Source organism: Hemitrygon akajei, chromosome 1, assembly GCF_048418815.1.
Source record: "Hemitrygon akajei chromosome 1, sHemAka1.3, whole genome shotgun sequence".
Lineage (NCBI taxonomy): Eukaryota > Metazoa > Chordata > Chondrichthyes > Myliobatiformes > Dasyatidae > Hemitrygon > Hemitrygon akajei.
In genome coordinates this window covers 64303539-64447717 of record NC_133124.1, presented here as the reverse complement: position 1 = coordinate 64447717, position 144179 = coordinate 64303539, and the positions used below count along the sequence as shown (strand labels likewise).

The following is a 144179-nucleotide window of genomic DNA, read 5'->3' as shown; positions in this document are numbered from 1 at the left end:
TTCTGAGATCATGGCTGATCATCTACTATCAATACCCGGTTCCTGCCTTGTCCCCATATCCCTTGATTCCCCTATCCATAAGATACCTATCTAGCTCCTTCTTGAAAGCATCCAGAGAATTGGCCTCCATTGCCTTCCGAGGCAGTGCATTCCAGACCCCCACAACTCGCTGGGAGAAGAAGTTTTTCCTTAACTCTGTCCTGAATGACCTACCCCTTATTCTCAAACCATGCCCTCTGGTACTGGACTCTCCCAGCATCTGGAACATATTTCCTGCCTCTATCTTGTCTAATCCCTTAATAATCTTATATGTTTCAATCAAATCCCCTCTCCATCTCCTTAATTCCAGTGTGTACAAGCCCAGTCTTTCTAACCTCTCTGCATAAGACAGTCCAGACATCCCAGGAATTAACCTTGTGAATCTACGCTGCACTTCCTCTACAGCCAGGATGTCCTTCCTTAACCCTGGAGACCAAAACTGTACACAATACTCCAAGTGTGGTCTCACCAGGGCTCGGTACAAATGCAAGAGGATTTCCTTGCTCTTGTACTCAATTCCCTTTGTAATAAAGGCCAACATTCCATTAGCCTTCTTCACTGCCTGCTGCACTTGCTCATTCACCTTCAGTGACTGATGAACAAGGACTCCTAGATCTCTTTGTATTTCTCCCTTACCTAACTCTACACCATTCAGATAATAATCTGCCTTCCTGTTCTTACCCCCAAAGTGGATAACCTCACACTTATTCACATTAAACGTCATCTGCCAAGTATCTGCCCACTCACCCAGCCTATCCAAGTCACCCTGAATTCTAACATCCTCATCACATCACATTGCCACCCAGCTTAGTATCATCAGCAAACTTGCAGATGTTATTCTGAATGCCTTCATCTAAATCATTGACGTAAATTGTAAACAGCTGTGGTCCCAATACCGAGCCCTGTGGCACCCCACTAGTCACCACCTGCCATTCCGAGAAACACCCATTCACCGCTACCCTTTGCTTTCTATCTGCCAACCAGTTTTCTATCCATGTCAATGCCTTCCCCCCGATGCCCTGAGCTTTGATTTTACCCACTAATCTCCTATGTGGGATCTTATCAAATGCCTTCTGAAAATCGAGGTACACTACATCCACTGGATCTCCCCCATCTAACTTCCTGGTTACATCCTTGGAAAACTCCAACAGATTACCCTTGGTAGATCCATGCTGGCTCGGCCCAATCCTATCACTGCTATCTAGATATGCCACTATTTCATATTTAATAATGGACTCTAGCATTTTCCCAACACCGATGTCAGGCTGACAGGTCGATAGTTCTCTGTTTTCTCCCTCCCTCCTTTCTTAAAAAGTGGGATAACATTAGCCATTCTCCAATCCTCAGGAACTGATCCTGAATCTAAGGAACATTGGAAAATGATTACTAATGCATCCGCAATTTCCAGGGCCACCTCCTTTAGTACCCTAGGATGCAGACCATCTGGACCTGGGGATTTGTCAGCCTTCAGTCACATCAGTCTACTCATCACCGTTTCCTTCCTAATGTCAATCTGTTTCATTTCCTCTGTTACCCTATGTCCTTGGCCCATCCATACATCTGGGAGATTGTTTGTGTCTTCCTTAGTGAAGACAGATCTAAAATACTTATTAAATTCTTCTGCCATTTCTCTGTTTCCCATAACAATTTCACCTAATTCATTCTTCAAGGGCCCAACATTGTTCTTAACTATCTTCTTTCTCGTCACATACCTAAAAAAGCTTTTGCTATCCTCCTTTATATTCCTGGCTAGCTTGCGTTCGTACCTCATTTTTTCTCCCTGTATTGCCTTTTTAGTTAAGTTCTGTTGTTCTTTAAAAACTTCCCAATCATCTGTCCTCCCACTCACCTTAGCTCTGTCATACTTTCTTTTTTTTAATGCTATACAATCTTTGACTTCCTTTGTCAACCACTGTGGCCCCTTTCCCCCCTTTGAATCCTTCCTTCTCCGGGGGATGAACTGATTTTGCACCTTGTGCATTATTCCCAAGAATACCTGCCATTGCTGTTCCACTGTCTTTTCTGCTAGGATATCCTTCCAGTCAACTTTGGCCAGCTCCTCCCTCATGACTCCATAGTTTCCCCTGTTCAACTACAACACTGACACATCCAAGCTGCCCTTATCCTTCTCAAATTGCAGATAAAAACTTATCATATTATGATCACTACCTCCTAATGGCTCCTTTACTTCAAGATCGCTTATCAAATCCTGTTCATTACATAACACTAAATCCAGAATAGCCTTGTCCCTGGTCGGCTCTCGTACAAGCTGTTCCAAGAATGCATCCCGTAGGCACTCTACAAACTCCCTATCCTGGGGTCCAGCACCAACCTGATTCTCCCAGTTCACCTGTATGTTGAAATCCCCCATAACTACAGCAACATTACCGTTGCCACATGCCAATGTTAACTCCCTATTCAACTTGCACCCGATATCCATGCTACTGTTTGGTGGCCTGTAGACAACACCCATTAGGGTCCTTTTGCCCTTACTGTTCCTCAGTTCTATCCACACAGATTCTACTTCTCCTGATCCTATGTCCCCCCTTGCAAAGGACTGAATCTCATTCCTCACCAACAGGGCCACCCCACCCCCTCTGCCCACATTTCTGTCCCTACGATAGCACGTATACCCTTGTACATTCATTTCCCAGGTCTGATCTCATTGCAGCCATGTCTCCATTATCCCAACAACATCATAGTTACCCATTTGCACCTGAGCTTCAAGCTCATCCGCCTTATTTCTGACACTTGAATACAGGTCAAGAGCCATCAAATACTTTTCATATGTCAAGCCATTCGATCCTGGAATTATTTTCATGAAACTCCTCTGAAACCTCTCCAGTTTCAACAAATCCTTTCTAAGATATGGGGTCTAAACCTGCTCACAATACTCCAAATGAGTCCTCGCAAGTGCTTTATAAGGTTTCAACATTACAACTTTGCTTTTATATTCTCAACTTCTTGAAATGAATGCAAACATTACATTTGCCTTCCTTGCCATTGGTTCAAACTGCAAATTAACCTTTAGGGAATCCTGCACAAGGACTCCCAAGTCCCTTTGCACCTCAGCTGTTTTGTATTTTCTCTCTATTTAGAAAATAGTCAACGCTTTCATTTCCTCTACTAAAGTGCACGACCATACACTGCCCGACACTGTATTCCATCTGCCTTTTATTTGCCCATTTCCTAATTTGTCTAATTCCTTTTGTAGCCTCCCTATTGCCTGAAAATTACCTCCACTCCACCTATCTTCATATTGTATGAAAACTTTAAACAAAGCCAACTGCTTCCATCATCCAAATCATTGACATATAACATAAAAAGAATTGGTTCCAACACAGACCACTGCGGAACACTGTTAGTTACCAGCAACTAGCCAGAAAAGGCTCCCTTTATTCCCACTCTTTGCCTCCTGCCAATCAGCCACTACTTTATCCATGCTGGAATCTTCCCTGTAATACCATAGGTATAGCTTGTTAAGCAGCTTCATGTATAGCACCTTGTCAAAGGCCTTCTGAAAATCCAAGTACACAACTAATTCTTCTCTGCTTATCCTGCTTGTTACTTCTTCAAAAAATTCCAACAGATTTGACAGGCAAGATTTTCCCTTGAGAAAACCATGTTGACTACAGCCTATTTTATCAAGTATCTCCAATATCTTGAGAACTCATCCTTAATAATCAACTTGAACACCTTCCCATCTGTTGAAGGCAGACTAACTGTCTTATAGTTTCTTTTCTTCTGCCTCTCACCTTCCTTGAAGAGTGAAATGACAACTGCAATCATTTCAGAACCTAGTGATTCTTGAAAGATCATTACTAATGCCTCCATGATCTCTTCAGCTACCTCTTTTCAGAACTTTGGGGTGTACACCATCTGGTCCAGGTGACTTATCTATCTTCAGACCTTTCAATTTCCTTCTATTTAGTTATGGTAACTTCACACACTCATGCCCCCTGACACCTGGAACTTCCACCATTATGCTAGTGTCTTCCACAGTGAAGACTGATGCAAAATACTTATTCAGTTCATCTGCTATTTCATTGTCCCTCATTAATACCTTGCCAGCATTGTTTTTCAGTGGTCCATTATCCACTCTCACCTCTCTTTACACTTTATGTATCTGATGAAACTTTTGGTATCCTTTTTAGTATTATTGGCTAGCATGAAGCAGAATATAAGGTTAAAGGTGTAGATTGGGCTTGAATGAGAAGATTGAAAGAAAATATGGTACATGGAAAATGAAAATAAATTAACGTGATTTTGGTCACTGCCTGTAAGTGAAGAAAATCTATTTTGTGGTACATTAAATATCACTATTCAGCCAGATTCATGAGATATTTATTATATTTTATAATTGATTGTACAATAGCATGTTGAATATTTAATCCTTTGGCAGCAAACTATAATCTGGTTTCTGTGGAAGGGAGCAACTACAAATGAATGAGAGAAGGAAGATTTATGAGATATTATTTTATAAATTTGGAAAATTCTTGCTGATGAGGAGACAGTTAAAACAAATGTAGTATGTGCTATAAGAATTGCAAAACAACTGAATATAGATTTCACTAATTGGTGAATTAATTAATAATAATTGAATGTAGATTTAATCTAAATGAGTAAGATTTAAAATAGTCATTACTGTCAATTTGGATATTGTTAGAAAATGCTGATAGGATTACTGTCTGTAATACAAAGAAAAGAAAGGCTTTCAGTGACTGCATAAACCTCACTTAGTTAGACTGCTGTTTTAAGGGCAGATTACCTTTTATAGGAATCTCGTATTTTCTTTAAAATCTAAAATGCTAAACACAATAAAATGTACAAAGTTTATTTTTCCCCCAAATCAATGTGCACAGGAGGCACAAACAAAATATTCTGACTTAATTGTCCAATTTTTCCACATTAACGTTGATCTTGGTGAAAGTAAGATTTCCACATTGGCTTCATGACTGACATAGGGCTCTTTTGACATTGTACTCCCTGCCACACAGTGTAGGAGGTCACACAGCTGTTTGGATACGTTTGATGCTAAATAGAAAGGACGTAGAACTTCTTTTTACTGGGCCAAAAAGGAGACAAGGCTCATCTGAGACTTCAGTCTAACAACAAGTGGTGGTCACTTTTCTTGTGTTTGCAAGACTCGGTTGGACATCACTAATGTGGAATGCTGCAAGTCTGATTCACTGACTTATTGACGGGTGGTGGGGGAGCTGTATGGCCTCAGTCATAGCGAGGTCTAGGCCTCAAGCTGCTGTGACACCCGTTTACAGCCACCCAGGGGTGAGGCATTGGAGTCAGGTGCTCCACAGGAGTGCCGGAGGCGGTGTGGTGTGGTATGCTGGAGTCGGTGCTGCTTCTCAGAGTTTGCTCGGCAGAAGACAAGCCATATGGTGTTCGACTGCAGCCTGCTGCAACATCAATGGACTCAGGGTCTTGGACTATTTTTTTGTGTGTGTGATTGTATTTTACTGATATCTTGTATGTGCTTGTTATCTTATATGTGCTATATGTACCTTGTGCTGTGTGTGACTGTTGGTAATGTGTTTCACACCTTGGCCCTGGAGTAACACTGTTTTGTTTGTCTTTATTCATGAGTACTCATGTATGGTTGAATGATAATTAACAAGAACTTGCAGAAGTAAAGAGAAATGGAAATAAAATGACAGTGAGAATACACTAAACCTTTTCGTCTGCTGGACTCAGTGGTGCTTCGTTGTTGAAAAGGATTGACATGGAGGAAAGCAGTTTTGCAAAGAATCCCTGGATGCTTTTGCATCTATGAGGAAATTTGTTTCCCCTTTTTTGATGAGATTTCATCCTCTCTAACTCCCCTTTGTGGTGTCAACAATATGTAACACAGTAGTGAGATTTTCATTCTTACTGCTTATTGAATCATATAGAATGGAAACAGGCTCTTCAGCCCAACTGATCCAGCTGACCAAGATTCCTATCTAAACTTGTCTCATTTTCTCAAGTTTGGCCAATATTCTCTTAAACCGTCCCTATACATGTAACTGCCCAAGCATTTTTAAATATTAGTAAATCTTCCTCAACCATTTCCCCTGGCAGGAATTCCATATACTGACCACCCTCTTCTGTGAAAAAGTTGCCCCTTGGGCTCCTATTAAATCTTTCTCTTCTTACTTTAAAATTGAAGGTCTCCCTCTTGATGCGACAATTGCAGGTTGTATTGTGGTGTCTCTCAGTTTTGCTTTAACAAGGCTGACTTCACAGGTAGACAACGTTGTAAAGAAAGCTTTTGACACATTGGCCTTCATAAATCAAAGTACTGAATACAGGAGTTGGGATGTTATGTTGAAGTTGTATAAGATCTTGGTGAAACCTAATTTAAAGCATTGTGTGCAGTTTTGGCCACATACTTACAGGAAAGATGTCAATAAGATTGAAAGAGTGCAGAGAAAATCTACACAGACTTTGTTGGGATTTGAGTACCTGAGTTATATGGAAAGATTGAATAGATTACTGAGGGATTTTAATCCCTAGAGCGTAGGAGACTGAGGGGAGATTTTACAGAAGTGTGCAGACAGGGTAAATGCAAGCAGGCTTTTTCCACCGAGGTTGCCTGAGAGCAGAGCTAGAGGTCATAGTTAAGAGTTGAAAGGTAAAATGCCATAGGGGCTTCATTCAGAGGGTGGTGGAAGTGTGGGATGAACTGCCAGTGGAAGTGATGGATCTGGATTTGATTTTTGGAACTTTTATTTCTCAGCTTCAGAGAAGACAAAATCAGAGGGCCCAATTGATTCCTTAACACTGCTTGAGGATTTCTAGCAGTTTCCCTTGACGGTCCACTTGCAGCTGTCGTAAAGACATGCAGTCTTTCTATCGGTAGGCCACAAGAGGCTTTGCATTGCACTGTGTAAGAATCTCAGTACAGGGACTATCACCTGGTGACAGATCAGTTATGATTTAATGTTCCCATGCTCCCGTAAGCTTTTGACTTGCCCTTTTCATCTTGGTCATCATCTCCAGGATATGTTCTATGAGGCCTCCCCAGCGTCGTGGAACTGTTAGTGACTAGCATGCTGCACTTTACACTGAAGAAAATTGCTGAACTTCTCAGATATGATCATCGCAGATATATTCGTTATGATCTTTCAAGAATCACTTGATTCTGGCATGGTTCTGGAAGAACGGAAAATTGTAAATATCACTCCATGGGAGGAAGGCAAAAGAAAGGAAATTATGGGCCAGTTAGCCTAACCTCAGTGGTCGGGAAAGTGTTGTAGTCTATTATTAAGGATGAAGCTTCAAGGTACTTGGAGACTAATGTTAACTTAAGTCAAAGTCAGCATGGTTCATGTGAAGGGAAATCTTGCCTGTTAGAGCTCTTCGAGAAAGTAACAAACAGGGTGTTACAAACAAGTAAAAAACATAACAAAAAGTGTATGTCATTTACTTGGATTTTCAGAAGGTATTTTGATAGGGTGCCACACATGCTTAACAAGATAAGATCCTATGGCATTACAGGAAAGATACTGGCATGGATAGAGGATTAGCTGACAGGCAGGAGGAAGTGAGTGGGATTAAAGGGGGCTTTTTCAGGCTAGCTGCTAGTGACTAGTGGCATTCCTCAGGGGTTAGCATTGGGACCACTACTTTTCACATTGTTTGTCAATGATGTATATAATGGAACTGATAGCTTTGTGGCAAAGTTTGCAGATGATACAAAGATAGATGGAAGGGTAGGTAGTGCTGAGGAAGCAATGCGATTGCAGGAGGACAGACAAATTGGAAGAATGGGCAAAAAGAATGGCAGATGGAATATATTGTGAAATGGCTGATAATGCAAGGAACAAAAATGCAGACTATCTAAATGGGGAGAAAATCCAAACATCAGAGGTGCAGAGGGACTTACAAGGAGATAATGCTGAGGCTTTCTAAGACACTAGTCAGACTGCACTTGGAGTATTGTCAACAGTTTTGGGACTCCTATCACAGAAAGGATGCATGAGGAAATCTGCAGATGCTGGAAATTCAAACAACACACACAAAATGCTGGTGGAACACAGCAGGCCAGGCAGCATCTATAAGGAGAAGCACTGTCGACGTTTTGGGCTGAGACCCTTCATCAGGACAGGAAAGAAAGGATGTGTTGTCATTGGAGAGAGTTCAGAGGAGGTTCATAAGGATGATTCTGGGAATGAAGGGGTTAATATATGAGGTGTGTTTGGCAGTTTTGGGCCTGTACCCACTGGAATTTAGAAGAATGGGTAGGGTTCTCATTGAAACCTACTGAATGTTGAAAGGACCAGATAGGGTGGATGTGGAGAGGATGTTTCTTATGGTGGGGCTATCAAGGACTAGAGGGCTAAGCCTCAAAATGGAGGGGTGACTCTTTAGAACAGAGGTAAGGAAGACATTTTTTATCCAGAGAGTAGTGAAGCTGTGGAATGTTCTGCCACAGACTGTGGTGGAGGCCAAGACTGTGTGTATGTTTAAAGAGAAAATTGATAGTTTCCTGAGCAAACACGAGGAAATCTGCAGATGCTGGAAATTCAAATAACAACACACACAAAATGCTGGTAGAACACAGCAGGCTAGGCAGCATCTATAGGGAGAAGCGCTGTTGACGTTTCGGGCTGAGACCCTTCGTCAGGACTAACTGAAAGGAAAGATAGTAAGAGATTTGAAAATAGTGGGGGGAGGGGGAAATGCAAAATGATAGGAGAAGACCGGAGGGGGTGGGATGAAGCTAAGAGCTGGAAAGGTGATTGGCGAAAGTGATACAGAGCTGGAGAAGGGAAAGGATCATGGGACGGGAGGCCTCAGGAGAAAGAAAGGGGGGGGGGGAGCACCAGAGGGAGATGCAGAACAGGCAAACAACTAAATATGTCAAGGATGGGGTAAGAAGGGGAGGAGGGGCATTAATGAAAGTTAGAGAAGTCAATGTTCATGCCATCAGGTTGGAGGCTACCCAGCCGGTATATAAGATGTTGTTCCTCCAACCTGAGTTTGGATTCATTTTGACAATAGAGGAGGCCATGGATGGACATATCAGAATGGGAATGGGACGCGGAATTAAAATGTGTGGCCACTGGGAGATCCTGCTTTCGCTGGCGGGCCGAGCGTAGGTGTTCAGCGAAACTGTCTCCCAGTCTGCGTCGGGTCTCACCAATATATAAAAGGCCACACTGGGAGCACCGGACGCAGTATACCACACCAGCCGACTCACAGGTGAGGTGTCGTCTCACCTGGAAGGACTGTCTGGGGCCCTGAATGGTGGTGAGGGAGGAAGTGTAAGGGCAGGTGTAGCACTTGTTCCTTTTACAAGGATAAGTGCCAGGAGGGAGATCAGTGGGAAGGGATGGGAGGGGGGAACGAGTGGACAAGGGAGTCGTGTAGGGAGTGATCCTTGCGAAAAGCAGAAAGAGTGGGGGAGGGAAAAATGTGTTTGGTAGTGGGATCCCGTTGGAGGTGGCGGAAGTTACGGAGAATTATAAGTTGGACCTGGAGGCTGGTGGGGTGGTAGGTAAGGACAAGGGGAACCCTATCCCGAGTGGGGTGGTGGGTGGATGGGGTGAGGGCAGATGTGCGGGAAATGGGAGAGATGCGTTTGAGAGCTGAGTTGATGGCGGATGAAGGGAAGCCCCTTTGTTTAAAAAAGGAAGACATCTCCTTCATCCTGGAATGAAAAGCCTCATCTTGAGAGCAGATGCGGTGGAGATGGAGGAATTGTGAGAAGGGGATAGCCTTTTTGCAAGAGACAGGGTGGGAAGAGGAATAGTCCAGGTAGCTGTGAGAGTCTGTAGGCTTATAGTAGATATCAGTAGATAGGCCGTCTCCAGAGATGGAGACAGAAAGATCAAGAAAGGGGAGGGAAGTGTTGGAAATGGACCAGGTAAATTTGAGGGCAGGGTGAAAGTTAGAGGCAAAGTTAATGAAGTTGACGAGCTCAGCATGCGTGCAAGAGGCAGCGCCAATGCAGTCGTCGATGTAGTGAAGGAAAAGAGGGGGATGGATACCTGTATAGCCTTGGAACATGGACTGTTCCACAAAGCCAACAGAAAGGCAGGCATAACTGGGACCCATACGGGTGCCCATGGCTACACCCTTGGTTTGGAGCAAGTGGGAGGAGCCAAAGGAGAAAGGTGCTCCCGGTGTGGCCTTTTATATATTGGTGAGACCCGACGCAGACTGGGAGACCGTTTCGCTGAACACCTACGCTCGGTCCGCCAGAAAAAGCAGGATCTCCCAGTGGCCACACATTTTAATTCCACATCCCATTCCCATTCTGATATGTCTATCCATGGCCTCCTCTATTGTCAAAATGAAGCCACACTCAGGTTGGAGGAACAACACCTAATATACCAGCTGGGTAACCTCCAACCTGATGGCATGAACATTGACTCCTCTAACTTTTGTTAATGCCCCTCCTCCCCTTCTTACCCCATCCCTGACATATTTAGTTGTTTGCCTGTTCTCCATCTCCCTCTGGTGTTCCCCCCCCCTTTCTTTCTCCTGAGGCCTCCCGTCCCATGATCCTTTCCCTTCTCCAGCTCTGTATCACTTTCGCCAATCACCTTTCCAGCTCTTAGCTTCATCCCACCCCCTCTCGTCTTTTCCTATCATTTCGCATTTACCCCTCCCCCCACTATTTTCAAATCTCTTACTATCTTTCCTTTCGGTTAGTCCTGACAAAGGGTCTCAGCCCGAAACGTCGACAGCGCTTCTCCCTATAGATACTGCCTGGCCATTGATAGTTTCCTGATTGGTTGGTTGGATCAAATGTTACGGCAAGAAGGCAGGTATATGGGGTTGAGTGGAATCCAGGATCAGGCATGATGGAATGGCAGAGCAGACTCGATGGGCTGAATGGCCTTATTCTGCTCCTATGTCTTATGGGCTTTTCTCAGACCCGTTTTTAAACTTTAAGCTGTGTCCCCAAGGGTTTACTAATATTTTTGCAGTTACGTCATCATCAGTGTTGCTCACTTGTAAGAAGTAAATGATGAGGCAAAACTGCAGGAATTGGCATTGCACTTGTTTAAGGTCAAGTGTTGCAATTTGCAGCTTGTAACAATATTTTGTTGAAGTAATCACAAACATCAGATAATTATGGATGACCTATTACTTGGTAGTGAAACACTCTGACATTATCTTTGTGGTTTCCCAAACTGCCTTATTTCACATAATTTAGTGCTGATTTGTAAATCAGTTTTCTATGTATGCATTAATTCCGTCTTTAACATGTGATTTCTGATGCAATTTCACTCACAGTTCAAAAATGCAAATAGACTGCATTGTCACAAGCAGCGTGTGGCCTGTCTTATCCTGCCTCAGTTGAGGACGTGCTGGACATACAGTTCAAAGAGAGTGCTCTAATGTTCTAGACACAGGCCTTTCTAGTTCCTCTGAAATTATGGACCCCATCTGAGAATTTACTACATAAAATTGTAGAGAGAACAACTAGGTGACAGCTTGTGTACTATATAGTCTGGTCTCCACACTTCTGGACACGTGAGGATGCAGAGGAAATTTGTGAAGACTTTGCCAGAGACTGGGAATATTAGTTGTAAGGATAGTCTGACTAGGTTGTGTTTGCTTCCATTGGAACAAACACTGTGACTTGGAAAGCTTTGATATGGCTGGATGGACTGAACTAGATGGCCCTGTTTTATTTAGCTGTTTTGTAATCGGGGCCATTGACAGTGGCTGTTGAGATAAGAATAAAAGCTGAGGGAAGGAAGTGGTTACTGGAAGTTATAGTTCATGCCTTCAGTTTAGAAACTACCCCCAGCCCCAGTGGAGAGGAACTGATTGGGTCTGTTCTCTGGAAAGAAGCGGAGAGTCCTGAAGCCCTCCTGATACATATAGGCTACAAAAAGAAGTACACCGTCGATGTCACCATCATTAAACACATCTATGTGAGGGCAAATCAGAAGCCACGGTTGACAGCAGAGGTTGAAGTACAGCTGTGAGATTGGGATGCTGCCTTCAGATCAGGGGACAAGACAGCTCACAGGTCAGCAGAAACTGCACTTTCCAGCACCATCAGCAAGGCAAAACTGAATTATTCTCAGAGAATATACAGCCATTGCTGTGATACCAGAGACACAAGAGGCACGTGGCAGGGCATTTAGACCATATCAGACTAGAAGTTCATCCTGAGCATTAACAATAGTGACGCTTCTCTTCCTGATCGTCTGAACGCCTTTTCACTTGGTTTGATGCACGGAGCGAGGGAGCAAAGTGTGGGTGGGGAAGGCCCCCCTTTCTTCCCAATGGGCAGGCATTTTATTGGGTCACAGCTGATGAGAGGAAGACCCTAGCCAGGGTCAACCCATGTAAAGCTGTGGGGCCTGACAACATAAATGGTTGGGGGCTGAGGGATTGTGCAGACCAGTTAACTGAGGTTCTGACAGACCTCTTCAACATCTCTCTGGAACAGTCCGCTGTCCCCTCAGGCTTCAAGGAGGCCTTGAGGGTGACAATAAACTGCCTCAACGACTACTGCCTAGTGGTTCTGACCTCAACAATGATGAAGTGCTCCGAGTAGCTGAGTTGCTGCTACGTTGGACCCTTTCCAGTTTGCTTACCAATCAGTTCAGTCCACTGAGGATGCCGTAGTCTCTGCACTCCACTCTGTCCTGTCCCACCTGGAAAATAGTGTCTCATGTGCTAGGATGTTATTCATTGACTTAATCTCAGCATTCAGTACAATAACGCCCCATGGTTAAACTGTCCTCGCTGGGTCCCAAAACCCCTCTGGATAGATCCTGTGCTTTTTATTTATTTAGTGATACAGTGCAGAGAAGGTCCTTCTGACCATCCGAGCAATGCGACCTCAGAACCCTGACTGACCCTAACCTAACAACAGAGAAATTTTGCGATGACCAATTAAGATACCCGGTACGTTTTTGGACTGTGGGAGGAAACTGGAGCACCTGGGTGATAACGCATGCATTCCATGGAGAGGACGTACAGGACGGTGGCAGAATTAAACTCCGAATTCCTGAACAACCTTAGCTGTAATAGTGTGAAAGCTAGTGTGAATTCTTTACAAAACAAACCACGGGCAGTCCACGTTATCAGAAGCACCTGTAGCTCATCATGCTGAGCGCTGGCACTCACAAGGGCTGTGTGCTTGGCCCAGTGCTGTTAACCCTGCTGACGCGTTACTGCTTTGCTAGATCCAGTTCAAACTGAACCACTATGTTTGCTGATGACACAACAGTGACTGAGGTCTGCTGAGAGGATCATCAGGGTCTCTCTTCACCCATCAGACATATTTATCAGAAGGAAAGCATTAGCAAGGTCCTTAGCATTGTCAAAGATTCCTCTCACTCATCCACCAATCTCTCTGAAACTCCCCTGCCCCACCCCACCCCACCCCACCTATCATCAGGCAGGATTTATGTAGCTTTAGGACAAGAACTGTCAGAATGGGAAACAGCTTCCCCCCCACCCCCACCGGGCCGTAAGACTATTGAATTCCCCGCTACCAGCCAGGTCTCATCACATATGAAGCAACAGTAGCTTTATATTGTTTATTTTTTAAACTTGTGTCATATATGCATCTTATTATTTGTTCATTTATTTGTAGTAATATTACTTTGTGTTATGTGTATGAGTATAATGTACTGTAGTTGGCATTTTGGTCTGGAGGAATATTATCTGGTTTGGTGGTATGCATGTGTACAGTTGAATAACTGGAACTTGATGAGGGACTGAACGTCCATGATGAATATAAGGTGGTTGGGGTCTGAGCCAGGGAACTAAACTTTGCTGAAGTGGTGGGGAGCATGTGAGGTGTCATGGAGCTAGCTGGGAAGGGACTTGTCTGGGGGAACAAAATGGAGTCAAGATAAAAGGATATGAACAAGAGAAAATCTGTACTGCTGGAAATCCAAGCAACATACGCAAAATGCTGCCAAGCAGCATCTATGGAAAAGGGTGTAGTCAGTGTTCCAGTACTGATGAAGGGCTTCTGCCAGAAGTGTCGACTGTACTTTTTTCCCTAGATGATGCCTGGCCTCCTGAATACCTCCAGCATTTTGGGCATAAAAGGATACGAGTTCAGTAGCACAGGATCAGGCAGAAGCAATGGGCCTACTGCAGCAGTTTGGTTTCTGAATCTTGGGCAGGAGAGAGAATGAGGCATTATGGAATAAAGGGGAAGTCTCCAGAGGTAATGAGTCAGCAAATTTGCTGGAGACAGTGGCCCAATGTTTCTCAGTTGGATCCTGATTCCGGAGAAGGTAAAAAGGCCAGAGGCCAGCACACCAGACACAACAGCACACACTCTTGTCTGGTGATGTTGAGATTGGTGTGGAGCAATGCATTCAGAGGGGGTGAGGTTGAAGTCATGAAGTAAAGATTGTTAATGTCCTGTCAGCATTCAAAGCTGTAAAGATACAGAATAGGCAGAGGACCGGAATGGTGCCACCAAGAGGAGGAGGAAGGCTTGAGGTGGGAGAAGGGGCGATCAGCGGAAGTGTGGGGTATCTTTGCTGAAGGAATAGCTGTGGAAGTGATGGGAGAAAAGCCTCGTGTTATGGCTAAGATCACATTTTAAGAAGTAACTAGATGAGTTTTTGAAGTGGTGGAGTGGGAACTGGGACTGAACAAAATAGCTGTTTGTTTGGGAAGAAAGGGGTAGTTCCTGAATGGTCCCTTGCTGTGCTTTTGAACTTCCAACATTTGATTTCTATGACTTTCAGTTCGAATGCAAATAGAAGGATGAAACTATTATAAAACTAGTCAGGGAAATCTTGAACATGCTGGCCACAAACCATTATGACTCAATCTTATGATCAGTTATTCAAACTATCTTAAAGGAAAAAGGAATTTCAAGATTCAATATTGTTCATTGTCATTCTTCAGTACACAAGTGTAAAGGAGAATGAAATGATTATTACTCCGGATCCGATGCAGCATAAAAACACAACACAATAAATAGACAGTAAATATATAAGATAAGCTTATAGACTGTGGTGAACTACATATACCTGTCTGGACATGCCCCCCCCCTCCCCCCCCCCCCCCCGCTGACTGCTCCTGTGGCTCCTCCCACAGACCCCGGTATAAAGGCGATTGGAGGCACTGACCCTTCCTCAGTCTCCAGGATGTAGCATGGTGGTCAATTGCTGCTTGTTCTTTCTTCCAGCCAATAAAAGCCGATATCTCGCCGATATCTCGCCTCATGTCTCAGAGAGTTATTGATGGTGCATCATAGACATAGATGGATTGTATGTTCAAAGTACATTTATTATCAAAGTAGGTATACATGATACAACCTGGAGATTCATCTCTTAACAAGCAAACCTGAAATAAAAATGCAAAAAGACCCAAAGAAGACCATTGAACACCCTACGTACAAAGAGAAAAAAAACACAAGCAAATAGCATTCCAACAGAAGTACACAAGGGATTCCATAGTTCAGAGCAGAGCTGAGTGAAATTGTGGAGCCACAAACTGAACTGGTCTGTCCCTCACCATGGGTCCCGACACCCTGACCTTTTCAATTTGGCCCGGTGCCTAAATTGACGTCTAAACATAGGGTTCAATCGCCTCGATACTCTCTGGGACCTAGACCCCACCACCTTGAGTTAACCTGAATTGACCTTTCTGATAAAGTACATAATGTGACATCAGGCACAGAAGTATCTATCCCAATATTACCTCTAACTTGTCTGCACAAAAATCTTCTGCTGTGGAATATTTTGCCTAGTGACACGAACATGTGCAAACTGAATTTTTTAAGTGGAAGTAAACTTGAAGCTATTCTAAGGATAATAGTCTAGTTTGTTGCTCATTGCTTAAAAGCAGTAAAATAATACACATCAGTGAGTCTTATTTCTCATCCACTATGTGACATGGAATAATATTAATCTTTTCACATGTTATTAAAGTTGTTTGAAATGGTCAAACAAAACTTATAAAATTACAAAGCTAGTTGAGAAAATATCCAGATGGGTATTTTATTTGGAAAACATTGCATACGGCATAGATGTTGTAGCTTGATTGCATAAAAGACATAAAGTTGAACAAGATAATGAACATATTTAAGTTGCTTAGTGTGGTGAACTACATATACCTGTCTAGACACGCCCCCCCCCCCCCCCGCTGACTGCTCCTGTGGCTCCTCCCACTGACCGTGGCTCCTCCCACAGACCCCGGTATAAAGGCAATTGGAAAGACAGCCCCTTCCTCAGTCTCCAGGATGTTGTGTGGTGGTCACTTGCTGCTTGTTCTTTCTTCCAGCCAATAAAAGCTTATATCTCGCCTCACGTCTCCAAGAGTTATTGATGGTGCACCACTTAGTTATTTTTCTCCCTTCTGTCTTTGGCATTTACCCACTCTTTGTGAACTCTGTCAAGACTAATAAATCCTTCCAACAGAGAGCTTTGAATTCTCAGTTTATTCAAATGGCACTCAAACAGTTTCTCGGTTAGTTTTGGATTTGATATATTGGGCTAAAACTTCTTTCACAGGCAATGCAAGAAAGGTTCTACCAATGTCCATCAATTTTGCAGTCACAAAATTCTTTATTTTGAAGTGCAAATGTCACCTCTTCAGAAAAGCTGATAATCAGTTTGGATTTAATATTTTCTTGTACGGCAAATTTGAAGTCATTGTACCGTTTAACTATGAAGTTATTTTGAGCACGCGAATCTGAATAATTTCCACAGAAGGCACTGTCTTGGTCTTTGCCAAAGTGGAGGTCACAATCTGCAAGCACAGAAAAATCAAAAACGACCCATTCTTGCACCTCATGCTCAGAAAACCTCTCTTCTAAAGGAACACAGAGGTTTATAAAGTTCAACCAAGAATTTGTACTTACTGTCACATTTTTGTCACAAATTTGGCTTAGCAAAGCTTTAAGTTTCTCTCTTCGAAACATACTGTCTGCCAGATACTACTTTCTTATTGTTAATTTTGCCTCTTGAAATCAAAGACTCATAACTGTTTATGATCGCCTATTATGCAAAGTGTCTAGAAAGTCATCTCACTTTATTCAGTGGTCCCAAAGCAATAGCTTAATTTTCAGAGGCTGTTGCTGTTTTTTTTAAGTGCGCATCTTTTAGTTGAAGTTTGAGAAAACACCCTATAGCATTTTTTAAAAAATCCAAATTACCAAATTACAGGAAAGATATTAATAAGGTTGAAAGAGTGCAGAGAAGGTTTACAAGGATGTTGCCGGGACTTGAGAAACTGAGTTACCGAGAAAGGTTGAATAGGTTAAGACTTTATTCCCTGGAGCGTAGAAGAATGAGGGAAGATTTGATAGAGGTATATAAAATTATGATGGGTATAGACAGAGTGAATGCAAGCAGACTTTTTCCCACAGAGAGTGGTGGGAGTGTGGAATGAGCTGCCAGATGAAGTGGTAAATGCGGACTCACTTTTAACATTGAAGAAAAACTTGGACAGGTACATGGATGAGAGGGGTATGGAGGGATATGGTCCAGGTGCAGGTCACTGGGACTAGGCAGAAATATGGTTTGGCACAGCCAAGAAGGGCCAATAGGTCTGTTTCTGTGCTGTAATGTTCTATGGTTCTATGCATTAACTTGACTGCTTTCCATGCATTCCAAATTCCTCAATCTTCAAGGTGTGCCACACAGTGCTGTTGAACTAAGTGTGGGATATCCTGTGACACCATTGACTTTTCCCAACATCACTGATGCTCTATCTGATGGGAAGTTGACCATTTTATTAAAGTCGAGTTTGTTCTTTTCATAAAACTCTTTGATCGCTATTACGATGGAAAAAGCATCACATGCCTTCAGCTGAAATATTCCACCAAAAGAAGTTTTGTACATAATACAACATTTAGGTCTGAATTTGAAGTACAGAATGAGAGATTTGTTGACAGATATATCTGTGGATTCTTCCACTGCTAAAGTGTGAAAATCTGCTGATGCTATTTCTTCAAACATGTCTTTTCACTTGAAATGAACTAGCAATTCTTTTGTGCTTCATGCCCTTTGAATCCTTGGAATTTGAGATAGTGAATCAATAATTTCTTCAATAAAAACAGCATAAATAAGCCAGTTCTAATATCTGCAGTCAAATCATTGCCAGCTCCATGTTGTTAACACCATCTGCATCAGAAACTTGAAAAGGAAATGATTGTTTACGATCATGAAATATACTTAACATGTCAAAAAGATTGTGCTAGTAGCAAAAGATACATGTGCATGCACACATGGACACCTTAGAGGGAACATTCATCTATACATCAAAAAAGGGATATTTGGGTAAATGGTTGTTTTTCAGTTTAGTAGACTGTGACAACCATGAAGAATCAATGGTTGAAAAACTTATTAGCTGGATAGTACGATTCTGAATATATTTTCAAGCTATTTCTCATAAAAAGGGAAGAAGTTATCAATTGAATGTGATGCAGTGAGACTAACATAATGAATGAGTTATTAACTAGGACTGAGTTTTATATAACAAAGTATGAAATACCATTTGGCAGAAAGGATTGGGGAAGTATCAAAGATGGTACAGGAATAGTGGGCTAATGGGAAAAGTAAGTGCAGGACAGAAAAAAGGGGCTTGGACTTCATAGCCAGGAGCACCAAAATACTAAAATAGCAACACTCTGAAACTTCTTGTTTGGTTGAGCCACAATCTGTTCATTTTATTCCATGCCGATGACCATACTTTTAGAAAGATGCAAAAATCCTTGCGGGTGCGATGGACATTTAGCATAATGCTTCCAGTAATGGAAGGTTTTAGCTGCAAAGTTATGTCTAAGAAGCTGGCTATGTTCTTACTGGACAAAAATAATTGAAGGTAGTTTTGAAACTGGGAAACAACTTTGGAGAAGGCAAAGACAATCTGCCATCATTAACTGATGGATCGAGATAAAAGGACAAGGGTTAAAGGTTTGCAGTATGATAAAAAGGATTACTTATACTGAGGAGAGAAGAATTGATGTTAAGAGTGGTAGATATGGAGACTATGATCCCAGAAGAAAATTTAATAGGCATGACAGGGAAATAAATTAATTTTTCTATGGAACTGGCTGATTATTTTACAGAGAGGCAACACAGATATGATGGACTGAACAATTTCTACTTTGCTGTAAAATCTCCATAGACATTCAAAGAGAGTGGAAATTGAAGACTTTCGAACAATTTCTCCAATTAGCTTAATTAGAGACAATGCCACATTACACAATTCCAGTTGTACTATTAGCAGTGACCAATGCAGTATGACATAGAAATGCCATAGAGTCATAGAAAAGTACATCATAAAAACGTGCCTTTTGACCCATCTAGTCCACGTTGAGCCATTTAAACTGCCCTCTCCCATCAACCTCAATGGGGACCATAGTCCTCCATATCCTTACCATTTATATACCTATCCAAGCTTCTCTTAAATGTTGATATTGAGCTCGCATGCACTGTTTGTGCTGGCAGCTCATTCCACACTCTCACGATATTCTAAGTGAAGAAGATTCTCCCCATGTTCCCCTTAAACATTTCATCTTTCACCCTTAATCCATGACCTCTAGTTGTGCCCCCTCCCCCTCAGTTTCAGCAATTACCCTATCTATACCCCTCATAATTTTGTATAACTCTATCAAATTTCCTGTGAATCTTCACGTCCCAAGGAATAATGTCCTAACCTATTCAATCTTTCCATATAACTCAGGTTCTCCAGACCCGGCAACATCCTCGTAAATTTTCTCTGCACTCTTTCAACCTTATTTATATATTTCCTGTAGGTTAGTGACCAAAAGTGCACACAATATTCCAGATTAGGCCTCACCAACATCTTAAACAACTTCTACATAATGACCCATCTCCTATACTCAGTACTTCGATTTAAGAAGTCTAATGTACCAAAAGCTTTCTTTACAACCCTATCAACCTGTGACACCACTTTCAATGAATTATGGACCTGTATTCCCAGAACCCTTTGTTCTACTACATTCTTCATGTCCTCCCATTCACAATGTAAGACCTACCCTGATTAGTCCTACAAAGTGTAACATCTCACACTTGTCTGCCATTTTATCAAGTCAAGTCCAGTCAAATTCATTTATAAAGCACATTTAAAAACAACCCATTTTGACCAAAGTGCTGTACAAACCATAACAGGTAGCTAAAATCATAAATACAAGAAACACAGATATAAATAACAAGGCACTCAGCTTACAGGCACAAAATAAACAACACACGAGCCTAGGCACAAGCCAAAAATCAGCCACATCAGGAAGATTCAAACACCAGTGAATAAAGGTAAGTTTTAAACCTGGACTTAAAAGAGTCGATAGAGGGGGGCAGATCTGATAGGGAGGGGAATGCTGTTCCGCAGTCTAAGGGCTGCAACAGCAAAGGCACGGTCACCCCTGAACTTAAATTTAGTTCTTTTTTTCCAGCTGTTCCAGATACTGCTGCAAGCCATGATAATCTTCCTCATTGTCCACTACACTTGGTGCTATCTGCAAATCTGGTGATCCAGTTAACCATGCTATCATCCAGATTGTTGATATAGATGACTGACAACAACAGACACACCATTGATCACTACGGTGCACCACTAGTCACAGGCCTTCAGTCAGAAGATGAAACAATTGGTTACTTGGGGAAAGAAATAAATATATATACTAAAGTTATTACGAACTCCATGGAGCATGTGGGGATCTTCCAATATCCAGGCATTCCTTTTTTTTTTCTTTCTTTCTTTCTTCTTTCTTTCAATAGGGATGTTAGGGGGGAGGGGTTAAGGGGAGGGGGGATGGGTAACACATATTTTCTTTTTCACACACTTTTATTCTGTAACTATTTGAAAACACAATAAAAAAAAGTTTTTTAAAAAAAAGGCAACCGTCTACTACCGTTCCCTGGCTTCTCCTACAAAGCTAATATGCAATTCAATTTACTACCTCATCTTGAATGTCAAGTGACTGAACCTTCCTGATCAACCTCCCATGCGGACCTCATCAATTGCCTTGCCAAAGTCCATGTAGACAACATACACTGCTGTGCCTTCATCAACTTTCCTGGTACTTTCTCAAAAACTCTAAGATTGGTTAGGCAAAATGTACCATGCACAAAACCATGCTGACAATCGTTAATCAGCCCATGTCTATCTAAATGCTCTTATATCTGGTTCCTTAGAAAATTTTTCAATAACTTTCACCACTACTGACATCGGGCTCACCAGCCTATAATTTCCTGGTTTATCTCTAGACCCTTTCTTAAACAGCAGAACAATATTGGCAACCCTCCATTCTTCTGGCAACTTGCCTGTATCTAAGGATGTTTTAAATATCCCTGCTAGGAAAAAACCTTGTTAGGCCCTGGGGACTTATCCATCCTAATTTACCTCAAGAAAGCAAACACCTCCTCCTTTGTAATCTGTATAGAGTCCATGAAGCTGATGCTATTTGCCTTACTGCTACAGAATCACTGTCCCTCTCCTGAATAAATACAGATGCAAAAATGCATTTAAAATCTCCCCCATCTCTTTTGGCTGCATTCATGGATTACCATTCTGATCTTCCAGAGGACCAATTAGAAACATAGAATCATAGAAAAACCTACAGCACAATACAGGCCCTTCGGCCCACAATGCTGTGCCAAACATGTACTTACTTTAGAAATTACCTAGGGTTACCCAAACCTTCTATTTTTCTAAGCTCAATGTACCTATCCAGGAGTCTCTTAAAAGACCCTATCGTTACTGCCTCCACCACCATCGCCAGCAGCCCATTCCACGCACTCACCACTCTCTGTGTAACTTACCCCTGACATCCTCTCTGTACATACTTCCAAGCACCTTAAAACTGTGCCTTCTTGTGTTAGCCATTTCAGCCCTGGGAAAAAGCCTCTGACTATCCACAAGATCAATGCCTCTCATCATCTTATACACCTCTATCAGGTCACCTCTCATCCTCCATCGCTCCAAGGAGAAAAGGCCAAGTTCACTCAACCTATTCTCATAAAACATGCTCCCCAATCCAGGCAACTTCCTTGTAAATCTCCTCTGCACCTTTCCTATAGTTTCTACATCCTTCCTGTAGTGACGCAACCAGAACTGAGCACAGTACTCCAAGTGGGGTCTGACCAGGGTCATATATAGCTGCAACATTACTTCTCGGCTCTTGAACTTAATCCCATGATTGATGAAGGCCAATGCACCATATGCTTTCCTAACCACAGAGTCAACCTGCGCATCAGCTTTGAGTGTCCTATAGGCTATCCCAAGATCCCTCTGATCCTCCACACTGTCAAGAGACTCACCATTAATTATGTTCCTTCCAAACCTTTTGCTCTAACTTATTTGTAGAATCCATTCAGATTCTCCTTCTCCTTGTCTGCTAAGGCAACCTGATGTTTTTTTTTTTAGCCCGTCTGATCGCTAACATCAGAGATTTAATCCTGTAAATCTACATAGCTCAGAGAAGGGGCATGATCAGTGAACTGAGAATGTTGTTTTTTCCAAAGGGATTAGGCTTTCCAACTCTGATTAACCACATTTCAGGAAATATCCGGACATGACATCATGCTTCCAGCTGGCCTGACCCACCCACATACTCTTGCATTTGGTTTCCAACCCACACGTTATTCCCCATAAAGAAAAATTTATAGGGATGATTTTTGGCTGCAAGCTAAACAGACTTTTCACCTACACATTCAATACCTCTATAACCACCTTCACCCCCTGACATTCTTAACATTACAATGTTTGTCCTAACTGCTTAGTTGAATGTGATCCAAAGGTAATGTACCTCAAAAAAAAAACAACAGAAACTGTTTTAGCTCATTCCAGGTCATTCTGAGTGTCCCTGGCAGCATTTAGAAAACGGTTACTTATTCACAACTGTTTTAGGATGTAGAGTGAATAATATTCATATGACTATTGGAAACTCCCCAGAAATTCTCAATGGCAAATGGCACAATAGCTGTTTGCTGGAGGATAGTTTCATTTTGTGCAAATCTGAACAGTTGTTCTGTTGAAAATGAAGCTATTCTAACTTGTTTAAGTTTTAAACTTTTGATTTCGGTCACACATGTAAAAAGAAACAACGTTAGTAAAATTCCAGAAACGGTACATCTGAAATTTAAGCAGAAAATGCTCGAGATGGACAGCTGGTTGGCCAGTATGTGTAATTACTGTTGGGTGTTTATTCATCAGCATTTGAAAGCTGAAAGTTAAGTTAAAATAATTAAATAAAAGCAGCACCTATGACTTGTGCATTTTTATGCACAAAGAAACATTTTCTGAAATCAAAATAATTCAAATTTGCTGCATTTTGCAGGGGCCTGAATTGTGTGACCTTAATCTGAATGACGTAACTTCTTTGTGCATCTGTCCATGAGCTAATGTGTTTTAGCTGATCCTCTGCTTGCTCAAATCTCTGTTCAACAGCTAGACTGGTTAAGGAAGCTTGCAATGTCCAACAGAAAGTTTAGGCTAACACCAATTTAGCAATACTTATAAGCACATGAAAAGCAATATTTTTGCTTTTATATTTCTGAACTTCATATTTCAGAATTATGAAATTGAAAATGAACATTATTTTCCTAAAAGATACAAAGTAATGAACATTTCTGGGTCATTTTCTGGAAAACTCATCCAGGCTCATCCTGGTCTCTGTCACAATTAATTTTTCTTAGTCTTTCAAAAACTCTGGAGCAGGAGAGCTCACATTTTAGATGGCTCTTGATCTAGTGTGGATAACTTCACTCATCTCTACTCTGAACTGATTCCATAACCTATGGACTCACTTTCAAGGACTCTATAACTCATGTTCTCAGTATTATTTACAATTCAAAGTTCAAAGTAAATTCATTATCGAAGTACATATATGTCACCAAATAATACCGAGATACATTTTAAGACAATAAACTGATAAGGTATAGGCGCAGCATTAGGCCATTTGGCCCATTGAGTCTGCTCCACCATTCCATCATGGCTGATCCATCTCCCTCGCAGCCCCAATTTCTTGTCTTCTCCCCATAATCCTTCATGCCCTGACTAAGCAAGAATCTATAAACCACTGCCTTAAATATGCCTATCTCATGAACCCCCTCTGAACTCTCTCCAATGTCAGTACCTCCTTTCTTAGATAAGACATGCAAAACTGCTCATAATACTAATAGTGAGGCCTTACCAGTATCTTATAAAGCCTCAACATTATACCCTTGGTTCTATATTCTAGTCCTCTCAAAATGAATGGTAATATTGCATTTGCCTTCCTAACCACTGATTTAACCTGCAAATTAACCTTTAAGGAATCTTGCACAAGCACTCTAAAGACCCTCTGTCCCATGGACTTTTCAATCTTTTCTCAATTTAGAAACATAGTCTATACTTTTATTTCTTCTACCAAAATACATGACCAAACACTTCTCAACACAGTATTCCATCTGCCACCTCTTTGTCCATTCTCCTAATCTGGCTGTCCTTCTGTAGCCACCCTGCTTCCTCAAAACTACCTGTCCACCACCTATATTGTATTGTCTTCAAACTTGCCATGAAACCATTAATTCCATCATCCACATTACTGATGTAAAATATAAATTGAAGTTGTCCCAACATGTGGAACACCACTAGTCACTAGCAGCCAACCGGCAAAGGTTCCATTTTGTCCCACTCTTTGCCTTCTCTAATCCATTCAACTTTCAGTAAATTTCAGTGAGATCCCACCTCCGCATTCTTCTAAACTCCACTGAGTACAGGCCCAAAGCTGCCAAACCCTCCTCATATGTGAACCCCTTCATTCCTGGAATCATCCTCGTGAACCTCCTCTGGACTCTTTCCAATGACAGCACATACTTTCTGAGATATGGGGTCCAAAACTGTGGACACTACTCCAAATGCGACCCGACTAGTGTCTTATAAAGCCCTTTCCTTGGCTTTTACAGTCATTAACTTCCCTTGTCAGCCACAGTTGCCTAGCCCTGCCATTTGAGAACAACTTCTTTGGGACATATCGATCCTGTGCCTTGTGAAACATTTCCAGAAACTTCAGCCACCTGTGCTTTGTCATCCCCACCAGTATCTTCGTTCAGTTCACCTGGGCAAGCTCCTCTCTCATGCCTGTGCAATTCCCTTTATTCCATTGTGATATTAATACATGTGTCTGATGCTTTGTCCTCTTAAACTGCAGTATGAATTCAGTCATATTATCATGACTGCCTCCTGAGGGTTCCTTTACTTTAAGCTCCCTAATAAGATCTGGGTTATTACACAACACCCAATCTAATATAGCCTTTCTCCAAGTAGGCTCAAGCACAACCTGCTCTAAAAAGCTATTCTGTAGGCATTCAGCAAACCCCTTGCATATCGGAGTCCCTCATTACAATTGTGACATTATCCTTATTACAAGACTTTTCCCGTCCCTTTGCAATCTCAACCCCACATCTTGGCTTTTATTTGTACGTCTATATATGATTCCCATAATGGTTTTTCTACCCTTGCAGATTCTTAACTCCACCCGTAAAGATCCAAAATTCTCTGACCCCATGTCACCTCTTCCCAAAGATATAATTCCATCTCTTATCAACAGAGCCACACCATCACCTATGTCTTACTGCCTGTCCTTTCAATACAGAGTATATCCTTTGATGTTAAGCTCCCAACTCTGGCCTTCTTCCAGCCATGATTCAGTGATGCCAACAGCATCATTCCGACCAATCCCTAATTGTGCCACGAGTTTGCCCACCTTTTTCTGAACGCTATGTTCATTTAAATACAGCAGCTTTAGTCCTGCAATCTTCAGCATTTTGAATTTTGCCTCTGTGGTACAATTTAACTCTTTGCCCTATCTGCATTTGTACCCAATCATTGGCGTGTCCTTCCTTACATTCATGTTACACCCATCATCTACTTGTAAACCTGCTGGCTCATACTCAGCTCTATCGTATTGGTTCCCATCCCCCTGACATATTAGTTTAAACCGCTCCTGATGGCTCTAGTAAACTTGCCCGCAGGAATATTGGTCCCCTTCGGATTCGAGTGCAGTCCATCGCTTTTGTACGGGTCCCACCTGCCCCAAAGGAGCCCCAATTATCCAGAAATCTGAATCCCTGCCTCCTGCTCCAATTCTTTAGGCACACATTTATCTGCCACCTCATTCTACTCCTATCCGCATTGTTGCTTGGCACCAGCAGCAATGCTAAAATTACTACCCTTGAAGTCATGCTTCTTAGCTTCCTTCCTAACTCACTGAATTCTGTTTTCAGGACCTCCTCCCTTTTTCTCCCTATGCCGTTGGTACCAATATGTACCACAACTTCTGCCTGCTCTCCCTTTATTTTCAGGATATTGTGGACACATTCAAAATCTATCCTGTGCCTTCCAAATTGCTTCCAGAAATTCCAGCCATTGCTATTCTGATATCATCCCTGTTGGTGTCCCCTTGCAATCAACTTTGGCCGGCTCCTCTCTCATACCTCGGTAATTCCCTTTACTCCATTGTAATACTGACACATCTCACTTTAGCTTCTACCTCTCAAATGGCAGCGTATATTATTATCACTAGCCCCTAAGGGCTCCTTTACCTTAAACTCTTGAATCAATTCAATTCAGAATAGCTAATTCCCTCGTCGGCTCAATCACGAGCTGCTCTAAAAAGCTATCTTGTATACATTCTACAAATTCTCCCTCTTAGGGCCCAGTACTAACCTAATTTTCCCAATCTACTTGCATAATGGAATCGCCCGTGAGTATCATAACATTGCCTATGTGTTTTCTATCTCCTGTTGTGATTTGTAATCCACATCGTTGCTGCTTTTCAGAGGCCTGTATATAACTCCGTCAGGGTGTTTTTCCCTTCCAATTTATTACCCACAAGAATTGTACACCTTCTTTAACCTACATCACCTCTTTTTGATTTCAGTTTTACCAGCAAAACCATCCCATCCCTCTGCTTACCTTTCTGATACAATGTGTATCCTGGGATTTTAAGCTCCCAGCTATAACCTTCCCTCAGCCATAACTCTGGGATGTCCACAATGCCATACCTGCCAATTTAACTATGCTACAAGTTCATCTACTTTATCTGTATTCTGCATGCATTCAAACATAACACCTTCAGTTCCTATATTTATCACCCTTTCAACTTTACATTGCATCTCATCCCACTGACTGTAATTTTGCCCTGTCATCAGCCTGTTCTTGCTAGCAGTCCCACTAATACTGCCTCTGTTGTAAACCCCATTCTCAGGCCTATCACTTTGGTTTCCATCCCCCTGCCAAATTAGTTTAAACTATCCCAAACAGCTTGTGCAAACATGTCCACAAGAATATTGATCCCCTTCAGGTTCAAGCGTAACCCATCACTTTTGTACAGGTTGTACCTTCCCCAGAAGAGCATAGAACATTGAACAGTACCGCACAAGAACAGGCCATTCAGCCCACAATGTTGTTATGAACCAGCTAAAAAGCAAATTTAAAACAGCAAAACACTAATCCCTCTGACCTACACAACCTTCATATCCCTCCATCTTCTTTACATCCATGTGCCTATCCAAATGTCTCTTAAAAGCCTCTAGTGTATTTGCCTCTACTACCATACCAAGCAGTACATTCCAGGTATCCAGCCCTCTCTGAGTAAAAAAACTTACCTCTCACATCCCCTTCAACCTACTACCCCCCTCTTGCCTTCAGTTAGCCATTTCAACCAAGGGAAACAGATACCCAACGTCAGTGGTCCCCAACCACCGGGCTACGGACCAGTGGTTGGGGACCACTGCTCTATGTCCACCCCTTCTATGCTTCTCATAATCTTGTAAACCTCTATCAGATCTCCCCCGAGCCTCCGGCAATCCAGAGAAAACAATCCAAGTTTATCCACCCCCTTGTGATAACACATGGCCTCTAAAGCAGACAGGATTCTGGTAGACCTCTTCTGCACCCTCTCCAAGGTCTCAAAATCCTTCCTATATTGGAGCGACCAGAACTGTATACAATACTCCCGATGTGGCCTAACCAGAGTATTATAAAGTTGCAACAGAACCTCCTGACTTTTGAACTCAATGCCATGTCTGATAAAAACAAGCATTCCATAAGCTTTCTTAACCACCTTATTGATCTGTGTCGATTCTTTCTTTTTTTTTGTAATTTATTTTTTTATTGAAGTTCATCATCAAACAAACATTTCCATAAGATGTATTTCAGACATTGTACATATATATCATATAATCATATATATCACAGATCTCCACAAAGTATTTATCTGAGGTATACACTTACAGAAAAGAGTGGAAAGAAAGAAACAAGCAAAAGGAAAGAACTATGGACAAGTAGGGCGTGATCTATTTTTTACAACAGATTCATTGATTTGTGAGAATAAAATTAGGCCTATGAGGCATTATGTAGTTAAACCATTTTTCCCAGTATGAAACAAATTGTTCCAGCTTATGATTAACATGTTGTTATCTTTTCCATTTTGTAAATGTCCATTGTAATTTCCATCCATGCATTTAAAGTTGGGCTCTCATGTGATAACCATTTCCTAGTAAGAGTCTTTTTTTTAAAATTGTTTTTTTTTAATGCATTTTCTACATCACTACAGATAGAAAAAAAACCCAAACCAAAATGAAGAAAATTAATACAGTGCAAAAATAAACATACAATAATAATATAATACAAAAAAGATAATTGAGAAAGCACCCAAATTGAAGTCATGTAAAGTTAGTATCCTCCCCAAGCCCCACAACAAAAAAAAAACTCCAGACCAACCACAACACAATATAGAGAATATAAATCAGGACAATCAAACCCCCAAAACTGTAAATACACTTGAAAACAGAAGATAATAATGCCTACTACCAAAAAAAAGAGCTGAAAGCAAGGAACCGAAAAAAAAACCTTAATTAAGAGGAAGGTTATGAAAGTACTCAATAAAAGGTCCCCAGACCTTATGGAACTTTATATCCGAATTAAGAACCGAATAATGAATTTTTTCAAGGTCTAAGCAGGACATAATATCATTAAGCCATTGAGCATGCGTGGACGGGGCAACATCTCTCCATCTAAGGAGGATTAAACGTCTGGCCAGGAGAGAAGCAAAAGATAATATTCGACACTTAGTCGAACTCAAACGTATATCTGTCTCACCCAAAAAACCAAACAAAGCAATTAAAGGGTTAGGTTCTAAGTGGTGATTCAGAATATAGGATAAAGTTATGAAGACATCTTTCCAAAATTTCTCTAAGCTAGGACAGGACCAGTACATATGAATAAGAGAGGCCTCGCCCCTTTTGCATTTATCACAAAGAGTAACAGTCTTTTTACCAGCCACCAACAGTATATTCATTAAATATTTATCTCACCAACAGTATATTCATTAAATATTTATCTCACCAACAGTTTATTCATTAAATATTTATCTCTGTGTCGATTCTTTCAAGGAGCTAAGAACTTGGACCCCTAGATCTCTCTGCTCAGCAACATTGTTAAGGATCTTACCCTTAACAGCATACTGCCTTTTTGCATTTACCCTACTGAGGTGCAACACTTCACATTTATTTAGGTTAATCTTAGTCTGCCCATATCTGCAAATGATCTATATCACACTGTATTCTTTACCAGTCTTCAATACTACCTACAACTCCACCAATCTTATTATCATCCACAAATTTACTACATTTTCTTTCAGGTCATTTATGTACATCACAAACAGCAGAGGTCCCAGCACAGGTCCCTGTGAAACTCCATTAATTGCAGCCCTCCAGTTCAAATAAGTCCCGTCAACCACTACCCACTATATTCTATGTGCAAAACATTTCTGAATCCAAACAGCCAATTTGCTGCAGACCCCATGCAGCTTAATCTTCTGGATTAGCCTCCCATAAGGGACTTTGTCAAATGCCTTACTAAAATCCATGAAGACGTCATCCACTGCTCAATCTCTCTCATCTCTTGTTCAAAAAACTCAGTCAACGGTCAGTAGTTCCCAGGATTTTCCCTTGCTTCCTTCTTAAATAGAGGTAAGACATTAGCCACTCGCCAGTCCTCCAAGAACTCACCTGTGGCTAGAGAGGACACAAAGATACTGGTCAAGGGTTACCCAATCTCACCTCTTGCTTCCTTTAATAACTTGGGATAAATCACATCAGGCCCTGAAAACTTATCCACCTTAATACTTATTAGGAGGACCAACACTTCCTCCTTGACCTAAACACCCTGATGTATTTATATGCTCACACTGATCTCCTGGTCCTGCATACCCTTTTCCTTGGTAAATACTGAAGCAAAGTACTCACTAAGTACCTCACTCACATTCTCTGCATCCAAGTAAATGTTCCCCCCTTTGTCCTTGAGTGGTCCCACCTTCTACCCTGTTATCCTCTTTACCTTGAGGTATGTATAGAATTCTGTGGGATTTACCTGAATCCTACTTGCCCAGGACTTTTCATGATCCCTCTTGGTTTCCCTAATTCCCTTCTTTAGTTCTTTTCTGACATTTTTATATTCTTCACTTGCTTCACTTGATCCTAAAGTCTGAAGCTTTATATATTTTTTCTTTTTTCTTCTTGATTAAATTCATCACCTCTCTGGACATCCAAAGTTCTCTTATCTTTCCATCCCCACCCTTCCTTCTAACAGGAACATACCTTCCTGTACTCTGGGTAATTGATTGTTAAACTCCCTCCACATATCTGATGTGAACTTGCCAGGGAAAATGTATTCCCAATTAACGCTCATCAGTTCTTGTTCAATGCTCTTGTAATTTGCCCTACTCCAATTTAAAGCTTTCCTCCAAGGACCATTCCTATCCTTATCTATAGCTATCCTGAAAGTTAAAGAGTTGTGTTTCACCTACTGAAAGATGAGTCCCCTGTCCAGGCTCATTACCCAACACCAGGTCCAGTACGGCCCCTCCTCTTGTTGGACAATCTATATACGGTACTGATTTAAGAAACCTCCTGGATACAGTTAAAACCATCTTAACCAATTGTACTAAGAAGTTCCCAGTTTACATTCAGGAAGTTGAAATCCCTCATGACAACAACTCTATTATTTTTACACATTTCCTTAATCTGATTACATATTTGTACCCCAATGTCCCAGTGGCTATTAGGGGGTCTGTAATATGATCGCATCAGTATGATTACAACCTTCCTATTCTTGACTTCCACTCAAATGGACTCAGTGTCTTACCCTCCTTTGTGTCTTCGCTGAGTGCAGTTGTGATATTGTTTCTGATTAGAAAGTGCAACTTCCCCCTCCCACCCACCTTTTTTCCTCCTCCACTATCTTTTCAGAAACTTCGAAAACCTGGTACATTAATGGCCTATTTCTGCCCCTCTCTCAACCAAGTTTTAGTAATGGCTATAACATTGCAGTTCCATGTACTGATTTGTAAGTTAATCAATCATATCCACAATGCTCCTCGCATTAAAATATACACACTTCAAACTATCAGATCCATTACACCCGTTATTTTGATTTCACCTTTCAGTACTTTCCCTGACATCTGCCTTCTGGTCCAATCCTTCTGTTGCTGACCTGGGACTCAGATTCCCAGCCCCCTGCAAAACTAGTTTAAACTCCTGAGTAGCATCAACAAACCTCCTGGCCAGGAAGAGATCACAATGATCCAGAAATCTGAACCTCCACTCCCTACACTAGTTCCTCAGTAACACACTTATTTGCCAAATGCTCCTCTTCTCACCTTCAATGCTGCATGGCACAGGACAGCCACAGATTACTACCTTTGCTGCCCTGCTTTTCAACTTTCTACCTAGCTCCTCAAAATCACTCTTCAGACCTCCTACTTGTCGTTGCTGCCAACATGTACGAAGACGTCTGGCTGCTCGCCCTCCCCCTTTAGAATGCTGCGGACCTGATCTGAGACATCCCTGATGCTGGCACCTGGGAGACAATATACAATCCGACTATCTCTATTGCACCCATAAAAACTCATCTCTACTCCTCTAAGTATGGAACTACTATAGTCCTCTTCACTTCTTTTCCCTTCTGACCCACAGCAGTGCCAGCAACCCAGTCGCTGCAGCTCCATCCTGGTAGGTTGTCACCCTCAACAGTATTCAAAATGATTTACTTATTATTAAGGGGAATGGCCACAAGGGTACTCTGTACTGGCTGGCTATTTCCCCTCCCTCTCCTGACAGTCACCCCGATAGCTGCCTCCTGTAACCTACCTGTCGCTCCTATCGATCACTTCCTCAGTCTCCTGTATGAGCCAAAGGTCACTGAGATGCAACTTCAATTCCTGAACACGTTTTATGAGGAGTTGCAGCTTCTTGCACCAGGTGCAGATGTGGTTATCTGGGAGGCTGTAGATTTCCCGAGTTCCCACATCTTACACAAAGAACATAACATTATCCCCAGAGTCATTCTCACTGCTCTAACTATGCCCTAACAGGCAAGGAAAAAAGAACAAAGAAGACAAAGAAACTTACCAGGTATTTACTTTGCCTAGGCCTGATCTCACCTGAGCATGATGAGCCAAAGCAAATGCCTCCCCACTTTAATATAGGCCCACTCCAACACTTTGCTTCTTCCTGCCATATTTTTGTTCACCCTTGCTATGGAATTCCATTCACTGATTGGCCGCAGTTTAAATTCTGATAACTGCTGCAAAGAACCGCTTGTTTCATTTTTAATCAAGGCATGTGGAGTCGCCTCTTCTTCTCGCACTCCCATACACCGATTGGCTGCAGTTCAGACTCTGAAAACTGCCACCAAGCACTACTCTTTTAAATCTTCAGTTGCGGACCTGCTTACTTATAGTGGCCTCTTCTTATGCTGTGAGCTTTGCGGGGCCAATTTCTTAGATTGGAGCAAAGCTTGCAAGACAATTTTTTTTACTGCCACTTTCTTGTGAGTTCAGTACAATGCTCATACAAAATCTTTTAATGGAATGAGAATGCTGTTCAGTCTTTATTTCCCATTAAAAAACTGATTTCCCATTAAAAAGTGAACCACCATCTTGATTGAAATGCTGTAATCCTTTTGTTGAAGAGCCACCTGCAACTTGTCAAGTAGAATGTTTCAAGAACCTGGAAAGACGAAAAAACTTCAATTCATTTCCACATCTAGAAAGGATGTGACTGGGAATCTGTAGGTAGTGGTGTTCTAACTTGCACAAAATTCTTCTTCACATTACAAGCAAGGTGGACTTTGGGCACTGAAGCATACTTCTGCAAGATTGAAAAAAATAACCTTAACTTGACAGTAAGTCTGAGGAGACCATCTTCTTACAATATACAGTAGCTATAATGTTCCTACTGTCAGCCTGCCATGGAGGTTTATTTTTTTTGTGGTTGCTGCTCTCCTTTGATTATTGCACAGACAATTAAGTGTGGTCTCCTTAGGAACTATGCAGCCTTTGGTTTGGCATATATTTCTGGGTGTAAATCAGCCTGATACTGTTGTTCTACAATTTATTTGAATGGGCATTAGTGCAAAAAAGAATAGTTTACCGCACCAAAGCTAGAAGCCCAACTTCTAGGCAAAAGTATGTGGGTATAACACACAACAGTCTCTAGAGCAGGGGTTCACAACCTGATGTCCATTGACCCCTAGGTTAATGGTAGGGAACCCCTGTCTAGAGTTTACAGAGAATGGTGTGAAAAACAAAAAAAGTGAAAAGTTGTTCTGTGGGTGAAAATGCCTTATTATGAGAGAGGTCAGAGGAGACTGGCCAAACTGACTGAAAGGCAACAGTAATTCAAATAATAATGCATCACAACAATGGTGCACAGAGCAGCATCTCTAAATGTACATTACATCGAACCTTGAAATGGATGGGCTATAGCAGCAGAAGACTATGAACATATACTCAGTGGAGTCATTATTAGGTACAGGGGGTACCTAATAAATTGGCCTCCTAGTGTATAACCATCATCCTGAGAAAAAACAGAAGAAAAACTTACCTTTCACTTTTAGAATTTTATTTTGTTATTGATCACTGTGAACTGGTTACAGTTAGTGCTCTGACTTTACCAGCTTTTTATGGGAAGAAAAATTAAAACAAACACCTGATTGCACAACTGAAATTAAGTCATGTCAGGTGAACACAGGATGAATCATTCCTGGAAGTACCAAATCAAATTTCCAGAGTGACAAAATCTGACTCAGAAATGGTCATTGTTGTATTTCACGCTAGGTAGTTTTCATTTTATCTGTAACCACAATTATTTAAGAGAGAACAAAGTTAGTATTGGATGTCATTGTCCTGAACTTACCATGCAAATCATTGTTCAAAGTTTCAAAGGTTCATTTTATTGTCTAAATACACATGTACAATACAACTCTGATATCACTGGACAACAAAGATTTTGCTTCCTGAATACCCTTAGGTGTATCTTATGAATTTTGAGCTACTGATCATGAAAATCACCATGAAATTTCCCTATCACGCACCATTTTTAATAAACTTATGTTTACTAATTCAATTCATAATTCAAGTCAATTAAAATGTTGCCTACAAAGTGAGCTGGAAAGTTTCCTATCTTGTCCAGGCATGCTTGGGCATGCTTAGGCGGCACAGCTGCTGCATGTCAGGACAGGTTTTAGTAATAATTATTGGGTTCAGGACTGTAAGGATGGAATTTGGTATCACCTGGCACAAAAATTTCTATGAAGGATTTTGATATTTGAGACAGATGCTTCCCAGAATAACTGATGACAAGATTAAGGAAAGCATTTTTATCGGTCCACAAATCAAACAGGTCATCAATGACAGGCAATTTGAAGAATTTCCAGTGGGTACGGAGAAAATCACATGGAAGGCATTCAAAGAAGTTGTTGAAATTTTTCTTGGCATCTACAGAGCACCAAACTACATGCAGATGGTTGAAAGCATGCTTCAAGCATATAAAACCATGAAATGCAACATGTCACTAAAGATTCATTTTCTGCATTCCCATTTAGACTTCTTCCCTGCAAATCTTGGTGCTGTTAGTGATCAGCATGATGAAAGGTTTCACCAGGACATTGTGGTCATGGAGAAAAGATACCAGGGCAACTGGAATCCATCAATGCTGGCGAATTATTGTTGGACACTTAAGCGAGAAGCCTCAGACACTTGAGTATAAATGAAAATCGTTAACAAAGTATTCTTAACTTAGTTGAACTACTGCAAAGCATCAGCACCATTATGCAATTAAACACATTATATTCAATAAAAGTTAATTTGTTGTTTCTCCAAATTCCTACGTGATACAAGTAGTCTGAAATTATATTTGTGTTCCTCTTCAGTCTATCGTAAACAAATTCTGAGGAAGCAACACTTTTGAAAAATTTGTTGTCCAGTGATATTTGTCTACTCCAGATAGCCATTAAATACAGAAACACCATGGGTGTTTATGAAAGAAAAGACATCAACTCCTCTCCCAGCATGAAAAAGAAAAGAAACAAAACTCGCAGACCCCAAAATACTCCTTCCCCCACAGCAAAAAACAGCAATAATAACTGTCCCTGACTTCCTAAACAATCCCTGACCCCGTCACCCACAGAAAAAAACAGGTGACAGTTACAATCCTCGACCCCCTCACTCATAGAAAAGAATAGCAGTAGTAGCAACAAACTCCCAACCTCCCCCACACAAAATTAACGTATCACTCATCTATCAATCATCCATAAGAAAGGAAAACACCAAAAAACTGAAGGAAACCAACATACAGTCTAATAATCAAATAAATCTCAGAATATGGGAAATGTCCTTTTGTCTACACAGGAAGGGAGCAACCACAAGACCTCAGACCCTCTGTAAAGACTGACCATCAACGTGGGGCCGAATGTGACAATCTGGCTGCTGATTGTCTCTGTTGGGAGCCATCACCGACCCCCTCTGCATTCAACTCAATACTTCAACCTTCTTCGTTGCTTTGAGGTGGAGTCGTTCATGACCTTGTGCCTCACCTCTGGTCTTTTCCCCAAGTCAGCTTATGTTCTCAGTCCTTTCCAGCCTCCCGTCTTTAATCTCCACAAGCATCTCTCCGGACACAGCATAGCGTTTTTTTCAGGTGACTAATCAACAAAACAATCGTAAATTCTGCACAGAGTTTATATTTTAATTTTATAGAAATTATATAACCTCAGTATGGAAAAATAAAGTGTTTTACAATTGGAGGAACTCAACAGGACAGGCAACGTTATGTTTATGATTTCCATTCAATTTACTACATCCAAATATAACGATTCTATTAAAGCATCAGTTTTTTTCTTTAAGAATGTATTAAAATATAAATAAACTGCTCAGTAATTTCTATTTTACCAGATCATAAAGTATATCTGTACAGAATCACAAATTATTTAGCAGCTCATACTACTATTATCAATACTTATGATGAAAACACACTAACAATGTTAATGTTATTGCACACTCTCCAAGGCTGACACTTCAGTATTAACATTGCAGATGATTGTTCATTTTCAGGGTTAAAGGAAGCTAACTACAGAATCAAATTTCATCAGCCATGACTGCATGGCCAAGCATCCGCGTAATCACATTGACAAGTCTGCTAATGACTCAGCAGCGGTGGGGCACATCACCAACGATGCTGAGACGTCGTACAGAGGAGGTGGAAGAGCCTGAGGCCTGGTGCCAGGCAAACAAGCGCTTCCTCAATGTTAGCAAAATAAGGAAGAATGTTATCGACTTCAGGAGAACTCACACCATTCACAACCCTCTTTACACCAGCAGCACAGCAGTGGAAACTGCAAGCAGTTTGCCGGGAGTGTACCTCTTGCAAAAAATTTCAAGGTCCCAGACACATTGTACACAATAGAGAAAGAGTTAGTATTGTCTAGGTGATTCAAGGCCACGTAAAGAGTCGATGAGATTGCATCCACTGCCAACCTATTGTGGCGATAGGCAAATTGCAATGGGTCTGGGTCCTTGCTTAGGCAAAGACACATATACAGAACATATACAGTATGCCTTTTATATAGATACAGTATAGCAAAGACATATATACAGAAATGTGTCAAAAAAGGCCAGCAATAGCATGAAGGATCCCGCCCACACTGCTCATGGTCTGTTTGATCCACTCCCATCAGGGACTATACTCTCTGGAGTTCAGAAGAATGAGAGGGGATCTTATAGAAACATACAAAATATTGAAAGGGATAGTTAAGATAGAAGTATGAAAGTTGTTTCCATTGGTAGGTGAGACTAGAACTAGGGGACATTATGTAGCATCCGCTTCAGAACCACCAGACTCAAAATCAGTTACTTTCCCCAAGCACTAACGATGATCAACACCTCCAGCCACTTACCCATCCCACCACAACCCACCCCCACCATTGCATTATCATTCTTGTCAGATCACCTTATGCATGAACACTTCTGTACCTAGCAACACTTTTATGTACATACAGTCATTGTATGTATATAAGCTATCTTATTATTTATATTTATTGTGTGTTTGATTGTACTCTTTATCTTATTGTATTTTTGTTAGTGGTGCATTGGATCTAGATTAACAATTATTTTGTTCTTTACACTTATGCACAGGAAATGACATTTAACAACCTTGAATTCTGAATTGTCGTTTGAGGCAATTTTAAAAGGATTAACTTGGATTTGCTGGAGTTTGGGTGAGTAAAGAGATTTGAACTTATAGATCTGAGCTTCTGGGAGAATCTAGAACTGTAGGTCATCACTTAACAAAAGTACGGGTCTGTCCATTTAATATGGACAGGATGAATATTTTTCTCAGTTTGTTGCGTTTTATTGGAACTCTCTCTTCCTCAGAGGGCAGTGGAAGCACAAAATACTCTGTGATATTATTCATGGAAGTACAGAATATGTCTTGGAACTTGGAAAGTGAAGGACTACCTGAGAGAAACTGGCATTAGCATAAGATTGGTATTGGAGACTAGACTGGAAGATAATAAATGCCCAGGATCTGATGATGTGAATCTCACGGTTTTGAGGATGGCAGTTCTGGACTTACAGGTTGCACTGGCTGTCAGCTTCTAAAATGTCACAGATTGTGGAATGGTTCCTGGAGGCAGATGATGGTAAATAACATCCCACCAATAAGAAAGGAGAGAGAGTGAAAAATAGAACAAGAAACTACTGATTAATTAAACTGACATCAGTTGTAGGGAAAATACTGGAATCCATTATTTAAAAAACTGCAGTGGGCACTTGGAAAATATTATAGAATTAAGAAGATTCAAAATGAATTTATGAAAGGCACACCACATTTAATAAATCTGCTTTAGAGTTACAGCGAACAGGTGGACTGGTAAATATTATGTAGTTGAACCTAGAGAGACTTTGAATAAGGTGTGGTGCACTCCCACATGGGACTGGAGGGGATATTTCAGCATGGACTGAGAATTGATGAATAGGCGGAAAACAGGCAAATTAAGAGTAAGCATTGTTGAGGTTGAACCCATTGGAATGCTGCAGCTGTTCATAATCTACTGTATATCAAACCGCTGGAGGAGAGGAGCCAGTTTTGTTGATAAGTTAGGTTGTGATTGGGGGGAGGGGGGGGGGGGGGAGGATGCAGAGAGCTTGGGAGAAGGAGGACATGTAAAGCTAATTATCAAGGTCATAGCTGATAGAATAAAATGTAGAAAAGTATGAGATAATGCAGTTTGGTAAAAACAATGTAGGCACTATTGTTTTAATATGCAGGTATGACATTAGGAAGGCAGGTGATAAATGAAAATCTGTGGACAAATAGTAAAAGGGTATTATAAAAGGACCGGACCTAATTATGTACTGTATAGCTCTGATGAAGGCATTATTACAATACTAACTGAAAGTTCTCTATATTTCTAAATGTAGTCACCAGTTTCTACTCCAAGGAAATAATCTGTACATTTGTATGTGGATTGTTTAACAAATGCAGTCTGAGGTAGTGAACTTGGTTGGCAGTTGTGAGGTTTCTGAGTGACAGACAAGGAAATGGGTGGCTGAAAATAGAGTGCAATTACTATTCCATCTACCTCTCAGAAATATAATTGATTAAACTGCACCCAGATTATTGTCTCTTCTTGCAACCTTGCAGCCAGAATTGTCTAACTATTAAAAGCCAAGGCTGTGACAGGTTTTTCCAGCTTTTTGACAGAAGTTATTGAACGGCAGAGGAAGCATTATCTTTTAACAGGCAGGCAAATGCTTCTATTTCTTAGCTCCTTCTTAATCCCTTATTATATTTCTAAGTACTCTATTCTCCAGCTGGAAGTTCAAGTCATGTAATTGAGGCACCTGGAGAGAGATGTAGTTTGCATTAACAAGTAATAGTTTTGAACCCATAAACCAGTATGATAAACCCTATTAATTTAGATGAGAATAAAAGTTCTTTGTATTAAGGCGGCAAACAGAATGTTGGCCTTTATTGCTAGAGGGATTGAATACAAGAGCAGGGAGATCTTGCTGTAACTATACAGGGTACTGGTGAGACCGCACCTGGAGAACTGTGTGCAGTTCTGGTCTCCATACTTGAGGAAGGATATACTGGCTTTGGAGGCAGTTCAGAGGAAGTTCACCATGTTGATTCCAGAGATGAAGGGGTTAACCTGTGAGGAGAGATTGAGTTGCCTGGGACTATACTCTCTGGAGTTCAGAAGAATGAGAGGGGATCATATAGAAACATACAAAATATTGAAAGGGATAGATAAAATAGAAGTAGGAAAGTTGTTTCCATTGGTAGGTGAGACTAGAACTAGGGGATATTGCCTCAAGATTCAGGGGAGAAGATTTAGGATGGAGATGAGGAGAAACTGTTTTTCCCAGAGAGAGGTGAATCTGTGGAATTCTCTGCCTAGGGAGGCAATTGAAGCTTCCTCACTATATATATTTAAGAAACAGTTAGACAGGTTTTTACACAGTAAGGGAATTAAGGGTTATGGGGAAAAGACAGGTAGATGGAGCTGAGTTTACAGACAGATCAGCCATAATCTTATTGAATGGCGGGGCAGGCTCGATGGACTGGATGGCCTACTCCTGCTCCTATTTCTTCTGTTCTGATCACCTGAATTTTGTTCTTATTTATATAGGCATCACTAAAAAAAGTGTACTTTAAATTTAAAAGTGCATGCAGTCTGCTTTGGGTAATGCAATACCTTCTAAGTTATGGTATGTCATCCTTTCTTTAGTGGGGCTTACAGAATGGAAACACAGTACTGGAAGTACACGGGTCAGATAGTATCTATGGAGGGATAAACACTGTTAGCATTTCAATGACAATAATGACCTAGCATCAAAAGACAGTACCTTTGCTGCCATACTTGACATGATGCTTGTTGCTACTGGAAAATAAAAAGTTTTTTATAATAGGACGCCAATTATAAAGCTGATTCTAGAGAAATTCAACTTGCTGCAAGGGCATCTCCAGCAACCATCAAACAGCATATTTAGTGAATGTCAGGATAGCTGTGGTTGAAGCCTAGAACAAGTTCAAGTTGAAGTGCCTATGGACATACTATGCTTAACTAACCATAAAGTCAGCAACCTCCAAACTACTACATGCCCGTGACTAAATTTGGAGGTTCTGAGCTAGGAAGACACATGTGCATATTTTTCCTGCAGATTCATCCTTACATTTTAATCTCATCTGCACCCATTTCAGTTACTTCTTATTCCTTCAAGTTTAATGAAAATTAAGGATTGAGATGCCTTTTGAGGATGTGCGAAAGCTCTTGGAGATGATGTTGCCCATTTGTTGCTTACCTTCTAAGCTTTTTGCAAAACACCAAATCTGCAATTAAAGTTGTGCACATTTATGATGCTTTAACAATCAAGTGAAGACAACATTTTAAGGCCTGCTAAAATTTATTTCTAAAACTCAGCTGTAAACGGCACATCTTGTAGTGTCATCCTAATGAGGCAATCAGTGTATTTTTTACCCCAGAAACACACAATAAAGAACAGCCTCCACTTTAAGGGTGTGACACTATTTCATAGTTTCATACATCTTACAATCTAGGTAAAGGAAGATTTACAAATAAAAATTACTTTTTGCTGGAGAATCATCAACTGTGAAGAACAGGCAAATGGGATGTGTTCATGATACTATTCACATTTTCTGGTTTATGAAAATATTTTTAATTTGTAAAATATTATACTGTCTCGAGGTGCAAGGCAAAGAACACTGAAGATGAATTAATCATGATATCATAGCTTATAGGACCTAGGTAACAGTAGATCCAATAAACAAACGTGAATAATAGTCACTTGCTTTTGAGATGAGTTGGCATCAAGCTTATAAGAGACACTGGACTGGATAACGTACATAGCTCTGGATAAGGTTGAAGTCCCATTTGCCTATTGTCCCTTAACTTCTGAACAATGACTTTGGCGAAGTCTTCTCCTTGGTTGTCACTAGTGTCTAAGAGTTGTCGGACTTTGGCTGTTCTAGTGGGTTTGGTGCTGATGAGTTCATAGTCCTCCTTCATTATTAGGTCACGAGAAATGAGGGCATCCAGTGTTTGATTAAGACATGCTTCTGTCATTTGATTAATAATATCCTCTCTTTTGCTTTGAATCCACTGATCAGCCACACCTCGAAGGATTGATTCTGTGAGGAAACCTGCAAATGTAATTTTCATAAGTAAATGGAGTCCAGCACTAACAGTATTAATGTATTTGACACAAACAACAATGATAAAATAGTGTTTGATTATTTTTATTGGGTGAGGGCTATACCTCTGAATACAGTAAAAATCTGAAAATCTGTTCCCTAGGATCTGGCTCTTCAGGGCCCCACTCCCTGCATTCTCTTCTAAATCTCTGGATTCACCATTCTAACCATAACCCCAACAGCCACAAAGGGAATCAAATGTGTTGGCGTATTAATAGTATTAATATCTAACAGCTTAGAAAATCTCATAGTACGGCATCAAAGTTCTGAGTGAGAAGGAGTTCAATCTGGAAAAGCGTGAAGTGATAAACTTTGGAATTTCAAACTTGAAAACAGAGCAGGATTCTTAGCAGTATGGAGGAATCAAGGGATCTTGGAGTCCATGTCATAGATCCCTCAAAGTTGCCATGGAGTGAAGAAGGATAAAAGGTGACTTGATAAAGGTGTATAAGAAGCATAGATAAAAGCTAATACGAGAGGGCATGATTTTAAGGTGATTGGAGGAAAGTATAGGGGGATGTCAGGGTTTTGCTTTACATAAAGAGTAGTGGGTGCATGGAACACACTGCCAGGGTGCTGGTAGGGGCAGATATATTAGGGTCATTTAACAGACTTTTAGATAAGCACATGGCTGAAAGAAAAGAGGGCCATGTGGGGGGGAGGGAAGGGTTACATTAATCCTGGAGTAGATATAATGTTGGCACAGAATTGTGGGTCGAATGGTTTGTACTTGTATTGTGTTCTATGTTCTAATACAGATTTTACTTAAAATGCTTTGGCAACTTTAGAACAGCCTAGTTAGTGTCTGAGTGCAGAGTGGAGCAGTGGACAAAATGTGAAGATCAACAAAGATTCTGGGAAACAAGTGATAAAACTTCAGATGGGAGTGGAAATACCAAATCTGTGTTTTATTTGCCTCCTGCAGGAATTCCTATGGATTTGGTGTTGGATCAATGGCTGGGTTCCTTATAATGAAGCAAATTGCAATAGAATTCGGGGGTACCTTTATATTACTGGCTTCCAGCTTTTGTAATGACATAGAAGAAAAGGGTTCCTCATTTTAAAGGACTTTCGTTTCCTTAAAGCAAGAAAACAAAAATCTGTGGTTATGGTCGAATATTTCCTCCATATTGGGGCTGCAATCCACTCACCTGGCAACTAATCTCCAATGTTAAATCTCACCTTTAATCAATCCAGTAAAAAATGCTGTGAATGCTGCTTACCTAATGCTATTTGCCTCTGGTGCTGCTACAAATTAGAATGCATGTGCATCTGACAATAAATCTGACTTTGACTTTGGGATTGAAGATACTAAAAAGGTAATTTCCACTGGGATAGGTGGAATTGTCTAAGATTTTTAGAACTGTCAGTTTTCTCAGTTAGTGGATGAGAATAACTCTAGGATTCATTTACATAGCAGTTGCTGCTAGTTTTGCTTAACATTCATCAAATGAATGTTTCATTATATCTTTAGATTTGTATCAAAGAAAATGCCATAGATGCAATTTCAGGTTATTAGTCACATCAGACTGTACTCTATCTTGCTGTAAAATGTATTTGATACTGGGCATTGAAATCTCTCCAAGTTGCCTCATCTTACACTATCCACCTACACCAAGCTCAAACTCCTTCCTGAAGGCCTTTTAATTCAAGAATTCAAGATTGCTTAATGCCATTTCCTGTACACAAGTGTAAGGAAAATGAAATCATTGTTTGTTACTCTGGATCCGATGCAACATTAAAAAAAAACAGAACAAAAATAAAGAACACAATAATAATAAAAAGAAACACAATAGATATAAATACATAAGATTGCTTATATACATAGATTAATTATATATCCATAAAGTGACGCTAGGCTGTACATTGTTGACTGGCAGGAAATAATTAAGTAGTGGTAGAGTTCCAACATTTATATAAATGATTTGGATGTGAATACACAAGGCTTCACCAATAAGTTTGTGGATGACACAAAATTAAACAGTGTTGATAGTGAAGAAGTTTATTATAGATAAGGGGATTTTGATTAGTTTGGAAAGTGGGCCAAGGAGTAGGAAAAGGATTTCATAAGTTAAGTGTGAGGTGATGCATTTTGGCAAGTCAAAACAGCATTGGGCTTGTACTATAAATGATAAGGCACTGGGGACTGCAGTAGGAGGGGTGATTGATAAGTTTGTGGCCTAAGGTAGAAGCAGTCATTTTTAGAAAACTTAGCACATTTATTTTTCAACATAGTCCCCTCCTACATTTACACACTTAGTCCAGCAGTCGTGGAGCATACGGATCTTGGACCTCCAGAAAGTGTCCACAGCAGGGGCGATTGATAAGTTTGTGGCCTAAGGTAGAAGGAGATGAGTTATACAGCTCTCGCTGAGTGATTATGCAGAAAGTTTGAAATTAATAACTCTCATCCTTCTACCTTAGGCCACAAACTTATCAATCACCCATATGTGGACACTTTCTGGAGGTCCAAGGTCTGTATGCTCCATGACCACTGGACTAAGTAGTGTAAACGTAGGAGAGGACTATGTTGAAAAATAAATGTGCTAGGTTTTCTAAAATTGACTCCTTCTACCTTAGGCCACAAACTTATCAATCACCCCTCATACATAGTTGAAAGCAGCATCACAGACAGGGCATTTAAAAAAAGGCATTTAGCATGCTGGCCTTCAGTCAGGGCATTGAGCGTAGAAGTTGGGACATTATGTTACAATTGTGCCTGCTGTTTGTGAGGCCGCACTTGTACTATATATGGTTTTGGTCACACTGCTGTAGGAAACGTGGTTGAACTGGAAAGGTGTACTGAAAAGGTTTATGAGGATGTTACTAGGACTAAAGGACTTGAGTTGTTCGAGGTTGGCCAGACTAGGTCTTTATTCCTTGTAACACTGAAGAATGAAATATTTAAAATTATGAGAGACATAGGTAAGGTGGTTGATAACAGTCTTTTCCCAAGGGTAGGGGAGTTTGGGTGATTTTGCATGAGAGGGGAAAGACATTAAAGGGTTCCTGAGTAGCAACTTTTTCTTGTAGAGGGTGGTGAGTAACACAATGAGCTTGCACAAGTGGTTGAGGCAGGTACCATAATACCATCTAGGGAGCATTTGGATGGGGAATGGCTCAGAGGAAAATGGGCTAAATGTAACAAATTGGGACTAGCTGGATGGGTACCATGATCTGCATGGACTCGTTTGGCCAAAGGGACTGTATCTGTGCTGTTTTGCTCTCTCTCTCTCTCTCCAGTTATTCATAGATTTTTTTTTGCTTCCATTGCCTGGTGAGGCTCCAGTACTCTAAATCCATGAATTTCAGCAAATAACAAACTGTTTCTATCTAGCTGGAAATTTCCAAGTATAAAAATATGGGCTTAAGTTATAGTCAATCACAATTTAATTGTACTTACTAGTGGAAGGTTGCAGTGTTATTAGTCCCAATCCGCAATCCGATTCACTTTCCGGAATTCCACTTCGTGGAGAAAAGTTGTCATCTGGTTGGCATATAGCAGTCTGAGACAAACTGCCTTCATCTCTGAGGCCAGCTAAAGATGCTGGGTACAATTCTTCTTGACACTTCATACTAGACTGTACATTTTTGTCTGTATTATCTGTATAGTAACAGACATATCAGAAAGGATTAAACAATAGCAGTAAAGGTCATACTCATTAAGGATCCTCACCATCCAGGTCATGCCCTCTCCTTATTACTATCAACAGGAGGTGGTACAAGAGCCAGAAGATGCACACACTGTATTTTAAGAACAGCTTTTTTTCCTCTGCCTGTTTTTGAACCGTTCATGAACACTACCTTTGTATTCTTCTGTTGCGCTATGTTATTTCGTTAATTATTGTAACTTGTCAAAGTATTTTATGTCTTGCAATGTACGGCTGCCACAATAACAACAAATTTCACAACAAGTGATAATAAACCTGATTCTAATTTTGGAATAAAATATTTTGAAAGCTAATCATTTTGCAAAAATAGTGAGTTAGTCAGCAAAGTGAATTAATTAAATATTGGAACGAGTCTGCAAACACCATTGTTCACAAACAGCTCATGCTTTAAATACTAAGGATTAATGAACCCAAAAGATAGGAGAAAATAAATTTACATTTGAAAGACAATCAATTTTATTGAACAAAATTTGTACCACCTTGCATTAACTGAATTTACTATACCTCCATATCTTACTTTAATTTTCTGGCATGTAAATATACATGGGAATTATAAAATCGATGATCTATTTGGGTTTTCTCTGATAACAGATTTTCCATTCTATTTATTTATTTATTGAGATACAGCATGGAACATGCCTTTATAGTCCAGCAATCCCCTCATTTAAACCTTGCCTAAAATGGGACAATTTACAATGACCAATTAACCTACCAACTTGTACCTCTTTGGACTGTCGGAGGAAACCCACACAGTCAAGGGGAGAACAGGCAACGGCAGGAATTGAACCCAGGTCGCTGGTGCTGTAAAGTGTAGTGCTAGCCACTATGCTACCGTGTCAACCCATGTGGAGAATTGAATCCTGGTCGGTGAACACAGGCATTGTAAAGCAAAATGCTAACTGCTACTCTCTCGTGTCACACATAGAATTATCACCAGCTCTGGGGGAATTTTATATTCCCACTAGGAACACTTCATCAATGATTCTAGCCCCCCTCCAAATGAATCATTTCCAAAAACTAAAACTAAAATTGTTACACATTCCTAAAGTGTGGAATCCGGTACTTAAAACTATAAGGGATGCAGTTGACAACTTTAAGTGGCAAATCATAACCTATTTATTTAACCTTTATTTTAACTAATGTACACTGTACCTCTTCTAGTTGTACAAGGTTATTAAATATTGCCTTTATGAACACTCTGGCTTAACTCAATGGTGAAAAGGACCTTTTAATGGTTGAAATTTTCCACTTTTTAAAGGCTAACTCTCTGCTACTTTATCCACTTTCACATCTACTACTCCCATTGAAGAATTCATTACCTGCAGACTTGACAACAATGCTTTTCTTGCTAGTATTTAATCCTCTAGAAAATCAGTTCATATCTTCAAAATTAATTTACTCATTGCATCTCTCTTTCATCACTGTCTCAAATGTAAAGCTCCTGTTCTCAAATTTGCACCTCTCCAGAGCTGACTCCTGATTTGCACTGAAAAGGGCTGACAATCATGCCTTCCTAATTTTTCTGGGGCATCTGCACTTCATGCTTGTTACTGACACTGGAATTTATCTCTGTCTTGCAAAATATATTCATGCCACACCCTTGTTCATCTTCATATTTCATACAGAATATACTAACACAGTTTCAAGCTCCTTTCAGAACTCTATTTACTTGTGACTCAAGCTCTTCCTGCTAGACTGATTCTAGCAGTAGTTATTTTGCTTTCAATATTTCAACTGATGCTAATCAATTGCATCAAATTCTTCAAAAAAAAATATTTTTTTACTTTTTGTTTTACTTTCCTTCCATTACCTCTTAACCTTCACAACTTTTCATTTATCATGTGGTAAATTGTCTTTACTTTCTCTGCTGTCCCTTACACTGATCTTCCAACCTTTCCTAGACTTGTGGACTGTTTTTTTTCTTTTTTCTCATTTTTACAACAAGCACATTTCATGGATCCCTGCTCTACATCTGTTTCATCAATTGAATCAAATACCAGCAATACAGCATCAAAAATCCTTTATACTTACTTATTTTCTTGTGCATATCAGCTCTATCTTCCACTGGAATAGCAACTCTGTCTTGCATTGAAGAGGAAATTGGGTTGCACGAAGAGAATAAAGAAGTTGCTTGTGAGAGCTGATTGTGAGATCCTGATGATGGCTGATAGGAGACATTTCCCTGTTGGGAGGATAAGCTTTGTGGTTCTGTATTCACTGCCTGTAGTACAACAGAATTCATTCAAAGAAGATTAACTTAAAAACTGATTTATTGTTATCAAATTATTGTAAAATAAGTTACAAGATTGACTGGGTCCCAAATAATGTCAGACAGTTACAACCATTGTGCATGATAATGCTGGGGTCTCTGGTATCTCCTTGACCATGGTCAAGCTAAACAACTATCTGGCAACCAGAATTACAGTTCACCCCATTAGCTTCCTTATTGTTCTAGAATCCATTTTTTTTTAAAAAAAACAGGGACACGAGATTCTGTAGTTATTGAAAGTCTTGAGCAGCACATACCAAATGCTGCAGGAACCCAGTAAGTCAGACAGTACTAATGAGGGGAAATAAACAGTCAACTTTTCAGGACTGACGAAGGGTATTGGTCTGATACATAAACTATTTATTTCTCTCTATTAATGCTGCCTGACTTGATGAGTTCTTCCAGTATTTTGTGTGTGATAAGCAATGGTCAGTGGGTCACTGGAGATAATACAGACAAAAGATTGTAAACTGTTATGAAACTGTTGGATATGACCAGCAGGTCAGGTCATGATAATGGAGGAAAATACCGAGCCAATATTACAGATAGATCGTATACGGTTTGGAACTAAATTTAACAATCCTAATGTTATACCTGATCACCCTGCAAACCTGTGGCTTGAAACATAAATTTTCAAATTTCTCCACCAGTACCGAACTGATGTAAGTTTTGACTTTGAAGTCAGCTGTCTGTATAATATGGTGAGGACGAGGATCTAGGAAAAGTGGTGCCAGTGGTTTTGATAGACCCAGGTAACTCCTTCAAGTTCATCCACGAAACAGCTTATTCTTCTTCTCTTATGTCTTTCTTTGCTTTTCAAGGTGGTATGGGGTTCTGTTGGAGTCTGTGATTTACAGCTCAAATTTCGTCTATGGTGGGAGGGTTGGTGCCTTTGCTTCTGCTGCTGTTTGCATGTGGAATAGATGGGGGGGGGGCTTCGGGATTCTGATGTTTCATTCATTCTTTGGGGTTTCTTGTTTTGTAGATGTCTGTGAACAGTAAGAATTTCAGCTTGTATTCTTTACATATTCTCTGAGATTAAATTGAGCTATTTGAACCTATTCCATCAAATGATGTCCACTGGAACCTTCACTTTCCTGTCAAAGCAACAGTCTATTTACATTCCACTGACTTCCTTTCAAAATGCTGCCACTCTTAATATATTTTGACAGTGAGTCTTGCCACTCTGATAGGGAATACCATGTATTTGAGTGATATATCAATCTATTGTGTATATTAAATTTTCAATGTTGTAAATTTGCAATCCTCATGTAGAACTTCTCAGCTGAAGTACACTAAGATCTGAACACATTTTCCCCCATCTTCATTCAACTTTTGTTCTCACCAATGGCAGAATTTCACCTAGTTTTGCGAACGAGCATTTGGCCACTGGGTTTATAATGCTGTTTCTACCGTAAGCATCCTGGATTATTCTCAAGGTATGAAAATGGCTTATAAAATAATCCCATCATAAATTTATACAATAATTTTATCCCTTAATTTTAGTTAAAACAAACAAGAAAAACTACAGATTTTAAATTACAATCTGGTGCATGCTGTTTTCCTCCCCTGCTTCCCAACTTCCACCGTCCATTGTTAAGGTCAAAGCAATTTTTTTTTTGGAAAAACACATACTTAGTGTAGGGCATTTATTTATTACCTGCACTGGTATATTGAGTGTCTTCAGATCTGCATTTACCTTTTCAAATGATGCAGAGAAGTTGTCTGAGGCACAATTCCCCTACAATTATAAAAATATTAAAACATTTTTATTTGCATTTAGGTCTCTCTTATGCAGGTTGCAACTACTTTTCATTCATAGCTTTAGTATGTGCATAAGTGTTCTCACCCTACCCCAGTCCATTCCAGCATTGATTACTCTAGGTAGGAAGCAGAACTGCTTAATAACACACTAAAATTTTGATTCTTCACACATTAACACATCTAGTTGCAGGTATCAAAGCTGTGCAGTTCCTGAACTTCTGTTACTATTAAATACAAAACTTCAAGTGTGGTCTGACTAGGTTTATTTTGATATAACTGCATCTACAGTGCAGATTAAGTGAAATGCAATCTAAGTGCTCCATCACTGTTTAGGCTGTGTAATTAAGCATTCAATTCGTTTTGTTCAAATCTGTATTTTCAGTTTTCTAATTCCACATGCAATTATGTCGATTCCAAGTCTGGATTGAATCAATTGCTTATAAAACTATGACAAAAGTTTGTCTTTGCAATCCCTCCCTATTGCCATATTTCTCAATAGGCCTCCATCTACTTCTTTTACCAGTCAGGAGGCTATATTTGCATCGCTGTACGCATTGCACCATATTGATTTAATGAAAACATGGTGCTGCTCAGCTGATTGAGATGTATGTTATAATCATTGTAAAAACTAATCAATACTTCCTAACTCTTGGTTTTCATCATATGCTAACCAGTAGAATTAAATTAAGGTGCACTCACTTTGGCTCGTTTGAGATACAAAACATCCTCAAGCAGAGTCAGATCATTAAAGGTTCGAACCACTGGTTCCAATTCTATGAGGCACTCTGTGTAAGCAAACAAGCATTATTTTGATGATTATTTATTTTGTTTTAAATTGGTCTCTGTACTTAAACCAATGTACATGATAACACAGATGTAGAACAGAAATTCTGTAAAGTTGCTTTAGTTTCATTCAACATTATTCATACAATCAGCCAAACTAACACAAAACATCTTATTAGTGGCCCAGATCTTTGTGGAGAACCATAATGCTGCACAGCATTGTAGCTACTAATCAAATGCTTAAAAGCAATCCAGTCTACATATTGTTTTACATTTTAGTGCAATGGCATATTGTAAACTAATTTTAGAATGTCAAGCATAAACTACTTAGGAAATATTTTCTTGGAATGTTTGCATTAGTTTTCTGAAAAAAAAACTGCCTAAAAGCCTGATTTTCCCAACATTCATTTCCCAAGTTAAATCAATCACTGAGAAGTTCTGGTGAATTGCATTGGTTTGCAAGGTTTTAGAATTACAGAGAAGGATAGGACTGGTTCTTGAGTTGAGAAAGGCCAATTTTGACGGTATCAGAAGGTGCCGATTGGGATAGGTCATTTTCCAGCAAAGAGATACTTGGTAAGAAGGTGACTTTCAAAAGTGAAATATTGAAAATACAGAATCCATATATTCCTGTTAGAATAAAAGGCAAGGCTAGTAGGTTTAGCAAACCTCAGTTATCAAGGGATATTGAGTCCATGGTAAAGAAAGACAGGTGTAGGCCATTAGAATCAAATGAGGTGCTTGAGGAGTACAAGTGGAATGCAAGAAAACACTTACAAGGGCTATAAGAGGGCATGAGATTACTCACAGACAAAATGAAAGAGAATCCTAAGGTTTATATAGCTATATTACGAGCAAACGGCTAGCAAGGGAAAAAACTGGTACACTTGAAAATCAGCAGCACCATCAATGCATGGAGCCAAAAGAGATGAGAGAGATTTCTAAAAGAATGTTTTGCATCTGTATTTACTCAGGAGACAGTCTCAGACTATAGAAATGAGGTAAAAAGGTAGTGAGGTTATCAGATTACAGAAGAGAAGGTGCCGTGTTATGTACCCGTAGGGACTGTCACTTTAAAATGCTGGGAGAATGAGACTGACATTTGGACACTGGTTAAGCTGCTCCAGAGAGAGAGAGAGGGAGATTGAGGTGGAGTGATTTGATGGACAATTGATGTTATGGTTTCTCTGCAGCTTGTTAACTTTTTACAAGGACTGTCACAGACACACACAGTTAGAGTCAAGATGGATTTGGTCAATGGAAGACACCAGTGAGTCGGTCGCTGGTTTAAACTTTCAGTAGCCTAAAAGGGGTGAGTTAAGATTGGTCCAGAGTATTGATAAATGACTCTCTCTAAGTAGTCCATCAGGGTGAGTTTGTTTCCATTCGGCTACAGAAGTGTGATTGTCACTTAGTTAATCCACAGGAGTGGGTTCTCTGGTGAGGGGAGAACCTTTGTGAATACCACGTGTGTGTTTACCCTTTGCCTGGGTGTGGTAGTTCACTAAAGAAAGGTATCCTTGTGGCAAATCACTGTTGGAGTTATCTTGTATGTCGTGGAACTGGGTAAGTGTCTATCACATTGTGTGTGTTTGGGGTAACCTTGTGGAATCTACCGATGTGTTGACCCTTGCCTGGGTGGTGGTTCCCTTGAAGATGGTCCTCTTTGTGATAAGCTACTGTTGGTGATAATCCATACGTGGATTCTGTTTGAGTATCCTGTGGCCACCACTTTGTGACGTCCCGTAGCTGAATTTGGGTGTGGTACCACTTGTGTTGAAACGACATTTGTTGAAGATCACTGTTGGTGATAATTCATGTGTGGAGTGGAACAACTTTGGAGATAAAATCTACTGCTGTTGTTATTTTGTATTGTTGTCGTGGAATCTGTGGAGTATCAACATAATTGCCTTCTCACAACATTCGCCTTTAGATTACAAATATCTCGCATTAATTAACCTGTGGATTGAACTGAGAAAAACTTTCTTACATACCATCGTAAGACTGTATCACTTACCACCTAAACTTGAAGAAGTTTGGGGATTTATATATTTATACCTATATATGCATAACACAGTTAACTCTTGATTTACCTGGTTTAAGTTACTATATGACGTAGTTACTAATAAAATAGTAATTTGTTAACAGCAAAACCAGACACAAGGTGTGTTCTATTGTCGCTGATACTTTTACAGGGTTGCATGTACGTAACAGCTGGAAGTCTTGAGGTGAATTAGGGAGGATAATTCCATGATAAGATGTCCCCTTGGAGGCTAGTTCAGATGCTGTAGAGGCCCTGGCAGAGATATTTAACACACAGGTAAGGCGCAGGAGGACTAGAGCATAGTTAATGTTGTTCCATTGTTCAAGAAAATGCCTAAGAACAATCCAGGAACTTATAGTCTAGTGAACCAACCGTCAGTCATGGTAAATTATTGGAAGGCATTTTAAAGGAGAGCTTATATAAGTATTTGGATTAACAAGGTCTTATTAGAGATGGTTAGCATGGCTTTGTGTGATAGGGCATAGAGCACTACAGCAAAGAAATTGGCCCATCTAGTTCATGCTGAACCATAGATCTGCCTAGACCCATTGACCTGCACCTGGACCACAGCCCTCCCTACAACTCCCATCTATGTAGCAATCCAAATTCCTCTTAAATGGCAAAATCTTCCTAGCTACCACCTTTCGCGCTGGCAGCTCGTTCCACACTCTCACCACCCTCTGAGTGAAGAAGCTCCCCCTCATGTTGAAGTTGTACAAGATGCTGGTGAGACTGAATTTCGAGTATTGTGTGCAGTTCTGGTCGCCAAACTACAAGAAAGACATCAAGAAGCTTAAAAGCTGGAGGAAAATTTACAATGATGTTGCTGTGACTTGAGGAGTCTATAGGGAACTGTTAAGTAGGTTAGTACTTTATTCCCTGGAGTGCAGTAGAATGAGGGGAGATCTTGTATAGGTATACAAAATTACGAAGATGTATATAGGGTGAACGCATGTAGGCTTTTTCCCTTCAGGTTGCGAGAGAGTAGAACTAGAGGTCCTAGATTTAGAGTGAAAGAAGGTGTGGAGTGATGATGGCATTAAACAGAGACTCCTTTGCTTGCATCTTCGGAAATGGCTTTATTTCCATCTTTAATATCTTTATTTTTCCCTTTCAGGGTTCTGTTGAAGACCCTGACCTGGAGTTACACGCTGACTACGGTTCTTTGCGGGAATGGGACCCGCTCTTGGGGTTTTATAACTGGCTGTTGTTGTTTGGTACACCAAGGGCTCGGCCTAAGAGTCCGGCTCGGATTTGGAAGCCTAGGATCTCAGGGCTCTGGAGACGGGTGGATTGAGGGTCGGTGTCACAACAGGAGACCCGTGTGTCATTGGGGAAGTCGGAATATCTGCGGTCGTGTGCCCAGATTTTTGGGCACAGAGCTAAAAAAGTGATGTTGTGGACCTTTTACATTGTAAACCAGGTGAAACGCGAAGTCTTTGGGGTAACTGCAAGTCTGTTGCTTTGCTCACACTTGAGTGCTCAGTAGTGGGTGCAGATGCTTTTTTTTTTGCTAGTGGGGGGAGGGGGATTATAGCTTGCTGCCACTTAAGCACAGAAAGGGGTAGTGGGGGGGGGGTTGGGGTTCTAATATATAACTGTCGCTCATTCCTTGGGGCAGTCCTCTGTTTTTGTGGATGGTTGCAAAGGAAAAGGATTTCAGGATGTATATTTTATAAATTTCTCTGACATTAAATGTACCTTTGAAACCTCTGATGGTGAAATACAAGCTATTAAGAGGAATAGATAGAGTGGACAACCAGCACCTCTTCCTCAGGGCACCACTGCTGAAAACAAGAGGACATGGCTTTAAGGTAAGGGGAGGGAAGTTCAAGGGGGATATTAGAGGAAGGTTTTTTACTCAGAGAGTGGCTGGTGTGTGGAATGCACTGCCTGAGTCAGTGGTGGTGGCAGATACACTAGTGAAATTTAAGAGACTACTAGACAGGTATATGGAGGAATTTGAGGTGGAGGCAGGGTTTAAGGGTCGGCATAACATTGTGGGCTGAATGGCCTGTGCTGTATTGTTCTATGTTCTAAATGTTTGAGAGGAAACCTCTTCACTCGGAGGATGATGCAAGTGTGGAAGGAGCAGGCAGTGGAAGTGGTTGATGTGGGTGTAATTGTAACATTTAAGAGAAGTTTGAATCGGGGAGGGTTTGAAGGAATATAGGCCATGTGCAGGTAGAAGTGACTATGCAGAAAATCAGATTGTTATAGACTAGATAGGACAAAGGGTCTGTTTCTGTGTTATAGTACTTTATGAATCAATAAAAGCATAGTCCCATTTTCTATATCTACAGACTGAGATGAAGGTATAATTTATAATTACATTCAAGGGGATACCACAGACAGAAGTTGCTTCTCTTTTTCATATTGGACTGTTGTCTGATACAGAGGTTCATACAGAGAAAAAGGCTTATTTTGTAGCTATGATGCAATCTGACTGAAGATTGCAACACAGTGTTAATTATCCTTTTCTAGAAAGGACTGACGTGGAGAACAGAGTGAGGGAATAATTCTGGGTTTTTTGACGATATTTCATATTTTTTTTAAATGAGGGAGAAATGATGGAAGCAGAAAGATATTGAAAATGAAGTAGACCTGGTAGTAATCCAATGTTTGAACTATGTTATCAAGTTGGTTTATTACCTGCAGTATGACATAAAATTATAAATCTGGTGTTGTTACTTTGGTGAGTGGGGAAGTTACCAAATGCAGCTCAGGTTTGTGATAGGGTCAGGATACCAAACAGTTTATCTAAAATAGGGGCTCCAAAACCGGGGTCCACGGACCCTTCAGTTAATGGTAAGGATCCATGGCATAAAAAAGTGTCGAAATCCCTCATCCAAAATGAGGTTATGAATCAAAGGATCTTGAGGAAAAGCTTCCAACATTTTTCTGTGGTTGAGGACTGGCCTTTCAGACAGCAGATAAGGAACTGGAATGAGGAAGTTTAAAAAAAGAAATTAATGCATGGGTCATTGAGTAGGAGATGGAGGTAAGGCAGCTTGACTTACGATCCACTCCCCTGGTGTTGCAAGTGAATAGGCTGGACTTGTGTTGTAGTGCTAGGAAAGTAACTTTTGAAGGATTTGCTTTCAGTTCCTGTCAGCACAGAGTTGCGAGCTCCAATCAAATGTCCAGTGATACAACCTTAAAGAGCTGGTGAAAACAAATTAATCCCACTGAACTGACCATTGTAATCATGATATTAATGAATCTGGAAATGATCACTGCAAGTTATTAAAACTTGTATTAGATCCACTATGGACTGTTTTGGAATCATTTGGATTACAGTCGGCTCTCCTTATCCGCGGATTCCGCATGTGCCAAATTCAACCAACCGTGGATTGGGAAAACCCAGAAGTTCTCTCTCCAGCACTTGTTGTTTGAGCATGTACAGACTATTTTTTTCTTGTCATTATTCCCTAAACAATACAGTATAACAACTATTTACATAGCATTTACATTGTATTAGGTATTATAAGTAATCTAGAAATGACTTAAACATACAGGCAGTCCCCGGGTTATGAATGAGTACCATTCCTGAGTCCGTCTTTAAGTTGGATTTGAAGTCAGAACAGGTACATCCGGTATTATTTAGCATCAGTTAGTCAAACGTTTTTCTTAGTATATAGTACATATTTTACCTTTCTATGCATATAAAACACTTAAGAAACGTACGTAGTTCAATAATTTAACCACTGCGTTGCTTAGTAATAACTGTAGCTTTCATCCAGGCAGGGCCTTTCATATGCTCCATTAAAATTATTCCGATCATTGACCGATTGTGGCCTAACGCTTTTCCAATGACCAATGGCGTTTCACCTCTTTCCGATTGCTTTATTACTTCCACCTTATTTTCAATCGCGATCGTGATTATTTTCGTGAACAGAAACACTGCGGATTCAGAGCTGCGCCGCCAGGTCCTAATGTCCACCGCACTGATACATGTTAAATAAGGGACTTGAGCATCCGCGAATTTTGGTTTCCTCGGGGGGGGGGGGGGGGGCCGGGAAATCCCCCGCGGATAAGGAGTGTACTGCAGTTATCTTTGAAATCCATATGCATCATACTTATAACAACTTACTAATAAAGGAAGGGCGTTCATTAGGGTTTTGAGACCAGCCACTTGTCATCAGCTCGAGCAGAATTTCACGGTTGGGGATGTCTAATGGTAAACTTTCCTCACTGGTGTCAGGTCTGGTACCTCGCAGTACACTAAACATCACCTGTACTGGGTTCGTAGCATCTGCAAAAAGGGCAGAGGATGCAAATGAGGAAACAAACAAAACCTGCTTTTCAATTAAAATGTTGCAATTTAAGGTTTTAACCAAAGGAAACTATTTTGCTTAGAAGTTAATCATGAAATGTACAAATGAGCTTTTTGGAAAATAAACTACAAAGATTCTGTACTAAATTCTAAGTTTGTTACTGTGGTGACCAGACAAGTATTATTCCATCCATTTTCATTTCATTTCAGATTATAAACAACTTAATTTAGTATTCAGAAATAGCATATTAATGTTGTGGAAAACAATCTGAGTCTGCTATTCTGCCTGAGAGATGTGCGTACACTCACAATGGGAAAGGATTGCAACAGTTCAAGAAGGTAGCTCACCTTCACCTTAAGGGCAGCTGGGAAGGACAATTAAATGCTATCTCAGCTCCAAAGTCCACATCCTTTGAATATATACAAAATGTTTTTGTGACATTTTTCTTTTGGCCTAATATAATTCATCAGTACCTGCTTTGTCATATGACATGGGCAATCATAGTCTTCCATCTCTCTTTAACCTGAGAAGTTCTAATAAACTTTTCAAAACTTTTGCCTGTCCATCCCTTGATGTAACTCACGAATGTTATGTACTGTCATCTGCAACTTTATCTTCCGCCAATTTTTGCTGTCACTGCAAGATGTTTGAGCTTTTCCTTCCTCAGTACATGTCCCAGTAATTCCAGTTGCCATTTCTTGATTGATGATATCAGCTCTCTTCCTATTCCGGCTTTTCGCAACACTTCCTCATTTGTTCTCTGTCGTTCCTCGATACTTTCATCATTCTTCTCAAAAACCCCAATTCTGCAGCTTCAAGTCTTCCCTCAGTTTGCTTTGATATTGTTCAAGATTCACTTCTATATATTAGTGTGGAATCAAAGCAGCACCACAACACTGAGTTTCGTACCTATAGAAAATATGTCATTCTTTACTATCTTGCTCAAATGTGCATTTAGCAATCCCAATCCTCCTCCTAATTTCAACATCGGCCCCTACCGTCAGATGTTATCATGAACCTTAACGAACTGAACTTCCATGTTTGTTTAATTGTTACAGTTCAAGTTTCTGTATTTTTGTCTCGTTTGTGACGACATACATTTGGCCTTCTTGCAGTTGATGGTCAATCCTCTCTTTGCACTTCCTGCGACAGTATTACTTGGAGCTTCCCTATGGAAGTAGCTATCAGTACTGTGTCATCTACATATCGCAGGTTGTTCAAATTGTATCCACCAATTATCATGCCTGGAATACTACTAATTTCTCTCAGAATCTTCTCCCAATAAAGGTTGAATATGTCAGGTTGAAAACATACAGACACAGAATGACTGCTATGTATGTAATGCCTTCAAATTCTTTTAAAATACTTTTTAAAATCATAGCAATGGCAAAAAAAGTTGCTGTTATAAGGAAATATGGCAACTGATGTATGCCTAGCAATAGAACCAGAACATTTTGCAAGTGTTCAGTGGATCGAGAACTGAAATATTTCTAGTTTATATCTTCTCAGTTGCTTCTGCTCTGCAGATAGTTTCAAACACTTTTCTGTTTTCACATTGGATGTTTATCGAACTCACTACTTATTTGTACTCCACAAGATGCTACAAAAAGCATCTAAATACACTATTACTCATTCTGTACTACTGAAGCTCAATGAGGGAAAATATTAAGCCTCATCACTGAAGGAACTGCGCTGTGATTTTCGAATAATACATTAGGATATTTATCTTCATCTGGGAGCACAATAGTGCTTCTAATTCCAATCATTCCCAAAACAATGCACCTTTGAACTGCAACCCTCCCATAGTGCTGTACCAAAGCATTATATTTCTGGTGTTGAACTTTAATGCAGACTTTCAGAAATACTTTAGATCCATATCTGACAAACAAATGTTGAATTGGAAATAAAATGTTTGGCTTTGAAATGTATGAGTTTGTATTTAATTCATTTTTTTAAAAAAAAGTGAAATTGACATGATGTCAACACCTGGTCTGAAATTAAATCCACATGAGAACTTGCCTTCAAATGGTTGTTTTCTTGAGAGAACTTCCCACATTATTATCGCATAGCTATAAAGAAAACACAATACATTTATACATTGGTGATTTATTAACATGGCAAACCATATTCACTGTTGAGGCTTCAAGTTGCAGTACACCAAGTTGCTTGAAGCAACATGCAGCATTACAGTGGAATACTTCTGCAAATAACTCACTTTAAAAATTTCCTCTCACTTTTCCAAGTTCAGATACTAGAGAAAAGGAAACACAGTAACTTGCAATTTGTTAATAAACAGGAAATATTGTACAATATTGTACAGTATTGATGGCATTGTACAGAGGTACCAGGCACAGAACTAAGACCGTGGTTGCGTGTGGTACATATACCTAACTTAATGGAAACACTATTGAATTCATGGGTGAAGGGGTGGAGATACATCTCAACCAAATATTCTGTGAGGCACACCTTCCCTCCGCTAGCCTGCAGGTCACCCTTGGGCAAAGTGCAACACCTGCTTGGCCCCCGTTCAGGGTCATATGAAGTCACGGCAGCAGGTGGTGGATGGTCGCATGAGTAACTGGTGCATATCACAAGTCCTAGTCTTGCGACCACTGATGCCAGGCAGACAGCCTCTGAAGAGTATTGATAATGGCTGGGGTCACCTGACTTGTAAAGACACTGCCTAGAAAAAAAACAAAGGCAAGCTGCTTCTGCAGAGAAATTTGCTAAGAATAATCAGGGTCATAAGACCATGATTGCCTATGCCAGATGAGACGGAACACAATGATGATAAGTGAATTCAACCAGGCTGCAGCTTCTAGAAGCAGATGTTCCAGTTTCCACCGTAGGGGAGGCAGCAGGCAGTGAATGCCCAGGCACTGCAATGGAATTGCAATCTGCCACCACAAAACGTCAGCGTCTCAGGCAGACTGCCATTTGAATGGGTTCTTGGGAGTCGACGCACACAAAATGCTGGAGGAACTCTGCAGGCCAGACAGCATCTATGGAAAAGAGTGAACAGTCTTTTTCGGGCCAAGACCCTTCATCATCAGTCCCATGTGTATTGCCTGGATTTTCAGCCTCTGCAGATTTTCTCTTGTTTGTGAAGGAATAGACCAACTAACATGATCATGGCTGAGCTGATGCAGGTTTCAACTCCCCTCCTATTCTAATTACCAATAGCCCCGAATTCCTCAAACTTTCATAAAAAATCTTTCTTCTCTTTAAATACCTCCTGTGATTTAGTTTCCATAGCCCCTGGGGTATAGAATTCCAGAGACTCAACACCCACTGCAAGAAGCAGGTCCTATGTACCTCAGTTTTAATGACCCCCTAGTTCCACTAGACCCCCAGTCCTGCCGGAGGGTTTCAGCCCAAAATGTTGACTGTATTCTTTTCCTAGATGCTGCCTGGCCTGCTGAGTTCCTCCAGCATGTGTTGCTTGGACTTCCAGCATCTACAGATTTTCTCTCGTTTGTCCACTATTAGTTCCAGTATTTGAAACATCTTTAAAACTTGTTCTGACAGCAATGATGAATACACTGACAGAGTTAGCTCCTATAACAGCTTTTGAAACGATGCCTGTATTCCCACTAAAACAATCACCAACTTCAGCTATAATAAAACCTGGTTCAATGCAGAGCTTAAGCAGTTGTGTCTGGAAAAGGAGGAGGACTGTAGGACTGGGAAAAGAAGTCCAAGAAAAGCCAATTAGACCTGCCAAATACCAAATATTCAGACAAACTAGAAAAGCAGTTTTCTGCATATGACTGTTTTTTTTTAGTTTGGAAAGAGCTTTGTTGATTACCAACTGTACAAAAAGAAAGCATCACTCTTTTCTTGATGACTCCTCCTCCTTAACCAGTTAAACCAGTTCTACTACAGATTTGACAGCTCACACTTCAAAGACCTTCTCCAGAGCCCATTCAGCCAGAACATCACACCCTTTGTTGTCAAAGAAGAAGTGGTGAGAAAGCTGTTCAGGGTACAAAAATTATGGCCCTGCCATCATCAAACACTGTGCTAAACAGAGGTCTACAATCTTCACAAACATTTTCAGCCTCTTAAACATCACTGTTCCAGCATGTTTCAAGAAATCAGTCTCAAAAAATTAAAGATAACTGGATTCAATGACTACAGACCAGTCGTAATGAAGACTTTTGAAAGGTTGATTATGCCATTTCTCAACTCCATAACACCAAATTTCTACACATGCTGACATTCGCCTACAGAGCCAACAGATTTGTAGATGATGCAGTTAACATCCGACTTGACTTTACACTACAGCTGGTCAGAATTCTCTGTCGATTTCAGTTCAGCCTTCAACACCATCATCCCTGAGCTTTTGCAAGAGAAACTTGCCAAACTCCACATACCAGGTCCTATCTGTAGTTGGATCACAATCATCCTCTCTGACAGGAGGCAGTATGTGAGACCAGGAAAGCTCATTTAGATATTCCTCTGAGTCAGCACTGGTATACCACTGGTCACTGGTCTGCTGTCTCCCCTCTCCTATTCTTTCTGTGCACCAACAACTGAGTCTCCAATGATCCATCAGTTAAACTGATACAGCTCGCAGATGGTGTCACTGTCATAAGACTAATCATCAGAGCTAACAAATCCAAATACCACCAGGAATCAAACACATGATGGTGCAATCACAACAGTGATTGAACCAGGTTTTATTATAGCTGAAGTTGGTGATTGTTTTAGTGGGAATACAGGCATCGTCACAAAAGCTGTTATAGGAGCTAACTCTGTCAGTGTAATCATCATTTGAATGCCCTCAAAACCGTGGAGATGCGCATTGACTTCGGGAGAAGTGTGTCTCCTCTCCACCCACTTTTCATCAAAAACTCTACAGTTAACACGTTTCAACAGTCAGGTTCTTGAGCATCATTATCTCTTCGTACCTCATGTGGGAGAACCACGTCTCCTCCATTAGCAAAAAGGCTTGGCAGAGGATGCACTTCTTGTGGCAGTTGGTAAAAGCCCGTTTTCCCAAGCAACTCTACACTGGCATCATGGAGACCATTCTCACATCAACCATTCCTCTTTGGTTTGCTGCAACATCCGCCTCACAACACACAAAAACTACGCTGTTATCAGGACAGCAGAAAATGCCATTGGCTGCAGACTACCATGTGTCCAGAACAAAGAAAAGGGCAGGAGAAATCATCGGGGAGATTACCCACCCAGCAAACTGCCTTTTCTAACAGCTCCGCTCCATCTTGTAAGTCTTGTCCCACAAGCAGTTAAACTGATCAACCATTCTATTTTCCCTCACACCCCCACCCCCACTATCTACCTCAGTCACTGAACTATAAACACTTTAAACCACGTTTTATAAGCTATTTACATAGTAAATACGTGCTGTTACTTATGTACATTTTATCCCATATCTGTACATTTAACTTTATATAATTCCTTATTTTGTATATTGTTGTAAGTTGATTTTTTTGTAGCGCCGACAAACCAGAACAATTTCCTAATACATGTGAATGTATATGGTGAATAAAGTCGGTCCTTGATCCTCGAGCTGAGATGATTCCACTTTGATTTTGTCATGTCCCCTTTACGAAGTTAAATGTGACAATGGAATTTTTTACTTAATTTTATTTTGTTTAGATACACAGCATGGAATAGGCCCTTCCAGCCTGTTGAGCCACATCACTCGATAATCCCCAACCACCCCAAATTAACCCTAACCTAATCACAGGACAACTTACAACGACCAATCAACCTACCCAGTAGGGCTTTGAACTGTGGAGAGGAAGGTAGAGAAATCTTTTTTCTCCTGAACTCAAAGTGCAGGAGAATTACTGCATCCTCACACAGGACTTCACTTAGCTATCAAGTTTCCCCAAAAAACACGGATATTAAATTTAGACTACTTCCGTAATTATGACTCTCTTCCTTGTAACGGGGATAGCTTAGATGTCCTTAAACCCCTACAGGAGGAATCAGGCCGGAATGAAGGAAGGAATAAAATATTTAGGAATTTAACTTGTCCTAAACAGTAACAGTGATATTTGTCTGAGAGGATTTAAAATATCAAATATCTGGATGATACACAAAGTTATTAGATATCAGGTCTATATTTCAAAGGAGCAAGCAAATGATTAATCACATTTATGCTAGAAAATGCGTGATCCGAAACCCTCTGCAGACAAGCCAACTGAGTGGAGGCGTTTCTGTCCCTGAGATCTTGTGATGTGGAACTGGCATGGTTTCTTCATTCTGTATGGGTAAGGGAGTCTTTGCACTTACTGCAGTATTGGACTGACTACTGGACTAGCTGGAACAAAAAAAGCTAAAATGTTGAAACACTGTTGGTGTTGTAGCTTCTCAGCTATTGAATCAGCATGGGAGTAGCACTACTAAAAGAACTCGTATTATCTTCTAAAATACTTTGTGCTTGAGTGCTACGCTGGGTGGCAGGGTGAGGCGTGGTGCTTCAGCAGGGTTCGACAATACTTGCTCAGTGTGCTGTTAGGCATTTCATCAGGAAGGAAGGATGGATTAGTAAGTTTGTAGATGATACAAAGGTTGGTAAAGTTGTGGATGGTGTAGAAGGTTGTTATAGATTACAACGGGACAATAGGATGCAGAGCAGAGCACAGCAGAGCAGATGGAATTCAATCTGGATAAGTGTGAAGTGATGCACTTTGGAGTGTGGGAGAACAGAGGAATCTTCTGTAGATCCCTCAAAGTGGCCACACAAATTATTAAGGTAGTTAACGAGCATATGGTAAATTGACTTCATTAATCAGGGGATTGAGTTCAATAGCCATGAGATAGTGTTGCAGCTCTATAAAAAGACTGGTTAGAACACACTTGGAACATTGTGTTCAATTCTGGTTCCTCATTATAGGAAAGACGCAGAAACTTCAGAGAGGGTGCAGAGGAGATTTACCAAGATGCTGCCTGCACTACAGGGCATATCTCATGATGATAAATTGATCAAATCAGGGCATTTTTTTTTTCTGGAGCAAAGGATGGTAGCGAAGTGATTGGCACATGCTTTATAGTACGAGCAATCTGGGTACAATTCCTGCTGCTGTTTGTAAGGAGTTTGAATGTTCTCCCTGTGACCACATGGATTTTCACCCACAGTCTAAAGATGTACCAATTGGTAGATTAATTGGTCATTGTAAATTGTCCCATGAATAGGCTAGGGCAGCGTGGTTCAAGGGGCCAGGAAAGCTATTCTGTACTGTATCTTAATTTTAAAAAATGATGTGAGGTTACTTGTTAGGGTTGTATAAGATGATAAAACGAATAGATAAGAGTGAACAGCCAGGGCCTTTTTCCAGGTGGCAATGGCCAATCGAGAATGCATCATTTTAAAGAAGACAGGTATGGAGGGGGATATCAGTATTAGGTTTTCTCCCCCCCCCCCCCCCCCACAGAAGGGTAAGGGCATGGAAAACAATACCAGGGGTGGTGGTAGACTTTAATAAATTCAGGGCATTTAAGAAACTCTTTGATAGGCACATAGGTGATAGAAAAAATTAAAGCACTATGTAGGAGGTAGGGTTTGAATTTATCTTAATTAGGTACAGATTTGGCACAATATTGTGGTGGGCTGTAATGTTCTAAATTCTACAAAGTTTGTATATAAACTCCATTTGCCTCTCTCTTTAAATGAACTATATCCCAATCTACACTTCGATAGGCCTTTACACTGTCACAATTCCACCAATCTTGGTACCATTCACAAACCATCCATCCATATCTACATTTTCACTGATATACTGTACAGTGCATGACAAAGAGAGGTGCCAGCACCAATCCTGATGGAAGACCAGTGGTCATGGAACCCCAGCCAGAATAACAGTCTTCCTCTCCTACTGTCTTTTATCAGCAAGCCAATTCAAAATCCAAACTTGCAATTCACCCTGGATACCATTTCTATTTATCTTCTTAATCAGCGTACCATGAGGAACAATACCAACTGCCTTAATTAACTCCTTATAGATGTCAATTGTCTTATCCTCATCAAATGCCTGTATCACCTCAAGAAAATCAGTCAAGTTTGTAAGGCATGACCTACCCTGCTGAAAGCAATGTTCTCCATAACCAGTTTTGCCTTTACAAATGTGCCTAATTATCCTCTCCTATAGCTTCCACACCACTGATGTGAGAATCGCTGATCTAAAATAACCTGTGCTACCCCTATTTTCCTTTTATGAACAAAGGTATATTTACTGCTCTCCAGGATTTGATTAGGGGAGAGAGAATTCAAAAGAAGCGAGCAGGAACAGCTGGAATATTCTATGCACCACAGTTCCTGAAGAGACATTATATAGTGCGTAATTAGGAACTTGGCAGAGGCCAATAAGAAGTTAGGTTTAACCAGAGCAGCCATTGTGGAAGCAGACACTGTGTGGGTGGACCAGTGTTAGATTGGGGAGCTAAGGCTTTGACTCATAGATGCTTCAGTGAGGTGAAGGCTGTTTATTTTTTTTCTTTCTTTCTTTTTGCACAATCAGAGCTATGGGGAGGCCAGGCAGGATAGTGGAATGCTCCTCTTGCAGGATGTGGGAAGGCAGGGAGACCTCCAGCGTCCCTGATGACTACACCTGCAAATGCACCTAGCTGCAGTTTCTTTTGGGCTGTGTTAAGCAAGTGGAGAGGAAACTGGATGAACTCATGAGGCTGAGGGATGATCAACAGGATGTACAGAGAGCTACAGCAGTTACATACAAGATGCAGGAAAACAGTACCTGGATGACCTTAAGGAGGGGGAAAGGAGGCAGGGTACCCTTGAACCATTCCCCTCAACAACAGGTATTCTGCTTTGGGTACTGCTGGGGGGAGGGGGTGGAAGGAGGATGACTTTACAGAGAAAAGCCACAGTGGTCATCAGGTCTTTGGCTCTGAGTCTGGCTCTGTGGCTCAGAAAGTGGGAGAGAAGGGAAGCGGGTGAGGAAAGAGGAGTGCAGTAGTGATAAGGGATTCCATAATTAGAGAAGAAGACAGGAAATACTGTGGGCGTGAAAGAGACACCCATGTGGTATGTTGCCTCCCAGGTGTCAGGGTCAGGAATATCTTGGATCGGGTCTAAGGTATTCTAAAAGAGGAGAGCGAGCAGCCGGTTATCTAGGTACATATTGGTACTAATGAAATGGGTAGGAAAAGAGAGAAGGCCCTAAAGAGAGAATATGAGGTGCTAGGTAGAAAGCTGAAAAGCAGGAGCCTGAGGGTAGTAATCTCTGGATTGCTGCCTGTGCCAAGCGCCAGTGAAGTTAAGAATAACATGAAGAAACTTGTCTTGGGCTTCCAGCCAGGTATAGGTATCAATTTTAACCAATGTTTCAATGAGAAACGCTGCCATCTTCATCAGGGATGATAGCTGGGCATGTCTCGTCTGGTGGTAATTATACCCCCATCATCCATACCTCCTGATTGATTAGTCCACTTCCAATTAGGTTTCTGTTGCTCCACCTTATTTACAATTCAATTCCAGTTCTTACCGAGTGAGACCTTCATTTTTGTAAAAACTTTTCCTCTAGCTTTATTTCAACGGCTTCCTTCACTAGGTGGTCCCAAAACCCATTGGTGGGGCACAGTAGTTTTGTGCCAAAGTCAATCCTATAGCCATTGCAAGTGCACTTTTCTGCTACCGCCGATGTCTTCGGATAACCCAAACTGATCCTGGGCTCCTCGATGCGGGTTCCCACCATGCACTCTGTCTGGTTGATGTATGCTGCTCCACAGTCACAAGGTATCCTAGAAGCACCAGCTGTTCAGAGTCTCAGGTCATCTTTGACCCCGTAAGCTATGATTTGAGCTTCCCTACTGCTTTATGGATGGTATTAATCTGGTAGTACTTCAAGATCCTGGCCAGATGGCATTTTGTCAGAAACCATGGAACTCCAGGGAAGACAGGCAGTACTGATGGATTCCCCGTGTTGTTAGGTTTTCTAATTCTTCTGTTGGCCCTTTTAAGGGCTCAATTGATTTCCTTCACCTTGTAGCCATTCTGTACGAATATTATGCATAATCATCTTACTTCCTCCAGGAGATTCTCTGATTCCAAAATAGGTTTTGCATGATTAATTGAAGTAGAAAGAACCATTCTACATTAGGAGGTGTCATGGTGGCTGTTACTGTTGAGATATCAGTCCGTGTGAGTAGGTTTCCAATTTATGTCATGTCCAAGGCTAATATCCGGTTTCTGTCTTATTAGAATGTCCAGGAACAGACATTCTATTGTCTCCACCTCTATTGTAAATTGAATGTTTGGACGTATCTTGTTCAGATAGTCATGGAACTGCTGGAGTGCCTGGAGTCCACAAGGCCACACTATGAAGGTGTCATCGATTTATCTGAAGAAGCATTTGGGGTGCAAGGGCAATGAACAGAATATGATACTTTGGTAGATGAATACATGGCTGAGGAATTGGTGCAGGGGGCAGGGTTTCAGTTTCTGGATTGTAGAAACAAAGGAACATAGGAACCTACAGAACATTACAGGCCCTTTGGCCCACAATACACACCTCTATCAGATCACCTCTTATCCTCTGTCACTCCATGGAGAAAAGGCCGATTTCAATCAACCTATTCTCATAAGGCATTCTCTCCAATCCAGGCAACATCTTTGGAAATCTCTTCTGCATTCTCTCTATAGTATCCACATCCTTCCTCTAATGAGGTGACCAGAAGTGAACACAGTACCTCAAGTGGGGTTTAACTAAGGTCTTATATAGCTGCAACATTACCTCATGGCTCTTGAACACAATCCCATGGTTGATGAAGGCCACACACCATACACTTTCTTAACTGTCAACCCACATAGCAGCTTGAGTGTCTTAGGGACATGGACCCCAAGATCTCACTGATCCTCCACACTGCCAAGAGTCTTACCATTATTATTATATTCTGTCTTCAAATTTGATCTACCAAAATGAACCACTTCACACTTCCCTGGGTTGAACTCCATCTGCCACATCTCAGCCCAGTTCTGCAAACTATCGATGTTGCATTGTAACCTCTAACGATCCTCTGGGCTATCCAAAACACAACCAAATTTTGTGTCATCAGAAAACTTACTAACCCACCCTTCTACTTCCTCATGCAGATCATTTTATATTTTTTTAAAAATCACCAAGAGGAGGGGGTCTCAGAACAGTTTCTTGCTGAATACCACTGGTCACCGACCTCCATGCAGAATATGAACCATCTACAACCACCCTTTGCCTTCTGTGGGCAAGCCAATTCTGGATCCACAAAGCAAGTTCTCCTTGGATCCCATGCCTCATTACTTTCTGACTGAGCTTCTTATGGGGAACCTTATCAAATGCCTCACTTAAATCTATATACACTACGTCGACTGCTCTACCTTCAATGTGTTTTGTTACATCCTCAAAGAACTCAATCAAGTCCGTAAGGCACAACCTGCCCTTGACAAAGCCATGCTGACTATCCCTAATCAGATTATGTCTCTGCAAATGCTCATAAATCCTGCCTCTCAGGAGTTTCTCCAACAAATTGTCCACCACTGAAATCAGACTCACTGGTCTATAATTTCCTGGTTTATCTCTACTCTGTTTCTTGAACACGAGACCAATATTTGTAACCTTCTAATATTCTGGTACTTCTCCCGTCCCTATTGATGATGCAAAGATCATTGCCAGAAGCTCAACAATCTCCATCCTCACTTCCCACAGTAGCCTGGGGTATATCTCATCCAGTCCTAGTGACTTATCTAACTTAATACCTTTCAAAATCTCCAGCACATCCTCTTTCTTAATGTCTATACACTCAAGCATTTCAGTCTGCTGTAAGTCATCCCCACAATTGCCAAAGTCCTTTTCACGGGTAAATTCTGAAGCAAAGATCATTGTGGTCTCTTCTGGGGAAGGAGTGACCTATACCAAAAAGACAGTTACACTTGAACCTGAGGGGGACCAATATCATTGTGGGCAGGTTTGTTAGCATTGTTGGGGAGTGTTTAAACTATTTTAGCAGTGGAATGGGAATGGAAGTGATAGGGCTGAGAATGGGGCAGTTGGTATACAAGAAGATGTGATGAAGGACATGAAGACAGGGCAAAATTGCAGTCAGTGAGATGAGGTGGTGTAATATGGGGGCAAAATCAAAAAGAATTAAGAGTACAGGACTGAAGGAATTGTATTTGAAAGCACTTTGTATATAGAATAAAGTAGATGATCATACAGCAGAGTTATAGATTGGCAAATATGACATATGGGCATCACTGAGTCGTGGCTGAAAGAAGATTATAGTTGGGACCTTAACATCTAAGGTCGCACATTGTATCAAAATGGCAGGCAGTTTGGCAGAGGAGTTGGGAGACTGTTAGTAAAAATTGAAATAAAATCTTCAGAAAACAGGTGGCATATGATCAGACGATGTAAAATCCTGGTGGATAGAGCTAACAAACTGCAAGGGTAAAAAGATCCTGATGGGATTTATAGACAGACCTGCAAAGTGTCAAGATGTGGGCGACAAATTACAATGGGAGATAGACAAGGCATTAAAATGGGTAATGTTATGATAGTCGTGGAACATTTCAGTATGCAGGTAGATTTGGATAAATCAGGTTTGTGCTAGATCCCAAAAATTTGTACAATGCCTATGCCTAGAGCAACTTCTGGTTGAGCCCACTAGGAGAAAGACAATTCTGGATTGGGCAACACGCACAAAATGTTGGAGGACCTCAGCAGGCCAGGCAGCATCTATGGAAGAGAGTACAGTTGACGTTTCAGGCCAAGACTCTTCAGCAAGACTGGAGAAAAAGAGATGAGGAGTCAGAGTTAAAAGGAGGGGGGGAGGGGAGGGAGAGACATAAGGTGATAGGTGAAACCAGGTGGGGGTGGGGGTGAAGAGCTGGGAAGTTGATTGGTGAAAGAGATCCAGGGCTGGAGAAGGGGGAATCCAATAGGAGAGGCCAGAAGGCCACGGAAGAAAGAAAAGGGGGAGGAACACCAGTGGGAAGCAATGAGTAGGCAAGGTGATAAAGTGTCGGAAGGAAAAGGGCATGAGGAATGGTGGGAGGAGGCCATTACAGGATGTTTGAAAAATTGATGCTCATACCGTCAGGTTGCAGGCTACCTAGACAGAATACAAGGTGTTGTTCCTCCAACCTGAGTGTGGCCTCATCGCGACAGAAATGGAGATATGGATTGACATGTCGGAATGTGAATGGATGGCTTCTGGGAGATCCTTCTGGCAGATGGAATGAGGGTACTCAGTGAAGTGGTCTCCCGATCTGCATCAGTTCTCACCGATATACAGGAGGCCACACTGGGAGCACCGGACGCATTATATGACCTCAAAAGCCTCACAGGTGAAGTGTCGCCTCATCTGGAAGGATTGTTTGGGCTCTGAATGGTAGTGAGGGAGGAGGTGTAGCACTTGTTCTGCTTGCAAGGGTAAGTGCCAGGAGGGAGATCAGCGGGAAGGGATGAATGGACGAGGAAATTGCGTACAGAGCAATCCCTGTGGAAAGCAGATTGTCATCGGCTCCCTCGGGCGCTCCTCCCCTTTTCTTTCTTCCATGGCCTTCTGTCCTCTCCTATTCTATTCCCTCTCTGCAGTCCTGTGTCTCTTCATCAATCAACTTCCCACCTCTTTACTTCACCCCTGCCTCTCTCGGTTTCACCTATCAGCTTGTGTTCTCCCTCCCCTTGCCCCACTTTTAACTCCGACTCCTCATCTTTTTTCTCCAGTCCTGTTGAAGGTTCTCGGCCCAATATGTCGACGGTACTCTTTTCCATAGTTGGCCTGTTGATTTCCTACATCATTTTGTTTGTGTAGCTTTGATTTCCAGCATCTGCAGATTTTCTCATGTTTGTGTCTGATTAGATGTTGTGTAATTAACTCAGATTTAATTAGGGAGCTTATGGTAAAAAGAACCCTGAGGAAATAGTGGTCATAATGTGATAGAACTCGCCAAGCCATTTGCAGGGAGAAGCTGAAGTCAGATGTATCAGTATTACAGTGGAGTAAAGCGATGAGCGAGGAGCTTGCCAAATTTGATTGGAATGGGATACTAGCAGGAATAATGGCAGAACAGCAATGGCTGTAGTTTCTGGGAGCAATTTGGAGGTTGCAGAATATATACAAGTCAAAGATGAAGTAGTATTCTAAATGGAGGATGATGCAACTGTGGTAGACAAGGGAAGTCAAAGACGGTATGAAAGCAAACGAGAGAGCATATAATATGGCAAAAGTTAGAGGAAGTTAGAAGATCAGGAAGTTTTCAAAAAACCATAAGGAGAAAAAAGATGAAATATGAAGGCAAGCCTGCCAATGAAATAAAAGAAGGTACCAAATTTTTTTCAGATATATAAAGAGCAAAGGAGAAGCGAGAATATGTATCGAACTGCTGGATAATGATACTGGAGAGGTAGTAAAGAGAGACAAATAAATGGTGAATTAACTTAAATATTTGTGTCAGTCTTCACTATGGAAGATACTAGCAGACTGTCAGAAATTCAAGAGTGTCAGATGGTAGACATGAGTGTACTTTGAAAAGATGCTTGGGAATCTGAAAGTTCTGAAGGTAGATAAGTCACCTGGACCAGATGAACTATACCCCAGTATTCTGAAAGAAGTAGCAGAAGAGACTGTGCAAGTATTAGTAATGATCTTTCATGAATCACTGGATTCTGGAATGGTTCCAGAGGCCAGGAAGATTGAAGATGTCACTCCATCTCTTAAGAAGGGAGGGAAGCTGAAAAAGGAAACCATAGGCCACACACACAAAATGCTGGTGGAACACAGCAGGCCAGGCAGCATCTATAAGGAGAAGTACTGTCGACGTTTCGGGCCGAGACCCTTCTCCTCATAGATGCTGCCTGGCCTGCTGTGTTCCACCAGCATTTTGTGCGTGTTGTTTGAATTTCCGGCATCTACAGATTTCCTCGTGTTTGCTCTTTAAAGAAACTATAGGCCAGCTAGCTTGATTTCAGTGGTCAGGAGGATGTTGGAGTCCATTATTAAGGATGTGGTTTTGGAGTACTTGATGGCACATGATGAAATAAGCCAAAGCTAGCATGGTTTCCTTACGGGGAAATCTTGCCTGGAAATCCCGTTGGGATTCTTTGAGGAAATAACAAGCAAGATAGACTAAGAAAAGTCAGTAGATGTTGTTTACTTGCATTTATAGAAGGCCTTTGACTAGATGCCACATGTAAGTCTACTTAAAAAGATAAAAGCACACACTTTGCAGGAAAGATACGAGAATGGATAGAAGATTGGCTGATTGGCGGGAGGCAAAGAATGGGAATAAAGGGGGGCCATTTCTGGTTGGCGAAGATAGGTAGAGATGCAGCTAGAGTTGAGGAAGCAGGGAGCCTGCTGTAGACAGATTGGGAGAATGGGCAAAGAAGTAGGAAATGGAATATAGTGTAGGGAAATATTTGGTCTTGCACTTTGGTTGAATGGCATAAAGGTGTAGAGTATTTTCTAAATGGGGAGAAAATCCAAACATCAGGTGCAGAGTGACTTGGGAGTCCTCATGCAGGATTCAGGTTGAGCCAGTGGTAAGGGAGGCAAATGAAATGTTAGCATTCATTTCAAGAGGACTAGAATATAGAGAGGAAGTTCACAAGAATGATTGTGGGAATGAATGGGTTAATATAAGAGAAGCATTTGATGGCTCTGGACCCATACTCACTGGAATTTAGGTAAATGAGGAGGGATCCCATTGAAACCTATTGACTATTGAAAGGCCTACACAGAGTGCATGTGGAGAATGTATTTCCTATAGTGGGGTAATTCAGGACTACAGGGCATAGCCTCTGAATAGAGGAACATTCATTTAGGACGGAGATGAGGAAGAATTTGTTTAGCCAGATGATAATGGATCTATGGAATTCATTGCCAGAGATGGCTGTGGAGGCCAAGTCATTGTATATATTTAAAGCAGAAGTTAATAGGTTCTTGATTAGTCAGGGTGTCAAACTGCCTGGCAGAAAGCAGAAGGATGACGTTGAGAGGGATAATAAATCAGCCACGATGGAATGCAGAGCACAATCAATGGGCTGAATGGTCTAATTCTGTTCCTTTGTCTTATGGTCTTGTCTTTTTTCACCTATGACTACTGATAGGACAAATATCTTGAACAAAACCTCAGTGATCTCCTCACATATTTCTTCCATTGTTTTAGGATATGTGACATTAGGCCCTGGAACCTTAGCCAACAATGTTTTCCTGAATTCTAAACACTACCTCAACAATCTCAAAATGTCCCGGCACATTAGCATGTCCCACTCAGCTTTCACTATCTTCCTAATCCTTCTGCTTGGTAAACACTGATTCAAAGTAACACATACAAAGTGCTGGAGGAACTCAGCAGGCCAGACAGCATCTATGGAAAAAGAGTACAGTTGATATTTCAGACCAAGACCCTTCAGCAGGGCTGGATAAAAAAAAAACAAGATGAGAAGCAGAGTTAGAAGATAGGGGAGGGGCAGGTAGGGGAGGGAAAAACACAAGGTGATAGGTGAAACCAGGAGGGGGTGGGAGTGAAGTAAAGAGCTGGGAAGTTGATTGTTGAAATATAGGGCTGGAGAAGGGGGAGTCTGACAGGAGAGGACAGAAGGCCATGAAAAAAAAGGGTGGAGGTGCTCCAGAGGTGATGGGCAGAGAAGGCGATAGGGTGAAAGAGGGAAAAGGATGTGTGGAATGGTAAGGGGAGGGGCATTACAGAAGGTTTGAGAAATCAATATTCCTCCACCCTGAGTGTGGCCTCATCATGATAGTGGAGGAAGCCATAGAAAAACATATTGGAATGGAAATGGGAAGTGCAAATAAAATGGGTGGCCACTGGGATATCCTGCTTTTTCTGGTGGACAGAGCGCAGGAGCTTGGTGAAGCGGTCTCCCAATTTACGTTGGGTTTCATCAATACACAGGAGGTCACACAGGATGTGCTGGACACTGTGCAAGACCCCAACAGACTCACAGATGAAGTGTTGCCTCACCAGGAAGGAATATTTGGGGCCCTGAATGGTAGTGAGGGAGGTGGTGTAGGGGCAGGTGTAGCTTGTTCAGCTAGTAAGGATAAGTGCCAGGAGGGAGATCAGTAGAGAAGGATGAACGGACAAGGGAGTCGTGTAGGGAGCAATCCCTATGGAAAGCAGAAAGCGGGGGTGAGATGGGAAGGATGTGCTTGGTGGTGGGATCCTGTTGGTGATGACAGAAGTTACAGAGAATTATGTGCTGGAAGTGGAGGCTGGTTGGGTGGTAGTTGAGGACAAGAGGAACCTTATCCCTGGTAGGGTGGTAGGAGGATGGGGTAAGAGCAGACATGTGTGAAATGGAAGAGATGTGGTTGAAGGCAGTATTGATTGTGGATGGAGGGAAGGCCCTTTCTTTGAAAAAGGAAAACATTTTCTTCATTCAGAGGTGAAAAGCCTCATCCTAAGGGAAGATGCAGTGGAGACACAGGAATTGAGAGAACGGGATAACATTTTTACAAGTCATAGGTTGGGAAGAGGTATAGTCCAGGTAGCTGTGAGAGTCCGTGGGTTTGTAATAAGTGTCGGTAGATAAGCTGTCTCCAGAAATAAAGACAGAGAGATCCAAAAAGGGGAGGGGTGTGTTGGAAATGGACCAGCTAAATTTGAGGGCAGGGTGGAAGTTGGAGGCAAAGTGGATGAAGTCAAAGAGCTGGAAGCAACACCGATGCAGTTGTCGACGTAGCATAGGAAAGTGCGGCATGGCCACCAGTGTAGGCTTGGAACGTAAACTGTTCCACGTAGCCGACAAACAGGCAGGCAAGGCTGGTGCCCATGGCTACACCTTTTGTTTGACATAAGTGGGAGGAGCCAAAGGAGAAATTATTAAGACTAAGGAGAAGTTCCGCTAGGCAGAGGTGTGTGGTGGTGGAGGGGAAGTGGTTGAGACTGGTGTCCAGAAAGAAACATATTCATTATCTCAAATAATTGAATGCGTGAATGTTGACAATATACTCTGCCCAAAGCATTTTACATTATCAGTGAATTCTTCATGAAAATAGAAACACCTTAGAATACAGGGTACAGCTCTGGCACAAAAATAGTTACGTACACAATGCAAAACTGCACACAGTAAATAGTTGGACTGATTTCTTAACTGAGGCAAAATGTGTCAAATTTATCAAATTTCATTGTTTGTTGTTTTATGCAAATGATGTTAAGAAACTATCTAAATGCTTTGGGTTCTATTTACCTGTACATGTCATGTTTTACATCTGCACGCTTCACTTTGTTTGGCTCATACTGCTCGGGAGCCATGTAGATAACTGTCCCACCAGCTGTGGGGGATTTAACGCCTGATGATTTACTCATGGTTAAACGCCGCCATTTCGAAAGTCCAAAGTCTGCAATCTTAACAAACAATCATAACCATGACTAAGTTCAGTTAAGCAAACATGCTAAAACTTTTATGATCACATAAATAAATCATCTGTTCAAACAGTGAGAAATCACTTTGAGATTGTTGCTGAGATTGTTGAGTCTGAACAACGCAAATGAAGCTGAATGAATGGAAACACTGACTTGATTTAATTGCATTTGGAAATAATTTCATGAAACAACAATCAAAAATGGCTAAGATTTGCTGAGCTTCTGATAAAAGGTCACTGCTTTGAACGCCTAACAGTTTCTTAACAATAAAAGATGGCTGACCTGTTGAGTATCTGTTGTATTTGTCTTCATCTTAGAATGCCACCACCTACACTTTCAGAGTCATAGAATATGACAGCACAGAAACAGGTCCTTCGGCCCATCTAGTCTGTGCCGAACCATTAACTTACCTGTTCCCATCAACCTGCACCTTGACCATTGCCCTCCATACCACTCTAATCCAAGTACCTATCCAAATTTCTCTTGAATGATGAAATCGACCCCGCCTCCACCACTTGCTCATTCACCCTCTGAATGAACAGCACCCTCATGTGCCCCTTAAGTATTTCACCTTTCACCCTTAACCCCATGATTTCTAGTTGTAGTCTTACCCAACCTCAGTGGGAAAAGCTGCTTGCCTTTACCCTATCTATGCCTTGCATAATTTTGTATACCACTGTCAAATCTCCCTTTAATCTTCTATTTTCTAGGGAATAAAGTCCCTGCAAAATGTTGCTCTCTCACTCGCTACTTCAAAACAGTGATTCATTCCCAACAAGACTTGTAGTTTTCAAGTGGGTTCCTTGTATTGTTTTTAAAATAGTTACCAATGTTAATTACCTCCAGATGTATCCTCACCCTCTCTCACAAACTTGTGAGCATTGTTCTCAAAATTACAATATTTAATCTCCCCATCTTTGTAAGATATCTTCAACCTCCATAACTTCCAAACATGTTGTGCTCATTACAAAATCTATTCCTTATTAAGTAATTACAATCTGGCCCTGGCAATATTTGTAATTGCACAAGGCTTTACAAATGATATCCTACTTAAATGAGCTGAGTTTTGAATCACATATTCACCAGATAGCTACAATATTTGCCTAAAACATTAGATCTTGGGTATTTCTCTTGTGTTAAATTGGTGTCGCAATAGGAATCCAGTTTAGTAAGAGAAAACACAGGTTCACATGTTTGGTGTACATGCTTGGCTGATGAGCTAAAGGCATGAAGCTATCGTCAGTGGGATTATAACTGAGTGTTTTTAAAACAGAATCCCACATAAATGTGACATGATGGTCTCAAGTCTTTCTTAAAAATTTTTTTTTAGAATTTTATTGCAGCTAAATTATGCAGCTAAACACAACTTTTTTATGAATAAGACATAAAACAGAATTTAATGAAGTAAGAATTTAATCAATTTTATCAGATATATCTGACTGTATTTTCATAATCATATCATAAATGATTGCTATTAAACCCTTTTGATAAGGGTTTAAGCCTAAAATGTTTTCCATGATATTGGTTGGATATGAAATTGGAAAAGTAGGTAACATGGTATTCAAAAAATCTCTGATCTGTAAGTATCTAAAAAAATGAATGGGAGAAGGAACTTCAACTTTCTTTACCTATAGAGAAATGGGAGAAAAAATTTCAATTAGTTAACTTATCTTCTATTTGTGCTAAACATATGTTGATTCAATTTAAAGTGGTGCATAGGGCTCAGATGTCTAAAGATAAATTAGCTCATTTTTACTGTCATATAAATCCGATCTGTGATAGATGTCACTCTGAGGTAGCCTCTCTGACTCATATGTTTTGGTCTTGCCTTATTTTGGAAAGATATTTTTGATACATTCTCTACAGTTTTGCACATTGATTTACAACCTCACCCTATCACTGCAATTTTTGGTTTACCAATGATTGATCTGCCCTCTGCAGCTCAGCAGATGCTTGCATTTGCTACTTTAATGGCTAGAAGATCTATTTTACTGAATTGGAAAGAGATGAATCCTCCAACTACATCTCAATGGTTTTCCCAAACTGTACCCTGTTTAAACTTAGAAAAAGTTAGAGGTGGTACCTTTGATCCCTCGGTTAAATTTGAAGAAACTTGAAGGCCTTTTATTCAATACTTTCATGGAATGTAATTTGACCTTTTCTGACTCCTTATATTATTCATTAACTTGAGTAGAGGAGCAGAGTTGATGCCACTAATGATTTTATTTGGTATAATAGAATAGCCCAACTTTGTTTAGTTTACTTTGTTCTTGATTTTTCATTTTGGGTTTTTTTTTCCATCTTTTAATTTCCTTGTACCTTGTTTATATTAAGGGTTTGGGAGATCAATTATATTGGTGTTACCTGTAGTTTCTACTCACAGGTACTAACTACCAACAATGTAATCCCACTCCCTTTGTACTATTATGACCATTATGTATTTGTCTTGAAAAATTAAATAAAAAGATTGAAAAAGGAAGAAAGAATTTAATCAATTTGAGTCATATTGTTTGATTAAGCATTCTTTGTTGTTTAATATAATTCATTATATGTATGCAAAAAGTGAATGACATACAGGTTTCCCCTGCCATCTGAAGGCAGAGCGTTCCTATGAAACCATTTGTAAGCTGAAATGTCGTAAAGCAAAGAAGCAATTACCATTAATTTATATGGGAAAAATTTTTGAGCATTCCCAGACCCAAAAAGTAACCTACCAAATAACACATAAAACCTAAAATAACACTAACATATAGTAAAAGCAGGCATGATATGATAAATATACAGCCTATATAAAGTAGAAATATTGTATTTACGGTATAGTAAAACTTATCAAAATTGGGAAGACAGTGAGCCAAAATCGATTTAGAGAGAAAAAAAATCAGCATGTACACGCCTACGCACGTACACGCATACGCACACAACTGCCTGCACAAGGCTTCACGGTCATGGTAGTCTTTTCAGGGTAAACACACATATAAAGTGGGCGTCTTCTTTTCGTAAAAGCGAAAATCCTCTTTGGTTAGCGCAAACAGGTACTAATGTAGGTCTTTTGTAACAGCGAGCTACCATAAAGCGAACATTCGAAAAATGGGGGCCACCTGTACATCATCACCCCACCATGTCATATGTGTGAACCTCACTTAAAGTGAAAACCAAGTTAGACACACATTTAGATTCTGTATTTTTCTTTCCATTAGTTATATATTTTTGAGTTACAAAATATAACAGTGGTGACAAGTAAGTTTAAAAGTGGTCCAGAGACAATAACCTACCTATTAAAGCACAGCAAAATGTTCAAGTATAAAAAAAGACAGAGAACGGACCAATTCATGGGTCCATTACTGGGAGATGATAATAATAAATAACTAGATAAGCAGAAATGGTTGGTTACGTTGGAAAGAGAAACATATTCGATTGCACTAAAGATAACTGTCTGGTACGTACTGAAGTAATTTAGCAGTACCTTAGAGCAAATAGGACAGCCAATAAAAAGTGAGTGCCAATTTTGCTGAGTGCATTGGTGGAAAAACATACAATTTACTTAGAAGTTTAACTGCTCCAATCAAACCAGCCAAAATGAGCATTGCTGATATCATGAACGTAATACAGGAACATTTAAAACCAAAGCTATTTTTGACTGCAAAACGCTTTATGTTTCATAAGAGGAATCAAGAGGAAGGGGAGCCCATTTCAGCTTATGTGGCTGAATTGAAGAGATTGTCTGAGCATTGTCAGTTTGGTGATGGGCTTAATGATGCACTGAGAGATTGTTTAGGTTTTACAAGGCAAGATGTTAAAATAGCTTCTACCTGAAGCACAACTCACATTTAAAAGAGCAGTTAAAATCACTGCCTCAATGGAAACAACAGACAGAGACACAATTGAGTTAGTTGTAGTCAGGAATGAAAGTGAGCGTAAACAAAATTGCGATATCTACACAGAAACCCGTCTGGCCAAACAAATTGTGTTACCATTGTGGCAGGGAAACATATACACCAGACTAATGCAGACTTAAAGGAGAAACTTCCAGAAAATACAACAAAGTAGGACAAAGAGCATCTTTGGAAGATAATAATGGACAGTACAGGAAAGAGATAAAGATAAGTCAAATTGCAGTTTCAAAAGAAAAATACTAATCTGCATGCTTTTGAGGAAAAATCTGATAATGATGAGAGGGACACATGGGTGCGCAGCCTTGAGATTTACAATGTGAAAACTGACAATAGAGAAACAATATGGTTTACACAAGTAGTGAGCAGTAAATTAACTAAAATGGAATTGGACATTGGCTTGGCTGTTTCAGTCATTCCACAAAATGAATTTGAAAGGCATTTCAAAGAATACTGACTGAAGCCTGCAGATATCCAACCAAAAACTTATACCGGGGAAAAGATAACTCCTGTGGGAATGACATTTGTAACAGTGAAATACAACCAACAAGCCACATAAGGCTTGTAGCTTGTATGTAGTAAAAACAGGAAAGCCAGCATTGTGGGGACATTGATTGGCTAAGACAACTACAACTCAACTGGAGATCCATCCACCATTTTCATATCACATTCCCTGCAATAGTCAACTGAAAGAGAATTAAGAAAGGCACTGGATGATGCCACAGCAGTATTCAAGGACAGTACTGGAAGATTCAGACTTGTCAAGGGTAAAACAGTAATAAGTGAAAACTCCACACACAAGTGTTATAAAGCCCAACCAGTTCCTTATCCCATTATTGACAAAGCAACCAGTGAGTTGGATTGCATGGAGGTTGAAGGAATTCTTTTCAAGGTTGATTGGAGCCCATAGGCAACATCAGAAATCCTAGTAACCAGGAAGAATGGGTCTGTCAGGATCTGTGGTGATTTCAAGGTCACTATCACCCAGTACTGAAAGTAGATCAATAACCTCTGCCCTGGAAATAGGACATCTTCACAAACCTTTCCTAAGGGAAACAATTCAGCAAAGTACACTTAGCTGAGGCCTACCTACAGATGGAGATGGAAGAAGAGTCCAAAGTGTTTCTCAACATAAACACTCACAAAGGGCTTTGTCGCTATAACAGCCTTATTTCTGGAGTAGCAACTGCATCTGCACTCTGGCAGAAAGTTACGGACCAGGTGCTGCAAAGTTGCCAAGGCACTGTGTTACTTGGATGACATCATTGTTACCGATAAAAATTACAAGGTGTCAAAAATGACAAAAAAGATGTCCAGAGGCATCTCCAAAATCTGAAAGTGTTAAAGTAATTAGCAGAACATGAGCTCAGAGCACAGTGCAACAAGTGTAAATCCTTTAAACCACGCATCATTTACTGTGATCACACTATCGACGCACAAAATTTACGCAAGTGTGCTGAGAAAATCCAAGCAGTGGTGAATGCCCCAGGGCCAAAGGATGGGTCACAGTTGTGGTCCTTTTTAAGATCTGTCAATTACTATAAAGGGTCCTGCCAAACCTGGCTACTGTGCTCCACCCCTTAAGCTCATTACTACAGATAGGAAGACAAAGCGGTGTGAGGTGGCTTTCCAAAAGACAAAGGAAATGGTGACATCAGACACTGTACTCACACATTATGATCTACATCATCCAGTGAAGCTTGCCTGTGACACCTTGCATTATGGTGTAGGTGCAGTCATGTCACATTTTATGAGTGATGGAAGTGAGCACTCCACAGCCTTTGCATCACCTTCCCTTAACGCTGCAGCAAAAAGTTACGTACAGAATGACTGATACCTTGAGTCTGGTTTGGGATGTAAATCATTTCAACTAGTACTTGCATAGCAGAGTTTACCGTCACTGCTGCTCACCCACTAGTGCCATGTTCCATCCACAGAAGGCTGTTCCTCTAACAGCAGCAGCAGGAATGCAGAAATGGGCTGTTTCTTGGAGGACAGAATTACAAGATTGAATTCAAGAGGTTGACTAATCATGGAAATGCTGATGCATTGTTCTGTTTACGCTTGGAAAAGCAAATACCTGAAAAACTTACAAAAGAGGACACTCCTCTTGATGTATTCTCCCTAATGTGAATGGAAAGTCACCCTATTACAGCAGAAATGATCCAAAGGGAACCCAGTTATGACCCCACACTGCCTCAGGTCTACGTGGTGAGTCAAAATGGCTGGAATGTGCAACAGGACTCCCAAATCCCCTATTCTTACCAGCACCAGCTGAACTTGTCCTTGACGGATGTTGCCTTATGTGGGGATTGAGAGTTGTTCTACTATCCAAGCTGAGCTATAAGTGTTGGAGGAGCTACATGCCGGTCATCTAGATGTGGTGAAAATGAAAGCATTGGCTCGAAACTTCGTCTGGTGAACTGGGACTGATCAACAAATTGAGCAGTTTGCCATGTACTGTTCAGGATGCCAGCATGTCCAGAAGAAAGGTGTCTAGATCTGTCATACCCACTTCCTGCAGTCCCAGAGTCAACTCCTACAGTAACAATAGAGGAGGCCCCAGAACCTGAGATTGTTTCACAGCCACAAGTCTCACCTGCCAAGCAGAGTGATCCCCCTTCTCAAGAAGGATATCATCCCGCTACAGTAAGAAATCCTCCATAGCAATTGAATCTTTAGGCTTTAATGGGACAAGTTAAAATTTACTATGTCTATATAGTAGTTGTATTATATAGTATAATGTATATAAGTTGAGATGCATTCTATATCAAGCTGGAGTTTATAGCTGAGAAGTGAGGAGAGTTGTGTATTTAATATTTCAGTTATATTGTAAATGTATTTTCTGATTAAGCATTCTTATGTAATTTATTATGGCTATAGTATACGTACAGGAATGGCATACACTACCACACCACTGCGTCATTTGTGCATGCCTAGCTTGAAGTAAAAATGAAGTTAGGCATGCATTCCGACCCCTTATTTTTCATTCAGTTAGTTTTATCTTTTGGAGTTACAAAGCATTACACCAATCCCATAAGCATGTTAGCATTTAGATGTACACTTCCCAGCAAGCACAGGTAGTAGTAATACAAATAAAGGCAGTGAGGGTCGATGGAGAGGGCGTATTGTGCACCAGTGTCCCCTTGTTCACTCCAATTAGTGAAAACATCTTGAACCTACTCTGCCAAGCCCTTTCAGAGTTGTGTATATTTTAATAAGACAATCCCTCATTTTTCTAAATGCCAAGCAATACAAACTCTACCCGGTTTGCCTTCCTTATTACAACCATCCACACATCCCAGGAATTATTCTGGCAAATGTATTTTGAACTGCCTTCAATGTGATCATATCCTTTCTTAGGTAACTGTAAACCCTATAACACTAACAAAATTCCATATTTTGAAATTCCAAACCCTTTGCAATAAAGGTCATCTTAATTACGTGCTGTACCTGCCTGCTAACTTTCTGTGATTCATGTACAAGATCCCTCTGTACTTTGTTAAATCTGGAGAATCACACACGAAGTACAGAAGGAACTCAACAAGCCGGGCAGCATCTGTAAACAGTGGATCTGTTGGACTGAGATCCTTCATCAGGACTGACTCCCTGTACATCACTCATTTGCAGTCTCTCTCCACGTGGACAGTCTCTGTTCCTCCCACCAAATTGCAATGCTTTCCCAAATTAAACTGTATTCCAACCACTCACTCAATCTGTCTACAATCTACCTTAGAATCACAATATCCTTATCACTTCTTGCCATTCCATCTATATTCATGCCACCTATAAATACACATACCTTACATTTTGTCCCTTCTTCAAGTCAAAAGCATAATCTGTATATAACTGATGGTAAATTAGTTATATCTTTGTAACTTAAGCTACCTAGTCCAGCTCTGTTTACTATACAACAACCGATTTTCAATCCATGACTACCATTATCTACCATGTCCTGACATGTGGGCTGCTATGCAGGCTCAGACATTACTCTTGCCTTTCAGGTGATCATAAAGTCACCAGGTTCAGCAAACTCTGAGGGAGTACTTTCATCTGGGCCCCACAGAGAACGATCGTAGACTGCTTTTTCAACTGGCTGTAGGCAGCTGGCTGCACTGGGGGAAAAGCATTCACTGAGTCTTTGCAACCATTAGTTCACACTCAAAATTACAGGGAGGGCCATCCAAAGGGCACCCAGGGCAACATCCTTCTAGGGACTGTAAACTCATGTATAACGAGGAATGAACGAAACACATCCACTTAGTAAACATTCCAGATAAGATGCAGCAGGCTGTGCAATAGTGTCAGCACATGCCACCACACTGACAGTCAGGCCCAGCTCATAACGGGTACAAGAATCACCAGGGTATTTATCATAAAGAACAAAATATTATACTATTAAATTCACATGCACTTGCTGTAAATAACATTAAGTGCAAGCACATATAAAAATAAGTGTTAGTTTTGCTCTAGAGGCATGGAGCATTGAACTAGAAGCACAACTTCAAATTTCATTGTGATAATTGGTAACTTAAATTAAAATAATAAATAATTCAGAAATAAACTTATTAGTAATATTGCCTATGAAATTCCTAAACTGTAGTTTAACATAAAGCTATCTGATTCACTAACTTCCCCTGGGGAAAGAGATCTGTCATCTTTCTGTAGTCTGCTCTATTACGCATCTACAAGAGCATCTGTATGGCTGACTCAGGGCTGTCTCTATAGATCAGAGTTGGTTAGGGAAAGACAATAAATGCTGGTGTTGCCAGCGATATTTACATCCCATGAGTGAATAAAGACAAAATCAGGAATAGATCATATCTTATTTGGTTCAGGTACCATGTAATAAATAATTTTGAAATAGACTTGAATCTTCATTCAAATTTATTTCAAAAGAGTTTGTAAGCCATACCAGTTACACGAACATCTTCAGAATTACGGCAGAACTATAGGATTAGTATTCTTATTATAGTAATCAAACAATGGATGCTGGAAAATGCATGATGGAAGTAGATAGGGTCATGTCTGAAGGACTCATGGTCAAAACATCTTTGGTGGTTCCTACATGCATCACATGCTCACTCAATATCATATACCACTAAGATTCACCACATCATTTCTAATACAAAATTCATGGTTCTCTATTTATGTCATTGTTACAGTAATCGATGTTTCGGAATGTTAATGTTACAAACTGATAATTCAAAACAGCTCCATGGGGGATAATGGAGGAAGTAATGTACTGCTGAAAACAGTGAGTTGGTCTGAGTCATTGTTCTGAAACTTTAACACAATGAGGTACTGAAATAACTGAATTCAAACACTGCATAATGTTCCTTACCTTCACATGGAATTCACCATCCAGCAGAATATTTTGTGCCTTCAGGTCATGATGCAACAATGGAGGATTCATGTTGTGCAGGAAATTTACTCCAAGGGCAATTTCATACAATATACGAAGTCGCAACGACCAAGGAAGTATAGGATAAGTTTCTTTCTATTAGAAAATTATAGAGCTGTTTTTAGAAAATAATTCATCTGGAACAATAATTTATTATGTGCCTGACACCTCTATTGAATTTAAGATTGTTCCACCTTTACAGCCTATTTAAAGGTCTAGCCTGTGAAAATCATTTGATGAAACAGTTTAGATATAAACATGAATGTGCAGCTTCCAGTTTTAGACTCTTGCCAATGAGTGACTGCGTTCTTTCTTCACAACACTTTCTCTTGTTGGAAGACAAGGAATTTAAAGCCGTAATTCTTACCCCTGCCATTTTCATTGGGGTTCTGTGTAAACTTCAATCAATGTTTCTTTTACTGCAGCCAACTGGAAAGGTGCCAGAAAGAGGAAGTTCAGGAGGAACTTAGAAAGTAAAAATAGGCACTCATCATAATAGAGCTCAAACTCAGAGTGATACAGTGGGGGATGGTAGAATAAAGCTATAAGCAAAAAACCTTCTGGCATAATGTGGAATAGCCATGATTTTAAGTATGAGTAGTGGTAGCAAAAAAAAAAACACTGCATTGTTGCAATTTAGGTACCATGTGTTGGTTTTGAAAGTTTAACAGCAACCAATATGCCAAGCATATTTCAGGAATCTATGGTCAAAGTCCAATGGGGAAATTACTCCAAGGATTTAAAGTATGTAGAATCTCAAAGAAAGATAACAAATGATCTGGGTCAGAAAGAAGTAATGTGCTCTTTAAATTATATGGTCAAACATTTGAATTAGTTTCTAGATTTTCAGATATCTAAGTAAATCATTTAGAACTACTCACAAGCTGATTAGCATGGTAGAGATTTTGGCTGGATTGTGAATTTTAAAGCTAAGTTTCTCCAATAATTTGTGTTCTAACTTGTAGATATTTCAGCATTTTGTATTTTCAATATTTCAGCAATGTACACTGAATATGCTTTATGACATCCTGAGTTCACAAGGGAAAGAACTATATAAATGCAGTCATTCTGCAATTTTTATTATAATAATGTATAAATATACAGAGAAAAACCTTATATAGAGCACATTACCTGATGAAGGAGTTGGTCCAAAGATCCATTGCTCATGTATTCTGTCACAATGCCCATGAATTCGGGTTCATTGCAAATACCATAAATTTGGATTATGTGGGAAAATCTGGCTCTGTGCAAGACCTCTGCTTCCTTCAAAAGTGTGTTCCTTTCACTTTTGGGGAAAAAAAGAGAGAAAGACGAACTAATAATGCAACAATTCATTGAAGCAGATTCTTTGTAACCAAAATGGCAACTATGAATGAAGGATTAAACTGGGATTTTGCACTAATGTTTTACACATAACACAAAAATATCTGCATTACAAATGGAGGTTATAATGAAATTCTTTTGTGTCACAATTGGAATTATTCTTTTAAAGAAGCTTTACTTAATATATGTTTTGTATAAACTTTGATTGGAATGATTTGAAACAATGCCTGCTAATATTAAGTTACACGTACACAAGAATTCAAGAAATTGGAATAAGCTGATGCTATTTGTCCTTTTTGAATCTGTTCTGCTATTCTTCAAGGACATGGCTAATATTCTACCTCAGTCCATAGTCCTCTACTATTCCAGATTACTTTAATATCCAGAACTCTACCACTCTCTGGTTTGAAATGACTGAGCCCCAAGTGTGCTACAAGGAAGAGAATTACAAATATTCACCACTGTCTGTAGCCACTTAAAAAAATCCTACCCAAGACATCACAAATGCAGAAAAGGAGGATATTGTGGAAGGAACATCTACATCAATATAGATGGACATCAGTCACAAGAATGGAGCAATCATTCTAACAGGAATATTCTATAGCCCCTCCAAAAGCAACAAGAACACCGAGAGCAGATAAATTGACAGATTTTGGAAAAGTACAAAAGTAACATGATTGTTGTCATGGGTGACTTCATCTTCGCTAATATTGTTTGCCATCTCCTTCGTGCAAGAAGCTTAGGTGGGGCAGAATCTGTTAAATGTGTCCAGGAAGAATTGCTGACACAGTATGTGGACAGGTCAACTGGAAGGAGATGCTACGCTGGATCTAGAACTAGCTAATGAACCTGGTTAATTGATAAACCTCTCACTGAATGAGCATTTTGGAGGCAGTAGCCATAACTCCCAGACCTTCAGCAGAGCCATGGAGAAGGACAACGTATTTATTTGGGGGAGGGCTAAGTATGAGGGTATTAGGCTGGAACATGGGAGTGTAAATTGAGAGCAGATGTTCTCAGGGAAATGCAAAGCAGAAATATGGAGGTTGTTTAGTGAGCATTTGCGTGAGGTTCTAGTTGGATATGTCACATGGAGACAGGTAAAAAAAGGAAGGGTAAAAGAACCATGAGACAAGAGAGGTGGAGATTTTAAGGTTTAGGAAGCAAAGAATAAACAGGGCTCTTGAGAGTTATAAGGTAGCCAGGAAGGAGCTTACTGAATATTTTGCTTCAGTGATCACCAGGGAGAGGAAGCTTGATGAATGGGAGGGCAAAATAGAACAGACTAACGTGCAGGAGCACATTGAGGTTAAGAAACATGCATTTTTGGAGATTTGAAAAACATTAAGATAGTTAAGTCCACGAGTCTGGATGGAACATACCCTGGGTTACATGAAGCAAGGGAAGAGATTACTGGAAGCTAAAGATGATTCTTGTATCCTAACTGGTCACAGGAGTAGCAACAGAGGATTGGAGGATGGCAGATATTGCTCCTTTGTTCAAGAAGGGTAATAGGGACAGTTCTTGGAAATATAAATCATTAAATCACACTTAGTGGTGGGCAAACTAATAGAGAGGAATCTTAGAGACAGGATTTATGAGCATTTAGAGAAGTATAGACTCAACAGTGTTGGTCAGCATGGCTTTGTGAGAGACAGGATATGCCTCACAGGCCTGACTGACTTCCTTGAGAAAGTGACAAAGCAAACTAATGAAGGTAGAGCAGTGGAAGTGGTCAATATGGATTTTTGTGAGGAGTCCAATAAGATCCTTTATTGAAGGCTCATGCAGAAAGTTATGAGGCTTAGGATCCATGGAAAGTTGATTCACGAATTAGGAATTAGTTAACCCACAGAGGGCAGAAGGTGGTAGTAGATGGAGCTTATTCTGCCTGGAGGCTGGTGTCTTGGTCCATAAGCATCTGTTCTGGGACCCCACTGCTTGTTGTTATTTTTATGAATGAAGTGGATGAGCAAGTAGAAAGGTGGGTTAGTAAGTCTGCAGGTCACATGAAGTTTAGTGGTGTAGCGGTTAGTGTGGAAGGTTAGTCAGAGAGTCAAAAGAAGTACAGCACAGACACAGGCCCTTCAGCCCATCCAGTCCATGCCAAAACCATTTAAACTGCCTCTTCCTATCGACCCGCACCGGGACCATAGTCCCCTATATCCTTGCTATTCATGTACCTATCTAAACTTCTCTTAAACATTGAAATCGAGCTTGCATGCACCACTTGTGTTGGCAGCTCATTCTACACTCTTACGACCTTCTGAGTGAAAAAGATTTCCCTCCTATTCCCCTTAAACTTCTCACCTTTCACCATAACCCATGACCTCTAGCTCTAGTCCCACCCAACCTCAGTGGAAAAAAGCCTGCTTACATTTACACTAACTGCACCCCTCATAATTTTGTATACCTTTATCAAATCTCCTCTCCATCTTCTACATTCTAAAGACTAAGGTCCTTATCTATTCAAGCGTTCATTGGAACTCAGGTCCTCCAGTCCTGGCAACATCCTTGCAAGTTTTCTCTGCACTCTTTCAACCTTGTTTACATCTTTCCTTTAGGTAGGTGAACAAAACTGCGCACAACACTCTAAATTAAGCCACACCAATGTCTCATACAACTTCAACATAACATCCCATCTCCTCTACTCAATACATTGATTTATGATGGCCAATGTGCGAAAAGCTTTCTTTACAACCCTAACTACCTGTGAAGCCACTTTCACATATTACGGACCTATATTCCCAGACCCCTTTGCTCTACCACACACCTCAGTGCCCTACCACTCACTGTGTAAGACCTACCCTGGTTAGTCTTATTGAAGTACAAGACCTTGCACTTGTCTGAATTAAAGCTATGGTAGCTTTCCTCACTGTCCACTACACCCCAAATCTTGTTGTCATCCACAAACGTGCTGATCCAGTTAACCACATTATCATCCAAATCATTGATATAGATGACAAACCACAAACGACCCAGCATCAATCCCTACTAGTCACAGGTCTCCAGTCAGAGAGGCAACCCTCTACCACTCTCTGACTTCTCCCACAAAGTCAACGTAATCGCATTTACTACTTCATCCTGAATGTCAAGTGACTGAATCTTCTTGTCCAGCATCTCATGTGGGACCTTGTCAAATGCCTTATCAAAGACCATGGAGACAACATTCACTGCTTTGCCTTCATCCACTCTCCTGGTAACTCCCTCAAAAAACTGGTTAGACATAATCTACTATGCACAAAGCCATGCTGATGATCCTTAAATAGTCTATGTCTATCCAAATATATATCCAGTCCCTATGAATACCTTCCAATAACTTTCCCACAACTGATGTTAGACTCGTCAGCCTATAATTTCTTGGGTTTATGTTTACAGCCTTTTTTAACCAGCAGAAAAACATTGGCTAACCTCTAATCTTCTAGTACCTTTCCTGTTGCTAAGGATGTTTTAAATATCTTTGCTAGGGCCCTAGCTATTTCTGCACTTGCTTCCGGTGGGGTCCAAGGAAACATCTTGTCAGGCCCTGGGGGTTTATCAACCCTGATTTGCCTCAGGGTAGCAAACACCTTCTCCTCCTCTGTAATCTGTACAGGGTTCATGAAGTTGATACCAGTTTGCCTTACTTCTATAGACTTTGTATATATCCCCTGATTAAATACAAATGTTAAAAAATTATTTCAGATCTCTCTCATGTTTCAGCTCCACACATGGATTATCATTCTGGTCTTCCAGAAGACCAATTTTGTCCTTTGCAATGCTTTTGCTCTTAACATACCCGTAGAGTCCTTTTGGATTCTCCTTCACCTTGTCTGCTAGAGCGTTCTTTTAGCCTTCAGGATTTCTTTCTTAAGTGCTCTCTTGCATTTCTTGTACTTCCTCATTAGTTCCTATTTGCCTAAACCTGCTAGGCCCTTTCTCTTTTCTCTCTACCAAGGCCTCACTATCGCTTGAGAACCAAGGCTCCCTACACTTGTTACTTTACCTTGTATTCTGACATGCACATAAGACCATAAGACATAGGAGAAGAATTAGGTCATTCAGCCCATCGAGTCTGATCCGCCTTTCCATCATAGCTGATCCCGGATCCCAATCAACCCCATAGACCTGCCTTCTTGCATCACTGCCTGCTATGGGAACTGTACTTCCCTCTTTTGCAGGACTCTGCAGAGAGTGGCGTGGACAGCCCAGCGCATCTGTAGATGTGAACTTCTCACAATTCAGGTTATTTACAAAGACAGGTGTGTAAAAAGGGCCCGAAGGATCATTGGGGACCCGAGTCACATTGCACATTTAGATGAAAATGTTTTTACTCCTCAAATATATGAAGGATGTAAATAATAAAGTCAATTCAATTCAATTCATATCCTTTGATGCCCGACCGATCAGAAAACGATCAACTTCCGCCTTAAGTACACGCACAGACTTGGCCTCCACCGCAGTCTGTGGCAGAGCATTCCAGATTTACTACTCTTTGTCTAAAAAAATTCCTCCTTACCTCTGTTCTAAAAGGTCACCCTCAATTTTGAGTCCATGCTCTCTGGTTCTGATTACTCCCAACATACCCTCGCCGTATCCAGCCAATCTAGTCTTTTCAACATTCAGTGGGTTTCAATGAGATCCCCACGGATTCATCTAAATTCCAGTCAAGACAGGCAAAAAGCTGCCAACTGCTCCTCACGTTAAAGCCTTCATTCCCGGAATCATCCTCACGAACCTCCTCTGGACTCTCTCTCAAATACCAACACACCCTTTTTGAGATGGGGGCACAAAACTGTTGATAATACTCTAAGTGCAGCCTGACTGGTGTCTTATATCTCCTTGCTTTTACATTCTATTCCCCTTGAAATAAATGCCAACAGTGCATTTGCTTTCTTTACCACGGACTCGACCTGTAAATTAACTTTCTGGGATCTTGCACAAGGAATCCTAAGTCCCTCTGCACCTCTGATGTTTGATCCTTCTCACATATGGATAACAGTTGGCGCTACTGTTCCTTTTACCAAAATGCATTATCATTCATTTCCCAATACTGTATTCCATCTGCCACTTTTTGCCCATTCTTCCATTTTGTCTAAGTCCTGCTGCAATCGCATTGTTTCCTCAGCACTACCTACCCCCTCACCTATCTTCGTATTATCCATAAACTCTGCCACAAAGCCATCAATTCCATTATTTAAATCATTGTTTGTCAATGTGAAAAGTAGCGGTCCCAATACTGACCCCTGAGGAACACCACTAGTCACTGGCAGCCAACCAGAAAAGGGCCCTTTATTCCCACTCACTGCCTGCTGCCTGTCAGCCATTCTGCTATCCATGCCAGTGTCTTTCCTGTACGCCACAGGATTTTATCTTGTTAAGCAGCCTCATGTGGGCCACCTTATAAAATGCCTTCTGAAAATCCAAGTAAATGACATCCACTGTTTCTCCTTTGTCCACCTTGCTTGTACTTCATCAAAGAACTCTGACAGATTTGTCAGGCAAGATTTCCCTTCATAGAAACTATGCTGACTTTGACTTCTTTATCATTATTCTCCAAGTACCTCAAAACCTCATCTTAATAATAGACTCCAACACTTTCCTGGCCACTGAGGTTATGCCTGCTGACCTATAATTTCCTTTCTTTTGCCTTCCTCCCTTCTTAAAGAGTGGTATAACATTTGCAATCTTCCAGTCCTCCAGGGCCTTGCCAGTTATGACCAATGCATCATTATCTCTTCAGCAACCTCTCTCAGGACTCTGGGATGTAATCCATCTGGTCCAGGTGACTTATCCACTTTAAGACTTTTGAGCTTGCCTAGTACTTTTTCATTCGTATTAGCAATGGCAGTCACTCCTGCTCCTTGACACTCATGGGTCTCTGACATACTGCTAGTGTCTTCCACAGTGAAGACAGATGCAAGGTGCCCATTAAGTTCATCTGCCATTTCTTTGTCCTCCATTACTACCTCACCAACATCAATTTCCAGTGGTCCAATATCAACTCAATACTCAATCTTGGTACTCTCAAAATTTCACTTTTGAAGGCCTCCCACTTTCCTAGTACACCTTTGCCAGAAAACAGCCTGTCCCAATCCACACTTGCCAGATCTTTTCTGATACTGTCAAAATTGGCCTTTCTCCAATTTAGAATATCAACCTATGGATGAGAGCTATCTTTTTGCATATTTACTTTGAAACTAATGGCATTGTGGTCACTGGATACAAAGTGTTCCCCCACACAAACTTCTGTCACCTGTCCTGTCTCTAGCGGATCAGGACAAGCAATCACTTTTTTGATATTTATGCAAACTGAACACAAACTGCAACTGAATATTTTGAAGCCTAAAGCCTTTGTTCTGAATCACAGTCCATGAAGTTTGTTTTCAGATAGTGATTCTTGCCTCTCTTTGAAAACTGTTTGAAGCGGAACATCTCAGCCATGCATTACACTTCCGCTTGCATTACTATTGATTAACTTCAGCCCAGCTCCTGAAACCTCTTCCTTGCCCTCTTTATCTGCAGATCATGTTTAAGTCGGTTTGAATGTTTATGTTGGTTGCACTCTATGTGCCATTATTTTTATAGTCTGAGAATATCAAAGAATCCTGCTATTATTGTGCTATCTCAAATCAGGGATTGATCTCAAACTGTACTCTGATTCACAACACATCATACTTACCCAGTCAGCTATCAGATGAGAATTCCATAGTTCCAATCATATGCTATAAAATTATTTTAAAGTTTAAGCTATTGTCATTTTTGAACCAAAAGAGAGCCTTCAAACTTCTTTCAAATGCAAACTACAAGCAGTAATTGACATTTCAAGGGTATCTTCTTAAACAAACATTGCTGTCAGTGAACAAAGTACAGTCTTAGTGAGAGGCTATTTAGTAGATATGATTTGAAACAGACAACGATATCCCCTGATAATTAATAGAGGTATATAGCAATAAACACAAGAGATCCTGCACAACGGTGGAAATCTAGAGCAGCATACACAAGATATTGGAGAAGCTCAGCAGTCTGACAGCATCTGTAGAAGGGAATAAACAATTGACATTTCAGGCCAAGACCCTTCATCGGGACTGGAGAGGAAGGGGAAAATAGACAGAATACTTGCTTTCCAGTCCTGGTGAAGGGTCTCAGACTGGAACATTGACTCAATATTGACTTCCATAGATGGTAGCTAAATTGCTATGTTCCTCCAGCATTGTGTGTGTTGCTCTGTTAAATAAAATGATATATTTTGATATAACAGAAGAATTGCTGGGCATTAGTAGACTTCCAGCTCACAATTAATGGAGGTAGAAGGGAATTAAGGAGTCAGGACCCCATGCCAAAGAGTTGGGAATTCTTAATTCTAGAGAACTGTTGCCCGAGTCCACCCCATACCTCACTCCTCAGGATTAAGTCATGACCTTGGTCCTGACTGTGTGGAGTCTGCACATTCTCCTTTTAACCATGTGAGTTCCCTTCAGGTGCTCTGGTTTCTTCTTGTATTCTAAACATGTGTGAATTAGATGGTTAATTGCCCCTAACTAGTAGGCAAGGAGTTTATGAGAATGCAGAAATAATTTAAAATAGGGATTACTATAGTATTAGAGTAAATGAAAGTTGATGGTCAATGCAGCCTCAGTGGGACGTGTTTCTGTGGACACACTTCCCTATGACTCTATGAATGAAACAGAATTTGCATTGGGGAAATAATGGGGAATTCCACAGACTGTGGGTTCTTGCAAAACTTGCCAGAAGTTGAAAAACAATGTATTCAGAACTTTTCTAAACTGTAAAAAAATTCTGATTCTGGACTTGATTTGCATCACGAAATTTAAGTAAGGAGCAAAATTGTAAGTTAGAATCCATAACTGATAATTTGAGCTTTTTATCATAACTGATAAGTTGAGCTTTTTCTCTTCCTAATGAAATAACAAGTTCAAAACAACTCTGCCAATAAAATCAAACAAATAAATGATTGCTTCATTCACTCCAAACCCCTCAACAGAATCATCGCTCTGCTGAGTAACACCGACAAAACGCTGGAGGAACTCAGCAGGTCAGGCAGCATCTACAGAAATGAATAAACAGTCGACATTTCGGGCTGAAATCCTTCTTCAAGACCGTAATCTTTTCAGATATGTAGACTCTTCCATTCAGTGAAAATTGGCAGCTATGCTAATATCTTTCAAAATCTCTCTGCTGCACCTTCTTTAAATATCTACTAAAACTGTCCTCCTCTACTCTCGTATCTCCGTACAACCTGTTCCCATATTACAAACCAGACTAGTCAACCACAAGCTTATCTTATCCAGATGTTAATTTTGATTTATAGACAATACACAAAAATCACTTGATACGGTAAAACACACATTTACAGTATTGTAATGAAGGCCAATTAGCGTTATTTATTGTCTTTTCCTGCACTGGTACAGAATCAGGATGTCTCACACTCAAGGACTAGTTTCGATGGGCTTGAAGTTTCAGTGGATGCCATATTGCCCGATAGATCATTGTTGCATAAAGATCAAAAAAAGTGATTGCTTGTCAATTGGCAAAGCAAATCTCTTAAGTGGCCTCTCACAGTGGAACTGGCAGCCTGTGCTCTTAATAGCAACGGGACCTGATACTGTAAAACAGGTATTTTTTTTCTTCTAAGAGTGGTTTTGTTTGAATTTAATAATATTTATGGAAGCTCATTCATAGTTATGGGATTCCAAAATATTAGGTATTCATCAACCTAAGAGTGCCTTCATTTGATAACATTTCTATGATGTGTCTAATGATCTAAAAAGTATTATATAAATACAGATTCTTGTTCTTTTCCTGAAGTTAACAGGGCCAAAACTCAACAAATGCTGCATTCCCAAATATCTCCGTCTGAATCTTACAATGATTAAAGATAAAGTATTAGCTTTAATTGTTATATCACATTGAAACATTAAAACATACAGTTAAATACCCCATTTGCCATCAATACAGTCTGAATATGTATTGGGGGCAGCCTGCAAGTGTCATGTTTCTGGTGCCAACATAGCACTAGCATGCCCACAACTTACCAACCCTAACCTGTATATCTTTGGAAAGTGTGTGGAAATTTAACTTAAAAATATATATACACTTCTTACTGTAATTTACAGTTTTTATTACATATTACAATGTACTGCTGCCGCATAACACCAAATTACATGCATATGCCAGTGATATTAAACCTACTTCTGAGTACTGTGAGGAAACCCATGCAGTCACAAGAACTTTCTGCTGAAATAGTGTTACATTACCCACTATGCTACTGTGTTGCCCTTTGCTGACTTTTTACAAAACAATTTGCCTTCTGTATTGCAGGGAGAAAGACAAAAGACTATTCATGGTGATGGTGGTAACTGAACAAACAAACCTCAGTCTTAAATTCCTGTATTATTCACAACATTCAACATGCACCAAAATAAATTACACCCTGATGCAACTTCCCTTTTGTAAGACTTACTTTACCTCAAACCTAGATTAATTTGCTCCATAAGCAACTAGAAAATAATACAGCAGCATGTTTCTTTCAGCTCAAAAAATGTTGTAAAAGGAAGGAAAATACAAACAAAAAATACTAGTCAGTCATTTTCGGGTCTGGCAGACAGATATCTTCACCATAATACTTTTCAGATGGAAGGAAACAAAGCCACAATGGCTGATAACAATCACAATCTATTTATCAGTTTAAATGCCAAAAGAAATCAATCTCAAACACAACTTCAAATTTTAATCAATAGCTCACTGGAGTTCATGATGGGATATACAGGGGCCTACTTGTTATTTTATGTTTTGTCAATGGGGAGAATACGTCTTCAGCTGACACCAGGGTGTTACAAATAACAGAGCCTGGAGCAGCTGTGGTGTGACTCAAACACATCAACCAACATCATCTTAACCACTGGAGCAGGGGTGTGAGCAAGTCCTGATGAAGCCACAGAGAAGAAATCACACGAAATAAGCCATCATAAAACAGGATGGTGAACCACACAGTAATGGTGGCAGGACTAATCACGGCAGATGAAGACCAAATTATCAAAGTCCCCCTTTAGGGACCATAACATGTGGATGGTGGTGATCTGGGTGGGGGAGCCTTTGTTGTTGGGAATGGCTGGTGACAGCCTTGCATTTTCTCAATTACAGTAGTTGCACAGTGTGGGTTCTTGCCAGAATTTTTCATTTTCAACTACCCCATCACCTATCTCCCTCTCATGCCTCACGCGTTAGGTTCGTAGCAACATTTCCAATATAACAAAACCACATCAAGCCACTTAGTTGCAGGGGTAAAGTAAAAGTTAGGTGTTATCTAAAAGAAACAAAAAAATCCAATTATTTATTGGTTTTCACAAGCCAGTCATCAAAAGGTATAGCATGGGGAGCAGGTTAACGACTGATCACTTCACGTGCATTACGTACTCTCTGAATTCCAGGTAAGCGACATCATTCTGGAATGTAGAAAGACCATTTTTTGTTTCCCTTGCACTTGGTATTCACTGGGCCTTATGTTAACATGTAAAAAAAATGTTATTGCTGCCCAAGTGCCAGGCTGTTTATAGCTAACAGCAAACTGCTTTGAATGGGGCAGCACTACATACAATACAATGCATCAGCTCCAGTGACTTGGGTTCCACTCTGACCTCAGGTGCTCCCTGTGTGCAGGTACATACAATCTGTAAGTTTGTCTGCATGTAATGGTCTCCTTCCAAATTCTAACATGCTGGTTGATTGGTTACTATTATGTGGCATCAGCGAACAATGACACCATGGGAAATATCCTTCAGACAATTCACAAAACTGCTTCTTCTTCTTCTTTCAAATGTGATTCTGATGCTTTTGGAGCCTGTGATCGATATATAGGTGGTATGTTTTGGGCCGATTGGGCAATCTGGCACTTTGTTGTCTCCAAGGGAGTTTGGTGAGATTTCAAATGCATTGTGCAGCTTTGAAGCTAAGAAGACTGAAGACAGGGTGCAAACCTGTGAATTTCTCACCTATCCCGCTAATGAAAGCATCAAGGAAGTTTGAAATCAACTAGGTCGAGAGTGGAAGGCGAGCGTTATCTGCCTGCGGGTGACCAGTCTCTCTCTCCCTCTTGCTCGCTGCTGTTGGAGGGAGGTACCCGAGTACCAGTCTCTCTCGTGCTCGCACTCACTTCTCCCAGAGGCAGGTGCCTGCGTTGATTGGTCTGTCTGTCTCTCTCGCTTGAGGCTGAGTGCCGGACGGGCAAGGTTTAATCGATGTAGTTGTGGATTAGACTCTGTCGTTCCGATTGCTGATTTGTGCAGCTTTGATCGGGGCAGACTCATGCTGGGTCTGCAGCTGGCTGGCAGTACAGCTCTGGATTGACTGGGCTAGGCTGAATAGTGTGGTTTGATGGTTATATTCTGTGTTTTTTCCTTGTTTTTTTGTGCGGTTTGTGCGATTTGCTCTTTGCGTGTTGGGGGTTTGGTGTTTTCCTTTGGATGGGCTCCATGGTTTTCCTTGCTTTGTGGCTGTCTGCAGGATGACAAATCTCAGGGTTGTATAGTGCAGACATTCTTTGATAATAAATAAGCTTTGAAACTTTAAATTATTCATAATATTGGTGAGTGGCGGACAAATATAGCTGTAGTTGATAAGTATGTGAGAGATAATGGGTTGCTGGGAAATAAGTGGAACGATGCAGAGATTGCACTAAGAACTAGCATACACATAATGGGCCAAAGACTTCCTTCAACATAATGAGATATGTAAATCATGATTTGTACTAATAGATCTCTCATTTATTTTATCATCAATGACCTTTGATCTTAGAGGCCTGGAGCGCATGTAAGTATACCGTTTTGGATACTGTTGTGGGGGTTGAGCTCCCGGGGGAATGCCACAGAGACTGGGTTACTGGCACAGAGCATGGGTCCATGGTGCAGAAGAGAAAGAGGGAGAAGAGGGGAGCGGTAGTCATAGGGGCCTCAATAGTCAGGGGAACAGACAGAAGATTCTGTGGACATGCCCAGACATCAGAATGGTCTGCCTCCCTGGTGCCAGGGTCAGGGACATCTCAGATCACATCCACAGCATTTTGGAGAGAGAAGGAGAGCAGCCAGATGCCTTGGTACATATTGGTGCCAATGATATATGAAGGAAAAGCAACGAGGTCCTGAAGAGAGAATTGGAGAGAGCAGGTAGAAAGCTGAGAAGCAGGTCCTCCAAGGTAGTAATTTCTGGATTGCTGCCTGTGCCACGCACCAGAGAAGGGCAAATTAATGCGTAGCTGAGAAGCTGGTGCAGGGGGCAGGACTTCAGGATCTAGGATCATCGGGATCTCTTCTGGGGGAGGTAGGATCTAGGATCATCGGGATCTCTTCTGGGGGAGGTATGATCTGCTGAACCCAAGGGATAAAGAGATGGCAGGGGAACTAAATGAGTATTTTGCACCAGTCTTCACTGTGGAAGACACTAGCAGTGTGCCAGGTGTTGAAGGGTATGAAGGAAGAGAGGTGAATGCAGTTACTATTACAAGGGTGAAGGGGCTCAAACAGCGGAAAGACCCAAGTGTACATAAGTCAACTGGAATAGATGGCTTTGTTGCCAAGTTTGCAGATGATATGAAAATTGATGGAAGGGCTGGTAATGTTGAGGAAACAGGTAGACTGCAGAAGGACTTAGTCAGATTAGGAGAATGGGCAAGAAAGTAGCAAATGAAATACAATGTTGGAAAATGCATGGTCATGCACTTTGGTAGTAGAAATAAATGTGCAGACTATTTTCTAAATGGGGAGAAAATCCAAACATCTGAGATGCAAAGGGACTTGAGAGTCTTTCTACAAAATACCCTAAAGGTTAACTTGCAGGTAGATTCGGTGCAGAGGAAGGCAAATGCAATGTTAGCATTCAATTCAAGAGGTCTAGAACATAAGAGCAGGGATGTGATGCTGAGGCTTTATAAGGCACTGGTGAGGCCTCGCCTTCAGTATTGTCAAGAGTTTTGGGTTCCTCATCTAAGAAAAGATGTGCTGGCATGGAGAGGGTTCAGAGGATGATTTTGGGAATGAAATGGTTATCATATAAGGAATGTTTGATGGCTCTGGGTCTGTACTCACTGGAATTTAGAAGGATGAGAGGGAATCTCATAAACCTTTTGAATGTTGAAAGGCCTAGACAGAGTTGATGTGGAGAGGATGTTTCCCATGGTGGTGGGGGGGGGGGGGGTCTAGGACACAAGGACACAGCCTCAGGATAGAAGGGAATTCATTTAAAACAGAGATGCAGAGAAATTTCTTTAGCCAAAGGGTGGTAAATTTGTGGAATTCATTACCACCAGCAGCTATGGAGGTCAGGTCATTGGGTATATTTAAGGCAGAGCTTGATAGGTTTTTGATTGGACATGTCATCAAAGGCTATGGGGAAAAGGCTTGGGATTGGGGCTGAGGAGGGGAAAAAAAGATCAGCCATGATTGAATCGTGGAGCAGAGTGAATGAGCCAAATAGCCTAATTCTGCTCCTATGTCTTATGGTCTTATCTCCCAAATATGCAAGTATTTTGGCTAAATGAAGCTTTGTCTGACAATTCCATCTCACATGTTGATTAAAATGTAATTACACTTTGTTCTCCTAAATTTCATTTTGCTTGGAACAACCAATAGGCTTCCATTCATACAATCTCATCACCAAAGTGAAAAGTCTCAATGCTCTTCACAAATAAACATAACTTTGCAGTCACTGTTATTTAGTGGGGACAGGCAGCAGCCACTTGGCAGATGGTGTGAAACAAACAACAGTAATGAGAACAAAGATTCCAAGATTATCAAGCCGAGGAGTGGTAGAGGGGACAAGCTGCCACTACCTAAAAGTGCTTCTCATGGCATGCGCCTCAAATAGCCTCTGATAACCAAGTCTAACTGGCCTTCTCATGTGGCTTAGCCTCTAAGCCCGGTGGAACCATTTCTACTGACAGGAGAAGGGGCGAAGGCGGGTCCTGGCGCCTTAAAACCAGTGCTTCGGGTAGATGGAGCTCGTCGGCCTGGGAAGGCAGTCCATCTAAGAGAGGGAAAACTCTGATTTCAAACCTCTGCTGCCTTGCGGCCATACCCACTCATGAGAATGGCTTCAGGAGGACCCCGAGGACAAATCCGGAGCTGGAGTCCCTAAGGCAGTCCGACGTTGCCTTCACCCTCATCCTGGCAACTCCTGCGACATCACTGGTGTCAAGCTGTATCGGCCCTTGCCCTTCCCTTGGACAACATCGGTGGCGTGGAGAGGGGAGACTCGCTGCATGGGCAACTGTCGGTCTTCCATGCAACCCTGCCCAGGCCTGCGTCCTGGAGAAGATACTTGCAAGACTTTCCAGGTGCAGATCCATGGTCTGACGAGTCTAACGGATGCCATCCAATGACACAAATCTTCCTTTATTAGTTGAGGGGGAATGTTGACCAAGAGACTGTAAGTACACCTTTGTCTTTTAGTATAGTGGATCTTTAACATCTAATGGGGCCTCCAATTAAACACCTCAGAAATAAGTTGCCACAATTTCGGACTAGAAGGCATTTAGAAATTACTAAAACCAAGTGTCAGCATTGGTTTTTAGTTTTTACACTAACTTTAAGTCTACTCAATGAGTTTACTGTTTTTGTAGACCACATAAATAAGGAAGTCATGGAGTCTAATGAGGAAGGTACAGAAATGATGAAAAATGTGGTAATAATGATTCCTTTAACCAGCATAAATTTAATCAGCATTGAAAAACTGCCTACATGCCTGACTGGCATGATATCAAATTTAAAATATGGTAATAAATCAGCAAAATTAAATCTTGCAAAAACATATTTTAAGTGAATCCCACCTTTCCTGAAGGAAAATGAAGGTTATTTTGACAACCAAATTTCTCCTCATCCACCAAAGGTGCACATTAATCTACATTAGTGCAGACAAATCACAGACAAGCTAATGCAAAATGCTGAAAGTACCATTTGTAAGGCAATTATAACAATACACTTTGTGTTTTAAAATATGGATTTGTTTTGAATAGATCCAGTGGCAATATACTTGATTTGTTGTAACTATCAAAGTTGAATGTTTATGTTACTAAGTTAGCAGAATGTCCATTTGACAAATAATCACAGTGAACACTTCAATGCAACATTGGCATATTGCTGCATTATTTTTAATTGTTCCCTTTGGAATGAGATATATAATCAACAGGTAGCATAAACAAAAACAAAACAATATCATTAACGTGGAGTTGTTTAGAGCTTTGGTGACATTCCACTCTCAAGTAGCAAAGCCACTTTCAAAGTGGAAACCTGAAACTACCATTGCCAACAAAATGATTACCATACCTTTGTAACAATTGCTTTGTGTTCTATAAAATGTCACAGTACAATGAACATTCACGGTCTAATCCCAGGATGCTTATTAATAACCTTATTTTTTTAATAGAGCAGAAGCACCTGGCTGGGAATTAATGTGTTTAGCAGAAGGAAACAAAGGATTAAGGTATTTATCATTAAGTAGTTTAAAATCCTACTCATAATCTTAGCTTTTATTCTGTAACTAATCAGGAGAAATAACATTGCTTGCACATACAGATGACTGATTAAAAAACAATATAAATATTAAAAGGAGTTACAAAGAAGAAGAAAAATCCATTCCCCTGCCTTTATCCAAGGATCTATTCCTAGAGCCTTTTTTCTATGATGGGCAACTTGTTTGGTATGTACTTCCTAGATTATAATAATTCTACCTTTATTTTGGAAATCCTTCTATAGAACTAAAATGTTAGAATTTACCTCTCAGAATAAACAGCAAAAGGAGAGGATAAAGCAAAGGTTGGTGGTGTTGTAGATAGTGTAGAGGATTGTCAAAGATTGCAGAGACGTTGATAGGATGCAGAAGTGGGCAGGTGGAGTTCAACCCAGTGAAGTGTGAGGTGGTATACTTTGGAAGGACAAACTCCAAGGCAGAGTACAAAGTAAATGGCAGGATACTTGGTAGTGTGGAGGAGCAAAGGGATCTGGGGGTACATGTCCACAGATCCCTGAAAGTTGCCTCACAGGTAGATAGGGTAGTTAAGAAAGCTTATGGGGTGTTAACTTTCATAAGTCGAGGGATAGAGTTTAAGAGACGCGATGTAATGATGCAGCTCTATAAAACTCTAGTTAGGCCACACTTGGAGTACTGTGTCCAGTTCTGGTCGCCTCACTATAGGAAGGATGTGGAAGCATTGGAAAGGGTACAGAGGAGATTTACCAGGATGCTGCCTGGTTTAGAGAGTATGGATTATGATCAGAGATTAAGGGAGCTAGGGCTTTACTCTTTGGAGAAAAGGAGGATGAGAGGAGACATGATAGAGGTGTACAAGATATTAAGAGGAATAGACAGAGTGGACAGTCAGCACCTCTTCCCCAGGGCACCACTGCTCAGTACAAGAGGACATGGCTTTAAGGTAAGGGGAGGGAAGTTCAAGGGGGATATTAGAGGAAGGTTTTTCACTCAGAGAGTGGTTGGTGCGTGGAATGCACTGCCTGAGTCAGTGGTGGAGGCAGATACACTAGTGAAGTTTAAGAGACTACTAGACAGGTATATGGAGGAATTTAAGGTGGGGGGTTATATGGGATGCAGGGTTTGAGGGTCGGCACAACATTGTGGGCCGAAGGGCCTGTAATGTGCTGTACAATTCTATGTTCTATGTTCTAAATCCAACCCGAGCACATCAGCTCAGTTTCTGACCCATTACGAGAATATACTGGGAAAGACACTGAGTCTGTACACTCAGCACAATGACACAGAATGACAACGCTTGTTTGTGTGAGTGTGAATACGCGTGTGTAAGTAAGGTGTTTACTGAATGCTTTCTACTACACTGAACATAAACACTAGGCAGAAATAGGGTACATAAATTACTATGACAAACAAGATACTGCTTGGTTGAATCAAAAGGGATCAGAAAAATGGTCCCAAGCCAGCTGACAGATTTCTATGGAGCAACTTAGCCCCACAACTTCCTCCCAGTGCCACAAAGCCAAACCATTTTATGAAGTAACTATCATCGAAACATCCTAGAACGTCAAAGCTGCATGTGCAAAGAACTTCCTGAAAGGTGTATTCAGATTTCCATTCAGCATTTATTAAATTATTTAATTAGTTATTCTACTTTCTATGAGAGCTGTTGAGTGCATTAGTGGTGCTTGTTTACAATTCATTCATTAACATCCTGTATTTGATGGTTCTGTGGGTAAGAAGGCATTTTGCATACTGGTCTTCATCAGCTAGGGCATTGTCTACAGGAATTGGGAACTATGTTGCAGTTGCTTAAGTCATTGGTTTATTGTCTACAGTTTTAGTCACCCTGTTGTTAGGAATGATGTGGTGTAATTGGAAGGTGTGAAGGAGGATGAGAGGAGACTTGATAAATAGATAGAGTGGATAGCCAGAGCTTTTCTCAGGGAGGAAATGTCTAATTAAGGGACACAATTTTAGGGTGGTTGGAGGAAAGCAAAAGGGGGACATCAGAGTTAAGTTCTTCACACAGAAAGAAGTTGGTGTGTGGAATGCCCTGCTATGGGCATTTCAAAAATATTTTTTTAGCATCCATGTCTTACATGGGCATACGTATGGTATAAACTTGGAGGGCTATGTACAAGGAAAGGGTTAGACTGATCTTAAGAATAGATAAAAATGTCAGCACAACATCCTGGGCTGAAGGGCCTATATTGTGCTGTCATTTTCTGCATTCTATGACGTTGCCAAGACCTGAGGGCCAGCATTGTAAAGAGAAGTTGGCCAGACTAAATCTTTATTCCTTGGAATGCAGGACAATGAGGGACAAGAGTCTGAAATGATGAGAGGCATAGAAAAGGTGGACAATGACAGTCGTTTCCTGAGATTAGGGAAGTCCAACACCAAGGGGGTATAAATTTAGAGTGAGAGGAGAAGGATTTAAAAGGGCCCTGAGGGACAACTTTTCATGCGGAGGGTGGTGAGTACATGGAATGAGCTGACAAAGTAAGTGGTTGAGGCAGGGACAATAGAATAATTTATGAAGCATTGGGTAGGTACATGGATAGGAGCTGCGCTGTACCTGTGCTGCATTGCTCTGTCATTCACTGTACGCTTCATCATTTAGGGTTTTGCAGTTCCAAACAGGAGGGCAGTTATCAAGGCGACCAGGAAGGTGGACATACCTAGTTGACATCAATCCACCTGTGGCAGGAGCTTCTGTCCATCAACAAAATGGTAGAAGTGCCCACAGCACGGTCTTTGAAGAACAGCGTGCCACCTCACACTCCGTTCTGTTCTGTGACATTACAATCATGCTAAACGGAATGGATTCGATAGATTTGGCTGCTCAAAGTTGGGTATTGCTGAAGTACTGTAACCCATCAACAGCAGAAACATACAACACAATTTGATACTTCATGGTTTGTATATCCTTCATGCAACCATTGCTTTCAAGACAGGGGATCAATTCTGGTTCAAAGAGGACTTTGAATCAGACATGCCAGGATCATCACCAAGCATTCCTATAGGTTGTTCTTGGGAAGCTGCATACCAAATTACCTGAATGCTAATCAGCAAATATAGTATGCAGTAACCAGAGCACAGTGATATCACAACCAGGAGATCTAAAGGAAACTTTGCAGTCCAACCATATTACAACATGAACAATAGTGAAAAATTAAACAATCATAAAGACATGAGATTCTGCAGATGCTGGAAATCCAGAGCAATACATACAAAATGCTGGAGAAACTCAACAGGTCAAGCTGTTTCTATGGAATGCAGTAGAGTCGACATTTCGGGCAAAGACCCTTCATTAGGACTGGAAAGGAAGGGCGAATGAAGGTAGAATAAGGAGGAGGGGGAGGGAAAGGAGTAGAGATAAAAGGTGATAGGTGAATCGTCATGGGTAGGAGAGGGGAGGATGAAGTAAGAAGCTAGGAGGTAATAGGTGGAAAATTCTGGTGAGCAGGACTGAGACAGAACCACCACATTTGAGTTAATCATAAAGCATACACCACCTTGCCTGCCTTTAAAAGACTCAGTAGTCCCTTATGTACATCTGGTATGGCAATCTTATTCTAAGCTCTTCATTTTTATTTTCCAGAGTCTGTACTGTCACCAGCAGGATAGTCAGGACAGAAGTCTAAAGCCCCAGCGTTTCAATCAAACTTCTGCTTTCCCAAAGAGGAACTGCACTCACGACCCGAGTCTGGTGTTTGAGGTTTGCCGATTTTGCCTATCAATAGATTTTTAAAAATGTCTTAAAATGATGCTGCGGACTGAATAACCCGTGGCTATGTCCGTCGATTTTAGCTGTAGTATGTCCTAAAGGGCAATATTTGTTAAGTGTTAAACTTTCTGAAGCACTCACAACTATGTTCAATCAATAGTGTTATATAAATGATTTTGCCCGAGATCGCCATTATCACAGAAACCTCCAGTCAATTCAATTCAGATTATGTGATGGTAATAAAGGGATGGGACTTGGCAGCATTGCAGATATAGTACAGAAGCCTGTCCTCCAGACCTACTGTACTTCCAATCAAAATGTTGCAGTGGCAGTAAAAATAATGGTGTTCACTGTCACTGTGGAAAATTCCCAGTATAACCAGCATTTGACTGTAAGTGACAGTGCACAACAAAATATACCTCAAAATAGAGTTAGTGCATGGCAGAAATGGTGGAAAAACTGATTACTCTTGCAGCACTCTGAAGTGCAAAAAGTTCAAAGTAAAATTTATTACCCGAGTACATATATGTCACCACATACAACTCAGATTTTTCTCAGCTGGCATACTTAGCAAATCTTGTAACAGAATAGGTGAATCAATGGCCCAAATAGAAATAAATGGGTACAATTTAATCATCATTATAGAGACACATTTGCTGTGTATTAACTTTACTAGGATACTTAACTTTCAGAAGAGGTAGGAAAAATGAAGAGCAGACAGTGTACTCCTGTTAGTAAAATTAGGGTTAAAATTGTAGAAAGGTTTTAAATTCAAAATCATGAAATAGAATCAGTTTTGATGGAGCTTTAAAAGTATACAGGGGGCAGAAAACTTGAATGGGAGTATTATATATCCTAAAACAGACATAATTATAACGCAGAGCATCATATTAAAAAAAACCTATGTCAGGACATTAGATTGGCATCTGATATGGATATTACAATTATTATGGGTAGTTCAACCCAAACAGACCCCGGGCAGATTTTGTGAAGGCTGAATTCATTGTGTACATTATAGTTGGCTTTCTACATCACACTGTTCAGGAACCAACAAATGTTAAATTGATGATCAGCTTGTCAAGAGGAATTTAAGCTCGAGTGAACATTGTAGTATAAGATTTTACATTAATTCAAGCTGAATCCAGGGTCTTAAGCTTGAACAGAATAAACTACAAAGGCACAAGGCATAGGTCAGCTATGGTAGATTAGGAAAAAGCATTCAAAAATCTGACAGTGAAACCAATGGCTAAAATTTAAAGAATACTTCACTTGCAAGTATTGTACAGAATACATCTTTAAGGGACACACACTAAACAGGAGGAGTAGTGCAGCTGTGGCTAAAAAGCCAAAGATAAATAGATCAAAGGAAAAGACATAAATTTGCAGAGGAAACAAAAATAACAACTCTAAGGAGAGGGACAAATTCATAAGTAGCACAAGAGAATTGAAGCAGTGATAAAGATAACGGAAATAAAAATAGAACGCAATGTAGCCTTGCAAGAAACAAAAAAAAAAGTTACTTTGGGAGAGATCAAATATCAAATGTTAATGTATCTGGCACATGACACATTATACTAGACAATAAGAAAATGGCAGAGAAATCAATAAAATATTTTGTGCGGCTTTCACGAAAGGCACAGAAACATCTTAAAAAAGCAGAAACAGGTTTAGAGAGAATGAGGACTTAATGAAATTATCATTACTAAAAATGTTAAGCAAGAATCCTGATAATCATTCTGAATGACACGGCTATGAGTGGGCGCACTGGTCGTCATTTTTCAAAATTGGTATAAGTATTCTGGAACAATTCTAACTGCTGTTTATGAAGAAAAAAAAACATTAGTCGGTTAGTTGTCGGGTAAGTGCAGGATTCAGTATCAAGTATAGGGCAGTGGGACAATAATAACAATAGGATCAACTAGTCAATGGAGTAATGAAAAGGATATTTATTAAGATAAATTTGTTGAGGTTTTAAGGTTATAACATCTATGGAGGGAAACAGACAGTCAATATTTCAGGTTAAGACTCTTCATCAGGATTTCTAGCATCTGAAGTCTCTTGTCTGTCCAAAGTTCCTCCAGGTCTTAACAATATAGATAAAAGATGATATTGCACTGGACAGCATGTATTGAAGAAGGTATCACAATTCCAAACAATTGGCTTGGCCATTCATAATTGAAATGAGAGACAGTTCTTCATCCAGATGAAAGCAATTCCTTAGAATTTGCTACCCAAAAGGGCTTTGGACACCCTTTTGACAAATGTATTCTAAAAGTGAACGACAACATTTGAGATACATAGAAACATAGAAAATAGGTGCAGGAGTAGGCCATTTGGCCCTTTGAGCCTGCACCGCCATTCAGTATGATCATGGCTGATCATCCAACTCAGAGGATGATCAGTAGGAGCTAATGTTGCCTCCTCACAGCTCCAGCAATCCAAGTACGATCCTGGACTGTCATGCTGCATTTGTGGAATTTACACATTCTCCTGACAATCTGGGGTGTCCCTGGATGTTCTGGTTCTTCTCACAGTCCAAAGGCTTGCTGGCCGGTAGGGTAGTTGGCCACTATAAATTTCCCCAGAGCCTTACCCTGTTAGACTCAAGGGTAATTTCTCTGATGAAGGAAAGGTTAGGTTATAAGGAAATAAAATGTGAATGAGATTGATGGAATTGTGCTGAGAGCTGGCATGGCCTCAAAGGACTGAATGACCTCCGTAATTAAAGATATAGGGAAGATGAAGTGTGAGGATGTACAGCTGGTGTAGGAAAGTGTTGCTGATATAAAAGATCAGCCACAATCACACTGAACAACAGTGCATGCTTGAGGGGATGAATAGCCCTCTCTTGCTTATTGTTTTTAAACTCATATGTTTCTTGAAGAAAATAGAAGAGGGAACATGAGGAGGAAAATCCAGTGCTTCACACATTGGTAGCCAATGGTAGAATAATTAAATTATGATGTAGTCGATGCCAGAATTGGATGAGTACTGATAGCTTGTTGAGCTAGAGGCAAATATGGGTGAAGCAAGGACCATAAATGAAAACAACCCTGCGAATTTTAAAATTCAGCATAAATGCAAACATGTAAGACACAGGAGCAGAATTAGACCAGCTGGCCCATCAAATCTACTCTATTGTTTGATTATGGCTGCTTTATTTTCTCTTTCAACCGCATTCTCATGCCTTCTCGCCATAACCTTTGACACCCTTACTAATCAGGAACCTGTCAATCTCCACTTTAAATATATCTAATGACTTGGCCTCTACAGTTGTCTGGATGGCTAACCTTCAAAATTCTCTATCCCAGGCATTGTCCTTGTTCAGTATAGAGACCAATAAATGTGTGGATGCTAAGAAATTCAAATGATGCAGAGATTGCAAGATGGTTTGAAGGTGCAAGAGCTAACATAGTCTCAATTAATGGTGAAGTTCAAAATCCAAACACTGACTTCAGCTTCCATCTTTTTATGCTTTAAAGTTTACAGTTGAACCAGTGCATCATACATCTTCCCACTTAATTGCTTTTAAATTTAAAAAAACACAACCACAAATATACTCAGATTGAGTATTAACAGGTAGGATTAAGAACTTTAAATATTTACAATTCTTCAAGTGAAGAAATTTCTCACTTTTGTTCCAAATAGTGAAACTTCAACCAGAATTTCAGGAAGCTACCCAGCAGCATTCATTTTGTCAATTCCACACAAGATCCACAATGCGATTAGGTTCATTGTGGATGAGACTGGGCCAGTCTTCACTCTCTCATCAAAAGACACCACATCCTTAATTTCATTTACCAGCCTTTGGCCCATAGCATTCTGTGCATTGGCTATTCAAGTGCTCAAATGGATCTTCAATTTTGTGAAGGTATCTGATATCACCATCCACTCAGATAATGCATTCCAGATTCTAACAACCCAGGATAAATTCCTCCTTGGACCCTCTCTAAACCTTTCACTGCTACCCTGTACCAATGCCCCTAATGTTTCACACAAATGACACCACCAACTTCAAAAGTTTTCTTATGATCTCTCCAAAGTCCTATGCAATTACAATGAACTTCCGCTTTCACAATCCTCCTTGTTTGTATAACTGACCCATCTTTAATAGGCTCATCATTAAAGTATGATTCCAGTTAAAAATAATTTCTATGTTATCTTAAAAATGATTTGTATTCATACCTCCTATATGGTGCATTGATGTCACAACAAAAATCAATAGAAAAACTCCTCAGAGCCACATATTATGCACTTAATGTGCACTCAATAGCTGATGTTCTAGAATTTGTTTTACTTTTGAAATTAAAGTATACAGTTAGTGTTAATCAAATAACTTAAGATCCTAAAACCACAAATTTACATGCTCAGTTATGTTATTTATTTAGAGATTCAACACAGTAACACACGCTTCAAACTCAACTAGTCCCACCACCCATTATATCCATGTGGCCAATTAACCAACTAATCTGTATGTCTTTGGAATGTGGGAAGAAACTGGAGCTCTTGGAGAAAATCCACACAGTCACACAGGGAACATACAAACTCTTTACCAACACTGGCAGATTGAATATGGGTCACTGGCACTTTTGTAGAGTTATTCTATATTACTGTACCACCCCAGATGTTGTCAAAGAATGAAATACGTCAACTGAGAGGACCACTATCATTCACTGAGCGATAGATATCAAATAGAGCAGGGTAACAGATGAACAAGGCTATTGTGAGACTGAATTACCTCAAGATTTAGGAGAAAAGACTGGGGAATACTGGAGAGCATCGCAATGGTCAAGTTTATTGGTAACATGGGTAATGCATACAAATTTCATTACCACTGATTGTACACTGTTCATGATTCTTCACTTTCATTAACAGGGTGGACACTGCCTTCAATCATTTAGTGAGGAAGCTGTTGGAGAGGATTTGGCTTGTGGTGGACCCATGAGGACAGAGAGACGGTGAGGAAGGTTGAGGTAGTGCAATGGAGAGTTGTCACAATGACCAACTATATTATTTAAGGATTATCCATCTGTATTTCTCATAGCATAAGCCATGGTTAATAGACTACTCTCATTGCCCCATTTATTTTCCTGTATAACTATACCCTTTCACATAACCATCAACTCCTGCAATTTCCCTACCACTCATCTACACAATAATTAATTTAGTCTGTCCAACTAGTGTAATGAACAGGCCAAAAGTAAGACTTCGGGATTTGGGAGGAAAGCAAAACATCCATTGGAAACCATCCATCCAGATCCAACATGGGCACTAGTCTCTCCAGCACTGAGGGCATCTTCAATAGGTGATGACTCAGGAAGGTGGCATCTATTATTCCTCACCATCCAGGACGTGCAACGAGTGGGGAAGAGGGTCAGAAGTCTGAAAACGCTCAACATGTTAGGAACAGTTTCTTCCCCTCTGCCATCAAGTTTCTGAAAATACCATGAACTCATGCACACTATCTCACTTTTTGCACTATTATATATTTCCAACTGTAAGTTGGTAATTTTTTTTCAATGTATTTCACTATACTGTTATCACAAAACAAATTTCATAACACATATCAATGATAATAAACTTGATTTGCATTCTGAAACTCACTTCTTCACAGAGAGAATGTGCAAATCCCACACTAACAGTGCAGAGGTCAAGACTGAACATGAGCCATTGTAGCCCTGAAGCAGCAACTCCATCTGCTGTGTCTCTGTGCTGCCAAGCTGGGCTCTCAGTAATGGATTCCTCATATTCAGAAACCTAGGGTTCATTCTGAAATGTCTCCATTAAGTAGCGACAAAATAGACCTCCCTACTGCTGAACCCTTACCCTTCCACGTGGCCTCTGCTGTCTGCAGCCTTTGTGTACACTTGCATTAAAATCATGCAAATTATGTCTCTGATTCAGCTACATGCCTTTGCACATGATTTACAAGTTCTGCTGTAAAGCAGCATCAAAATGGAATTCATAATAACACCAGGATCTCCCTTTGAAGTTTAATTTTATTGAGCGTACAAGCATTGTGCCACACAACTCATCTTCAAGTCCATATGGACCTTAGTTATTTCATGAACAACATAATTAGAAATGTCAACTATCTATGCTTCAGTAGGATTTCTTTAAATTCTCATGTTACATTCACTATCGTATATGGCATTTCAGCAAAATCAATTTAATTAGCTTTGTATTTGAGAACTTCCAGATGGCCAGTGAAACACTTCCTAAATTCAGAGCAGCTTTCTCATGAAAACACTAACTACTCTCTATTTCAGACAGGTCAAAAGGCCATGGAAAATTCTGAATCATACTATGAATTAGAGTGAATTAATCACGTCTCTGCTACATGATGTTATTACCACTTTCTGGAGGCACATTTTCTTGTACCTATCTTCACTTAAAAGGCAATTTACATCTGCAGCTTGCTAACACCCAAACTGGACCCCCTACAATTCACCTACCGACACAACTGATCGACAGATAACACAATAGCCACTGCTCTACATACCGTCCTTACACATCTGGAGAAGAAAGATGCCTAGCTGAGAATGCTGTTCTTGGACTACAGTTCAGCATTCAACAGCATAATTCCATCCAGGCTCAACAAGAAGCTCAGAGACCTCGGCCTTCACCCTGCCTTGTGCAGCAGAATTCTGGACTTCCTGTCAGATCGCTGGCAGGTGGTAAGAGTGGGCTCCCCCATCTCCACCCCCACCCCTCTGACTCTCAACACAGGAGTCCCTCAGGGCTGTGTACTAAGAATCCTCCTTTACCCCCTGTATACCCATGACAATGTTGCCACCCATGGCTCTAATCTGTTAATTAAATTTGCGGACGAAACTACATTGATTGGCCTAATCTCAAACAATAACGAGGTTGCCTACATGGAAGAAGTAATCTCTCTGACACAGTGGTGTCAAGAAAACAACCTCTGCTTCAATGTTGCAAAAACAAAGGAGCTGGTTGTAGATTACAGGAGGAATGGAGACGGGCTAATCCCTATTGACATCAATAGATTTGGAGGGTAGACAATAGAGTTGAGAGGGTAAACAACTTTACGTTCCTTGGTATCCACATCACCGAGGACATCACATGGTCTGTACACACCAACTGTGTGGTGAAAAAGGCACAACAGAGCCTCTTTCACCTCAGACAGTTGAGGAAATTTGGTACGGGGCCCCTAAATCCTAAGAACTTTCTTCCGGGTGCACATTTGAGAGCATCCTGACTAGCTGCATCACTGCCTGGTATGGGAACTGTACCTCCCTCAATCACAGGATTCTGCAGAGTGGTGTGGACAGCCCAGGCATCTGTAGATGTGAACTTCCCACTATTCAGGACATTTACAAAGACAGGTGTGTAAAAAGGGCCTGTAGGGTCATTGGGAACCCGAATCACCCCAACCACAATCTATTCCAGCTGCTACGATCCAGGAAAGGGCTGGCGCCCCACATCTCCAGCAACACAGATTCAATCCTGTCTGCACATTTCCCCTGTCACCACAAAGGTTTTCTCCAAAACCAGCAGGATGTGCAATTTGACAGGTTAACTGGCCACTACAAATAGCCCCTACTGCATAGAATATAGCAGAATCTTGGAAGGCGGGGGTGGGGGGGGGGGGGGCAGGGGCGGTCTGAGTAGATGAAATTCCAGGACAAATAAAATGGGTGCTAAGTCGTTGGTATAGACTTAGAGGGCCGAATGGCCTATCTCCATGCTTTGCCATCCATATACTTGGTGCATCAACAGAGAAAACGAGTTTGCACGAAGTTTTCGGCACAGCAGTACTGTGCACGCTTTTACTAATAGTGACGCCGTTAATCGTCTTTGCACAATTATTTCTCTGACACACAGCCTGCAGTAAAAAATACCGGGGTGTTCTAGAACTAGGAAAGTATAAAGCTCCTGATGAAGGGTTTCGGCCCGAAACGTCGTCACTACCTCCCCCCATAGATGCTGTCTAGCCTGCTGAGTTCTGCCAACATTTTGTGTTTTTAAGTATTAGGCACAAACTCGATAACACTTCCACTGGCATAAACAATACTTGTGATCATACCCTTCCTCCATTGGAGTGTCAAACTGTAGACACTTAACAGCCACGGATATCCTCCAGTCACTGTGCCGTGCTCTGTACACCACACCATAGCCTCCTCTGCTGACATAGTGCAGGTCCACTAACTTCTGGTAAGGAACCACGTCTAAGATGGACGAGATGGAAGACATACTGCTCCCCTCGGAGGACTCCATGACTTTAGAGAGGCGTAGATCTTTTCCCCCGATACTGTTCATCCTCCGCGGAGAGGCCAGTTTCAGAGACAAGAAAACATTTCTTCCCTTCCAACGGCTTAACGCTTTTACTCCATAACAGGGCGGAACCTAGCTCGGAGTAAACTAACTTGCGACGTCAGAAGCAGGATGTTATAGTCAGTACTGTCCAAGGGGTTAATTGCTCACTAGAAAGGAACACCTCTTCTTGGGAACGTTATTAGCAAGAATTCCCCAAATACTACGCTCTTCCGCCTTTTTACAGTCGGTCCTTGCGCAGCAGAGAGCGCATCAGAAACCACACCTTCTACGGGAAACCAGAGAATTACTTAGTGCTTCTAATATTCCTTGGGGGAAAAAACCCTTCAGCAAACAAAAGGTAAATACTATTGCTGGCCGTTCAAATAATCCCGACCAGTGATTGTTGGTCACAGTAAAGGAAAATCTTATTTTTCTTACTCTTTCTCCAATCCAAGTTATTCAAATTTTCTACGTAGCCGTGAAAAGTTTAAGTAGAAATAATGAAGAATATGCTACTTCAGCAGAGATATTCTTCTTAGTGACTGTCAAGCAGAATTCCAGCACTTTGCAATTGATCCCAAGCCACCGCTTCCCGGAAGAGCAATCCTAACTCCGAAGAGAGAATTTCAGAGGTGGGAATTACTTGACGTAATTTTCCCTACTTGCACCATGACAGATATACCGATTAAAATATTTTCTCCAATTTACTATTCGACCGCTATTTTCCAATTTATGCAATTTGATGATCAAACCTTTCTTTCATGGTTTGATGTGTTTTTTCTACATCCAGAAACGCTGCTAGCAGACGTCCCACCCTGCAAAAACTCATTTCAGGGAGGTAGCACCACCACCCCCGCAACCCCATATCTCCCTCCCATCGACCTCCAAGGGTGTATGTATACAGGACATTTGATTATGAAAGAACACAATTTTATTTGATTCACATATTGAAATTATTTACACACATACGAACATATCCTTGTTGAGTATTCTGTTGGCGGTCTTAATGCTAATAGCTAAATGCTAATGTAAATAGCTTTTCTATTTCTTTTTCAAACTTTCCTTGCACTGTGACGTAGCTTGCTTGGCAGATTTCAGCATTTTGCCAGAAATCTCAACCTCATAGCAGTCTGTGTCAATGAATTTGTTAATTCTGCAAGACATCAGATTCACAAGTGTTTTGTGAGACAGCTGACTTCTGAATTCTGTCTTAATGTGACGCGCCATGCTGAATGCCCTTCCTACATCGCAATTAGAATTTGGCAGCACCAAAAGCAGCTTCATCAACTGGCAGAGCTCTTTGAATCTCAACTGCCCTGTGCTCACAGATTTTGCTTTGGACAGCTTCACCCAGAACTCAGCAATTGGCAAACTTTCCAGTCCTTCAAGGTTAGTTGAAAAATAATCCAGGACTTCCAAGTGGAGTTGTTCTCTTGCATCTGCCTTGATCACATTTGATCACGTCGCCCACAGAGAAAACCGATAGGTCTACATGGCACAAAGAGAGAACAATCAGGATGCTCTCTTTGTCACTCTCTTGCTAAATCTGTCACTTGCTCCCTGTCTGTCTGTCTCTTTCTCCCCCTCCTTGCCTCATGTTCCAGGCAGACAACGGGATCCAAGGTTCTTCTTTTTCTCCTAAACTCATCTTTTTTCCCATGTAATATGTCAATCTATTATTAATTATTTTCTATTGTTTTACATAAATGTTAGGTTAATGCTATTGGTCTATAACTTGCTGAATTGTTAAGATTTTTGCCTTGTTTATGTATTGGAACAATGATTGCTTCTTTCAATGCTTTAGGAAGTTTTCCTTTATCCCATACATGTTTGAATAACTTTAAAATAACTTCCTTCCCTTTCTCACTCAAATTAGATAACATTACTATCTGATCCTTTCTGGGAGATGTTTTCTTCGCCTCTCTAAGAACACTATTCAATTCTGTCATGGTGAATATCAGGTTTAATGAACCCCAATATTTTCATCCATCACTATTGCTTCTAAGGTCTCTAATGTTTCCTCTCTTCCCCTCTTTCCTTTATTACTCATATTGTCAGAACTGTGTATTTTAGCAGAAGTATGCACTGGCAGTTCTGCTTTCTCTACATTCAATACTGCAGCTCTCTCTGCTTTACACAACACTGGGCATCCAATTTCCCTGATGATCCCATTCATTCCTTTTATCATTTTCCAAACTCTTTCAATGAATATTTGTATTCCTGGAATCATAAAACTTACTCCAATATTCCTGTTTTGCCTTTTGAATTGGTTTTCTTACTCTTTCTTTCACCTTTTTATACTCAATTAAGTTTTGAAAAATGTTTGTCCTCTTTAACATTCTAAATGCTTTATTATGATGTTTTATTGCTTCCCACCATTGTTTTGTCCACTATGATACCATTTTATTTTTCGCCCTATTCCATTTCCTAGGTATACTTATTGTTGCTGTTGTCATTATCCCTTTTACAATCTTGTCACATAAAATATCCACATCCTGATTGATTTCAATATTTTGTAATTACTGATCACCTATTTACTTAAATTTGTCCCAGTCAGTTTTTTCAAATAGCCAATGCTCCAGATTACTTTCCTGATCTGTCACTATTTCTATTCCTCGTCTATGTAACACAAGTCACTACCTATTGTTTTTTTCAAAACTTCCCTTGAACACTTTCCTGCTAAAGGTGCCACAACTAATGTTAAATCAGTTGCTGATTCAGAGCCTGCATTGAAATTTACTCTTTTTAAAAAAAAAACATTTTTTATTAGTTTTTCAAAACATTTTACAAATTAAAAACCCCAAATCCCAATGAGGAGCATTAATACAGTGCAAAATTAAGCATACAATAACAATATGCTACCAAGGAAGAGAATTTAACCAAAAAGCACCTAAATTAAAGACAGGTAAGCTTAGTGTCCTCCCCAAGCCCCAAAACACAAGATAAAAAACAACAACAACTCCAGACCGACCACAACACAGTATAAAGAGTATAGGTCAGGACAGTCAAACTCCCAGACTGTGAATACACTTAGCAGCAGAGGATAATAATGCCTACTACCAGAAAAAAAAGGGAGCTGAAAGCAAGGGACCGAAAAGAAGAAAAAAAAAACCCTAGTCAAGAGGAAGGTTATGAAAGTACTCGATAGAAGGTCCCCAGACCTTATGGAACTTTAGATCCGAATTAAGAACTGAATAATGAATTTTTTCAAGGTCCAAGCAGGCCATAATATCGTTAAGCCATTGCGCATGAGTGGGCGGGGCAACATCTCTCCATCTAAGGAGGATCAAGCGTCTAGCCAGGAGAGGGACAAAGGAATTGAAATTTACTCTTGTCCCACTTCCATCATTTATATGTACCAGAATTTTGTTTTCCACAAGTTCTTCTATCACTGCTGGCATTAACTTCATCATGCTCCCCCACAACATGCTGTGTGAATTAAAATGCCCACTCTATACTGTATTTCCCTCTGTTCCAATTTGCTCCAGTAAACCTATTTCTAATTTTTTACAAAGATTATAGATATTAATGATTTTAATTGTATCTTCAATACTTAAGTTATTAAGTATTCTGGTTCTTCTCCTTTCTTTAGTTCTCTATAATCCCTTCTAACAAAAGTTGCGCACTTACCCACTCTTCCATTAACTTTATCATTTCTTACATATCATGGCCATTAATCAAAAAATCTAGTCTTCTTGTACACATAACACATCCAGTTTCTCAGTAAAATCCTTCACATAAGTCAAAATCCTGTTAAACTTCTAGCATTCCATTGAAGAATGAACAGGAATATATTAGTTACCTTGTAAATAACCCTCAAGACTTGGATCATTCCAACTCAGTATTACCTGCACTTGCTCCCATGATAACTCTCTCATATTCAAAAATCTCACTGCAACAGTAGGTATTCAACCCTTCATCACTGGTTCAACATTCTGTATGATAATCATTGATCATCCTAAATAAATATCCCTCTCCTGTTTTCTTCACATATCACTTGATCTCTTTGGCCCCAAGTGCAATATCAAATTCCTTCTTAAATATATTTACTGATGTTGGTTTCAATTGCCTTCTGGGTTGACTCTTCCACTGGTTCACTACTGTGGCATAATTTTCTTTTTATCACAGACCTAAATATCCAACCTTTGATTGTATCCTTTGATCCTTGCCATCGGGAATATTCTTAGTGCATTTCACCTATCCTGTCCAGTCAAAATGTTGTGTTTTTCTGAGATTCGCAGTGATGTTTGATATTCCTTCTAATTTTAGATAATACTGCATGTTGCATTTAGACTACTTGCACCACTTATGAATGTCTATTAATAAAACAGAAGTACAAGCCAGATGATCTTGACTTTACCTGAATGAGATGGGGTGAGCTTTTGGTTGCCTACGAATGGAGCAGTCAATTCTCTGTGAGGTAATTGCAAGGATTTGAGATCCTTCTGCTCTCATCCTCTCTCCTCCCAATCAGAATATGGTTAGAGATTTGTTTTGGTGAGAATGGACTTTCTTAGTCTTGACCTACCATATCAATGCTTGGAAATCCTGGACATTAGGATTTCAAGTCAAGTCAAGTCAAGTCAACTTTTATTGTCATTTCGACCATAACTGCTGGTACAGTGCATAGTAAAAATGAGACAACGTTTTTCAGGACCATGATGTTACATGACACAGTACAAAAAACTAGACTGAACTACGTAATAAAAAAAAATGATCCAAAATGCTAATACACTTGAACATGTGCTTCATAAGTATCATCACAGGACTGGAATTGACTTTTGTTACTCTCTACTGTTCTGAGAAGTAGAAAATGCTTGTATGTGAATTCATTTAGTATATAGTGATATTACACTCCACAAAATGAGTGGCATTTCAATGATATTGTACTGAATTCTGCAGATGTCTAATTAAGAATTTACACTGGAGGAAAGATGACTCCTGTGGAAATGACATTCGTAACAGTGAAATACAACAACCAACAAGTTATATTGGGCTTGTATGTGGTAAGAACTGGAGGGCCAGCATTGTGAGGTCACGAGTGACTAAGACAGCTACAAATTGATTCAAGATCTATCCATTATTTGCATGCCACATCCCCTGCAACAAAGTCAACTGAAAGCAAATGAAGAAGGCACTGGATAATGCCACAGCAGTGTTGGGAAACTGTTGGGATAGTATTGGGAAACTCAAAAATATCAAGGGTAAGATAGTTTTAAATGAAAATGCCACAACCAAGTTTTACAAAGTCCATCCAGTTCCGAATACCATCCATTATAAAGTAGCCTGTGAGTTATATCACATGGAGATGAAGGAATTCTTAAATGTTGAGTGGAGCACATAGATGACACCAGTGGTCCCAGTAGCCAAGAAGAATTGGCCTGTCAGGATCTGTGGTGAATTTAAGGTCATCATCAATCCAGTACTGAAAGTAGATCAATACCCTCCTACCAGGATAGAGGATATCATTGCAAACCTTTCTGCTGGAAAATACTTCAGAAAAGTGGACTTAGCTGAGGCCTACCTACAGCTGGGGATGTCCAAAATGTTTCTCAGCATAAACACTCAGAAAGGGCTTTATTGCTATAATGAGCTTATTTTTGGAGTAGCATCTACACCTGCATTCTGGAAGAAAGCTGTGGACCAGGTGCTGTAAGGCTGCCCAGGCGGTTAGTGTTACCTGGATGACATCATTCTTACAATAAGGATGAGGAAGAACATCTCCAAAATCTCAAGACAGTGTTAAAACGGATGGAAGATTATGGGCTCATAACTCAACACAAGTGTGAATTCTTTAAACTGTGGTCGCACTATTGATGCACAAGTATTACACAAGTATGCTGAGAAAATTCAAGTAGTGGTAGATGTCCCAATGTTAAGCAAGGTGTCACACGTCTAGTCCTTTTTAGGATTTGTTGATTACAATAACATGTTCCTGCCAAACCTATCATGATGCATTCACAAAGGACTGGACTCAGGTGCAGAAGAACAGCAGGATCCCCAGGCAGAAATGGAAATAAGAGGTAAAACATCAGAATCCGAGCCTCATAGGAGCAACTGAGCACACTACAAGGTAATTCACCCTCACTAACACCACTGAGGTGCTGACTGGAAGACCTCTTTAAATAATCATTGAATCTAGGAAACGTGGCAGCTACAACTAACTGAAAACAGAAGAGCTTAGCAACTCTAGTTATGATATTGATTATTAAATACAGATGCTAAAAACCTCTAGAAGCTCAATGCTCTATGGTAAGCTGTAGGGCTCATGACAGAACCTGGCTATCCTGCTCTATTCTTGAACTCATTACTACAGATTGGAAAGAAATGGCAATGGACAAAGCAGTGACAGGTGGCTTTCCAAAAGGTAAAGGAGATGGTGATGTCAATCACATTGTCTAGTGAAACTTGCCTGTGATGCCACACCATGCCTTAGGCAGTCATATCAAATGTTTTGAGTAAAGGATGATGCCTTTGCATCATGTTCCCTTACTGCTACAGAGAAAATTCACACATAGATTGACAGAGAGGCTGTGAATCTCATTTGGGGTGTAAAATGTTTCAACTAATACTTGTCTGGGAAAAAGTTTACCCTCATTACTGATCATCCAGGAGTAAGATATGTTAAAGTGCCGGGGTTGATTGTATTTAATGTATTTAAGTAAACTACTTAAGAACTTTTTAAAAGCTATTATTAATGCTTTTTGAGAGAGTGATTTAGATGCATATCATATTTTTACTGAGTTAAGTAATTAGTTTTGCTACAACAAGTGTATGGGACAGTGGAAAAAATGTTGAATTTCCCCATGGGGATGAATAAAGTATCTATCTATCTATCTATCTATCAATGACCAGCGTCCATTTTCAATCCCCAGGAGGGTATTCCATGAACAGCAGCAGCACGAATGCAGACATGGGCTCTGTTCCTTCAAGGACACTATTACCGGATCAAATTCAAGAGACAACTAATCATGGAAAAGCTGATGAATTGTTCTGTTTACCCTTGGAAAAGGAAATTCCTGCAAATTTACAAAGGAGGACACTCCCTTTGATGTATTCTCCCTAAAGCAAATGCAAATTCACCCCATTATAGCAGAAACGATCTAAAGGCAAGTTTATTTGTATAGCACATTTCAAACACAAGGCAGTTCAATATGCTTAACATAAAAGAAGATATAAAAATCAAATTTCAGACAAGATAAAGAGAATAAAGTCACACAAAATAAAGAAATAAAAGTTGCAGTGCAGGAGATCCAAATGAAAAGCTATAGTGAAAAGAAATGTTTTAAGCCTTGATTTAAAAGAGCTTAAAGTTGAGGCAGATTTCAGGTCCTCTGGAAGGTTATTCCAGAATGTAGAGCATAGTAACTAAAAGTTGCTTCACCGTGTTTATTTTTGAACCTGCGGACAGGAAGCAGACACACCCCAGACAACCTGAGAGCTCAGAAAGGCTCAGAATGCAGCAGGAGATCAGAGGTGTGTTTTGGCCCTAGACCATTCAGCGCCTTATAAACCAGTAGTAATATTTTATAGTCAGTCCTCTGGTAGACAGGAAGCCAGTGTAGTGATCTGAGAACTGGATTTATATGTTCTACTTTCTTGGTCTGAGTGAGGACTCTAGCAGCAGAGTTCTGAATGAGCTACAGCTGTCTGAGGGATATTTTACAGAGACCTGTGAAAACAGCATTACAGTAGTCAAGCCTACTAAAAATAAGTGCATCGACAAGTTTTTCTAGAGCTTGCTAAGACATAAGCCCTTTAACTCTCGCTATGTTTTTAAGATGGCAGTAGACTGACTTTGTAATTGTCTTAATGTGGCAGTTAAAGTTTAAGTTAGAGTCCATCACAACACCAAGGTTTCTGGCTTGCTTTGTGGTTTGTAACAAAAGAGATTCTAAGTGAGCACTGACTTCTAATAGTTCTTTTTTGGCACCAAAAACAATTATTTCAAGGGAAGCTAGAAAAGACCCCATGCTCTCTCAGAGGTACATGGTACTTCAAAATGGCTGGAATGTGTGGCAGAAATCCCAGTTTCCCCCATTTTTACTAGTGCTAGATGAATTTGCCCTTGATGGAAGTTGCCTAATATGGGGATTGAGAGTTGTTGTACCATCCAAGCTGAGAGCTAAATTGTTGGAGTAGCTACAATACTGGTCATCTAGGCACGGTCAAAATGAAAGTGTTGGCTCGAAGCTTTGTCTAGTGGCCTGGGATAGGTCTGAAGATCCAGCAGCTTGCTGTGCACTGTTCCGAACACGTCCAGAAGAAAGGTATTCAGAACTGTCAGAACCACTTCCTTCAATCCCAGAGTCAACTCCTACGACCACCAAGGGCCAAGAGCCAGGAACTGAGATTGTTTCATTGTCACAAATTTCACCTGTCAAGCAGAGTGATCTCCCTGGTCAGGAAAGACACTATCCCACATGATTAAATAATCTTGCAGAGCAATTAAATCTTTAGGCCTGAATGGGACAATTAGAATTTACTATGCTGTGATGAAAGAGCAATACATTACATATGTGAGTTGGGATACATTTTATATTAAGTTGCAGTTAAAAGCTAAACAGGTAAGAATGTTGTGTATTTAATATTTCATTAATATTTGAGTGATATTGCAAGTATATTGTTTGATTAAGCATTCGTTGTTGTTTACATAATTCATTACAGGTTATATGTACGAAGTACCTGAATGGTTTATGTCATTATGCCACCGTGTCAGAAGTGTGTGCCTCTTTAGGATAAGAATTGAAACTAAGACACAGGTCCATGTTTTTCTTTCAATTAGTTTCATGCTTTGGAGTTACAAAACTTAACACTCTACATGTCTTGAATCCTCTTACCCCTGAACTACCTTTCTCCATCCCCATCTTTCGCACCATCTGCTTTTATTCCATCCATCATCCTTTCCATACAGTTGTCCCAATTCTTTGCTCTCTTTAGAGAGAGAGAGAAATTGGAGTGAATGTGTGAAGGGGTGGTGGGGCTCTGAGCATGGATGAGGTTGCTAAGGGGATTAGAACGTCGGGCAAATAAAGTGTGATTTATAATTAAAGCCTAGACTTACTAAAAACCTTGCCCTGAAATTTGCTTGCATTTTTTTGAACAGATTATTTATACATTTATTTAAAGGTTGTAATCTTTCTAGTGCTTGCTTTTTATACATTGTGCAATTAACATGGTAGGCATTGTACTTCCAAGAAAAAAGTGAAAACGCTTGTCCATATGGTTATGTAGCATTCAACTTCCACTTCCTTTACAGCTGCAAGAGCTGACAATGTGGGTAATGGGTCAATGTTCCTGAAGAAGAAGTAAGAAGTTTTCGGACACTATGTTTGCAAGGCATTCTGCAACCTTACTGGTTTTCTATGGAGCATATGACTGTATTGACAGCTTCCGTTGCTATATTTGTTTGGTTTAGTCCTAATCCCGCTCACTTCAGTTGTACCATGTTCTTGGTGTTCTTTGATTCCTTAGTTATACTTTTCCCTATTCTTTGTTTGATAACATTATTTCCAGACATTCCCTTTTTTGCGCTTCAAATCTCACTGTAGTTCATCAATAACAAGTAAAGCAGACTGCTTATAATTCTGTCTCTTGTGTCTCTTTTATGTCTTTGCCTTCTGACTCTTTTTAAAAATGCTTCTCAGCTTGTAAATATCTCTATTTCTGTTGAAGAGTTGCACCTAAAAGTTTAACGCCTTTCTCTTGGTAGATGCTGTCTGATTTACTGAGGGATTCTAGTCACATGAACATTTGTGTCACTAATCTGAAATGTTCATTACCAGTTTATGCCTTCAAGGCAGAATCGTGTTTTGCAATTTCAGCATCTTTATAAATATCCAGCAGAATTAGATCCTCTCTTTAATTTCAAAATTGAGCAATGATCAACTTTTGTTTATTTCTGTCTGTGTACCTGCAAGCCCTGATGGGGAGCAGGCACAACTTGGTGCTGTATAGTCTTGACATGGTTCAGGACATGGAATCTTAGTTCTAATAAGAGCAGCAGATTTGACTATCATGCTTCACAACCATTGTGATACTTTTTGATACTTTAGTCAAAATGGCCATTGTGAATGGTATATATAATTGATGAGGAGAACATACCCAAACTAACAAAACTGGTTTTCTTTTTCCTTAATTGCTGTTAATTGATCTGAGGTATATTCAGTGGCCACTTCATTAGGTACACCTGCTTGTTAATGCAAATACATAATCGGCCAATCATTGAATGGTAGCAATTCAATGTATAGAACCATGAAATGATTGTTGGTGCCAGATGGGGTGGTTTGAGTACTACCAATTTATTTAAAAAGTGGTTCTTTATTTCTTGTATTATTCAAAACTATATCTCTCTCTCACTTCCAGTAAGATGGCGATTGTTTAGTTGCTCCGAACTTTTGCTCCGTTATTCTTCTGACCTTTGCACTATGTGTCTCCCTTTTTAAACCTTAGTTAGGTATTTTATTAGTTCTCTTCCACCTGCCTGCGAACACATCTATCTTATAATGGCTACCAAAAGTACTAAAACCAGGAAAAAGGAAACTTCTTCGGCTTTGCCGGCTGACATTCTCGCTGTTCTGGAACAACGTCGACAAGATACTTTAATGGATTTTAGAACTGAATTTAGAACTTCTTTCAACCAGCTGAATGTCAAACTGGATCAGATTAATGCTAGAGTGGATGATCATGCTGAACATTTATCTTGCATTGACGTAACTTCTGAAGATTTAAAACGCTGTGTTCAATATCTTGAAACTCTCTGCTCCAACCTAGAGGAGAAGAATAGTAAACTTTTTTCCAAAATGGTGGATCTTGAAGATCGGAGCAGATGTTGCAATCTACGAATTCTTGGTTTGCCAGAGGCCACCGAAAAGGGCTCTCCCGTTGAATTTTTTTCCAAGTTTCTCTGTGAGATTTTCGGGAAAGAATTTTTTCCAACTCCACCTGAGCTTGAAAGGGCACACAGGATCTATGTTCCTCGAGCAATTCTGGGTTCCCGCCCACAGCCGATAATTTTATGCTTTCATTAATACTAGGTGAAAAACTGTTTGATGATGGAGGCACGCCGCAGAGGTACTTTTGCCTTTCAAAATACGGTCATTCGTTTTGTGGAGGATTTTGCCCCCCAGGTTCTGAAGATGCGTGCTGAGTTTAAAGGTGTAATGAAAGTGCTTTTTGATCATGGATTCAGACCCTCTCTTCGAAACCCAGCCGATCTTCGAATTACGCTTACTACTGGAGATTATAAGTGGTTTAAATCAGTGAAGGAGGCTGAGGTGATGGTTGGAAGTATTCCAGCCACCTCGTCTTCTTCGGAACCAGCCTGACCTTCTCAAATGGTTGATAAGTACTTCTCGAAGTAAAACTATTTTTTTTCCGAACTCAAACTTTACTTGAATAATTCAGTCATTATCTATTGAAACTCTAAGGGCTGTAGTCAATCTCTCCCTGGACTTGGTGCGTTTTTTCTAAATAGATAATTTAAGTTTAATGTTTCCCTGCGAACTTTTAGATTTTACCTGTGTAATCTATTTTATTTTTGTATAACCTTATCTATAGAGAACTACAATTGTCTTTAACTTGTTTTGGAGGTTTGGAGTTTTTATTGAAGGCCTCCCTGTTGGTTGATTCATAGTTTAAGTTTTGCTTTTTTTTCTGTAAATGGTTGATAAGGACTCTCTTTGAATTTTATAATTTCCCCCTTTTCTCCGTCCCTTTTTTTTCTTTTAATCTTTTATAATTTTTCACGGGTAGGTTAGTTTTAGTTTTCTTCTGATTTTCTTTGTATTAAGTTTTATACTTCTGTTGAAGTTGTTCCTATTTATAATTCTGTTTTCTAGTGCATAAATTAGTTATTATTTGCTATATTATTTATACGGAACTTTTGTTAACGACACAGAACTGGAAGTCATACTTGGGTTAATTTTTTTGGTAGAGCTAGCTGCTTTTTTAGGTAGCCGTCTAATTTTGGGTTGCGGGGGGGGGTGGGTTCTCCAGTTCCAACACTACTCACTGTTTCTTTTGTTTTCCTTTGTTATTCAAGACATGTCTCTGTTTTGATTCTATGGATCTATGTTTACATTTTTGCTCCCAGACTGTTACTGTACTGCTTGATTTTCTATATGCCTGCTACCTTCTATGCACTAACAATTGATAATGGTTAATTCACTTAAATTTGTGAGCTGGAATGTAAAGGGATTGAATCATCCTGTTAAAAGAAGGAAGGTCTTCTCGCATATTAAACAACTCAAAGCTGACATTGCTTTCCTTCAAGAAACTCATATTCTTAGTTTTGATAATTCTCGGCTTCTGTCAAAGTGGGGGGGTCAGCATTTTCATTCATCCTTTGCTGCCAAAGCTAAGGGGGGTCTCCATCCTTATTAATTCAAATATTCCTTTTGAACTCCATAATAAGGTATCTGATACAAATGGCTGTTTTATTATTGTTTCTGGTAAATTATGCAATACTAAAGTTGTACTAGCAAACCTGTATGCTCCCAATTTTGATAATGTTAATTTTTTTGAATGTTTTTTCTCCTCACTACCAGATTTAAACTCATACTCTCTTATACTGGGTGGCGATTTCAATTGTTGGTTAGATCCTAATTTGGATCGATCGTCCTCTGTTACTAGACTACTTACTAAATCTGCCTTAGCTATTCACTCTTTTCTCTCTAATTATGGTATCTCTGATATATGGCATTTCCTTCATCCCACTGAGAAAGACTATTCTTTTTTTTCACATGTTCACCATACCTTTACTAGAATTGACTACTTTTTACTCGATAATCAACTTATTCCATTTGTCTATTCTTGTGACTATCAGAGTATACTGATTTCTGACCATGCCCCAATTACTTTGTCTTTAAATTTTCCTGATCTCCCTCAGAGGAATAAACACTAGCGTTTTGACTTGACTTCATTATCAGATGATGATTTTCTAAAATTTATTAAGGATCAGATAACCTTTTATTTTAACAACAATACATCATCTGAAATGTCATCCCAGATTGTCTGGGATGCCATGAAAGCATATTTGAGGGGTCAAATAATCTCCTATATAGCAAATCTTAATAGAAAGCCCTGTGCAGATCAATTAGACCTCATTAATCAGATTAAAGAATTGGATCAACTGTATGCTCAAACTAAGAATCCTGAATTATACAAGAAGCGTGTAGAACTTCAAACTAAATTTAATCTTCTGTCTACTCAACCTGTCGAACGCCAACTTCTTAAAAGTAAGACTCGCTTCTATATTCATGGTGACAAATCTGGTAAATTTCTAGCCAATCAGCTGAGACGTTCCAAAGCCAAACAACATATTACAAAGATCCAGAAGGAGAACGGAGACTTTACATCAGATCACTTAGAAATCAATGATGCATTTAAAAATTTCTATTCTCGACTTTATTCCTCTGAATCTTTGAATGACAATATCTCTGTTGATCACTTTTTAAATAATCTGAATATTCCTTCGCTTTCATCTGATTTCAAAGCCAAACTTAATGCGCCTATTTCATCAGAAGAAATATCTTTTGCAATTTCTGCATTGTCTTCAGGGAAATCTCCTGGACCTGATGGGTTCCCCATAGAATTTTATAAATCATTCTCTTCACTTCTTTCCCCTCAGTTATTCTCAGTATTATCTGACTCGTTTAATTACGGTAAATTGCCACCCTCTTTTAATGAGGCATCTATTATTCTTTTATTAAAAAAGGGTAAAGACCCAACAGAGTGTTCCTCGTATAGGCCGATTTCTTTGCTCAATGTTGATGTTAAAATCTTGGCCAAAGTTTTGGCTTATAGATTAGAAACTGTTATTCCCTCTATTATTTCTGATGATCAAACTGGTTTTATTAAAAACCGTTTTCCTTTTTTTAACATTCGGCGTTTATTTAACATTTTATATTCACCTCCAACTGGGATTCCTGAACGTGTTATTTCCCTCGATGCGGAGAAAGCATTTGATCGTATAGAATGGAACTACCTTTTTGCAGTTTTAGAAAAATTTGACTTCGGTCAAAGTTTTATCTCTTGGATCAAATTGCTGTATTTGTGTCCTACTGCCTCTGATTTGACCAATTTTCAGAAATCCCAGTTATTTAACCTCAAACGTGGCACCCGCCAGGGATGCCCTTTAAGTCCCTTTCTCTTTGATTTGGCTATAGAACCTTTGGCGATAGCATTTCGAAATTGTCCTGAATTGACCGGGATTTGGAGAGGGGGTGTTGAGCATAGAGTTTCTCTTTATGCTGATGACTTATTACTTTTTCTTTCAAATCTGTCTACATCCTTACCTCCAATGTTTTCACTTCTTGATCAGTTTAGCCAGTTCTCTGGCTATAAACTTAATTTACATAAGAGCGAACTTTTGCCAATTAATAAAGAAGCACAAGAATTAACATTTTGTGATCTCCCTTTTAAAGTAGTTCATAATCAATTTACTTATCTTGGGATTACAGTCACAAGGAAGTTTAAAGATCTCTTTCGTGAAAATTTTGCCAATCTTTCATATACTATAAAACAGAGTCTGTTACAACGGTCACCTCTATCTATGTCTTTGGTAGGTCATATCAGTGTTGTTAAAATGTATGTTCTCCCTAAACTTTTATATTTATTTCAATCAATCCCAATTTTTATTCCTAAATCTTTTTTTGATTCCTTAGACTCTATTATTTTGTCATACCTGTGGAAGAATAAGCGCTCTAGAATTAATAAAGTTTATCTCCAAAAATCTAAAAAAGAGGGTGGCATGGCTTTACCTAACTTTCGTTTATATTATTGGGCAGCCAATATACGTTGTGCTACCTTTTGGTCTTTTTTCCATGGCCAACCCGAGTGCCCTAATTGGGTGGCAATGGAGTTGAGTTCCACTAAAGATTTATCTATCTCTGCACTTCTTGGCTCTGCACTCCCTAGTAGTTTGTCCAGATTAATTGTTAATCCTCTTGTTCGACACACTTTGCGTATATGGGCTCAGTTTAGGAAGTTTTATGGTTTCCATGGTTTCTCCTTTTCTAGCCCTATCTTACATAATCACCTTTTTTTACCTACCACATATGATTCAGCATTCTATGATTGGTATAGGAAGGGCATTAGACATTTTGAAGATCTTTTTATTGATAATCGCTTCGCATCTTTTCAACAGCTCTCTGCCAAGTTCAATCTGCCCAATGCTCATTTTTTTAGATATCTCCAAATTAGACACTTTATTAATCCTTTAATTCCTAGCTTCCCTGAAATGCCTGAGAAAAATGTTATGGATTTATTTCTCTCTATTAATCCACTAGGTAAAGGTTTAATATCATTTATTCGTGATAAATTAGCATCCTTACGGCGTGCCCCTGTGGATAAAATTAGATTGGCTTGGGAGCATGATTTAAATATCTCCTTATCTGATGAGACTTGGGATTTGATTCTCAAATCGGTTGATTCAACCTCTCTTTGTGCTCGCCATTGCCTTTTACAGTTTAAGATTGTTCATAGAGCCCATATGTCTAAATCTAAACTATCTCGATTCTACCCTAACATTAGTCCTCTCTGTGATAAATGCAAAAGGGGCGAGGCCTCTCTCATTCATATGTACTGGTTTTGTCCTAGCTTGGAGAAATTTTGGAAAGACGTCTTCATAACGTTATCTTGAATTCTGAATCACCACCTAGAACCTAACCCTTTAATTGCTTTGTTCGTTTTTTTGGGTGAGACAGATTTACGTCTGAGTTTGACTAAGTGTCGAATATTATCTTTTGCTTCTCTCCTGGCTAGACGTTTAATCCTCCTTAGATGGAGGGATGTTGCCCCGCCCATGCATGCTCAATGGCTTAATGATATTATGTCCTGCTTAGACCTTGAAAAAATTCATTATTCAGTTCTTAATTCGGATTTAAAGTTCCATAAGATCTGGGGACCTTTTATTGAGTATTTTCATAACCTTCCTCTTAACTAAGGTTTTTTTTCGGTCCCTTGCTTTCAGCTTTTTTTTTGTTGATAGTAGGCATTAATATCTTCTGTTGCTAAGTGTATTTACAGTTTTGGGGGTTTGAATGTCCTGATGTATACTCTCTAGATTGTGTTGTGGTTGGTCTGGAGTTCTTTTTTGTTGCGGGGCTTGGGGAGGATACTAATTTTACATATCTTCAATTTGGGTGCCTTCTCAATTATCTTTTTTTGTATTATATTATTATTGTATGTTTATTTTTGCACTGTATTAATGTTCTTCATTTTGATCTGTTTTTTTTTAATCTATAGCGATGTAGAAAATGTATAAAAAAACTAATAAAAAAACAAAAAAAAATATATCTCAAATATTGTTTACACCCATTTTTCATGATTCAGTCTGAGGTTATTAGGGCTTGAGCTACGTTGAAGAAGCTGAGGGGGTTGTGTTGATAAATACAAGATAAGGTATTGCTTTTTTATTCTTCAGTGTCAAGAAATTTAAAACTATTAACTTTTCTCTCGCCAGAGTGAAAGATGATAATTACCAACACGAGAAAGTCTGCAGATGTTAGAATCCAAAGCAACACACACACAAATGCTGGAGGAGCTTAGCGGATCAGGCAGCATCTTTGGAAATGATTCAGTCAATGTTTCAGATTTGCTGAGTCCCTCCAGCATTTTTTGTGTGTTTCTGCAGATGATAATGACCATTGCTTTGTATCATTAAACAAATGTAACCTGGCTTTGGCCTTGTCACTTTGTGCAACATTGCGATTTCCACCTCGGGACACATAGACTTTCTTGGAAGTACCCATTGCTAGATTCTTCTGAGATGATTGTGTTGATCTGGGGCTTCTGTGATTTTGGTAAGTTGGTTACCTCCCTCTATTATTCGGGGGAGAGGGAGAGGGAGATCATCAGCTCCTCAAACTCCAGTCCTTTCCCAAATGTTTGCTGCACAACTTCACAATCCCCGCTAAACCACTGAAAAGGCACAATGTCCTCTCACTGCTGGTCCTCATATTCAACTCAATCCCATCCTCCACCAAGCCAGTTATCACCATGCACCAACCCTTCTCTCATTCTGCCTCAAAACCCTCAGGCTGGAGAAGCAACATTCATACTCTGTCTAGGAAGCCTCTAATCTGATGGCACAAACAACGATTTCTTCTTCACAGTACTTTTTTTTCCCTTGCCCTTCTTCTATTCCCAACTCTGGCCTGTCAGCTCTTCTCCTCACCTGCCTATCACCTCCCACTGGTGTCCCTCCTTCTCCCCTGTCTCCCGTGATCCACTCTCCTTTCCTATTAGAAAACTTCTCCACCTACCTAGCTAACCTGCTGAGTTCCTCCAGAATGTTTGTGTGTTGTACTGCTCTACTACCTTTGATTGCTATTCATGAACCACCCCAGTAATATCACTTCAAATAATAGGTTTATTTTCCTCTTTGCTCTACCTCCACATTCTGAACTAGCCACAGTCCAAGTCCATGCCTCTGACTGGTGTAACCTGACCTTAGAAAAGGAATATTTGGCACTATATTCTGCATTGCCTTTTACTTGAGCGTACTGAATTGCTACAGAGTTAAATCAGAGAAGTCATCTGCAGACAGTTTAAAAATGCAAACATGAGTAGATTTTTAAAATCCATTGAGTCCCTTTATTTTGTGTCAAATATTGACTGAGCAGCTTTCAAAACATAGATTAATTATTTGCATATGAACAGAACAAAGGGAAACTCTTCATTTGTCAAGAATTAATTATAGTTCTCCAGAAGGAACGATCCTTTCATTCAATATCAGAGTTGCAACTAGAATGATGCAACAGCCAATGAAATTAAATATAAATCCAAAAGCTTAATTAAAAAAAACATACTTCCTTTATTCTGTTGACATTAATGAACAAGGGCAATTTGTCTAAGTCTTCAACCTTCTGTAAAAGCAATCCCTTGGGTGTGATGAAATGAATAACAATACTTTAATTGCCTAATTACTCATTTGGGATTCAAGATAATGTGAATTGTTTTTGATAGAGAGGTAATGAAAGGCTCACAGCAATTTTCAGAAGGCTGTGCAAGGAAAGCTTATAGTCCAGATCTCACCAGCTTTAATTTCTGCTTCTCCTCTCCCTGTTCCAGTATTTACCTGATTTGCATACAAGGTTTACCTTAAATGACCCCATCACAATACTTTCTTGAAAGCTTTCACAATTGCCAAAGTGCCAGCTTTATGGCCTTGAAATAATTTTAATAGTTAAAATGTGGCAATAAAAAAGCTTCTTAAAACTTCAGTATGAAGTTAGAAAGTTCCAAAATTATAAAAAAAATTACTAAGTTCAACATATAAGTAATAACAAAACATATAAATAATTCAGGTTTTGTACTGAATGGGGAAGAAAGAAGAAAAATAAACAACTTTTTCTTTCCTCAGCTTTTCAATTGTGGCTTTACGGTTTCCAAGGGTGTTTGGAATTTTGTGCCAGATCAGACTTGATGTGGAATCTGAGATGATTTTCCAGCAGAAATTTGAAAAAAAAAGAAAAATAGTTGAAATACTTAGCATGTCAGGCAACATCTTTGGAGAGAGAAACAAAGTTATATTTCAGATCAATGTCCAGCAACCTGTCTGGCCCAACCACATCAATGCCAGGACACAGAAAGCTCACCAGCACCCCTACTACCTCAGGAGGCTAAATAAATTATACGTGTTTGATGCACCATCAATAACTCTCTCTGAAACGTGAAGGCGAGATATCGGCTTTTATTGACTGGAAGAAAGAACAAGCAATAGTTGACCACCATACTACATCCTGGAGGCTGAGGGCAGGGCTCAGGCCTCAATCGCCTTTATACCGGGGTCTGTGGGAGGAGCCATGGTCTGTGGGAGGAGCCACAGGAGCAGTCAGCAGGGGGCGTGTCCAGACAGGTATATGTAGTTCACCACAGTGTTCCCTTTGATCTTCACCAGTTTTTATTAATGCACCAAAACATCCTATCCAATGTATCACAACTTGGTATGGCAACTGCTCTGCCCATAACCACAAGAAACTGCGGAGAATTGTGGACACAGCTCAGCATATCACAGAAACCAGCCTCCCCTCCATGGACTCTGTTCACACTTCATACTGTCCAGATAAATCATAAAGAACCCACACATCCTGGACATTCTCTCTTCGCCCCCCCTCTCAATGAGCAGAAGATACAAAAGTCTGAAAGCATATGCCTCAAGACTCAAGGACAACTGGCATAAGACTATTGAACAATTCACTAGTATGATTAGGTGGAAAATTGACCTCAGTCTACCTTGATATGATCTTGTACCTAGTTGTTTACTTGCATTATACTTTCTCTGTAACACTGTTGTCGTTTGCCCTTGTACTACCTCAATGTATTTATGTAAGGCAAGCTTTTCACTGCACCTCAGTGTATGTAATCACAATAAACCAACTTGCATACTTCATGATAACCATTTGTACTTGTATTTTCAGGGAAATTACTACAAGTTAAGCTCATTGGATTTGGGCATGGAGGCCTTCAAAACAGAAGAAATTTGGGCATGTTCATAAATTGAAGAGGTAAAGCTATCTCTGTGAATCCCGAAGCTCCTTGCTGATTCACTTGGCTTGGCTGAACCGTTAGTTCTGTACTCCCACCTCCCCCCCATAGCTCTGGTTTCAGAAATCTATCTGAGATCTCAGATTCCTGCCATTGAACAGGTGTTCGATTTGTCGTTGCATGAGCAGAGTTCCCAAAGACAAAAAGGAAATTGTCCCCATTACGTGTGGAGAAACGTCCTCCTTGTGCATCACTTTAATGGATTTCTTGAAGGTTTGGATGAACCTTTCAGCTAGCCTATTCAGTGCTGGGTGGTGAGGAACTGACTTGAAATGTCCGATGCCATTTTTCATCATGAACAGTTGGATCTTCTGATGCATATTGTCATTCACAATTTATTCTGATTAGCTGTTTCTACCAAATATAGTCCTCAGAGTGGAGATGGTCTTTGCTGAGATGATTGACTTCATTGGTATAACCTCAGGCCATTTTGAATGAGCATCCACAGCAATCAGAAACATGAAGTTCATCAATGGCTCAGCAAAATCAATATGTACTCTTTGCCATGGTGATGACAGCCACTTTCACAGGTGTATTGATGTCTGTGGGGGTGCGTTTTGAACTTGTGGGCATCTCAAACAGCTTTTGGCCAAGTCTTCAATCTGTTTATCTATTCTTGACCAGCCCACAGAGCTCTGGTGGAGACTCTTCATCCAGCCATCCTTCATGCAAATTTTCTAACACACTAATGCACAGTTTAGAGGGAACCACAACATGAGATCCACACATCAGTGTTCTATGACATACCGACAGTTGGTCTTGCCTTTCCGAGAACTCTGGAAACAGAGACTTTTGACAACGTTGGGTCATCCTTCAATCTCTTTGTTTTTCCCAAACTTGTTACCGGCAACTGGTCCACCAGTGCAGTCTGGAACACTTTTGCTGGGTCACAGTACGAAGAGTTTTCTTTTTCAGTTGCCAAGAGTGGAAGATGTAACACGCCATTAGTGTTACTGTGTTGTTTGGTACCCTTGAGCTCTATGTCAGAGAGTGGGCTCCTAAGAACAGTGCCCAACATTGTAATTGGGAAGCAGTCATCACAGGAATTTCCTTCCTGCGATTGAAAATGGACACAAGGGGCTGGATATCTGTCACTAGTGTAAACTTTTGTCCATTGAGGCAGTGGTGGAAATTCTTTATTCCACATACTAGACTCTCGGTCGATCTGTGGGGAGTTGTGTTCTGAGCTCATCAGTGATATCGAAGCAAATGTAATCAGAAATTCAGATCCATCTTTTATGGTGTGTAACAAAACAGTTCCAATACCGTAAGGGGATGCATCCCACACCAGTCTGATGGGCGGCGATGGGTAATAATGGGTGAGCAGTTCATCTGATGTTACTATCTCTTCGTTTCCTTGAATGCTCTTTCACATATTTCTGACCCTTCTCACTTTGCTCCTCTCTGCAACAGTGCATTCAATGGGTGCAGCACCGTAGCAATGTTTGGGAGAAACTGGTGGTTGTAGTTTACAAGGCCCAAGTATGACCTGAATTGTGACACATTTTCCAATTTATGTGCCTGTAGGCTGCTTAAATCTTCTCTTGTGACTTTTGTAACCCATGCTTGTCAATGACATGTCCACAATATGAGATTTCATTCTTGAAAAACTCACATTTCTCTCTCTTTGCATGCAGACCGTACTCACTCAGCCTAGTGTGCACTTTACTAAGGTTCTAGAAGTGCTCTTCATTGTTCTTGCCTGTCACAATGATGTCATTCAGGTAACATTGTGCTCTTGGGATATCTTGGAGGACTTGGTCTTTTGTTCCTTGCCAAAATCTTGGAGCTGATGTGACACCAAAGAAAAGGCGATTACACTGAACCAGTCCCTCGTGAGTGTTGATTGTGAGGAACTTCTTGCTTGAATCCGCAATCTCCATTTGTAGATAGGCTTGTGACAAGTCAATCATTGAAAACTGCTCCCTGCCTGTGCCAAAGGCGCAGCACTGGATTGATGCTCACTTTGAAATCCCCACGTATCCCAACAGCTCCTGCTTTCCCTTCACTCACTCCACTCCACCTGGGAGAGAGTTCCAGATGCCTCCAAGCTCTGAAGTTCAGAACCTATTTTAGGACATAGTGAGTAAGGCACTGGATACGCTTTATGGAATCTTGGTGACTCTGCTTCTTTCAATTAAATTCTGGCCTTCATGCCTTTCAGTTTACCATTCCCCTTCTCAAACATCTTTTCATCAGCATTAGGCAGCCGTGACAGTCTCTGGTTAATGGTACAGTTTGGGCTACAGTTGCCTGTTGACGCCACATTATAAGTTTTGATTGAGTGCCAGTCTAGTTGGAGTTTTCTCAACCATTCACACCCAAGAAATTGCTGGCCTTCCACTTTTCAATACATAATCCTCTAACTGCTGTGTTTGGCCTCCATATGTGTGGTGAACTACATATACCTGTCTGGACACGCCCCCTGCTGACTGCTCCTGTGGCTCCTCCCACAGACCCCGGTATAAAGGCGATTGAGGCCTGAGCCCGGCCCTCATTCTCCAGGATGTAGTATGGTGGTCAACTACTGCTTGTTCTTTCTTCCAGTCAATAAAAGCCGATATCTCGACTTCACGTCTCAGAGAGAGTTATTGATGGTGCATCAATTTTATTGACTGGAAGTTTTAAAACATGGAAAGCATTTTACATACGGAAAGATTGGATTTGGACCCCCAAGATCCTGAAGCAGCTCTTGCCTTTGAACTCTGGCTTGCATGCTTCCAATCATACCTGGAGGAGGTTCGTGCAAATGAACCCGCTGTTATGCACCAAATTCTCCCCTCGAGGGTCACCCCGAAAGTTTACTCACTTATCAGAGGCCTGCCGACCTACGTAGGGGCACTGGACGCCCTCAAAAGACAGTACCTGCGGCCGGTGAACACCGTCTACACAAGACATCGCTTAGCTACGCGACGACAGCGGGCTGCAGAGTCGAGCGCCGAGTTTCTCCGAGCCCTACAGACACTTGTGCGGACTTGTGACTGCAAAACTCTCATGGCGGAACAGCATGTCGAGCTCCTCGTACGAGACGCCTTTGTTACAGGAATCTGGTCAGTGTATGTGCGCCAGTGGCTGCTGGAAAATGCCGATCTTACCTTACGCTCGGCGATTGAGACGGCCGACACGCTGGAGGCTGCTCTGCACAACGCTGACGCTGTCCAGCCGCGCGATCCCCTGCCGGTTCCGTGGACACCTCAGACCCCGCCGCCGCTGGTTCCCGCGAGCGAATTCGCCAACGCCGCTGCCAGTCGCAATTCCACGAACTCCCCGAACCCGACCACAGCTGCTGCCAGTCGCAAGCCGGTGCAGTGTTACTTCTGTGGACTCGAGAAGCACCCCCGAAAACGCTGCCCAGCCCGAGGAGTGACCTGCTCCAGCTGCGGGAAGAAGGGCCATGTCGCAAAGGTCTGTAAGTCTAAACCACAAGTGGGTCGGACAGCGCCGTGTGTGATGCATGGGGGCCGCCATCTTGCCTGCCCGCCTCGTGCGAGGCAGGGGGGCCGCCATCTTGCATGTCCGGATGGGGGCGGCCATCTTTGTCGGCGCCAATTTACCCCGCCCCCTACCCACTGGTGCTTACCGGGCCCCAAGACGGCGGTTCAACTCTGGCCACTGTAACCCTCGACCAAAGCGCCCCACACCAGCTTGCAAGGTCAATGATGGACATCCTGGTGGAGGGGCACAGGACTAGCTGCCTGTTTGACACAGGCAGCTCTGAGAGTTTTATTGACCCGGACACAGTGCAACGCTGCGGACTCGTGACACAGCCGGTAAGCCAGAGGGTCACCTTGGCTTCTGGGTCGTATTCCACAGACATCCAGGTGGGTTGTGTAGCGACATTGGTGGTGCAGGGCACAGAATATCGGAACTTTGAGCTACTGGTCATGCCTCAACTGTGCGCGCCTGTGCTATTGGGGCTGGACTTCCAGAGCCACCTTGAAAGTGTGACTATGGCATATGACGGGCCCCTCCCACCACTCACTGTTAGGAAGCCTCAGTTTTGTGGGACTTCGCCATATACCCCGCTACTGACCACACACACACACACTGACCCACACCTCCCACCCAGCACCATGCCAACAGCTGCGCTACTGACACCACTTGCAGCCTCTCCACCCTCAAGATCCCTCCCCCACCGCTGTTCGCCAACCTGACCCCCGACTGTAAACCTGTGGCAACTAAAAGCAGGAGGTACAGCGCGGGGGACAGGGCCTTCATTCAGTCGGAGGTGCAGCGGCTGCTCAGGGAGGGGATCATTGAGCCAATCACAAGCCCTTGGAGGGCCCAGGTGGTTGTTGTTCGGACCGGGCAGAAAAATAGGATGGTCGTGGACTATAGTCAAACCATCAATAGGTTCACGCAGCTTGACGCGTACCTCCTACCCCGCATCGCGGATATGGTCAACCAGATAGCTCAGTACAAGGTGTACTCAACGATAGATCTGAAATCCGCTTATCACCAGCTCCCCATCCGCTCAGAGGACCGCCCCTACACCGCCTTCGAGGCGGGCGGCAGGCTCTATCACTTCCTGCGCGTCCCATTCGGTGTCACAAATGGTGTCTCGGTCTTCCAGAGGGAAATGGACTGGATGGTGGACCAGTGCCAACTGAAGGCCACATTTCCCTATCTGGATAACATCACCATCTGTGGTCACGACTGGCCGGATCACAACACCAACCTCCAACGATTTTTCCAAGTGGCCAAAGCCCTGAACCTTACTTATAATAGGGAGAAGTGTGTGTTCGGAACCACCCGACTCGCTATCCTTGGGTATGTCGTGGAAAACGGGGTCATTGGCCCTGATCCCGACTGTATGCGCCCCCTGTTAGAACTCCCTCTTCCCACCACTCTCAAAGCCCTCAGACGGTGCCTGGGCTTCTTTTCCTATTACGCCCAATGGGTCCCCCATTACGCAGACAAGGCCCGCCCCCTGGTTAAGTCTACCACTTTTCCCCTCTGCCGAGGCCTGCACGGCCTTCAGCTGCATTAAAGGGGACATTGCCAAAGCAACGATGCATGCGGTGGATGAGACCATTCCCTTCCAAGTAGAGAGTGACACCTCTGATTTCGCGCTTGCTGCTACCCTCAATCAGGAAGGCATGCCAGTAGCATTCTTTTCTCGTACCCTTCGAGGCCTGAAATTCGGCACTCCACGGTGGAGAAAGAAGCTCAGGCCATAGTGGAAGCTATTAGGCACTGGAGGCACTATCTCGCCGGCAAAAGGTTCACCTTGCTGACCAACCAGCGCTCAGTTGCGTTCATGTTCAGCAACCAACTGCGGGGCAAAATCGAAAATGATAAAATTTTGCGGTGGAGAATAGAACTCTCCACCTACAACTATGATATCCTGTACCGGCCTGGAAGGCTCAATGAGCCCCCTGATGCCCTATCCCGGGGAGCGTGTGCTAGCGCACAGCTCGACCGGCTATACGCCCTCCATGCACATCTTTGCCATCCGGGGGTCACCCGATTTTACCATTTCGTGAAAGCCCGGAACCTGCCGTACTCCCTTGAGGACATCAGGACGATGACCAGGGACTGCCAAGTCTGCGCTGAGTGCAAACCGCACTTCTACCGTCCTGAAAAGGCACAACTTATCAAGGCCACCCGCCCCTTTGAGCGACTGAGTGTTGACTTTAAGGGCTCCCTTCCTTCCACCGACCGCAATGTCTACTTTCTCAACATTATCAACGAATACTCGCGGTTCCCCTTTGCCATCCCCTGCCCCGACACCACTACCACATCCGTCATAAAAGCCCTGCGCCAGCTCTTCACTCTGTTCGGATATCCCTGCTATATCCACAGTGATAGAGGGTCCTCCTTTATGAGTGACGAGCTGCGCCAGTACCTGCTGGCTAGGGGCATTGCTACTAGTAGGACCACGAGCTATAATCCCCGGGGAAATGGACAGGTGGAGAGGGAGAATGCCACAGTGTGGAAGGCCACACTTTTGGCCCTTAAGTCAAAAGGGTTGCCGGTCTCTCGATGGCAGGAGGTCCTCCCCGAGGCACTCCACTCTATCCGCTCTCTGTTATGTACATCCACCAATGCCACCCCTCACGAGCGCCTATTCTCTTTTCCCAGGAAGTCTGCCACTGGGACCACCCTACCAGCTTGGCTGACGTCCCCAGGGCCAGTGCTGCTCCGGAAACATGTGAGGAGCAATAAATACTCCCCGCTGGTCGAGAGGGTTCACCTTCTACATGCGAACCCCCAGTATGCTTACGTGGTCTTATCTGATGGGCGGGAGGACACGGTCTCCGTCCGTGACCTGGCGTCCACAGGAGCAGCAGACCACTACCCTGTACACTCCATGGTAACTATGAACCCTGTACCCGAGGTGACACCGCGCACACCGAGCCCTACACAGACTCTTCATGACACTCCTATACCGGGCATCTCGTACGCGCATATACCAGGTGCCTCGCACACGCATGAGGGATCACTGACGCCTAGTGAGCTGACACCTCCAGTTAGGCCAGAACCAGCACAACCACCGTCACTGGTGCAATCACCACCGGCACCTGTGCAATCACAGCTGGTGCTACGTAGATCGCAGCGACAGATTCAACCACCTGATAGACTTAACCTGTAAATATACTTGTAAGAAACTTCACCCCATGGGGACTCTCTCTTTTAAACAAAGGGGGGGGTGAATGTGGTGAACTACATATACCTGTCTGGACACGCCCCCTGCTGACTGCTCCTGTGGCTGCTCCCACAGACCCCGGTATAAAGGTGATTGAGGCCTGAGCCCGGCCCTCATTCTGCAGGATGTAGTATGTTGGTCAACTACTGCTTGTTCTTTCTTCCAGTCAATAAAAGCCGATATCTCGACTTCACGTCTCAGAGAGAGTTATTGATGGTGCGTCAATATGTCACATTCACTTTCAGTTTGCCTTTGGGAGACACTTTTTTACCTGTGTAGGTCTGAGGCATTACTGAGGTCTTTTCTAATGGTATCTGAGAAAACAGTTTGCTGTAGTCAGCCTCTGGAATTATAGACAAAGCTGACCCAGTATCCAGCTCCATTTTAGGTTTTACACCAGACACATCTATTGTGTTCCATATGCTTTTGTGATCTTCTTCAGTAAAACTTTGCAATTCTAGGCATGACAGCTCACCTTTGTCAGACTCCGTATTGTTTGACCACTTTATGCATTTGCTTAGTTTTGTGTTTGAAATTTTTCACTCTGTGCAATTTTTCTCTTTGGTTGTGCTTTTTGTCAGACTTGCACACTCTCTCTATATGACCTTGTCTGTGACACTTCCTTTGAACCAAACTTTTTCTTTGCATCATTGGAGGATTTGCCACATTGATAACATTTTTGACTTTTTGGACCATTCAGGGACACTTTGTGCATTTCACATTCTAACTTTTTCTGTAGTTCTGTTGCACCTTTGCTACATTCTCTAATAATATTGTAATGGTCAATGCCCATTCTAAGGTTAGATCTCTTTCTGCCAGTAGCCTCTTTTGAGGGCTTTGACGGTGCATGTCACATACCAAGCCTATCCCTTAATGCATCAGAAAGTCCATCTCTAAAATCACAGTACTGGGAAACTTTGCGCAGTTCTGAAATGTATTCAGAAATGCTTTCATCCTTTGACTGGTTTCCTTTGTAAAATCAAAATCTCTCATCTATTATCAGAGGTTAGGGTTCAAGTAATTTTGTAACAATTTTGTAGAATGCTTTGCTGACTTTTTGGGGGTTACTAAGTTGTGTAAGAGACTGTACATCCTAGGAGCTATTAAGCTAAGAAGCGTGGGGACTTTCTTTTGCTCAATTACATTGTTCGCCTTACAATACAGATCAACCGTCTCGATATATGACTCCCAATCTTCATTGGTGCTTTCAAGTTCATCAACTTTCCCAAATGAAGCCATCACCATGTTATTTCACTTTAATTTTTGCTAGTTGCCAATCTTTCAGTGAGTACTATACTATACTCATGTGACTGTTAGTATCCATGACAGCTTTCGTACTGTTTAAATCTTTCCTCTCGCTGTTTTGTCGCATAACTGTTGGTGCAATTGTGATATTTTCTGACATTCAGGATCATACTCATCACCAAATTGTTGTGTCTTTGCAACTATATATCAATTAAATAAAACCACACATGTGGGAGGTGGCTTTAACTGGTGTATTCACATGGTAGTGAGAGGGAGAGAGAGAGAGAGATCAATGTGCATGCGCAGACAACAGGTCAATACACATGCGTAGACAACAGTCCATACCCATTGCTAAGGGAGTCATTGCTCTAAAAGAAATAGATCCAGGGGCTTGTAACTTGTTAAGCAGCCTCATGTGTGGCACTTTGTCAAAGGCCTTCTGGAAATCTAAGTACACAACATCAACTGATGGCCCTTTGTCCATCCTGCTTGTTATTTCTTCAAAGAATTCCAATAGATTTGTCAAGCAAGATTTTTCCTTTAGGAAACCATGCTGATTACAGCCAATTTTATCATTTGCCTCCAAGTACCCCGAAACCACATCTTTAATGATTGACTCCAACATCTTCTCAACCACTGAGGACAGATTAACTGGCCTATAATTTCCTTTCATCTGTCTCTCTCCCTTTTTGAAGAGTGGAGTGACTTTTGCAATTTTCCAGTCTTCCAGAACCATTCCAGAATTCTTGAAAGATCATTGCTAATCTCCTTAGTCATCTCTTTCAGAAACCTGGGGTGTATACCAAGCGACTTATCTACCTTCAGACCTTTCAGTTTCCCAACAACCTTCACCCTAGTAATGGCAACTTCAGACACAGACACTTTTGAACTTCCTGCAACCTGCTTATGTCTTCCACAGTGAAGAATGATACAAAATACTTATTCAGTTTGCCCTCTGTTTTCTTCTCCTCCAGTGCTACCTCTCCAGTGTCACTTTTTCAGTGGTCTGATATCCTCTCTTACCTCCCTTTTACACTTTATGTATCAGAGGAAACATACGGTATTCTCTTTATTGGCTAGCTTACATTTGTATTCTGAAATAGGACAGAAGAAAATGTTGGAGCCACAAAATTTTCTTGATGATGGGGTATAACTGGGAAGCAGATAGCAGGGATCAATATTAAAACAATAACAACTATTTGCAAAATGTATCAGTGACTCAGAAATGGGGAGCACTGGCAAATCTACAGAACAGTAACTAAACAGGATCAATGGATAACAAACTGCAAATGCAGATAGAAATGTATCTGCAAGGTGTGTCAGTTCATTGTAAAGAGGATTTAAGAGGCTTCAAAGAAACAAAGACCCACTAGATGACAGGAAAAGAAAATTGCAAACAAAATTATTGGGAACTTGTAATCATTTTAGGAGTTCATTAGAATTGAGAGTGATGTGTATATTTTGAGAGCAGTTTAAAATAATATGTCAGGGGGATGAAAACTGGTATGATAGAGCTGAGGATGAGCCAGCAGGTTTACGAGTAGATGATGGATGTAACGTGAGAGTAAGGAAGGACAAGCCAATGACTGGGTACAAATGCAGACAAGGCAAAGAGCTAAATTGTACCAGAGAGGCAAAATTTAAAAGGACGAAGAATGCGTTGCATTCAGAATAAGGTGGATGAACTCGTGGCGCAATTAGAGATTGGTTGGTATGACATTGTGGGCATCACACAGTCAAAGCTGAAGAAGGCCATAGTTTTGAGCTTAATATCAAAGGATATACTTTGTATCAAGAGGACAAGTAGGAAGACATAGCTGGTGGTGTGGCTCTGTTGGTAAGAGATGGAATTATATCTTTAGAAAGAGGTGACATAAGGTCAGAGAATGATTAATCTTTGTGGGTGGAGTTAAGAAACTGCAAGGGTGAAAACACATTTATGGGAATCATATATGGTCTCCAAATGGTAGCCAAGATGTGGGGTTAAGATTGCAAACAGAGCTGGAAAAGACATATAGTAAGGCTAATGACACAATTGGAGGACTTTAATATGCATTGGGATTGGGAAAATCAGGTTGGTGGTGGATCGCAAGAGAGGGAATTTGATGAATGCCTATGAGATGGCTTTTTAGAGAAGCTTGTGCTTGAGCCTACTCAGGGAAAGACTATCTTAGATTGTGTGTTGTGTAATAAACCAGATCTTATTAGGGAGCTTAATTAAAATAACCCTTAGGAGGCAGTGATCATAATATGATTGAATTCATACTGCAGTTTAAGAGGGAGAAGCATAAGTCACATGTATCAGTATCACAATGGAATAAAGGGAATTACAGAGGCGTGAGAGAGGAGTTTGCCCAAGTGGATTGGAGGAGGATACTGGCGGGGATTAAGGCTGAGCAGAAAAGGCTGAAGTTTCTGGAAATAGTTCACAGGGCACAGGATAGATATGTCCCACAGAGGAAGAAGTTCTCAAATGGCAGGTTTAGGCAACCATGGCTGACAAAGGAAGTTAAGGAGTTCATAATAGCCAAGGAAAGGACATATAAGGTAGCAAAAGTAAATGTATCACCCTACCAGCCTACGGATCCAACGCATAATCCTCCATAACTTCCGCCACCTCCTACGTGATCCCACCACCAACCACATCTTCCCTTCCCCCCCCACTCTCGGCTTTCCGCAGGGATTGCTCCCTACGCGACTCCCTTGTCCATATATCCCCCCTCATCCCTCCCCATCGACCTCCCTCCGGGCACTCATCCCTGCAAACGGAAGAAGTGCTACACCTGCCCCCACACTTCTTCCCTCACCACCATCCCAGGCCCCAGACAGTCCTTTCAGGTGAGGCACCACTTCACCTGTGAGTCAACTGGGGTGATATACTGTACCCGGTGCTCCCAATGTGGCCATTTGTACATTGGGGAGACCCGCCGCAGACTGGGAGACCGTTTCGCCGAACACCGGCGCTCAGTCCTCCAGCAGTGGCGGGATCTCCCTGTGGCCACACACTTCAATTCCACAGACCACTCCCACTCTGACATGTCTGTCCATGGCCTCCTCTACCGTCAAGATGAGGCCACACGCAGGTCGATGGAGCAATGCCTTATCTCCTGCCTAGGTAGCCTCCTACCTGCTGGCATAAACATCCAACTCACTGACCTCTGTTGATACCCCTACCCTCCACCCTTACCCCCATCCCTATCTATTATTTTAGTCTGGTTCTCTTTCTCTCTCTTTTTCCCCCCTCACTATAATCTCTCCCCCCAGCCCTACCTTTCTTTCTCTTTTGTTTCCCATAATTCTCCACCTTCCCCCTAGCCCATTTCCCGCCAGCCTATCACTTCCCAGCTCTCTACTTTATCCCTCCCCCACTTCTTATCCCCCCCTCAACCATCCCATGTTACTTCACTCCTGATGAAGGGTTTCAGCTCGAAACGTCGTTATTACCTCCTCCCATAGATGCTGTCTGGCCTGCTGAGTTCTGCCAGCATTTTGTATTTTTTTTTAAAGTAAATGGGACGTTGGATGATTGGGAAGCTTTTAAAATCCAACAAAAGGCATAGAAAAAAGCTATAAGAAGAGAAACAATGAAATATGCAGGCAGACTAGCCAATAATATAAAGCAGGATACCAAAAGTTTTTTCAGTTATATGAAGAGTAAAAGGGAGGAGAGAATTGATATTGGACCACTGGAAAATGACGCTGGTGAGGTGGTAATGTGGGACAAAGAAATGACGGATGAACTTAATGGGTACTTGCATTTCTTTTCACTGTGGAAGACACAAGCAGTGTGCCAGAGGTCTGTGAGTGTCAGGAATCAGGCGTGACTGCCATTGCTATTACAAAGGAAAAAGTGCTAGGCAAACTCAAAGGTCATAAGGTGAATAAGTCACCTGGACCAGA

General features: G+C 40.8%; 1 protein-coding gene across 4 annotated transcripts; it reads right to left on the bottom strand.

Annotated features, from left to right (window-relative positions):
* Positions 1–40734: 40734 nt before the first annotated feature.
* Positions 40735–113400, bottom strand: ripk2 (receptor-interacting serine-threonine kinase 2). 4 transcript variants are annotated; one of them, XR_012098808.1, is made up of 12 exons: positions 112605–113097; positions 85156–85309; positions 83965–84120; positions 74555–74712; positions 58389–58438; positions 56186–56347; positions 49965–50050; positions 49162–49242; positions 47264–47453; positions 44965–45165; positions 42565–42639; positions 41375–41510 (listed from the first exon to the last, which is right to left on the bottom strand). XR_012098808.1 is itself a non-coding variant. In XM_073044461.1 (11 exons), exons 2-11 carry the CDS (start codon positions 85210–85212, stop codon positions 41152–41154), a joined length of 1500 nt encoding a protein of 499 aa, XP_072900562.1. In that variant the 5' UTR covers positions 85213–85309; positions 113273–113400; the 3' UTR covers positions 40735–41151. The 4 variants fall into 4 exon arrangements, 3 of the variants coding, with proteins under 3 accessions (XP_072900562.1, XP_072900560.1, XP_072900561.1); XM_073044461.1 differs by lacking the exons at positions 42565–42639; positions 112605–113097 and adding an exon at positions 113273–113400 and having other exon boundaries at positions 40735–41510; XM_073044459.1 differs by lacking the exon at positions 42565–42639 and having other exon boundaries at positions 40735–41510.
* Positions 113401–144179: the final 30779 nt, after the last annotated feature.

Excerpts from the sequence above, each read along its gene's own strand:
- ripk2 (XM_073044459.1), bottom strand. The coding sequence starts at position 112,837 with ATGAACAGTATCGGGGGAAAAGATCTACGCCTCTCTAAAGTCATGGAG. Across the intron at positions 84,121-85,155 it reads TGGACCAACTCCTTCATCAG|AAAGAAACTTATCCTATACT; the intron begins GTAATGTGCTCT and ends ATTTTCTAATAG. Across the intron at positions 49,243-49,964 it reads TGTATCTCAAACGAGCCAAA|GGGAATTGTGCCTCAGACAA; the intron begins GTGAGTGCACCT and ends TTATAATTGTAG.